Source organism: Psittacula echo (assembly GCF_963264785.1).
Source record: "Psittacula echo genome assembly, chromosome: 3".
In the NCBI taxonomy this organism is placed as follows: Eukaryota; Metazoa; Chordata; class Aves; order Psittaciformes; family Psittacidae; genus Psittacula; species Psittacula echo.
The window spans coordinates 116,948,015-117,079,516 of NC_137736.1; the positions used below are offsets into that span (position 1 = coordinate 116,948,015).

Genomic DNA, 131,502 nt, shown 5'->3' on the forward strand with positions numbered 1-131,502 from the left:
CACCATGATCACAGAATGGTTTGGGTTGGAAGGGACCTTAAAGCTCATCCAGTTCCAACCCCCTGCCACGGGCAGGGACACCTCACACCAGACTGGGCACAACACCCTCGGGTAGGGGCACTGCCATCCTCCAGCTTTTAGGCTGCTGATAGCTCTGCCACTGCCCCTTCAAGTGGTACCCGGGAAAACACAAGCTCCCATCCAGCCATGGGTTCTCAGCCCCCTATAAGATATGGGGGCAATGTGGACCTGGGTCTCGTCTCTCATCACTGCCCTATTTCACATCAAAGTGAGGGTGCTGGCAGGAGACCGAGGTGCGGGCTGCAGCGAGGCCATGCAGGGTTACTGTGGAAAATATGCACACTGATATTTTATTCATGTGAAGCTGAAGTGGTTGGTATGAAATCAAACAGCTTGTGGTGTTTCATACCTCGAGTCAATGAATTCCTGTGCCTTTTATAGCTCAGGAATGCCGGGCACTCGCGGTTGGTTTTACAGGGCTGTGAAGGCCTGGATGGACATTAATCACTGCAGGGACAATGACAGCTGCTGTGTTTTACCCAGCCCTCAGCCAGGTATTGCACTGCTGCACATTGCACCCTGTTCTCCCTCTTTGCTTTGGGCTGCAGAGAGGGGGGTTATTACCTTGTGGAACCACTGGGTCCACTGGTTTTAGTTACTGGGATTCAAGGGGTGAGTCCATGCCCAGCACATGGCCTTAGGGACATCCCTGCACTGTGCTGCCCCCCTCCAAGGCTGACATTTGAACAGCATTCCTGCACCATGGGAGCAAGGAAGACTGCTTCCTGAATTTCTAATGTCTCTGTAATAAGAGCTACAGACCTGTAAGGAGATGGGATTGGGGTCTTTCAAATGCTCACCGCTGCAGGCTGATGGCCAGCACAGACCCACCAGGTAGCACCAACCCACTCCCTGCTGTCTTCGTGAGCAGCTCATCCACCACAGGGTACCCAAAACCTGGCTAAGGGTGGTGTAGGAGCAGAGCAGGATGCTCAGACCCACACTGCCTTGTTGGGTTGCATCCAGACCCCAGACTGGGGATCCTGAATGTAAGCAGACCCCTGGCAGCATCCTTCCTGCTGGTGATGATGCCTGCACTTCGTACGTTTCACTGCAGCGTGCCTCAAATCCAGCCCCAAGAAGTATTTAATGATGTGAGAAATCACAGCTTTTCCCCAAGAATGCCGTTTCAAATCACTGCCGTCTGTACATTTGCTGCACCCCGACACAGGGAGGAGAGAACCCTGGATGTGTAACAAACCAAAGCAGAAGAGACATCGCAGCTGTATAGTGCACTGAATCCAAGTTAATTGGACTGAAAAGGTCCAGTCGTTTTGGGTGGGACTGGACTTGTGATTTTGGAATGCTTCTAAATAGCAATTTTGTTGATATTGTTAGCTCTTCTGAGCACTCTCCCTACATGTGGCAAGCGAGGGGACCACTGCCCAGTGTTGGGAACACGGAATAATTGGGGATTTTAACATTTAAACAAATGGACTCTCAATTGCATGTTTTTGTCTGAGGTCAATATGCAAAATGTACGTAACCTGGAGACAGCTTTACAGGGATGCTCTCGTTGGCTGAGGAGCCATGCTGAAGACACAACCCAAAACTGGGATAAACCTCCTCCTTGTTATACCTGAACACACCTGGCCATGAAGCTTTTCCCACCCCAGCACTGGTTTGGCCTCTATTAGTTTCTTTTCTCCATGGCATTCAAAAACCAAGCTAAGCCCCCGATTTTCCTGTCAAATCTTGCCCGTTGAAAAGCCACAATCTCAGCAATCACCAGATTTTTGCTCTTGGTAGTAAAGAGCCAGGACACAACAAACACTTCAGCTGCCATTGAAGATGGGAGTATTCAGATGGCTCTGCTCGCACAGGGAACACGAGGCGCTGCCATGTGGGTGAAGCAAACCGCTGCTCGAGTTACTGCAGAGCCCCTGCATCTTCACTGACACAGTCCTGCCCTGGGCAGGCTGGGTCTTTAACATGTGTGAGGATATGGGGAGAGGAGGCTGTGACAAGCAGAGGAGAACCCATAGGGGAGAGATGCCCTTAATGGCTTTCATGCCTTTCATGCCTGCAGCTCCCTGGGACCTGGTTCAGGAATTTCCTAACAGACACTTTGAAGAGCATGTGAGAGCCTGCTGAGCAAACCTCCCTTACTCAGAGCCACACACTTGGGTAACTTTTGCTTCCCTCCCCCGTTTATTCCAGCTGCATAAGCAAACATAGAGCAGTATTTCCACAGGAGCATTCCCCCTGCCTGCCCAACGGCTTGAAATGGGATCTGATCTTTACTTCTTACTAAGGACGTTATAGCAATTCAGGAATATCCAGATCTACGAGGTATTTGGGTATCTCACTCACACTGATCCAACCTGCCACATAAAGAAGGCCCAGACCCTCCAGAACAAAAATAAGTCAACGGGAGCGCTATACAGAAGTGCCTCATTAAGTCTGCACCCTCATTTCCTTCGGTGAAGATGATCTTGTTAAAATCCTGCTCTTCTTGCTTGGCAAAGCTCTCAGTTTGACCCCCTGCTTCGCAGACCCACAGATTTCATGCCCACATACACCTACTGGTGGCACATGCTGTGGGCCTTTCATGAATGGCTATGAAAAACAGCAATGAGGCAACCTTAAAGCTATAGAATCAGAATGGTTTGGGTTGGAAAGGACATTAAGATCATCCAGTTCCAGGTGGCAGGGACACCTCTCACTAAACCATGTCACCCAAGACTCCATCCAGCCTGGCCTTGAACACCGCCAGGGATGGAGCATTCACAGCTTCCTTGGGCAACCCATTCCAGTGCCTCACCACCTTCCCAGTGAAGAATCCTGAGGTACCACTTCTTAGTTTTAGCACATGGTGTGCAAAGCTTCAACTGTTTAAGAAGTCCTTTCTTCTTTAGGACTCGATATACTCACACTGGAAAAGTGTGAAAATAAACATGTTTATACATTTATTATATACAATATTAAGGCACAAGTTTAAACAGCAAAGAATAAGAAATCTTTGGCTGACCAACAATATCAATATTTGCTGGGGGTGACACATAACGTTCCTCACTTCCCCCTTTATGTACAAGTAACCCTCCAGCTGTACAACACTGTACACCCACTTCTCTATACAACCAACAACAACAAAAATGACAGTATTTTACAACTAGTTACCAACGTCACCTGGAATGGCTACAGCACAGTTTCCCAAAACACAAACCAGTTCCAACAGCGGGGAAAAGCAGCACAAAGGGAGTTGTGCCGCTCTGCTGAGAGGGGCTGACACATGGCAGGATTACTCCATGCAGGTCCTGCTACTGCTCGGGCTGAGGGGAGACCCACTGGTCCTCCAGACATTCCCTCCAGGAAAACTAACATCTCTTGAGTTCAACATGATAAAGGAGAATGAACCTTTGGGTTTATTTGAGCCGTTGCCTACACCAGGATTTGACTACACCATGGTCTCCAATCAACAGCTGCCTGTAGGTGACCATGAATCTAGGGGCAGCATCAATTGTAGACACACCTTTGGATAGCAGGAACTGGAGGTTTCCATGAGGAGGAGGAGGAGGAGGAGTGCTGTACTACAGCTGACTTGGAAAAGCTGAGCTGAATCACTACCAAACATAATTGAAAGCCACATCATGCATGCTGATTCCACACTGTTTCTGCGGGATGCCAAGCTGTCTGCCTGCACACAACCTGTTAAACAGTTTCATCAAAAGAAATAATTCAGCTGGTAATAGAATGCTTAAGGACCTCCAAGCACCTCGGTATCCTTATTGCCTGGGGAAACATGATGAAATGAAATGAAATATTCATCACTGTATTCCCTTGCTTTTGCTTCCTCCTGTCCTCCTACCACAGACATTTGAGGAAGGGCCATAGAGGTGGGTCAGCACTGATGCCACTCATGGGCCTGGCTTTTATGCAAACACAACGTTTAAATTAAGTTTAGAGAAAAACACAAATCCAATATACCCATTTTACACGGCATATATTAAGCTGCATAACGTCTTCCAAGGGTTTTACACATTTGGTTTCACAATGCAAAGCTGCTAATACTCAAAACGCACAGCTCACTTGCCCGCACAACCTGCCTACCACTACTTTAACAAGTGCAAAAATCAGGAAGAGGGAGACACTGACACATCTAATTCTATGTACACACAAAAGTAAGTGCATAGATGTAACATAGCAATTGGTTTTGAAATACAAAAGGCATCAGCCAGGCAGTGTTGAGTGCATGGCTCTGAAGGCTTTGAGGACTTCAGTTTTCAGTGAAAGCAGAGTTTAAAGTGCCTGGTGTTTTCACAATCGAGGGCTCTGATTTAATACCTAACAAGAAGGGGTGGCCTTGAGTTAGCCCTGAGCACACAGTTACTTCCAGCACCCATCACTCTTCCACTCTTGGCAGCTTCACACAAAATCCCATCACCCTTTTTTCCAAAGACAGGGTCTTCTCAGTGTCATTACAGTGCACCGAGAGGTTCAGGAACTGCAAAGCCAATACAAAAACACCTTACAGAGGAAAACTTCCCTATTGGCATGTGCAATGCACGAAGCAAATGGCATGCCACAAATAACACAGCTGGGGAGTTGGCTCTGTCTTACAGAGTCACTACCTCTTACAGGAATCAGGGACTGAGCTGAAAATGACCAGTGTTCCTCCTGGGTAAAACAAGGTGCAAAGAAACTGCAGCTCAGCACAGAAAACAGAGGATGCTCATGCACTGCTTTGCAGTTAAACCCTTCCTGGCCTGATCCTACACCCCTGAATGCCCAGCCCCATGTCAGCTTGAACTGCAGGTTTGTATTCTCAAGGAAGGTGGGATTTGGCTGTAGGCATTGAGAATAAGGTAAAAGCCCATTCTTACCATGAACACACTGATTCTTCCATTTCTGCGAACCAGTGCATGGTAAGAGGCATCTTCACAAGCAAACCCAGCTTAACTCCACTGAAAACACACATCCCTCTGACTGCAACACACAGCCCTTCGGGGAGCTGCTAGGATCCTTCCCCGATCTTCCCTCCTGGGGCCTTCCCATGGGTTGCTTCAGCAGGGCCCTCCTCCCCCTTCTACATTCATCCTCCATGGGAATTCCAGCCAACGACTGCTCCTACCAAAACCAGAATTCTGAGCAAGCTCTGGGATTGCAAGACACGAATATTTGCACTGTAAATGCAGCTCCAAGAGCAACACTTGTCCAGCCAGGAAAGAGGCACCTGACCTGCCTGCCCAGGAAAACCACACCACTTCAAACAAATACTCACAAGAGCCTCCCGTGTACACCTAAGGACCAATTATTCACAGAGATTAAGCAGCAAATACTTTTGGGAAGTTAACTGATACTGAGGAAGATGCAAGGTTCTCCTGGGTTATTCACAAACTCCCTCTTGGCCTCTAAAGAGCCTGGATTTCACTCCCTGTCCCAGCTGCAGAGAGGCAGGAAAACAGAGCAGCAGTGTGCACCCAGTCTGTAACTTCGCTACCCTCTCTTTACACCAGAAAATGCAGTTTCCTTTTCCCTCAATGATCCCCTTCTCATGCCATTTTCCATCTTCAATGCCCCTTTCTGCTCAGAAAACCCCATATGTTCATTTCATCGCTCCTCTTCAGCGCTCTTGACTCCTCGCCTGGTCCAAAGTCTCAACATACCAGACTCAAGCTTTGTTTTGGGCACAAACTTTCTGTTTCTTTCTTCAAACTCTCAGGGTTAGTTCTTAAGGGTTGCACAACAAGGACCATCTCGGACCTGGCTGTATGCACACAAATCCCCAGAGACGCCGTCCTCTGCTCAGATGAGGACTTCCATCATGTCTGTATCTGGAAACTCGGGCTTGTGGAGCAAGCTGCTCACTCTGCCTTTGCTGTCGGGCAGTTTCCCGTGGCTGGAGTTCTCTGCAATGGGAAACAAGGGAAAGTTGGTTTCCAGCTCAAATTCAACAGCAAAATGTTTGAAGCAAATATAAACACTTTTTTTTTTGGGGGGGTGATGGTGGGGCACTTCTTAACTGCATGTCCTACATACTGAAAGCTACATTGGACGAGGAGGCTGAGAAAACGTACTGCTCAATTCTCTGCACAATGACAGTAACTGTGTTGGTGTGCACAGACCCCAAGGGCAGGCACAAAGATGCTATTTAAGAGATACAGATCAAAGCAGCTCTTTAGCTGTGGCCCTAGAGAGAAAGAGGCATTTGTCAAAGGCTTACATCACTTTACCAAGTTACCCACTTGCCAACTGATCCATGGTAGCTCTCCACATGTATATTCCTATTCTGCGTCATTCTACTGCTACTCTGCATCAAAATTTAGGATGCTTTAAACACCATGAAGTCAGTACACAAATAATCAGATAGTTGGTTTAATCTAAAATGTATTGATTTGCCAGTGGGATGGGATAAGAGAATGTGTATGGCGAATTATCACAATGGATGATAGATGTTGTTATGTGTTTATCTTCATCACCATAGTTCTTGACAGTCAAATTCAGGGAGAAGAAGGACTCTAATTTCTTATAAACAGGAAAAGCTTGTTTCAGAGTACCTGGAAATAAATTCCAATCCAGATTGCCCAAAACACAGCAATCCGGAGTTTCAATTAATTCAGCCCTATTAATAACACGTGGCACATTTTTAGAGGGAAGGCTTGTTTTTGAGATGAGAGGAATATATAGGAAATGGGCTTTTTCAAAATACTATGTATAAAATAAATGTCTCCCCTGCTGGGGTGCAAACCAACAGCTTCCACCTTTCAAATAATAATTAGAATTGTATTTCTTTAATCCCTCCTTTCTGAATCTCCACTTCTTCCTTACTATTTCCCTCCAGGTTTTCTTTAAAATCAATTAGGAAGAAAATGGTGCTTTCACTAACCGCGTTTAGATTGAAAACAAGAGAAGGGTCTGAGTACATGAGCAAGTGTGGAGTATTTTCAAGGAGTGATACTGTACTTTTATCTTTGGCAGCAGGAATAATTACATTGATTGGAAACTCTGCCTGCCACAGGTGAGTGGAGCTTTACAGGAGCATGAAGCTCTGCAAAGCCAGACCAGGCAGCCTTGGAAAGCCTTCTCCCTAGGATTTTAGCTTCCCTGAAGAAACCCCCCCACCACCTCACAAACTGTAAGGTATCACCCCCCTCCATCAATGCTGGGTGTCTCTAGGGGTCTGATGACAACCCTGGGTGTGGATGCTGGCATTTCACACTGGGATCCAGCAGATCTTACCCAGTTTCTCACCAGTCCCCCGTGTCCCCGGAGGCCGTGGGGCCGGGCTGTGTGATGGGGTGGTACCCAGCCGCCCACGGCCAGGGAAGGAGGCAGTGGCAGGCCAGAAGAGCTCGGCGCTTTTGTCCGTCTGGGTGCTGCTGTCTTTGCTGCCTGTCTTCGCATGGGAGGCCGCCGGTGCTGGGATGGGCATGCAGGACAAGGAGGGCAGTGGAGGAGGCAGTGAGGGGCCTGATGGATGGTCATGGTGCTCCTTCCCCAAGAGCAGCCCTAAAAACACACGGAGGTCAGTCACATCGCAGCTCAAACTTAAGTGCTGTCATCCCCATCCCACCCCAGAGCTATAAGGCACTGATCTGGTTATACCTTCAGGCCTTTAGCTTGGCTTAGCTTCTCCCCTTGATGCTGCCTGTTGCTCTCCTGTCAGCCACATGATTTTTCCCCCTCAAAACAGCCTCCTGAAAGCAGCCGCCTGTTCCTGCATCCTCTCTGCACACCCATCCCAGTGGTACTGACCCCTAGCACAGCCTCGCATGTCTCTATATCCCCACCCTAAGTGGCCTCAAACCACAAGCAGTTCTACTCATTTTCCCATTTAGCAGCCACTTCACATCATGCACTCGTACCCAAAGGGATGCTCACCCTCTTGATTAACCAGGCTTTCTTCATAGCTCAAATTTGTTATTTACTCCCACAAAGCTGCAAACATCATCTGGTTATGTCTGGGAGGATTTCCCCCAACTATGGCCTTCTATAATCAGTGCAGAATGATTTAATAGGATCAAAATACAATTAAGATAAAATGCCAGGTTAAAAATTACTTATTTTTTACTTCAGCACAAGGGCACACATTCTGCCCATGGAAAGTGCTCTGGAAATCAGCTGTCAGGGCAATGTGTGCCATGGCCAAGTCACTTTTGCTTAGCTCGAGCAGAAGGATTAGGAAGAAGTGATGAATGAGGCAAATCTTAACCAAACCCTGAGCTCACCTATGCTTCCCTTCCAGATCTTCTCTTCCTTCTTCTCCTCAGCTATCTGGTTGCTGGTGAGCGAGGTCTGGCGTGAATGCACACCCGTAGCAGCAGCAATGGAGGGGACGGACCGAGCCGGTCGTAGGCTGGCACTGTCGGCTTTCCCAAGGTCCTTCCGTGACCGTTGCTGAAGGACTTTGATCATGGCATCCTTCTCAATTATTTTGGCATGGAGATTCTTTATTCTGGCAAAACAGGAATGCTCTGCTTACAGGAATGGAAGAAGCGTTTCTATGGGCAGGTGTCCCCACCCTGGGGCAGCAGGATGGGTCTCTGGGTACGTGCTCTCTGGTTTTGAGTGACTCAGACAAGGCAGCCCCCACCAACTCTTCTGAGGATAACCACGCACTTTGAAACAGGCAGCGTTCCTAGCTACTAAGCCAAAACTGAGAACTCTTCTGCAAGGTTAACTGAACCCATCTATTGCTGTGGCTTTACCAATCCAGCAGGAGCAATGAGGGCAGTATCCTGACCAGGCAGCAGATTGCTTCCTCCACCAGAATACAAACACAAAGGCAATTTCCACCCCCTAAGACATCAGGGTCAAATCTCATACAGACCCCAAAAGCACTCAAATCACAAAAGAACAGGATTATCTGAGACTTTCCTCCAGCAATGATTAAAACCGAATCATACCAAAAGAATATTAACCATATTATACAGAAATATAACTGTACGTGTACAATATGACACCCAGATAATTATAGCTTGACTGTGACAATACACAGTCCAATGCAGCTGCATTTTGTGAAGCTCAAATGCCTGGAAACACCTGGAAAACCTACACATCCAAGGGAGACAGTGAGTAACTTGATGTCAGCATTAGTTTTCATCATCAGCTGTCTAATTTGCAATGAAAACACAAGATCCTGATCTATCATTAATGAAGCCAGTGGTAAAACTCTATTCCTTCCCTGGAAGCAGGATTAGCTTGCATCTGTGAGTGGAAAACAAACCCCAAACCCAGTAAAGGCAATCACTGATATTTTCCACAAGCAGCAGAAGCAGACTGGGTTTTTTGTACAAATGTCAGTGTTTTTGTGGGGAAGCCAACACTGACGAGCAGATTTTGGGTAGTTTTTCAGTAAAATCCTAGAGGAAAGCGCAACCTTTCTGAAGGGATTTTTGCTCATCAAAAAGCCATTTTTCACCAGGAAAAAAGTCTGGATTAAAAATACTGCCCAGACCTAAACCTCATTGAACAACACGGCCACATGTCCACTTGTGTGCTGAAAAAGGAAAAGCACCTGCAACAATGAACGCTACTCTTGCTGACTGCCTGTGCCCAAACCAGTTTATTTTACACCTTCTACTACTTGTAAATGCATCTTTTTTAGTGGTGCTCGTGGTGCTGCATTTGGCAGGCTTGTTCCTAAATGCCAATGCAAGCATCACACAACTTGGATGTGGGATACTTGGTGCATCTAGGAGGAGGAATAAGCAGGCAAGGAGTGAAGAGCGAGGCAAAGGCAAGCCCTTGCGTTGCTGATTCTGTAGGAGTGCGATTACAACGTCGGCTTTTACAACCAGACACGCTTGTTTCCAGAGAGGGATTGTCACCAAGATTAAACAAGTGTTCAGCTTCCTCGCGTGCCAACCTACTTTTAACGGTGGAACAGCCTCTGTTTTGTAACAAGGTCATTTTTGGCACAGGGAAGGTTTAACAGGGAGGTAGGGAGGACGTTATCTAATGACAGCAATGCTTCAACCCGTGTTTTAATGCTGAAGAGCACAACTAAGTCAAGCTAAGCCCATCCTTTCCAGGCATGCGTGAAGGAAAAGAAGGGCATCCTGGTTTATTTGAACCCAGCCCAAACACACAACAGGCAGGTACGGCAGAACAGCCCCTTACGTGTACTCCATGTCCTGGCAGCGCCGGTTGGCTTGCACGGTCTCCTCCTCCTCCTGCCAGCCCCGCACCTCCAGTGCACTCTCACCATAGCTGCCATTGCGTGAGTGGCTTGGGGCTGAGGTGTCCCTGAAACAGCAGTTCAACACGGTGAGAGTTGGGTTCCTGAGGCTGTGAGATGGACACTTGCAGAGAAAACCCCAAACCTACACTCGAAGAGCAAGCTAGCAATGGGTGCCTGTCAACAGGATGGGTCATTTTGGCATTGGGTCATCTTGCTGCGGGCTACTCTCAGCTTGGGTTTAGTCATTAATGCCATTAATTAACTGGGCTGATAGAACAGAGCATGCTGAAATAGGGGGCTATCCCCAACGAGGCTAACAACCAGCCTGAAGGACAGGCTCAGACACCAGAGGGACTCACTGGGGAAATGGTCCCAAATCAACAAGATTACATTGCAACCAAGAAACAAAACTGTACACTGTAAAAGGTGAGAAGTAGCACAGGAACTGCTGCCTAGACTGGAGTGCAAAAGAAAAGGATCATCCCCAGTCACACACTTAACGGTGTTTCAAAGGGAAATCTCATTTTAGGATGTTTTCAAGGGATTTGGCTTCTAAGAAACTGGGGCAAGAGTTATGTCGTCATCCTCATCAGTGGAAAGCCTCACTGCAGTGCCTTGTGTACTTTCAGGCACCACATTTTGACATAAACCGAAGACAGACCAGACAAATGCTGTGTGAATGTGAAGGGCCTTACACCAAGGCAAGTGAGGAAAGGCTGAAGGAGGTAGGTTAGTTCAGGCCAGGGAAAACACAACAGGAGATCTGTCTTTCAATATTTACAAGGTTGTTATAGTGTCAACAGCGATCTGTTGTTCATCGTCTATGTGTGGGAAGGACAAGAATCAGTTGAAGTAGTCTGCAGTAAAGAAGCTTAGCTTAGCTATCAGGAGAACCTTTTTATTTTGAAGCTTTATGAAGTGGTAAAAGACAGGACTTTAGTAAAACTACGTTAAAACCCCATCTTGCAGACTGTGGGATGGATGCAACCATACACCAACAGTCTCTGCTCACTCCAGTGGTGCGGTGGAGGAGTTGCTTTCCCTATGCTGTATACATTTGGCAGCCCGAGGCGTTGCTGTTTAGTCCAGTGCTTGAAGCCGGTGCCTTGATTTGATGAACTTTTGGACCTGGTCAGAAGGGTAAATCCTGCCTTAACCAACTACTGTATCTCACTGGCATGACACTACAGAGAGGTGCATTAACCCTGGCAGCCTGACTCAGCAGGGAAAGGCAAGCAAAATCCAGCACTAAGAAAACACTCATTCCTTATTATTCCCCCACATTTTGTGTGGTGAAGGGCTGCCTGCTTACAGCAAGGCCATCTTACCTCTCCGTTGTAGCAGTGGCCGCGGCATTCATGGCGAAGTGCCTGATCGTACTCTCCTCCAGGTACTTCTGCTCCCACTTGGTCATGTCTGCTTCCAGGGCCAGGATCCTCTCCTCCTTTTCCCGCACCAGCTCCATCAGGGCTGGGGCATTGTGCTCCGGGAGGCTGCTCACCTGGTAGCTGCCCTGCCTCTGCCAGTGGAAACAGACAGATCCTTACCCTATGTCACGTACAGGAGCTGCTGACCCTTTCATTCCCGCTTCCCTGGAGCATGCAAAGACATCCCATGTCTTTTGACAAGGGCAGGTGGAACTCTCAGGCTAAACCCCTTAGGTTGTAGGAGGACATGCAGGCTGACCACGTGCGCAACGCCTGCACATGCTTCTTCAGACCATGTTGAAAGAAGCAGGGATTTGGTTGCTCCCTGGATGTGCAGGGATTTCACAGGATACCCCAAGCCAAGGGAAAAGACAGGAAAAAAAGCTGCTAGGGAAAAGAAGCAATGAAGCTGTCGAAGATACTCTTCTTGCCGGGACTTCATCACATGGCTGGGCAGTGCTCAGTATGGCCAGGCAGTTATTACCTGAGGGCTTAAATATAAAAGCAGAAGAAACTGTGACATGTAACCTAGCTACATGTAACCTATGTAAAACAGCAGCTGGGAAAACACTCCAGACATGGATTTATGCCTGTCCCTTCTGGCACATTAGCTCTCTCTGCAGCAGGTAAGTTTCCAAACAGAGGGGCAGAAGATCCCCAGGCACTGCAGGGTGGCTCCCATGGGATGCTGACAAGCAGCAATAGGTGTTTAACCCTTTCCATCTATGCTGCAAGGGAAACAATTACTCAGAGCAGGATCTACCCTACCCATTACAGTCACTTAATTAAAGCACTTAAGTGCCATAGGTAGCTGTCCCAGGCTCCTCTCACTGCTAGTGAAGAGTGGAGGAAGATGGAGATCCAGTCCTTGACTCAGCAGAGGTTGACTGGGATGAGTACACACTGAGGGCAGAGGCACAAAGCTCTGGGAGAACTCAGCAGAAGTAAATGTGGGTTTTTTCCAATAAAGAATGCAAGATACTTGTTACTCTCCACAGTGCACAGTGCTGTGTTAAAGGGCAAACACGTGCCATCACACTGCAGTGAGCACTGCAACATTTCCATTCTCCAAATCACATTTCCTCCTTCTAGACATCTATCTCCTGCTTATGGCAAACTGGAGACACCAGGGGAGGGCTGCGCCTTTGCCTTTGGTGCAGTAATGACGCGTTTGGAAGCTGCTTTCTGGAAACGCAATATGGAACAGCCCTTAGGAACTACAGCTGCGGCTGCTCCTGCAAAAACACTGTCAAATCTCTGGCAGGAAGGCAATATTTTGGAAGCACGGTCCTGGTCTGTAAATGGCATCTTGGGACATCACTGGTGCCTGTCATCTTCTGAGTCAAAACTGCTGCCAGCCCTGCATGCTCAGTTGGTTTTGGTCCTAGCTTGTGCGTCAGTGATAATGAAGATTTGCCATTTGGACTCGGTTACCAACAAGTCAGGAACAGAAGAAATTCTGGCTGTCTCCTTGTGTGCTGCGTCCCTTCAGCTGACTCCAGTAAAAAGGGAAAAATAAGCTCTTTTTTTTCCTCTGTGATGAGAAAATGTTTCAGGAGATACAATGAGAGAATATATATTACATATATATATTATATATAATCTGAGTTATCAGGAGATAAGTCAGAGAAGACAACCCTGAAGTAAAAAGTTGGAGCATTCTGATTGCAGCATAATGGCTGATAAACCAAAAGGTATAAATGATAACAGGAAAAAATACCCCAAAGTTTGTCTCAAAGCTGAGGTGAGACAAGTTAAGAGTATTGTTCTTCTTAAAACTTGCTAGAAGGAACTGGAGCAGGCATTTGAGAGCTATGGCAACCCCAAATGAAATTGCTAATCCCCGTGCCAAAAGATGTATTTTAAAAAGGAGGAATCTGTAAACTACAGAGGAATTTTCTACCCAGACGAGCAGATACAGAACTGTCAAGACAAGGACTTCAGTAACAGTCCATCCCATCCTACCTAATATATCGATTTGTCCCTATATTCCAGCCCAGAGAACAAAACTTTTCCTAGTTCCTAGTTCTACTTTTACCTTCACTTGAATTACAGTTGTATTCTTCTCAAATGTCTTTCCATTTGCACCAGCATCAGCATGTTATCCTCCATGTAATCTCTTTGTTAAACTGGAAGAGAGCAGGCTACGGGGCAACTGAGAAGGGCTACCCGAAGAAGACAGGCACAGCAAGCCCACAGTGGCAAGAAAGACTTTATACATCAGCAAGGAAAAGCCAATATGGATGGGAAAGGTCTCTAGGGAGCTGTTGGAAGGGTGCTGGGGGATCTGCCCTGCCTCAGGGCTGCTGGAGAGAAGGGGATGCTCTCCGGTCTGGCCACCTCATGACCCTGCAAACCACTGATACTGCCTTTAGAGCTATATCCCAGTTGCACCCTGCCCGCAGGAGCAGCCCTTCTGCCTTGTGGTAGCACAAGCTCTGTGTAACAGCTGCTTTGGTCTCCACTAATGGCTCATAAATAAGGAAGGGTACTGTAGCAGATGCATGCATTGACAGAGGTACAAGAGCATCACGTTTTGCTTATGTCGGTGTTTTTTTCCCCAAACGGTGGTTTGATGCACTTAGTACATCTGCTCACTCTCCTCCGGAGCCTATGGTCTTGTATCTGGCATTCAGTGTGGCTGCAGCCTGGAAATCATCCTCCCTGCAACCTCCTTATGCCTTTTTTTATCCCCTTTTCACAGATGACTGGACTTTGGGACTTGGGGATGGAGGAGGAATAATGAAGGAGTAACTGCGCATAAAATACAAGCATAACACTACCGCTCTAAGGGCACAGGGCTGCCCAAAAGGAAAAGAGGACATACACAGAAATGCAAATGAACACTTCTAGCCCATTTTGGGCTGTGCTGGTATTTAAACAATTTATTGTCTGAAGATGACACTGCTTGTCTCCACATCTGTCATGGGCAGATGTTTCTGTGAACCAGCTTTGTCCAGAATAAATGCAGTCCAAGCTCCTGCACCCACGAAATCCTGCACCATCCCACCTTGCTTTTTCAGTGAAAAAGGTGGGCTAAATCTCATCCAGTTCCACCCTTGCTGCCATGGGCAGGGACACCTTCCACTAGAGCAGGTTGCTCCAAGCCCCTGTGTCCAACCTGGCCTTGAACACTGCCAGAGATGGGGCAGCCACAACCCATCCAAAGGAAAGGAAGCCCAATGACCTGAACCCCAAAGCAAAGTGGCACCAGGCAGGGCTGCAAATGACTGTCCCTCTTTAAAAGCCATACCAAAGGCCCCACGTAGACCACCCCATCCTCACCTGCTGCATCCTCAGCGAGTCCAGCTCCCGCTCCAGGCGTGTGCGCAGCCGCCGCTCCATCTGCTCCCTCTTCTCGCAGGCTGCCTGCAGCTGCGTCAGTGCCTGCTGCAGCTTCTCCACCTTCTCCACATAGGCCTGCTTCCTGCGCAGCTGCAGCGGGGCACAGGGCATAGAATCAATCACAGAGCAGTTAGGGTTGGAAAGGACCTTGAGATGATTCAGTTTCAACCCCCCTGCCATGGGCAGGGACACCTCACACTAAACCATGTCACCCAAGGCTCTGTCCAACCTGGCCTTGAACACCGCCAAGGATGGAGCATTCACAACCTCCCTGGGCAACCCATTCCAGTGCCTCACCACCCTCTCAGGAAAGAATTTCTTCCTTAGATCCAATCTAAACTTCCCCTGTTTAAGTTTGAACCCGTTACCCCTTGTCCTGTCACTACAGTCCCTAATGAAGAGTCCATCCCCAGCATCCTTGTAGGGTCAGTAGTGTTGGGGCTCTGGGGGCACCCTGGGCTGCTGGGCACACTTGTAGGGAAGCACTGGGCTTGAGCATGGCTGTGGCACTCTGAGAGCTTCTCTAGGGAAGGATTGGTGCCCCTTTGGTGGGCAGGGAAGGGCACAGCAAGCATTGCTGGGGCAGCTCCACTGCTCTCGAAGGGAGCTGCCAAGATCTCCCACCACTGGGAATCATTAGCCATTAAACCCCCTGGCCATTTATCCACCATCGTGTTGGTGGATACTCTTTGGGCAAGTATACAGGCTGGCCTCATCTAAGATTGGGTTTTATTGACCGGTGACACTGTCCGCACTCAGAGTCTCTTTTTCCCAACCCTGCCTATCTGTTCAACAAGAACAGTGCCAGCAGCCAGAAGCATTCCACCTGCTCTAAACTGCTCCCAGGCATGGCCATGCCAGTGTACAGATGTGCTGGAAGCTAAAGCCAGGCCCTCCTTAGGTATACAGTGCAATTACTGCAGGGCTAAACGTGACACAAGGATTTTGCAATACAGGGGTATTGCTCAAGCATCACACCCCAAAAGGAATTTGCAAGTGGACTGCAGATATTCAAGGGGCTTAGCATCTATCCCCACTTCTTCTGGCCTCCTGCCATGCCACCAGGCACTCAGTGACACCATAGGGTGTTGTGATTGGGGTTCATGGCAGGAGCTGGCATGCTTGAGGGCTCTTGGGAAGAGGAAGCTGCAGATGCTGGACATGCTGGGCACTGGGATGGGCAGCAAAGCCTGTGGTGAAACTGGACCCCCAGCCAAAATCTGGCACTGAGAAGGGACGAGCTCACAGGGGCCAGGCACACCTTGGTGTCCATGAGCCACCCTCATCCCTGGTGAGCATGGACACTGACCCCAAAACTTGCCCATGGGGCTGCGGCAGTGGGGTCTGCCTGCTCACCCCATGGGCCACAATCCCAGCCTCAGGAAGCCCAGCTTCCCTCTTCTCCCCCAGCCTTTCATTGTGAATTTTCTCTTCACAAGCATGAACAAATTTACCTTTCTAAAGATACCTGCCTTGTAGTGGAAAAAGCAACAGCGCACACAAACTGAAGCTGCAAACCCCAAAAGACCTCAATGAACCCCCAAAGACTCCAAAACATTCCAGACTTAATGCCCTGACTCAGAAAGGGAGGGTGAATGGGTTTGAATGCTGGATCACACAGACTTTGCAAGCCTCTGCTAGACCCCATCTGCAGCCTGAGGATTAATGAGGGATGCTCAAGGTCACTGCCATGATCACTAAGATGCTCTTTAGGACTCCTAGTCTCCCTCAGGAGGCAGAAAACCACATTAAACCCCAATCAACACTGGGGACATAGGTAAATAAGGGAGGCTGGAGATGTGCTGTGAGCTGGCAAGGTGAGGGTGAACAGGATATCCTCGTGCCTAACTCTTTCTTAAGTATTTAAATCACTATTAAAATTAACTGCAATGTGGGACATAGGAGCTATAGCCACAAAAGGTATGTGTTTAAATACCTTGCGATGTAGTGAGAAGTTTGCTGCCTTCTTCCTGGGTGCATGGAGCAAATAAACACTAGCACTGGGCACCCCTGGCTGTGAGGTTCCCCTTCACCCAGAACTCCCACGCTACGAAGTTGCTTGGGTTTTAGTTTTCCACTTCTGTGATGCTGGGATCACTGAATCCAATGATAATAAACCCACTGTTTCTTGAAAATCCTTTTCTGCCACCCTAAACCCATCCACATCGCAGGTGAAGTGAAACATGGGCTTGTTCACAGCAAAAGCAAAGCTTGGTCTAAACAAACCTCCTCAAGCAGAGCCAACAACTGGCAGCATGACCTCCCTGGCCCCGCTGTAATCCAGTCTAACGCTTATGGCTCCCAGGGCTTTCCATGAAAATTAATGAGATTATAATCCCCACTCGTCTCTGGCAGCAGCACGAGGGTTGCATTCCTCGGGAGCTCACAGCTTGGCAAGACAGACACAGTGGTGGCTTCCTGCCGAATGTGCTATTTTGGCAGTAGGAAGGTGCCTGTCCCACCTCCCAGCTCCACCAGTGCAGATCGGAGAGGGGAAAGCGGCTCCCCTGGGGTCCCTCCTCATCTGCTCCCCCACATCCTGCCAGATGCTGCAGGGTCCATCTGTACCGCAGCAGCCAGAATGTGCCCTTGCAGCAGCACTCTAAGCCCCAGGGTTCCCACACATGCGTGTGCAGGTGAGGCGATGCATATGTGTCCACTGCCTCAGCAATGACTTTAGTTGGAGATATGCAAGAAGACAGTTCCCACATTCATAAATGTATAGGCAGGTTCTTGAGCCAATTCTGACTTTTCTATTCTGCCTATAGAGTCATAAGCAAAAAATTCACCTACACAGTTAAAAAACGAAGTACAAACTGTTGTCATTTAAATTAATGGGCTTGTCAGTGCAGTATGCATCCATAAGGGAGGTGGACTGCAATCAGAAATACATGATACCAAGCTCCACTGCCTCACAGACACAGACTCAAATGTATAAAAGCTGGATGCACCTGGAGAGGTACCAATCCATCCTCCCGCTGCAAGGTAGGATCAACTCTATCTAAAACCTGGCACATGTCTGTATAATCTGTTTACAAAACCCTCCAGGGGTACAGACTCCACAACCCCCCTGCAAACCACTTCACGGCTTATTTTCCTTTACTGCCAGAAAACTTTTACCCTAATGCCTAATCTGGCTTTCTCTTATGCAATTTAAGTAAATTACTTCTTGTTCTGTTTCCAAATTGTGATCTACCAGAGCAAGAAGTGTTTAATGAAACAATTCATATATTCACAAGATCAGCAAACTTGCCTGAACACTGCCCTAGTCCCAGGGATTAGGAAAATAAAGATGAAAGAAGAGCTCAGGCTAAAAGGGGATGATCCAAGCAAATGAATCTGAGTAAAGAGTGGGTCTCAGAAAAATATCTGTGCTAGGAACATAACTCCAGTTTGAGCAATGAATGTCTATGCTATAGATCTGAGATTTGAGTTAAAGACTGTAAGATATGGAGAACCCACTATCTCTCTAAGTAGGTTGTTTCAGTGTTAATTACTAACTCTTTATTTCTGGCCTGATTTGCTCAGCTTCAACCCCCAAACACTGCATCTCATTATTTCTTCTTACGTTAAAGAGCAACACCTAATCTGGCTGACAGCAATCCCTTCTTCATGTTCATGCGCATGGCCTGGAGCTCAGCCACCTCTTCATTTTCATCGTTCACAGCACAGAACAGCTTCTGGGCCCCAAATAAATTCTACAACTGCTTTCTGAACCCTCTCCAGTTATTCAGTCTTCCATCCAAAGTGTGGACCAGACAGATAATTCCAGCAGCACTCTCCCGGATGACGCATGGTGATAATACCACCTACATGGTTTTGAATTAAATTCTACTAGCAGGCACTGGGGATAATGCAGATTCACACTATCTTTTGTCAATTCAACATAGGAGCTGCTGTTTATTTCTCAAGCCTTGATTTAAAAAGCTTTAAAACTTAATTACATTCTGGTTGTAGAAGAAATCTGGGTGGATTTACAAAGCAGTGCATGATGTAGAGCTCTGGTAATAATAAAAATAATAACAGTCATTTTCGTTTGAGTGATTTTGTGTTTCCTTCAAATTATAGCAAAAATTCCTGATTTAAGATGAAAGGCCAAAGCTTCAACATCATCTGCTGTATATGTGTCAAACTGAGCTCCAGAAACACAGGAGACTGTTAGAAAGGTGCTCTGATTTAGTGATGAAACAGGCCGAAAACAAAGGAAAGGGAGCACAGGAGCTTGGGCACATGTCAGCAGCCACTCACCCGAGCTGCATGATACTGCCTTGAGGAATTAGAATGTGACAGCTGGCATAAAATTAATCTGAGCTCCCCGTAGAATGAAAAACCAGTTAAACCCTACCAGGTCCACATGGGTTTGCAGGCTGAGGGCTCTGACAGACACCCTTTGGCAAACACCATTGCATCGCCTCCATATGTTGTCACCTCTGAGATCTATCATGCCCCAGGCAGGAGGTTACCACCTTTGTAACATCCACCGTGGCCCAGGCAGTAGCTTAGCAGCTCTCAAGAGGGGAACCCTTGCCCTCTCCTCAACTCCACCAGTCCACAATCCAAGACCCTAGCTCCAATCCCCAGCACATTTCTGTTGGATGATGAGACTAAAAACTGGCAGCTGCAAAGCTCTCAGAGCCCTAAAGCTGCAAATGTATTTAGTACAGCCCAGCAGGAACAGGGAGGCTTCTTATACCACCTGCCTGGAAATCTGCTTCTATTCATCTGCTGCCTTCACCAGTGTGTATTCAGTGTTACTGACAGTCTGTGGAGCAGCCAGCAGCTAAGTGTATTTCTTCCCATCCCCTGTGTGATGCTGGGACTGTAGAAGCAGGTGTTGCCACCTAAAACATTCCTTTATTCAGCCACTTTGTAATGAAATGCAAATAGAAAACCTTGGGTTGCCTTTCAGGCAAACAGTGTCGAGTGAACTACGTACAGATTAAAGGTACGCTAGCTCCTGCAGCAACCCCAAGGGGACTGCCCCAAATACAATGGGATGGTGAGCAGGCTTTAGTCTAACTAACAAAGGAGCAGTTGAACTTAATGTGATCCTCTGCGTGCTGCTGAGTGTATCCACTGGAGGGAATGGAGTTCTTAAAATGTTTCTCAATGTGAAGTCAGAATGGTCAGGAACAAAACAGCACTGCCTTCAGCACTTACACACACACATATATATACATAAAGTGAGAGAGAGAATACCTTAAATCTTCCAGATTCTGAGTAACCATTAGTTATCCTAACAGGGGGTCTCACATGCTGGATACCCTGATAGTACACATTCAGATACCACTGAGGTCAATTCACATTTCATCTTCTCAAGACAATAAACTGCACTTAAGTTACTTCCAGGTATTTTGGAAAATACCTGCTCCTCACAAGACCCCTTGTGCCCCTGCACCCAGTGGGCTCCTGTGATTCACCCCCAGACCAGCTCTGGGAGGGTGCAGGTGGGAAATGTGGCACTGAAAGGGAACAGACCTGCTCAAGATCATGCCAGCAGCCTGTGCCAGAGCCTGAACCTCTACCCAGCCTGCTAGGATAGAGTTCACCAATGGCCCTCCCCTCCCCAGTGACCTGCCCACTCAGATAGTAAAGATCATGTTTCTTTTATCACCCATAAAACATACTCTCTCTTTGTTGGTCCCATGGACAGAGATTTTAGGTCCAAAAAGGCCTGTTTTAATAGTCAGAATGCATAGACTTTCATCTAGTTATTAAACCCACACCTCCTGATTGAAGGTCCTTAAAGAACACAATAAATGGAGACTTGGAGACCTCCAGTAATAAAGAACTGACAACATCGCTGTTAGTTATAATTCAAACAGAGCATTATTTCCACTTGGAATCCGTCTAGCTTCAGCTTTCAGCTACTACACATTGTTCTGCATTTGTCTGTCAGTTTGAAGAGCTCTCTGTTCCCAGGATTTCTGTTCCTATCTGAATACCTGTTTTCACTATCGGGCTTGTATGATCACCACTTAAAGACCTCTTGAAAGGTCTGCACTTCTTGGGTCTCATGGAATTATAGGGTGTTTTCAGCTCCCAAATAAAACCTATAGCTCTTTGTGCCTCTAAATCCTGAACAGTCTGATTTCAAACCACTGTTTAGAGGAGAAGTTACTGAGCCCTGTGCTGCTGTGCACATCTCAAAAGCCCCCTGGCATTATCTGGGGATAAATGGGATGCACCAACACCACGTGTTTGTGTTGCAGTCCCATTCAGTGAGTAGTCAGCTTTTTATTTGATATGTCTATTAAATCTTACCATTACCTCAGCCACCAACTACTTGACTTTGGTGCTGCTCCTGGCTCTGCTCTGAAAGCATCTATGGTTGTGGTCCCCTTTGGTTGCTTGTTTGGCTCAGCACTGTATAACTATGCATTTTCTCTGTAAAAAGGCCAGTGAAAGGGGAGCGGGAAGACCTGCCACACCATGGCTGGGAGGGATTTAGAACTTGGATAGAGGAAGCTCTAACCATGAGCTACCACTGTCCTCAGAGCAGAGGGATGCTGCCCATGCCTCACCTCCTCTTCCAGTTTGATGACCTTGGCTTGTGCGTTGTTGAGGGCCTGGTCGAGGATCTCGATGTGCCTCCGCTGGTCCTCATTGGCAGAGCGCACAGCTGCCAGCTCCATCTCCAGCTTCTCCTTCTCCTTCAAGTGCTCTTTGTCTGGAAGGAAGACATGAACAGGAGCCATTCCAGCAGGAGCTCACAAGCTGGGCCATGCACCAGAGATAAGCTGTCACCTCCATAGAAAAGCAAGATTTGTGTTAAGCAGCAGCAACTGGGGACATTACAACATAGAACTGAGACACCATGGGCAAGGAGTTTCTGCTATCAAGGCTCAGTCCCTCAATGCCAGCCTTAAGTGAGCACCAGCAGCAGAGATGAATGGCAGCCTGGGCTGCATCTGAACTAACAGAGCTTGTGGATCTGAGCACGGTCTCATAAAGCAGTTCTGCTGAACTACCAGCACGTTCCCCAGCTAAACCATGGCTTGCACCAGACACTCCTTTCCCATACAACACCCTGCCTGCAAACAACCTACATCAAGGACTTCTATACCTGTCAGTTCAGATGTTGTTGCCCTTCTCTAGGAAAGAAAGCTCAGCCCCATGGACGTGAGCTGTGCTGTTCATGGTCTGTTTTATTTGCAAAGACGGATATCACAAGAGATGTGAAAAAGCCAAAAACTAAACACAGATCTGTGCTGGACAGCCTGAAAATGGGAACAGGGGAAAGCAATAAGGAAGAATAAGATTGGAGGCATCTGAACAAGCCATGCAGAGGAAAGGAGGCTGTGGGAGGCATTTCAGCCCTGCAGGGGTCCTGGGTGACTCTCCAGTCCAGCATGACCTAAGGGTCCAGTGATCAGTGCTCCCCTCCTCTTAAGTGCCTTAATGCACCAGAAGTGAGGCTAAAACACGTAGATTACCCCTGTGCAGGAAAATCATCCCTTTTTGGGTAAGATTTAAGACGATGTTATAAAAAGACCTGGCTAAATTCAGTCAGCTTTGCTCACATCTTTTGCTTCAGCAATGAATTGCAGGCCCACCACTGACGCTGCTGGCAAGCTGCCTGCGGAATGCTTGGCTCCATCTACCTCTGCCCTGACAGTGCTGAGAAGCCATTTCAGGGAACATGAGCACCGCACACCAGTCACTGGATCCCTGATGCTGAACCATGAACAGTTAATGACTGGAGCGAGCAGGGATGGAGGCTTCACTCAGTGAAACCTCAGATTTCAAAATCTGGCCTTTATTCTGAATGACAACAGAAATAGACCATTTGGGAGGGAAATTTCCTCCAGAAATAATCTGGCATCAGTTAAACCTTGTTTTGGTTTTTAGCATTTTAAACACAGCATCACAGAATTTATTATTTTTTAACTGAAGTGAAAAGCTGCTCTCAAAACACTGAAATGTGGAAAACCTGCCCCTATTATCCAGCCTGTCCCAACCAAGTGTGGCCACTCAAGCTGGAAGCTCTACCATCCACCTCCCCACGAGGAGGGTCAGGAAACGTCACGTGGCCAAAGCCAGCCCATATCAGACCTGGAGTACCCACAGAAGGGCCTTACTCTTCCTTAATTACAGGCAGGATGAGAACAGGTTTAATTTACACACTATTGGTAGGCGCCTGCATCAAGGTGAGACCCACAGCAGCTGAGCCATGGGGAGCAACACACAAGCAGACAAGGTGAGCCCAAACCCACCCAGCCATCTTCCCATTTATCCTAAAAGGAGGAATTCAGCACCTCACAAAAAGAAAACGTGGCGGCAACACTGGCACATTTGCTTCTGCAAAGCCCTGTGATTGCTGCACACACCATGCCACCGACTGCCACCATGAGCCATTTTGGGATGATGTAGCCTTACATCTTCCCACGTTGGCAAGGGATTCTATATTGAACATGCAGACCTCTTCCTTCAACACAAGTACATCTAATTCCATCAGACTGAACAGAAGGAACATTAGAACCTACAGTATGAAAGCGAAAATCTGGGCAAATTATCAAGCAGCTATTTCAATGGATGGCAAAGACGTGGGAAGATGAATGCTATTTCAGCACTGTGGCACTCCACCACCTCATGTTGGGACCACACTGCATTTTCCACCCTCCCCTCAAAGGAGGACAAGATGATGCTGTACACAGAATAACCACTGAACCCAATAGAAAGCTGGCAAGAAAAAATCACTCTCAACACTTCCCCCTGTCAGCTTCTCCCTGCCAAATGCTGGAGACACAGTTTTATAACTACTTCCCTATAGGGTGTTAATTTGTAGTAAAGAAGGACTTTGTCGGATATACCTTCAATTCTCTTAAAATACATCCAAGGTACCCTTAAAGTCTAAAAATACTGTTTTACAGTGCTACCCTTGCATACACCTTCTGCTTTTTTTACCTAAGAGACTCCAGCTAATCTCTGTTTCCATTTTCTGGTGGGTCACTGAAGCATCCTATTACAGAACAGTTCCCAAAAGGCCTCTTTGCTGCAATTTACAGTTGTAAACTCACGGCTTTCCAATCACTGCCTCTGTTGTACCTCAACACACTGAGGACATTACACCTATACTCTGGCTGAAGAAAAAGAAGAGAAAGGCAAGAGCCTGCTTCCGTGCTTCACAAACAGCATTTTTGAGTTGTCAAGCTGAGTAGGTACATCAACAGTAGACCCGTTTCAACCCGGCTTTGAAGAAGAAACATCAGACAGAAAGACAGAGTCGATCTGTGCCACCTCTTCCCCCCACTCAGATATAACCCCCAGCTTTTCACACATTATATCTAAGTGTCAACTTATCTGACCAATTTAATGCCCACCTCAATACATCCGTAGCTGCTCTTCTCCTTGCTATGATATTGCAGAGGGGTAACAGATGTATTTTAAATACACGTCTTGTTTCTACAGAATGACTACTGCTGGAGGAGGAAAATACATCAAATTATGGCAGTGGGAGCCTAATTTGGCTACTAGAGATTTGCTGGGAAAGAAGACTGGCTCCTATACCATGTCCATCGTGGTGTTTCCAACAATTTCTCTTACGTACGTTCTCTTATGCATTTCTCTTATTGCCTTTCCCAGTGGTGGCTCTCTCCTCACAACTGCTAATGCCACAGACACTCACCTTCTTGAATGAAACTTGTGGGACTCATTTAGCCTCTCATCAGTCTTATAACTCCTGACATGGCAAGTGTGCGGAGGAGCTCTGCCATTCGCTCCATGGGTGTGTATGTCACAGCTGCTGCTGGTCACCTTTGGATTCATGAGCATGGGCACACCAGAATCACCTCTTCTGCTCATCCAGCTCAAGCCAGGACCTGGCCAACTCCAGTGGCCTGATCTTCCCAAGAGGATGCTGGGACAGTGAGGATGAAGAGTGGGACAGGCCCTTTGTGCCCTGCCACTCTGCCCAGAGAGCCCAGAAACGAGGACAGGACCTTGTTGCCTGCTCCCAAGACTTTTCAGCGGCTGGTTCCCACCCATAAGAATAACCTAAATAAATGCATAAATAGAGCCCATTCACTCCATGCAGCCAGCCAAGAGAAGGTTTCCCACAGCTTTACTGAATTCTTTGCCCATTAAACAGGGCCAGGTTGCCGGACATTGCCATTTCCCTGCAGAGGAGCAGCAAAGCCACTGTCCGTCCATCTCTCCCTCTGCCTGAGCCTTGCTGCAGCCCCTGCAGCTGTGATTTGATGCTGACTAAGCTGAGCCTGGAGCAGCAGCAATGCAGAACTGGGAAATGAAACATTTCTTTCCATCCCCACTGGCAGGTCTCCATGAGAAGAAAAAAAGAAAGCAGATACCAATGCCAAAAGAGCTCATTGCAGTCTTCTCCTCCTGCAGTTTCGCTCATAAATGGCATGCTTCCCACAGCCCTCTGGAGTTTGGGCCACACCAGCACCAAGAAAAGGCTGAGAAGCTGCAGGAGGTCGTGCTTGAGTCCCTGAGTCCATTTTCTCACATGATGGCTAATGGGGATTCCACACTGCAATTAATAATTATGATTATAATGTACTTAACAAATGGTTTGGGGTCCAGGGTTACTTGTGGTCACCAACCCAAGCAGGAATGCAGAAAGGTTTGGTGCTCTGTTGTCAGAGGAAGTCACTGAATCTCCATTGTAGCCGGTGACTGCTTTCCTTACCCTATGAAGTATTGTGGGTAGCTTGAACTGGTCTGATTTACATCTTGGGCATTCCATTTGCATGTCATGAAGTACAAGTCAGGATAATTTGACCTTCATGTGTTGCAAACTGAAATCAGATTTCCCATGCCCTTTCCCTTTGGAGGGCAAGGGGAAGTCAAATACCCATTTTTCTATGTGACACTTCAGGATGCTGCTCCATGTGCTGGTGCCCTTGGCTCTGGGTACACGGGGGCAGCAGCTTCCCCTTCCCCGTGTGCACCTCATGGGCAAGGAGCTCTGTATCACTTGCCCCTGCAACTTCTGCCTCTGCCCTGATTCTTTCCTGTGTTCATACCGAATGACTCTTAGTCTGCCCAAAATCCCACCCTCAAAATCAGCTACTGTGAGTGTTTTCTTTGGCTGGATTCATTCAATGAGGATATTACTTTGCCTGGGATACCTGGGACAGAGATACGTGCACAAGTGCGAGTCACATCCACTGAGCACTCCCAGGAAGCACGAGGCTCTACCAACACACTGCCAAAACTGTCTTTATGTCCCCACTAATGGATGTAGAGCCCCATGGATGTGCACAGACCCCAATCTTCCCTTGAAGGAACCCCTGCTCTGACAGCGTCTCTAAGTCCCAGAAAGACACACAAAATTCTCAGACTGTACCATAAGCTTTCTCTCTGCCCTATGCCCTTGAAACCATCTTCAGTCTTCCTGCCTCTCGCCTTCCACAGCTCTTAGCCTCCTCCTGCCTGGCTCTTCTCTCATCTGTATGGGCCCATACGCCTTCTTTGGTTGCAGCTTCATGTCTTTCCTTAAAAGAACCTTTTCCACTCACAAACCATCACATAATTAGGATGAAACTAATAGGCTGTTAGGTCTCTCCTACACCAATACAACAGCAGCATTTTTCTTAGGGACTTAATACTTTGAGGCATGCAGCCTGGCTTTACCTGTTATTATTACAAAGAATTAGAGCTTTTGTCACCTCTGGTCTCCACCTCAGTAATGGAGAGCTCTGCAAGGAACTAAGAAACGATCCCTGCACATCCTGCCTTGTCAGACTTCTTTTACAGGATTTTTATCCCTATTACTGGAGTGTTACCACAGTATTAATTCTCCAGTATTTCCAAGAAGGAGCATTAAAAAGCTTCAAGAGCTTTATCTTTCCTTCTTTATCTCATCATGGGACTGGCTTAAAAATTATAACTGCTAGGAACCCACCGATGTTGGAGTCTTTTTTCTAACTTAGGTCATGGATGTTAAAGGCCATGTTTTCAGGTTCTTTTCCATAAATACAGGGAATATAAATCTCAGTTTGCTTTCCTAATGATTCGTATTTACTAATCTGACTTAATAAGCTACTGCCCTTAGGAAAAACACAAACATGAGGTTCATGACAAAACTGCAGCAGCTGATGGGAGTGCACAGAGGCACCATTTTTCTTCTTCTTCTAAAAATGACTATTTCAGTCTCAGTAGCCAAGTGTACACATGGCAGCTAAACCAAGCTGCACCCCTTCTGCTCTAAGTTTTCTGCCTAAGCACCTCATCAAAAGATGTGAGGAGGGTACAGACTGTGCTTGCAAACCTCCAGGCTGGCAGTGAAGTGCAGCCCTGGTCATGGCCTGCCCCTGGACAAGACTCATGAACAATCTCAGTGTACAAATCATAGAGTCATGGAATGGTTTAGGTTAGAAGGGACCTTAAAGCTCATCCAGCTCCAACCCCTGCCACAGGCAGGGACACCTTCCACTAGACCAGGTTGCTCCAAGCCCCATTCAACCCAGCCTTGAACACTGCCAGGGATGGGGCAGCCACAGCTTCTCTGGGCACCCTGTGCCAGCGCCTCAGCACCCTCACAGGGAAGAATTTCTGCCTAATGTCTAATCTAAATCTACCCTTTTTCAGCTTAAAACCATTCCCCCTTGTCCTGTCACTACCTGCCCTTGTGAAAAGCCCCTCTCCAGATTTCTTGTCAGCCCCTTTAGGTATTGGATGCTGTCAGCATCAGAGGATTTCCAAGCAAAACCTTTTATGGGCTCTCAGAGGGGTGTTTTAGGCGGGTAGCTTGATATCGAGGTCATTACTCTGCATGCCCCAGCCCAAAGAACATGACTGAAGAGGACCTGCCTTACATGTGCCCATTTTTCTATTCTTGGAAGCAATCTGCATTGCATTAGTAACATTTAGCTCTTTGGCCTAGTCAGGAGACACTCCAAGCATCCAGACCATCTTATGTGATAGGATCCAAAAGCTATATTTGTTTGTAAGCTGTGAATTGATAGCAGCAACATACTGAGAGCTCAGCACAACTTCTCATTGCTAGATATTTATCAGTAGAAACACAGAGCATGTTTATGCACTGGAAAATGACTCAAATAACTGAGCCCATCCTGGGGATTTAACTCTCCCTTGTAGCTATCAGTTTATGGGAACACACAGGAAGTCTCTATATGAAGACAGCAGACCCCAGTCTGCAGTTCGCACTGTGCAACTTATCCTGTTTGAAGTCTTCCCAAGGATGACAACACCTACATAGCAATGCCGTTTTCTTAACCGATCATCCCCTTGGATTCGCAACAGCATCTACATGCCCTTGTGGCAACTGCTAATATGGCAAAGCTAACACGGGCATGGAAAAGATCATTAGATTCTCTTCTGGTTTGTGCACACATGTACCAAACGATCAGTGAAGTTGCTGTGTTGGCATCAAGGAGATGGTTCTCCTGCATTTGGAGGAGCTGGTGGACATTGCAGTGAGGCACACGGATTAGTATCAAACACTAATGGAGGTGGCCAGTTCCCCATTTAAGGATCTGCAGTTACAGCTCATCTTTCAAGTAAGCTCTTGGTGCAATAAATAAAACAGAAGGATTAGATGTACACACCATTCAGCTTCAATGGGATTTCAGCCCACAAGGTACTGCACAAGCCCTTCTGGAAGCATGCTGAAGATGCTCAGGATACAAGAGAAGCCACACACTCAGGCAGCATCCAGCTGCTTTGATTTTGGATTGGATGATCACATGGAGCCATCAGCACACAGCAGGGAAATGCTGCAGCACTGTGCCCAGGAATTATGGGAGCCTAAAATCTGTTGAGGATGGATGCTTTTGTTGTAAAATCTTTGCCCTTTCAGTCCTTTGTGAAAAGGATGGTCCAGCTCTGCTCTCCCTCCTGTTAGTCAAACCATGGCACTGACAACAAGTCAACAGAGGTTCTCTGGGCTTTGCCCAGCCAAGCAAAGAACCTGGCTTCCCTAAAAACCACGTATCCCTGGAGATGATCCCTGCAAGCAACACTTCACCATTTCAGATGAATATTTATCAAAAATAAGCTGTGCTTCCATTAACTCCCACTGCCTGCTTCTGGTGCTCAGGGAGAGAAAACAAACAGCCTAAACAATCCAGTCTGAAGCTTAAATAAGAGTATGTGATGAATTAGCCGACTAAAACCAAGCCGTAAGGACAGTAATAACTAACAGCAAAGTATTCACCTCCACTCCAGCATGCATATACATCTATGCAACTTCAAAACAGATTAGCACAGTACTCACTTTGAGTGACATAAAGGCCCTCTGTTGACTTATCCTCATGCCCATCGAAGTCTCTGCTGGCCAGCTGCCTATTGGCTGTCTCCAGTCGTTCTGCAGAAAACAGGAAATACTTTAAGTACAAATATATGTATATAAAATTGTAGGCCAACCAAGGAAATAAGACGCATGCCAGCAGAGCAGTATAAATAGACTCTCTGAAGGAGGACACTAAGACGGAGGCTGACACATACATAAAAGATGAGGCCTTTGACCTCTTCCATGAAGCTGTGCCATTCAGATCTACAGAAAGCAGAGGAAAAGCCTCTGCCATGCCCAGGCAGTTCATTCCTCACAATGTCCACAATGCACAAGGCGTTTGCAATCTGAATTACCCAGCACTGCAAGGGGACAGTGGAGTGCTGCCCCTGGTGCAGTAAGATGCCCTAGGGGAAGGCAGCCCCCAGCCCAGTGACACCAACCCTTGGGGATGCCTTGGGAAAGGAGCAGTTTTCTGCAGTGAGGAACAGCTTTCCTTAGGAAGGTCCTGCCTTTAAGTGTCTCCCTCCTCCAAAGACCATGCACCACTGCAAAAAGCATGAGCCAGCTTGCAGAAGGCATCTCACTGCATAAAGAGGTATCAAAGTACCCCCATCAGGTACCTGGCCAGGCAATAGCTACCCAACATACCCCCCATCTGCCTTTTGGAAATGATATACCCTCAATTTTATGGTTTTAATACAAAAAAGAGATACTCTTTGATACTTGCTACTGGTTCACGAAGGCACTGATTTATGGGTTGTACAGTACTGCTCTATATCATGATTTGCTCTTCAGCTTGTTAGAGCTGAATGAGACTTCAGGTCTGGTGGCCTTGCTGTCAAATCAGTATCTGCAAGTGCAAAATGCAAAGGCAGCCTCGGAAGCTCACTCATATTTTGCCAGAAGGTTTCCTTGCCTCTGGGAGGGTGACAGCAGTTTTGTGTTATGCCACTGAACAGGGCCTGATTTCTCCAGACGTTTATCTAAAACATATGTGAAGCTACTCCTCGAAAGCTCTGGAGGTTGTGAAAAGTGAAACACCATGTCAACAGTGGGGAAAAACCACACAAGCAAGAGCAACGTACCACGGAGATCCCTGTTGAAGTCATGAAGTCTCCTAATTTCTCCTTCAAGCTTGTTTCTCATCGCTTTGTCCAGAGACTCCCTCTTAGTGGTGGTCTTGACCAAGCCCTCATAAGCTTCTGAAATCCTCTGAATCTCTATTTCAAACTGAAAACAGAGAGAGCTCCTGTTAAAGCCCAGCAGGAACGTGTCCCATCCCATTGTTTGCCCATCATGTTTCAATGAGGGTCGGGGCGATGCTCATGCTGAGTGTCACACCAGCCACCAGTTCTACAATGACCGATCTCCCCAGTGGAGGATGGCAGAAAGCCCTGGCAGTGCTGGAGGTTCCTGCCCTCCGGCACTGTGGGGCAGCTCACCATGCCACAGCATCCCAGGGGCTCTCTGCTGGTGGCTCCCAAAAGAGCTTGGAGTGGGCCGGACCTGATGTAACTGCTCATTTGCCTTCACTCTGTGACTGAGGTGAGTGCTTTAGCACCATCCAAGAGGAGAAATGAAGAAAATGGTGCATTTGTGGGGGATGTATTCTTTCCTAGAAAGGGCTGTAGAAGGCAAGATTTGTTATTCTGCCAGATCCCGGATCCAAAACTTAGCTCTGGGTGCCATCAGAAGTGTTCCAGTCTCAACTCTGACCTCATGTCAGCTTTAAACTGTTCTGGTTCACTCCCTTCTGTCGTTGACTGCAGACTGCTCTATACAAGAAGAAACTCTATAACAGATCAAAGAAATCTTCTGTGTTTTCAGTTTTCTTATCTTCATCTCATTGAAGTCCAGCAAACTGCAGGCAGGGCATGCAGAGGAAGTCCTTAGTAGTGGACCTGCATCTTAAGACCTGAGCCCAAAAGACTGACAGGAGGACAGTCCCCAGCAGAGTTTTGCTGTTCAGGTCAATCCAAACAACTCTTTTAATAAGCCAATGTCATGTTAAGTGTTACCTTTTTACAGGAATGATCAATGCCAACGTGAGAATCTGCTCCTGCATGCCTGGCCCTTGTGTTCATGGAGGAAAGCTTGATAATATGCACAGGCTGGCAAACTATGAGATGAATATAGCCTCCCACATACCTTTCTAAATGTGGTGCTTTTTTAGCCTCTTGAATCATGGGTGGGATGGATTCGTGATTTGTTAAGCCAAGGTGCAAGCCCACCTCCACTGCAAGTCCATCTCCAGGGCTCACTAAGCTTTAGGTGTAATTTGCCAGCTGCAGCACTTGCAGAACACAAGCTCCAGGGATGCTGGAGCTGTCACCCATTGCCTGTGTAGGAACCTGCAGCCAGGCTTCAGCAGCCTGGACCTGCACTTCCCATGGTGATAATTCTCCACAGCTCCAACGGGATGACCTGTTGACCAGCCATATCCCATGCTGTGACACTCCTTCCTGGGTGAACTACAAACTTAGTCAGATTATTCTGACTTTCCATTTAAGTTTCTCTAAAGCAGGAGCTCCAGGAAGCCCCGTTACACTTTCCCTAACTAGGAAAGCAGGTCCTTCTTTCCCACTCTGCTGAATCATGGCCAGACACCAAGTGTACTTCCACCACAAGAACAGCGCACTTGGAGGAATGCTGCATGAATCCAAAGCTGTTTGAAATTCACACTAAGCCTTACTGTGGCTCAGAAAGAGTCAATGAGTTTTCTCTTTCCTCATAGGCTGGCAATGCAAGCTTGCACAAAGCCTCATCAAGAAGTCTGACCTTCTTTCACAGTTCTGGGCCCCACCATTTAAGAAGGATGTGAAGGTCCTTGAATGCATCCAGAGGAGGGTAACAAATGGAATTCCCTGTGAGGAGCAGCTAAGAACTTAGGGTTCGTCTGGTTTGGAGAGATGAGGCTGAGGGGCAACCTCATTGATCTCTACAGCTTCCTGAGAAGGGGAAGTGGAAAGGGAGATGCCGATCTCTGCTTCCTGGTACCAAGTGACAGAACACGTGGGAATGGTTTAAAGCTGTGCCAGGGGAGGTTTAGACTGGACATTAGGAAACATTTCTTTATTGAGAGGGTGGTCAAACACTGGACAGGCTTCCTAGAGAGGTGGTTGATGCCCCAAGCCTGTCAGTGTTTAAGAGGCATTTGGACAATGCTCTTGATAACACACTTTAACTTTTGGTCAGCCCTGAATCGGTCAGGCAATTGAACTGGATGATCACTGTAGGTCCCTTCCAACTGCAATAGCCTAGTCCATGACTATGACCTACAATCAAAAATCAGTCTCATGTGAATTTTCCCGAACAGCAGTGATGTTGATTAGTGACTCCAGTAACAGCACTTGATTCTGTTACAGCTTCTTCTTTAGATCAGTGTGACCTCCACTAGCAGAAGGTTTCTCTTCCTGTAAATAGTTAGAGGCTATAGCCAGCCCCTGTGAGGAGGCACCATCACACTACTCTCCTTGACCATTTAAGCAGGAGATTCTTTCTCCTTGAAAGGAAAGTTTGGCTTAGCACAAGTAATTTTTAAAGCACTTTCCTGAATCCTCAAGTACGTGATCCCAACCAGAAACCACTGTTCCGAGTTGGGTGCCCTGACACCCTCTGGTTTCCATACCTCCCATTCCTGGGTGAGCCACTACCTGCAGGAGAAGATGCCTGCTCCAGAGTGCTCTTACCACAGTGAAGGAGATTTGCCAGCACACAGGGGGGTTTCCACAGCCCAACAGTCCTGCCCAATGCTGCTGGTTACCACATGGGCTCTGCCCTGCCTGTTATCTGCTGTTATTTCCCAAAACACATCACCACACAAGCCTCCCGCAGCCCCGCAGGCAGAGCTGCAGCAGGAAGACAAAGAAGCTCAGTCAGTGCTGAACAAAACTGCAGGAGAGCAGAATGGCCGTAAATTGTGCTGGTGTTTCTCAGCAGCTCTGGGATTTCCCTCCCCTGCTTCTCTGTAGGGGAAAAAACAGTTCAGCCTCTTCTCTGCCTGGGAGCTCCTAGAGCCGATCCACTTGAACAACCCACACACACAGCATGGGGAAGATGAGCCAGCCCAGCCTGGCAATTACACTTCAGCAAGGTAATACCCTCCAACAGAAAAACAGCAGCAAAGAAAGAGAAATTAATGCTTTGCTTTTGCAAAAAAAGCTCAAAATTAACTGTGCACAAGGCCCCCGGAATCGTTTTCAGTAAGAAAAGCAGACAGCTCATCAAAGAGCATAGGGATGAATCACCACCTTGTACCTAGTGCAAAAAGTCTGTTCAGACACAGCTGAGAATGTGACAACCCTCAGGGCTGATGTGTTCACCCAAACACCCTGAGTGCCCTCCACATCAAGCTGATTCCCTACTTTCTTCTATTCTGTAATGAATGAAAGCGATGGAAGGCCCTACCTAGAATAAACTTGCCACACACAGGCAAACAAGAAGAACTCCTCATGACCCTTCCCACTTCCAACAAGTGGGAAGAATTTTCACACCCAAAGCATGTAATTTAACTCAGTGTCACATTTTCAGAGGTGACATTCAGCTGAAACTGTGGGAACAGAGGAGGACCTGCCCTGGCCTGTGATCAAACACATTAAAACCAGCATGGGAGGGATACTGTGTGTTAAGGCTTTGGTTGAGGATGTTTTCCTGAAGAAAGAATGCACTTGAGCATGGGTTTCACTTCAATACTCCGCTTACACTCCCCCAAAGTCAATGGGACTCGAGTCCACACTGTTGACTGAAGTGAGATTTCAGCCCATGCTTGAATACCTTTCTGTTGGTGTCTGATGCAATTGACTCATGGGGCATCCAAGATAAAGAGAGAGCCCTTTCCCAGAGCATAAAAGGAAATTGGAACAGTTTTAGGGCATTGCACTCAAATACCTTTAACTGAACAACGCAGCTTTTGTAAAGTTAGTAGCTGGAATATTTCTTGTTGCCCACAAACGCCACAGGGAAGCCGGTGCTAACATCTCTGCAGACATCTTCACTAGCAGTTAATGTGGCTGCAAACATCGAGATCCCAAGGAAATTTAGGAAGTTCTGTGAATAAACTCAAGTCATCTGGTTGCAGAGGAAGGGGCTGAAAAGACGACAGCAGCTACCAAACAACAGGTCTTTGTACTAACTCGGGTAAATGGCCTCTCAGAGCTGCCTCTTGTCTATTAAGGGTGTCTCCAAGAGCACCCTCATCTCACATGGCACAAAACCCCAGAGCTCCTATTTAGACTCCTAAACTCGGAGAGAAAAGTCCTGCAGCCTAGGCCCATGTGTGTATAAGCAGTGGAAAGACATAAATGAAATGGCAGTGTAAGATCCTAAATAACTTATGTGGTCTGTGCCCTTGGGACCCAAAGCCAGTGGATCTGGAGAGCCTCTCTGCTTTGCCTTCAGCAAGGTCTCGGTTTTAAGCAACTTTTACTTCATTTGATTTGACTCTTTATCTTGTCTTGTGTGCTGCCTCGGGTGACATCCGCCTTCTCCACTGCAAACGCCAGCTTGCGTACAGAAAACATCTCTTGGCAGGATCTCTTTGGAGAAGGGTGTTCAGCTAAATCTTTACCAAGTGGTTCTTTCAATGCTTTTTTAACCAGCGTGTTCAAAGCTGGGTATCTAACATCAGCCCTTGGGAACCCATAGAGCAGCCACTGAAAGCCTCTGAGACAATCAAGTTAACCCATTTCCAAACAACGGGCAACCCAACTGATGGCTGCTGCACTTCCAAAGAGCCTGGAGCACCACATGAGTGTACTGCAGTGACAAGACCGCTCAGGACAGATGTGGCCATGCTCTTCAAATACTTCTCACCGGCAGCTCTACCCTCTGTGTAGATGGTGCAGGAGCATCCTCTGCCCACAGGAGACTTCCAGGGAAAGCTCTGGGAAGGCTAGCATGGGAGGATGGAGGTGGAAAGTCCCCAACTACGAAATGGGTTTTCCCATTTCATGCTAAACGCAGGAAAGCCCAGAGGCCGTAGCACACAGCATTACACTTCTGGAAGACCACCATGGAGAGGCAACGGTTAGAGACAGAGGCTGGTGCATCACCACTGGAGTGACGTGACGATGAAGAACAGCTTGGGACACCCAAATGCAGAAGCACCAAGGCAGTTGCCTGCCCAGGCCCCATCCCCACCTCTCACATACCTTCTGCAGCTTGTCTGCCTTCTCGTAGTACCCCTCCAGCTCCTGCCGCAGCACGTGGTTCTCCTCGGACAGCATCTCTACCATCTGCTGCGCCCGCTCCACGATGGCGAAGGCATCGGGTGTTAGCTGCTGGCCCGGTGGCGTCGGTGCCTGGGCAGGAGCCTGCAATGGGGGCAAGGTACCCGGGAGCAGGGGGCCGGTGGCAGCAGTGGCTTGTGAGGACATGGGGCTGTGCTGCTGGGCCGGCGGCGGCGGGAAGGGCGGCTGGCATTGTCGGCTGTGGGGAAGCACACATGGGGGAGGCGTTAGAGCCACGCGCACCTCGAAACGCGCGCAGGAGCGGTCACCCGATGACTGCTCGGTTTATTCACAGTTGTGAGCGTGCGGTTGTGATTCCGGTCCTCAGTCACTCCTGAACACCAACAATCACAGCAGGCAGCGGGTAAATTGTCTCCTCGCCTGCTCTTGACAGTGATGTATACATCTCGCACGAAGGGATAAAGGAAGCATTGACTGGAAAGCGGCGTTTTTGCCTAGGTGAGCAGCTAATATTTCAGCAGGCAGCCAGCCCCTCCCTGCCCCCCCTTGCCACAAACCCCACCGCTGAGCAGCACAAGCCGGCGGGCTCGAAGGAAACACAAGGGATGCATTACTCACCCTTGGAACACTGCTCCCTGCCTGGAGCGAGACCGGCTGATGGGTTGAACTGGGAGGTGAAAGGAAGTGATGTGAGCGAAGCAGCATCCCCGAGCGGCTTCAGCAAGTGCCAAAGGGAAGGGCTGCTGCGGAGCTGCTGGAGGCACAGCCCCAGTCAGTCACAGCGAGCCACGAAAGGCATCTTCTAGCGCGAGACCTCATTGTGTCACTCCCCGACTAACAGCATCCATCACCCAGGCTCATGCTGGGGAAGGATAAGAAGTGAATGGGCAGAAGATCTGCTTGCGGGCTAGGCTTTGTGATGGTGCCGGCTCTTTAGTCCACCCAGTCACAATTTGCAGTGGCTGGAGGATAACCCAGGAGGACGTCCTAGCAGTGAGGATAAGCCTGTGGCTGTGAGCTCAAGAAAGGAGACAGCCCCTGTTTCACAAGGGGTCAATTCCAGCAGGGAACAGTCCATCTCCATCCCTCCATCCAACACATACGCATCTTCAGAGACTGGGCCAGGGTGAGCAGCCCCACGCAGAGCCCCGCTGTGCACAGGCTGAGCCGCTCCTCATCCCAGATGCCAAAGCTGTGGAATTTCTACACCACCCTTGTCCAACAGCCTCAACCCAGACCATGTGGCATGTCTGTGCCAGAATCCATCCTGGCTGGAAAATAAGCTGGCTGCTGGATCCCACCTGAAGTCCACAATCGAGCGCCCTCCGAAAGCTGTACTTTAGCTTAACCACAAGGTGTAGATACTGCTGCCTTTATTTCTGTACCTTTCACGAGGCAGGAGATCTATCAAACAGATGGATTTACCCCATTCGGCCTCAAAGACCCATGAATGCTATCTTTTACACAGAAGATTTTGTGCTATATAAATACACAATAAATAGGACGACCATTTTCTTCAGCACCTACATGGCTTCTCAAAGCGGGAGGGCTCAAAAACTCTTCAGCATTGGCCTAATTCTATTGCAATAACCTGTCACTGCCTTCAGCTGCAGCACAAGATGAAAAGTGCAGACAATTTTAAGCCTTGCTCCAAAAGCAACCAGCCCTTCCTTAGACCAAACCCATGTTTCTTAGCAGCACCTGGTGATCAGAGCCCATGTGGGCCAATAAGTCCAACGAGCCTGTGCCCCACCATCGGCACAGCTCCCACACCATCCCCACAGTGCCCCTTTCCTTCTGGTGCTCCAGTGTGTAAATCCCAGTAAGGAATTCCACACCTATCACGGGACTGGAATATTTCTTTGCTCAAAAATCTAAACAATAAAGAACATCAGAAAGGAGGGAGGTCACGCAAAAGATGCTCCACAAGCACATGCAAATGCAGCCAGCACCTCGTCAGTGCTGCTGACAGCCACTCTGCACTTGTGCATTTGACCACAGCAATCTATTCAGCTGCAAGTTTGTTTGTCTTCACCAAAATACAGGCCATGGCTGACTTCCTGCAGGTAAAAGCCCTGTCTGGGCACAGTTACACCACTACAAAGACACAGATTTGCTAGAGGTACAGGTTTTCTCACTTCTTTATTGGAATAGCTTAAAGCAATGTAATTAAATTGATCTCTGAATCTAAATCAGTAGAGATACAGCAATTTTTCTTTATTATTATCTTTGGTCATAAATGCACCCTTTAAATGCTTGCAGGCTCTCCTGACACTGTTCATTTGGGAAATCTCTACCTCCCATCAGTTTAACCTTTTCACACACCCTTCAGTCTGTCTAGCTTCACCCTACAGACCGAGAAAAGATCCCTGTGATCTCCATTTTCTTGACCTGCAAACCACTTTTTGAGCTACTAAAGATTTACACCTTGTAGCAGCAGCCAGGCACCAGAGTCTCAATGGCGAGGGCAACAGGAGAGATTCTCCAAAGCGTTTTCCAGCTTGGAAAACTGAACAGGCACAATCCACATTATGCCTTTGAACCATGGCTGTTCAACATAATGAGCATGTTTCTGACTCCCCTTTTCCTTGTTTGATCTGTCCCAGTTCAATTCTGACTTAGCCAACTGCAGAATCTCTGGGTGTATACGCAATAAAGTCAGCACAGCAATTCACATTAGCAAATCAACATTATAGAAGCAGGAGAGTTACACCATCAGCTTAGTTCACATCCAACCTCTCGTGTAAAGCTCCCAAGAAATGAAGCGATCAGGATTATCCTGAGCTCCTTTGGGCTTAGTAAAGAATGACATTCTCAAAATGCTTCTACTGTATTTTAAATGTTGATCTTGCTCTGCATTAGAGCAGGTTAAAATCTTCCAGCAAACACGTTTTCATCAAAAATCATCCTTCTCAGAAGCATGACTATTAGGAGTTTTGGACACTTTATCTACATTTCTGTTATAAACAGACTTCTTTTGTTGATGTTATTTTAAAAGTAGGGCACCTATATACTTCTGCAAGGCAATGTCAAGAAGAAATAAAGTAAGGAAACCAGGTTTTTGAATAGCGAGCACCAGGCAGGCAGTGAGCCTTTCAAGGGCTACCATGCTAGGGCTACCAGACTGCACTCTCTCTTTTCAGTGTTGTATAGCTTCTGATACATATAACACCCACTATATATAGCTTGCAATACAGTGCAATACAGGAAAATACTTGACCATGGATATCACTTTCATGAGAAATCCCTCAGAATTCAGCAAGGCCACCCAAGCCTCAAAGTTTAGGCACGGTCTTAATACACCTCTTATACTGGAGCCCCTGGTAGCAAGGATGGCTGGGCAAGGATGACTCGATTTCTGGAGATACAGGAGTTCTGGAGGAATTTGTAGCTGTATGTAGGAATAAGACACCTTATATAAATAAAGAAGAGCTACTGCTCAATAAAGCAGGGCAGTATTAGGAAGTAATAAAACAAAAATGCCCGTAAATGTTCTGGAAAGGAAAGTCCACCTCTGCCCTGCTATAGGTACAATGCAGCTCTCCTCTATGTAAGGAGAGAGAGCAGCCAGTGGAGGAAGGACTTTGTTTCCTACATACCATGGCATCTACATTTATAATTAAAATGCCCTCCTCTAACCTATTTAGCTCATCTTTCTCTGAATGCTCTGCCTTCTTTTGCCTCTAAGGCAGCATGGCCTACTATCTCTTAAAAGACTCTCCCTCAAGGGATACACGTTTACACATTCACCATGGATGCTCTAGTCTAGCTAGTCAGTGAAGAGAAAGAGGTGTTCCTGGGGTGCAGCTCTCTGAAGCTGCCTTAGACTTTTAAATTACAATGAGAGCAAAACATGCATGAAAGATGCTAATCCTGACCACTGACTGGGAGCCTTGGCTCTGCACACTAACCTCAGACCCAGGGGTCTACCTGACTTCAGCTGTGATTTCTGCAGTCATGAAGACGACTTCAAATGCTACTCTTTGTAGCTGTGAATAACACAGAGGAATCAGTGTTGTCACCGTGAAGGAAAAAGACAGGATACTGGGAAAGCCAGCAAGCCCAGCCTGATGGCCACGGTGCAAGGAAACACAGTTATAGGCCCATTGTTAAATGCTGATACAGCCAGAAATGGAAGAAGACTTTCCATAGCCAAGACATAGCCCTCATGGTATCCTCTGCCTTACAGAATCACAGTTGTAGCACCTTGTAAACACAAAGGTATGTTTCAAAACCGTTTTGGACACTTGGACTCGCATCTCCAAACAAAATTATCATCTGAAGAGACACACACTGTATTAAACATATCCTGCGCAGTTAAGAGACAGGATATAGTATCTCTTCTCAGGGATCCACACTCAGAACAGAGTGCTTTCTCTTTCACTTATTTGAATGAAAGGCAGATCGGACCAAAAGGAGAGGACACAAAGCTCTTCTGCAGGGCTGCCAGCATCCTCATCAGCTGGAAGCACAGCCTCCTACCCACACTCATGGTTTGGGGCTATCTTCACAGAGAAACGCCAGCAGAAGGCAGCTTGGGTGTGACATCCCGGGCCTTGGCCATGCTGCCAGCACAACCGCCTGGGTGTCTCAGGGAGGAAAAGGAGCTCCTTGTAGTCCCCTTAGTGGCCACAGACATGTGGCTGAACAACTGAATGTCATCAGGTTGTCTGAAAACAGCGGTAATGTGTGCATGGGGTCAATGCACAAATAACCAGAGAAGCCACAGGCTATTCCGGCAGTTAAACACAGGCTTCTGCATCCAGGCAGGGTGGGATTTAATGAGGCACATAAAAAACTGGGGTATCTCTAAAAACAGCCCAGCTTTATGATTCAATTGCAAGCCATCATTTAAAATGCCTGGATTAAATCAGAATTAAAAGCTGCCTGCATGACTGATTTCTGCATGTAGCCATGAATGAAGTCCCCTCAACAAGCAGCGGTGTTTCCAGTTCAAGGCTTCATCTGCATTATATGCTTTTCATTAACATTATCAGATGATAATTTTGCCTTGTAAATCTTGATGTAATCACCTCCCAAGAAGCTGGGCCAAGTCTTGCCAGCACTAACAGAAAGAAATCATTGTGGATAAAAGACATCAGGACCTGACAAGGGCCAATGGAAGCAATGAAGACAATTCATCGCATTGAGTGATCTGGATTACTGTTTAAGCAGGGCACAGAGAAACAATATGGAATTGAGCAGGTTCAAATTCATCCACCCAGGAATAAATATAGCAATTTAATACTGTAGCAATAAGCTACAGCAAAACGGTGGAAAATCCTCCTCTGGGCTGTGACTACCCTAGCATGCCCAACAGGATAACAAGCTGGATGGGGTGCCAATGTCTGAAATGGCAAGTGTAATTAGCTACACAAATGAGGAACACTGAGTCGCACTGCAGAGGTGATGTTATATCTGATTAACTTCTGGTGCTGCAGTGGTGTCCGAGTCAGCTTTCCACAGTGAAAAAAGGGGTTTTGACAACAGTGAAACAGTTACGGGGCTCTAGGCTCTGTACGTAAAGTGCATTAGAGGACTGATAGCACAGGGCTCCTCACTGTATCTGACAAAGACATTGCAAAATCCCAACTGGTAACTAGAAAATACAGACTGAAACGAAGATGCAGAACTGTGCCAGAGATGGCAATTAGCTAGTGGAACAAGCCTGCAAAGGGCTGTGATGGATTCTGCAAAGGGCTGTGATGGATTCTTCAGAGTGCTATAATCTCCAGGACTGAAGGTTCACAAAATGGAATTAATTCAGGGCATTGGGCAACAGATTAAATTAGATTATTTCCAAGCCCTTTTACCTGATAAACTGTGACTCTCTGAACAGGCACCTAAGGAAAGTTAGCAAAGACACCATTCAGGAATAGCTGCACATCTAGGAAAGGAAAGGTTTTCTATTACACTTGGCCAACTTGAAGCATTCAGAAACTGTGAGTCAGGGCCCCAAGCATCACGCAACTGACTTAAAAATACTGGCATTTTAAACCAGGAACAAATAGTGGTTCCTTTTTATTTGCCTTCTGGTTTTTATGCCTTTTAAGCTGCAGGGTTCAAGCTGCGCTCTGCAGTCATGATGTCCACAAAGCAGAGGTCACCAAATCCAATTTATATAAATGCTGCAGCATACGACTCTAGGGGGTCTTCAGGACAATACCAAATCTCTTGAGATTTACAGTAAAGTTGTGAGGTCTCCCCATGGTGATTATAAAGGCAACATTCCCTTTAAAACCAGCCACAAGCAAAATAAAAAGCCAAGTGAAAAAAGCAAGGTAAGCAGCAGCTGCAGTCATCCCATCTCCTCCAACAGCTCCCTGCAAGCATTTCTGGTTCCAGCCACATCTCCCTCATCACAGAAGGAGGGGAATGGGGTGTTAGTGACCTTATAGATCTATCCCAACCCTGGTATCTGTGGGTGCTTCCTCTGGATCTATGCAGCTCTGTGCTTCTCTCTTTCTTAGAAGGCAGAATCCTTTTGCATAGTCCCTGTCCAGAGGATGCCAGGATGGGAATGATCCCATCCTTGAGAAAGATATGGCCAGTATAGAAGGAAGGAGATACTGGGATATATAAGATTTCCATTGGCAAAGCTCTGCTTCCACCAGTTTCTTTCCCAGGCTCTCCTGAGGAGATGAAAGCTGGAATTTCTCACCTTGCTTGCTCCTCTAACAGAACAAACAGCCTCTCTAAACCCTACTCTTCCATTAACCTCATGAAATCAGGCAGTCCCCTACCTCAACCTCTCTTATCAAGGTCCTCCATCCAATCCAGAGGGCTGACCGTGAGCCTCCCCAGAGTGCAGGTAAGGGGCAAGCAGCAAGCAAGAGCAGAGGCACAGGCAGGTTTGCACCTGGGGCAACCCAGCAGTGTAACACAGCCCCGGCTCTTCTTCAGCAGTGCTCAGACAAGTTCTCTAGCAGAGATGGGGCTGACGTCCATCGGGAGGCAATCTGCTTCCATAGAGAGGAATATGTGGGGCAGACAACATTTTGCTGCATTTTATAACCATTCCAGACCATGCCCATTCTGTGACACAGCCCAAAATGGGCACAAGGATGTGCAGGGGCACAGCTGCAGAGAAACAGCAAGCGATGAGCACATGAACCAGCGGATTTCTCCCCACAGCTGCTAGGGTGATCCAGCAGAGCCTTGGGGTAAGGCTGGCCCATGCTGCTGGCATGGAAACCTGCACTGAAATCAAGGCATTTCTCAGCATTAACCTTGCTGAACAGGCACTTGAGGAAGGTTTCCGAAGTAGCCCCAAAGGGTTTCCCACTTGACAGCAGTGCCACTCCTCATTAGCTGAAGTACTGAATGCAGCACCCACGACCACTCACTTACATGGGCTCAGCAGAAGAGACTGTGGGTATTGAATCAGCATTTTCCAAGCATGACAAAAAGCCCCGAACCAGCTCCTTTTCTGTTGGGGATGAATCTCCCCAGTGCCAGAGATGTTTGTCAGCACCGCGAACGGCTGCGGGAAAGCATGGCCCCTGTTGTCGAGTCTATACAGCTGTTTCTTAGCAGAAACAGAGATTTGTGCTGAGCTCTTAAAAATGCCATTTTCCTCTGAAAAAGCTGCATAAACTCCGCACAGTGGAAGGCTGGCAATGAAAACACACGTGCAGCTGGAGGAAGGCCAGCGGTGCTCAGTATGGGCCCTGCGCTTGTGACAACCGCCTTGCAACATCCACCAAATCCACGCTCTGAGTGCATGCAACTGAAGTCAACACCAACAAAACCTTTGGGGATTTTGGGGTCGGTAATGACCTCATCATAGAATCACAGAATGGTTTGGGTTGGAAAGGACTTTAAGATCATCTAGTTCCAACCCCCTGCCATGGGCAGGGACACCTCTCACTAGACCATATCTCCCAAGGCTCTGTCCAACCTGGCAGCTTGCAATATGAAAGCCACTCACATTCACATCAGACAACTCCAGCCTTCCCAATCCAGCAAAACAGGCCAAAGAGACAGCAATGAGACAGAGACACTCTTGCATTTAGGTACAGCAAGGAAAAGGGAGCCCTCACTGCCTGGACTCACCACCCTGCCTGGGCACTGAGCAGGACCTGCACCGCTCGCAGGGATCAGTGCATAGCAAGTGAACACTCTGGATTATTCTTAATGCGCTTGGAATAAACCCATGCTCATGGGGAGGCCTGGCACAAGGGGCACAGTACCATGAAAGCCCCCATGAGCAATGCTGGGAAGGTTTAAGTAGGACATTAGCAGCGTGTTGTGCTTTATACAGCCCTCCTGGAGGTGCAGATGCCTCCATCACCCGTCCCATGCTGGCCCAGCCATGGGGTGTGATGTTCCCACCACGTGCCTAAGACTGAAGCCCACAGGGGCCATGGTTCATGAGACCAAATCCCTGCAGAAGCTCCTCTGGCATGGGCAGGATCTGACCCCTTACCCTTGACAATGGCCATTACCTGCTGATTCCATACTCCGGGGGTGGCTGGTACCGGACCAGGGCCACCTCTGCGCGGGCAGAGGGCTGCGGGGCAGCAAAGGAAGCCTTGAGGACATCCTGCGCCGGCTGCTCGCCATAGAACATCCCATGCTCCTGTGTCTTGCTGCCTGGAGCAGCTGCCTTGCCTTTGTAGGGGTACTCGGGCGGCGGGCCCCGTGGGTCCGTAGCCTTGCTGGGCTGTGGGGCTGCCTTGAAGCCTTTCGTGCCGCCCGGTGCGGGGGGATGCTGCTTGGCACCATTCCTCTCCAGCGAGAGCTGCATGATCCTCTCGCTCAGCGAGCGTACGTGGCCCTGCTTCAGCTCCTTCAGTGCCTCATCCTTATGCGCCTGCCCGCTGTTGGCTCTGTTCACCGTCGGCCTCCCCTCCGTCCTGGACTTCTGGCTGGATGTGCCATAAAACCCCGGAGCGGCCGCAGCGGCCGTCGGCGCCTGTCCTCGGAAGAACTGAGACTGAGCCTTGGCTTCCTCGTAGGTGGGGAGCTCCTCGGTGCCATGCGGGGGCTGCGGGGCTCGGGGCTGCTTCTCCATCGCAGCACCGTCCCCTTGGTGCTCCTGCCCCTGCGGTTCCTGCCGCCCCGACGGCTGGACCATTGGCGGCTCTTCGGGAGCGAGGTTCTCTGCGGAAGAGAGAGTGCTGGCAGTGCTGTTGGAGGGGCCGGCGCTGCCCGTCGCCTGGTGCTGTATGGCCAGCAGGTTCATGTTCTCGCTGGGGTTGCCATACCTCAGCCGCTCCTGGATCAGGCGCTGCAGGACCGTGCCGGCTGCCACCTCGTCCGCCCCTCGCATCTCCGCCTCTGGGACCCGGCGGAAGCTGGGTGGGCGCAGGGTGCAGAGGGCCTCCTCGGCTGGGCAGGGAGAGACAGAGGTGGCCATTAGCTTTGCTGACCAGCAGGCTGGAGCTCCTACACCCCACAGCTGTGACCCTGTGCCCAGGATGCACCCCAGGGACACTGCCCTGCCAGGGTCTCCCTGCAGTAGAGGGAACGTGGCTGGAAGCCAACAAAGGAGGCAGGGCACCACTCTCTGCTCATCCTCCCACCCCAGATCATCCTTAATTTCTTGCATTGACCCCTAAAAACATATTCCCAGCCCTTCCCTCTATAATACTCCATGTGCCCAATACCCACAGCACCAAATACCCTCCCAAGTCAATGGAGTGACAGGCAATGTCATAAGGAAATTTGGTCTTTTTTAAAATATAAATGGAATGGAAGAGAGAATAGAATAGAATGGAATGGAATGGAACAGAACGGAATGGATGACACTAGACTAGACAAGAACAGAACAGAATAATAAGAACAGAACATTTCCATTGGAAAGGACTTGCAACAATCATCTAGTCCAACCGCCTGAACAAAACTTAAAGCACATTGCTAAGGACATTGCCAAAATGCCTCTTAAGCACTGACAGGCTTGGGGCATCAATCACCTCTCTAGGAAGCCTGTGTTTAACCTTCCCCCTGGAGATGCCTTGCATTGCTTACGGCAGCAGCCTGTATGGCAATACCACACAGGAGGCTGCATTTTTGATGGGCAAAATCAGATGAGTCAAATCCCCTCCTAAGTGCCTTCCACAAGAAGAAAATGCAGAAGGTGTTGTAGAAAAGCTATGAAATGACACTGAAAATAAAAAGGTCCTAAAAGTGGAATTAAAGAATTTTCGGTGCTCTGGCGTCTTCCCCTAAAAGTGCTATTGCCCTTCTGGCCAATAACGCTATTTCTAAGGGAGTCACCATTGTGATTTTGCTGGGTGAGTACAAGGAGGGTGTTACAGTCATAGATTTCACACCAGCACTTTAAAAAGCCAGATTAGTTACACCATCCTAACACCCTACTGAAGTCACTCTTCAGAGGCAATGGCACCACTTTTGCACCCTATAAAAGTGGAGAATGCCTAGAGCTAAGCACCTAATGGCATATAACCATGGCTGGGAGGTTGGAATCTCTTCCTCCTGGAGCTCTCCTCTCACAACCATCCCAAAAGTGGTGTAAGACATCTGTCTGAAGGGGGTCTGAGTCCAGAGGGGTGTTCCTGAAAGGCCCCAGTGTGGACAAAAGGGAGAATAAGCCCAGAGCTCTGCACAGAGTCCTCCATGCCCCTAGGCAACGAGGAGATGCTGTTTTCAGTTCAGACTTTGAGGTCATTCTTGGCAACCTTCTCTCTCCTGCCATTTCCAGTTCTCAGAGGGGTTTGTCAGAAGGACTTACATTTGGGTTTTGGCGTTTGAAAGTAGCTAAAAAGCAAACTTTCTCTTGAGGTCTGGTATTTCCCTGAGATTTCATCAGTTACTGCACATGCTGTGGGATAACTTATATACAACCCGGATACCAGAGGGGAAGAAAAGCTTTTGACTCTTAACTATTAGAATAGGTCATTTCCACGCTGGGATTGAAGCCTGGCCACCAGCATTCAGAGGGTCTGTCAGCTCCCCAGGCTGCTGCAAACACACACATCTCCATCTACCTGTCTGCACCACAGCCAACTGTCCATCTACTTTATACATCCCTGCAGTTACAGCAAACTCTTACTGCTTTACTCATGTTATCACAGCATACAGAACCCCCCCCAAATTGGGCATTTTTGCAGACCTGCAATAGAAGTCTCCCTAACATACCAGTAAGCTCACAGACTAGGTTGTAAATCTGAGAAGAGTGGATAAAGCCAGCATCACACCATCAAGGCAGCTCTTGGTCATACATCAGAAGGATTTCCATCCCTGTGCTAGTCATCTGTCAGCATCCTTACATTTGGGAGATGTACTTTAGTTACCTATTATGAGGTCCAAAAAGGACTGACCAGAATGAGCTCTCCACAGGTTGCCTGTGGTCCTGCTCCATCAGCAAAAAAGCTATGGACCTCGGTCCAGCCGCACAATGAAGAGCAGCCTTGTCCTGAAGGACAAGCGGCAATGCTGCATCCTCCACAAGCACAAGTGACAAATGATGGTGGGTCATAACACTCAAGTCCAAGGTAACTCCCCTTTGACTCCACTGAGGATGAGAAGGTGGCCTTCAATTCTGTAAATATGATTTGTAAATAGTCTAAACTGCTCAATTTACTTCCAGGGAAAAACATGGAAGCGAATGTGGTGGGTTTGTATGGAAGTGTGGCCACACACTTACCAGCTTTTTCTTTGGCACTGATCGCTTCAGCTGTTAGAGGAGAAACTTCATGCCTGCCAGCAAACAATTGGTGATCCTGGTAAAGAAAGCCAGTGTCTTCCAGTACCTGGACTGGGCTGGTAGGCTTGTAACAAACAGATGTGGAGCCTGTAAGAAAGAAGAACGGGATGTCAGTAAAGAATGACGAAGTGTAAAGCCATGACTTATGACAGAAGTCCATAAAACAGTGTTCTTGAGCATGGCTAGGTGCCCTGCTGAGGCCACTGAGCAAACCACCTCTTGTCCTCACCACCCAAATAACACCTTAACTCTGAGGAGCAAGAGGCAGCCACTAAATCACAAGTGCTGCTTCACACACCAACCTTCAAGGTCCCCAGTCCAGGTACAAAGAGAGGCTTATAAGAGCTATAAGTGGGAAGTGACAAACTCATAAATCAAAGCATGGCACCAGGAGATGAAGTCAACAGAGACAGCATAAAACTAAAAGAGGGAGTGGGTAAACAGAAGAAAAGAATAGGTGAAGACCCCATTCCATCCATGAGTGCTTAAGTCTGGGAATTCTTCACAACAAAATCTGCTCATGAATAATAGTTCAGCAATACAGAAAATTGCTGAGACTTAAAATACAGCCAATGCTATCAAGGGAGAGAGTTTATAAATCACTTTGTCCAGATGTTCTTAATACGGTGAGAAGAGGATGTAGCTGGAGGGCCATGGGAATGAGTCTGGCAGACAGACTGAACAGGAGCTGCACACCCAAGCTCCGGCATCAGCAGCCGGACCAGTCCCTGTGCTGGTTTTGGCTGGGGTAGAGTTAATTTTCTTCACAGTAGCTGGTATGGGAATGGTTTGGATTTGTGCTGGAAACAGTGCTGATAACACAGGGATGTTTTAGTTACTGCTGAGCAGCGCTTACACAGAGCCAAGGCCTTTTCTGCTCCTCACACCACCCCATCAGTGAGGAGGCTGGAGGTGCACAAGTCGTTCGGAGGGGACACAGCCAACTGACCAAAGGGTATTCCATGGAATATGGCATCGCGCTCATCATTGGCTTGACCCCACAATTCAAGGAAGACAGACAGACTGGACAGCCTCCAAATGAGGGCAACAAAGATGACCAAAGGACAGCAGAACTTGCCCTGTGAGGAAAGGCTGAAAAGAGTTAGGTCTTCTCTCCCCGGATAAGAGAAGGCTGGAGAAGGGTGACCTCATCACAGTGTTTCAGTATTGCAGCTACAAAAGAGGACAGAGGCTCTCTCTTGGAGAAGTGCACTCAGTTTGGCTTGAGTAGAGTTAATTTTCTTCACAGTAGCTGGTACGGGAATGTTTTGGATTTGTGCTGGAAACAGTGCTGATAACACAGGGATGTTTTAGTTACTGCTGAGCAGCGCTTACACAGAGCCAAGGCCTTCTCTGCTCCTCACACCACCCCATCAGTGAGTGGGCTGGGGTGCGCACAAGGAGCTGCTGGGAGCGGACACAATCAGGACCGCTGATCTCAACTGACAAAAGCGATATCCCACACCTTATGGCATCATGCTCAGCATATAAACCTAAGGGAAGAAGAAGGAAGAGGGGGACATTCCCTGGGACATTGCCCAGGGAAGCTGTGAATGCTCCATCCCTGGTGGTGTTCAAGGCCAGGTTGGATGAGGCCTTGGGTGGCATGGTTTAGTGTGAGGTGTCCCTGCCCATGGCAGGGTGTTGGAACTAGATGACCTTAAGGTCCTTTCCAACCCTAACTGTTCTATGATTCTATGATTCAGACTGATGATGTTTGTCTTCCCAAGTAGCTGTTATGTGTGATGGAGCCCTGCTTTCCTGGAGATGGCTGAATACCTGCTTGTGACGGCAAGTGGTGAATGAATTCCTTGTTCTGCTTTGTTTAAATGCACAGCTTTTGCTTTACCTGTTAAACTGCCTTTATCTCAACCCGTGAGTTTTCTCACTCTTCTGATTCTCTCCCCCATCCCACTGGGGATGGAGTGAGTGAGCAGCTGGGTAGGGCTTAGTTGCCAGCTGGGGTTAAACCACAGTAAGATGAGGGTCAGTGGGTATGAGCTGCACTAAGAGAGGTCTTATCTTAACATAAGGGGTTTTTTTTTACAGTGAAAACAATCATTCACTGGAGCAGCATCCCCAGGGACATGGTAGAGGCCCCATCACTGGAAGTTTTCCAGATGCAGTTGGACAGCGTGTGAGATAACCTCATCTAGGCTCCTCTTCCCACAGAAGGTCAGACCAGCTCATTTGCAGAGGCCCCTTCCAACCTGGGCTGTTCTTTGACTCTCTGATTTTCCAGTTCCTACTCATTTTTCTGAGCATGACCTCATTTTTGCAAAGAGAAGGCTGTCTGAGACCCAAACCTTGGAGGTGAGCATCTCCTGGCCCCAAGTACCCTGGTACAGCAGGGACATGGCAGAATCACTCTCCACTTACACCACCAGCTGCCATAGGTTTTAGACTAAGGGAATGGCCATCGACCTCCAGCACCAGCCACTGCCAAGGGACTTGCTTGAGCAGGAGAGCAAGGGCTCGAAGTGGCATCAATGTGACATCCTTCAGTCCTAGCAGGGCATCCGTCCATCCTGGTGGGGCAGGAAGCTCACAGGGACCTGCAGCACCCTGCTCTGCAGGAAAAACCATCTGCCACGGATGACTTGGACTTAATAACCCAACTGCTTGGTTTGCACTTGGCTAACTGCATGCTTACTGGCATATATTACACAGGGAAGCCTGCTCTCCTTACGTACAGATCATCACTAACCACACACCCCTGCATGGAGCAGGGCAGCAGGAGAGCAGGATCCAGCCTCTCTTCTCTACAGGCATGAAGATACTATTCCCCTCTGTGTCCAGAGGAGAGGAAATAGGTATTTCTGTGAAATGTTAACGAATTCACCACTTTACCATTCTTATTATGCATGAATGTGTACGGCACTTATCTACATTTAGAGAGCAAGAGGGAAAGATTGCTCACTTGAGTAGAGCTAAGCTGAGTATGTTTGTAAAACTGATCATGGCAGCCTGGTCTGGAGTTCTCACCTAACCACTTGTCTTGGGTTGCCATGGCAAAGCAATGACCTACTAAAATCAGGACTGGTAAATGCTGACATCTGCCAAACTGCTCAGCTTCTGATGTCTGTTATGTCAGAGTCGAAATCAAGCAGCTCTGATCCAGGCAGAAACCACTGCCCTTTGCTGTACCCACATTGAGGTAACATCATAAAATGATGTAATGATGGTTTATGATGTTAAAATGATGTAATGGTATTTTATGTTCATTCACATTAGGTTTTAATAAAACGTCAGCTGTAACTGGTACCAAAAGCCAGTTTATGTGTAAAACAGATAACAGTTGCCGAAAGATCAGTGGTTGGCACAAGGCCACAATCCAGATCATGGGCAATAACGCACCACTTGAAAGCTTAGTGAAGCCTCACGAGCCATTTGGAGCAAGGCAGAGGCCTCTTTTTCTTCCCCCATGCTGTCACTGGAGCCTCCCAAATCTCAGCTCTCCTTTCCAGAGACAAAGGTTTCGCTACACCCAGCTCTCCTGAGGTGTAAGTCTGATGCTCAGGCATTTGCTCCTTTGTCAAACCTTCCCATTCTTCTACAACACTGACCAAAAAAGCAATTTCATTGTTATAACTGAAACCCAGTGTGCCAGGATACAGCCCTGTCAATAGACACCACTTCTTCAACTGCCACATAAACGTGTACATGAGGCCCTTAGTGACATGTGGTTGTACTTCGTCATTTTAAAGGTGTTTTCCAACCTAGTTGATTGCATGATTCTATGGTTTAACGGTGGACTTGGCAGTCCTGGGGTAAAGGTTGGACTTGATGATTTTGAAGGTCTTTTCCAGCCTAAATGATTCTATTCTATGGTTCTGTAACTGGTGTCTCTCACAGCCAAACCTGTAAGACACAACCACATCTGGCCCAGTTCAGTCCTTACTTAACTGGACAGCTTCTCCAGGCCTTCATTTCTGCATCTCCATCAACTCTCCCACATCTAAGTGACTGTCTGACACTAATCCATTTGTTTTCCTTTTCTTTTAATTCTAAATAAACATGCATTACACCCTGCAGAAGCAGACGTGTTATCCTGGAGGGCTGCTGCACAGCCCTGCAATTCATCAGAGCTATTTCAGTGAATCATTTGCTAAGATTAACACCAGACAGTCAGCAAGGACCCACAGACAGAGGAGCAACGCTTAAATATTTCCTGTTTCTGATGTGGTTTCAGTCTGGTTTTGAAAAGGATCTAAAGCAAAACCTCATAGGAAGCCCATTGCTGTGACATTACAGGAAAGCCATGTTTTCAGAGCAGTAACAGCGTTCCCAAGAAGCAAATTTCCTCCTCACCAAAACAATCGGAAAAGATGTTTTTCTGACAGCCAAACCATACTATCACTCCAAACTTCAGTGAAACACCATGAAATGCGTGTTGTGCAAAGACAGTTTGCTGCTATTTAGAGGCAACACCTCAAGACAGCGCTGGAGTGATGAGTTTCTGCACCACACTCTGCTGCCCACCTGGGTACCGCTCTGGGCACAGCCTGTCCTGCCAGCTCATAGAGCTCCTTCTCTGCCACCCAAAACCCAAACAAAACCACAGTGCTGTCCTTCAAAAGATCCTCTTTCAATTTGTACCCTCCTGAGTGGTTTGAAAGAGATGAAGGGTTCCAAACACCATTTGGAGCAATCACCTGAAATCAAATATTAAGTAAAGCAGCTTTACGCTTTCCTATAAACTCTGCCACAGTTCATAAGGGAGGTCCAAGAATGACAGAACAAAAAAGACATCATTTCCAAGCCCACATCTGTCCTCCTGTCTCACAGCCAAGCCAGAAAGGAGTGTAAAAACCTTATTCCACATTTAAAATGTCCTCCCTGCCCTGTCACTGCAAACAAATCTCAGGTCAACAAGGAAGGACCTTAAGGTCCTTTCCAACCCTAACTATTCTATGATTCTCTAATTATTTAAAAGACATCGCAAAAGGACAGTCAAAATGCTCCAGGGTCCCAGAGGCTACCCAATGGCTGTGCCATGAATCCCTCATGGTGACCCATCAGTCTCTCCCATGGGTCACAGGAACCCTCCATCAAGGCTGGATGCCCCTCCTGTGCATCCCAGCATGTGAACAGTACTTTCCTTTCTAAGCATCAGCCCAGTTTTGACAGGAGGCATTGCTGTACCCCAGCCACACAGCCATGCCACTCTCCCAAGGCTGGGAGGAAGATCTGAATTTGATTTGGCTCACAAAAAGATAACTCATGCATCCCGCTTCTTAGTTTAGGTACAGAAAGCAGAGACAGCACTTTCAACAGCATCACAAAGGATGCTCTCGGTACCTCCAGCAGTGGTGGGATTCCTCCGCAGCCCCAGCTCTGATGAGGTGCAAGGGCTCAGGCAGACGTTGATTGTTCCCCATCAGCATCTCCCCAGTCGATGCACAGATTTTCTAGGTCACTTGTGGGGTGGCTGACCCATGCTCACACCCCATCATTCTGCTTGGGAACCTCGCATCTGCTGCCAGGGCTCCCGAGCCCCATGAGGACTGAACAAGCATCGCTGGTATTTTCACAGGAGCAGAGCAACATCTTGCAGGACAGAAATCCAACCCACATAATGCACAGCAGATGTGAGCCACCAGCACCTCTCGTTTCCCACATGAAAGCTGAAGATCTACCACATCTGAGCCAAAAGAAGCCTCACCCCTCTGCCTGGCCGGATTCACCAACCCAACCCCCCCCTTCACAGCTCGATGCTCTGAGGAAAGAAATCCTCATCCCACTGTTACCTCCAGGATCCACGTTGTGCTATTCCCGTGCTCGAGAAGAGTTCCCGGAGTCTCCCATCCTGGGTATTGTCATTTCACTCTCCAAAGAGCGCCTCGTCCAAGAAAGCACTAGCAAGACTAATGAGGAAAGGCGATGGAGGCAGCCAAACCCCATCTCTCCCAAGGAATCACGCTAACACATCCAAATGTAACTGCCTACAAGGATGAGCACTTTCCTTGAAACTTCAGCCTCATGCACTGATTTTCATATACGCTTCCCCTCAGCAAAAAACAAAGCGGACAAGCACAAAAGCTACGAGCAGCGCAGCTCCCAAGCCTGGCATGAGATCAGATGGATACAGGGAAGAGCAGAGCCAAGTCTGCCTGCTCGGGAGATCCCCCATGGATGCCCACACTTCCCGCCTTCCCTATGGAAATCGGTGCAGGCGTGTGGGGGCAAACAGTGCCCATCACAGCTCTTTCATCTTGGACGCTTACAGGTTTTATAGCATTAGAATAATCCACTGGGATTTTCCCCCATCCCAGGCTCACCCCTGGAGGAGAGGCAGGATGCGGGCAGAGTATTTCCATCCAGTTACCTGGGCATTAACCCCATGGAGGAAGGGATGCACATTCCTGAAGCAGCTCCACTCGGCTTTGTACAAATATGTGCATTTTTAAAGCCTCTCTCTATTGTAAGCTATAAATTCACCTCTGCAGCTATAGCACTGACTATACAACATGCAGCCAGCCTAAATGTATTCAAATTGAATCAATAATTGAAATTTCTCCTTTGATCACAGCACCAGTGGCACAGTGATGACTCGTGTCAGTGCTGCTACTCTGAGATGAAAGGGTAAAAGTGTTGTTCAGAGCTGAAAGTAAGGGAAGAAACTCTCGGTAGAAGAGTGAAATACAAAGGCTGACATGGAGTTAGCGAACAGACGTTACTGGTGCAGCCGCGCTGCTTGTCAGCACGGCGAACAGTCTGCAGGCATTTTCACTATGCCATAAATTCCCATTTCCAAGCCATAAAGAACTCCAAGATAAAAACTCATCATGCACATTCGTAGGGGAGGGTGTTTTTTTTCCACTGGGGGAGAGGGAAACCATAAATCAAGCAGCTACAACACAGAGACAAGACACTCGCAAAGCAGGGGTTTACGCTATGATTAACTTTGCTGTACTTAGTGCCATTAAAAACGATTACGTTACAGAAGAGCACTGGCATGATCCATGTTGCTTGGATATTTAAGCCCTTCCATTAATTAACCAGAAGTGAAACAGGACCCACGGCTGTGGATCATTCAGTCTGGTTCCTCATTACTTTGAGCAACCATATTATAAAACTCCCTCTTGAACAGACAGCATCTGGAGATGTGGGGTTTTCACCCCATTTGAGGGAGGTTTCGGGATCCTCTTCCTCACATGGACATAAACGCTCTCCTCGGTTCCCACTCGCAGCCACTGACATCGCTCTTTATCCATCTATTTTTTTTTGCCAGTGGTGTCCTTTAGGTTAAATAGCTTTCACCCTGAGTCATTCCCACAAACTTGCAGCGTACAAAGGAGCCTGGGATAAGGACAGAACAAAAATAGTACAAAGACTGTACAGTGCTCTCTAAGTGAAAATGCAGGCATTGAGCTCTATCATATGGACCTTCAGAGTTCTACAGTTTTCCCATTTCTAACACAGGCGACAAACCATAGGCTAAGGATGCACCATTCTTCATTTGATCCGTGCAAAGAACTGCTCATGATAACCCCACACTAAGCAGAGCCTTTGCATTATTCCCAAGTGTCACGTATGAAAGAAAAAGAAATTAAACCTTCTTCCCACCAGAATGTACATTCCAATTATGAGCCTTCTGTTATTAAATCATTACACGCAGTTTATATTCAGCCACTTTGAAAATGCAGAAATTTAATAAAGGTATTATACACAGAAGTGCTAACAAGATGATTGCCTTTAGCTCCTGCTCCCAGACAGCTGAGATCAGATTTAGAACAAGGAAAATCACCGTAACAGCCCATTGGAGTCATCGCCACAGAAATGGCTCAAACCCAGTGCATGTCACAGGCATGGGGACACATCCCATGGGACAGGCCATGTCACTGGCAGGGCCCCCTGCCCACCCCAGGTAGTTGTCCCAGTGGGGAGTCCCACCAGGAAGTGTCTCACCACCTCCGTGGGAAGCAGGAGCCCAGACCAGGTCCTAGGGGGGGGACTCTGGTGCCTCCTGCCCTCCAGGCACCACAGGGGACCCATGTGTCATCCCCCAGCCTGGCTGGGGCCCCACAGGAATACCTGCTCACAACAGACACATTGAGGAGGGAGGGCAGAGGGATAACAGCTTCTCATAGAATCATGGAATGGTTTGGGTTGGAAGGGACCTTAAAGCTCATTCAGTTCAAACCCCTGCCATGGGGACAACTTCCACTAGAGCAGGTTGCTCCAAGCCCCATCCAACCTGGCCTTGAACACTGCCAGGGATGGGGCAGCCACAGCTTCTCTGGGCACCCTGTGCCAGTGCCTCAGCACCCTCACAGGGAAGAATTTCTTCCTTACATCTAATCTAAATCTCCCCTCTTTAAGCTTGAAGCCATTACCTTTACATTTACCCTTACCCTACGTTCACTTTACATTACCATTACATTTTTTAATTACTTCAGTTGGTTTAAGTCTTAAACAGAGACTGAATTTCACTAAAAGCATTTCAGTTCATTAAATTATTCATTAAATTAAATTAATAAAATAATGTCATTATTTTCCAGCCTGAGCCTTGACCCCTGGAGTTACTGCTGGTATTTGCGCTCACCAATTTGGGCACAGCAGATAATCCCAAGTATTGCTCAGTTACTTAATCCCATGCTGTTTTCCTGAGATGTGGCACCCCCCACAGATCACCTGCTCCTCGAAAGGCACTGAATGACCCATTACAATTTCAAGATAAGGTACAGACATGCATGGCAAAAAGCATAGCCAGGGCCATGGAGAGCCAGCAAGTGCTGTAAAACCCGCTGCCACACACGGGATACACGTTACTGCAAGGCAAAACACTGTTCTCACAGGAGCTGGTCCAAATCTAGAGGGATTACACCAGCTTTTCCACATTTACTCCAGATTAAACCCACAGCAGCATCCCACCTACTGAAGAAGTCACTTAAACAACCAGAAAAGATCAAACACGGTTCCTAAATGCAGTATTTCCACAGAAAAGTTGCCCTGACAATTTTCTTTAGAGAGGTGATGTTATTACTGTTATTTTCTATGTATTGCCATCTATTTCTGCTTCTGCCCTGAGCAGAAGGCAGGCTGTTCCATTTAAAAATTCAGGACACAAATGGGAACCAGATTACATCTATCCCAAAGCTGCCAAAAAGCAATTGCTGTATGAAACCAAAAATCCTCCTGGGAGTTTTCCCAAATCCACAAAATATTCCCGAGCACTAAAGTTTCCACAGGGACTATTACATTAGCAGATAGTCTCTGTGTGAAAAACCGAGCACGCAGCCATCTCCTAATGGTTTCCAGGACACGGAGGCTGCACAAGGCACGTATTCTCCACCTTAGCACCAAATAACATTTCACAGAAACATAGAGTGGTTTGGATCGGAAGGGACCTTAAAGTTCATCCAGTTCCAACCCCCTGCCATGGGCAGGGACACCTCACACTAGAGCAGGTTGCTCAAAACCCCATCCAACCTGGCCTTGAACACTGCCAGGGATGGGGCAGCCACAGCTTCTCTGGGCAACCTGTGCCAGAGCCTCAGCACCCTCACAGGGAAGAACTGGTTCCAGACCTGGCCTTTACAGTATCAGTATTAAAACCAAATGGCACTGGGGACATCAGGCTTTTGTTTCCCAAGGCAAAGCTGCAGTGGTCAGCAGCAACATCTCCACTTTGTCCTGAAACCTCCATGCACATCCCAAGAGTCCAGCTGAGCCCGATCCCCAGGCAGCCCTGCACACGTCCCTCTGGGGCTGCTGCTGGGGTCCCTAAAAGCCCTCCTCAGGGTCTCTTCACTGGAGAAATGCAGTGCCCTTAGCTCTGTGCCAGCGCTTCCTTGCAGAGGAGCTCTTACGAGAAGCACAGGGGCTGTATCCATGCATCAGTCCCTCTATCCAGGATAATGATGTGCAGAGTTTGATCCAGATCCAGGAACTGCTCCTATGCCTGTCCACAACATCACAGGTGTGTGGAAATGGAAATCCATGACCCTGCGGGCATGGGGGCTTCAGTGGGAAAGCACGCGCTTGCTCAGGTCAAATCTGCCCTCCTTCAACCTGAGTGCTTCCCAGAGAAAAGGGAAAGCAAAGCTCCCCCTGCTAAACACTGCCAGAGAGCAAACGACAGCAAAGGACAGCAGGGCAGAAGAGGAGGAGAAGAATGGACATGCAGGTGATGGGGGAGCTCCCACCAGCCCCTCCGCAGTCTGTGGAATATGGGGGTCCAATCCCAGCAATGTTGGTGTGGGCACATCCCTCCCGAGGTAACAACCTAAAACCAGGCCCGTGAATCCATCCCCTTGCACCCCTACACCAGATGTGGATGAGGAAGGCTGAGGATGAGGAAGGGTGGGCAGGATGTGGCCCCTCCACGCAACCCCAGCGCAGGTTTTGTTATAAGCTCTCACCCACCCAACATCTCCAGCCCCCTCTCTCAGGTATTTCTTGATACTTGGGTATTTATAAGACCCTTTTAAGAGCTTTTCTAGCCATTAGCAATGGCTATATATATATATGTGTATATATATATAAACTAAAAGTCTGTATTTTTAATATACACACACATAAATAAAATGTATGCAGTTATATATAAAATATATATGTGTATTTAATATTTATATAAAATATATTTCATATATAATATAGTCATATATATAATAATATGTAAATGCATTAAAATACGTAAGCATATCTACATATATTTGTTACATCTCTACATATATGTAAAACATAAATAGATCTAAAATACATACATGAATACATCTCTCCGTGCACACCTGCGAGCAGGACGGGCGCTGCCAGCTAGCTGTGCACAGGGGAAATGAGGGGTCCTCGTCTGCACGGCCACCCCTCTCTCTGAACGCTTTTCAGGCTTGTTTCCATCTAAACCACAAAACACCAGCGCAGTGGATGCCCGAGAAGGGCCTCGCAGGAGCCTCAGCCAGGATCCCGGTCTGACCACAGCTGCTCAGCGCTGCCGGGACATTCAACAGCACCAGGAAAGAGGAAAATAATCCCTTTTTCCATCGAAAAAGGAACAAGCTCAGGCAGCGACGTTCCTGTGCTTAACTCAATCACAGAACCTGGCAGCAGGATTCGGAGGAGACTCACGCGGGGTTTTCCTCCTGTTTCAAGGCTGTTTTTCGCCCTTAAGCAGGAGTTTATCTTTGTTCTCCCTGCAGGGGCAGGGAGGTTAAACACAAAAGTTCCCTCTCACCATCCCCCTACAACAACAACAACAACAACGTGAGAAAACGCTCCCCGCCGCGGGCGGCCCCTCCCGCTGGCTCTGCCCCCAACCCGGTCCCGATCCCGGTCCCGCTCCCGGTCGCCGGCTGGCTGGGGCGGGCTGGCTGCCGCCGTCACCCGCGGGGGACAACGGGGAACCGCCGGGGACGCTGCGATCGCCGCTGCGGAAACACAACCGCCCGCCGCGCGTCCAGCCGGGAACGTTCCGTTCCCGCTGCGCTCCCGGCCGGTGGCTCCGCTCTCCCGCGGGACAGGCGGCGGCTGCCCCCCGACCCTCAACGCCTCGAAACGAACGGCGAACCCCCCCCACCTCACCGGTAGCGGCTCCGGTACCCGCCCGAGGCGGAGGAAACACGCTCAAGTACTCGAGAGGCTCCGAGAAACACGGAGTGGCGGGGAGGGATGGGCCAGGGCGGGCTGCCTGGCCCTAACGGAACACCGGGCGGGGGAACGGGGACAGCCCCGCTCCCGCACCGGGTGGGGTTTGCCCCGGGGGCAGCGAGTCCGGGAGCCTGTCCAGCCCTCCTCGCATCCTCCCTGGAGCGCGGTACCGAGGGAGCGGTGGGACTCCGGGGCGCAGCGAGCCCAACCCGGCACGCCGCACCGCGCCCGCTCCACTCACAGCCGAGTCTGAGAAGAGACAGCTCCAGCGGCACTCCCGTTCACAGCGGCACACACGTGGACAAAGACGCAGGCACTCACAGGGGTGCGCACAGGCACATGTGTGCACACACATAGGCACATGTACGCACGGACACACCGCACAGCCCACTCACCACTCTTACCTCCGGCTCCGCGCCCCGGCAGCACCGCGGCCATCCGCGCCGATACGCGCCGGCCGCCGAGGGCGGGGCGGGGCCAGGCGGCAGGGAGGAGCCAATCGCAGGAGGCGGACCGGGGGTGTGGCTAGGGGCGGGGCCAAGAGGCCTTGGAGGCCACGGCGGTCCTAGCGCCGACCAGACAGAGCCCAGCGTGACCCCCCACACATTGAGGCTGTGGGGCTGGAAAGCCCGGAGGGATCCCGAGCCCCCCAGGCTGGGCCTCGGGCTCTGATGGAGCTTCACCGAGAGGACGGTGAGGCATTGGAACAGGCTGCCCAGGGAAGTGGTGGAATAACCACCATCCATGGAAGTGTCCAAAACCCCTATGGTGGTTATTCCACCGTAGGTGAGTCCCTAAGGGACATGGTTCAGTGATGGACTTGAGGTAACGTTTGGACTTGATGATCTTAAAGGTCTTTTCCAAGGCAGTTGGCTCTATGATTCTCAGGCCCAAACAGAGCCACCGAAGACAGTGGGATGCTCCCAGGGTGAGCCTGTGTGGCAGCACAGCTTTCCCACCTCATGCTTGGGGATGCTTGGGACTTAAGTCTCATCCTAGGTACCAACACAGGCTCCCTGAATAACACTCCACGCTTCACACAGTTGACAGACCCAAGCCCATGCATCAACCGCAGGCATCTTTCCCTTCTCCAGGGCTGCAGCAGCCTCCCCTGCGCCTGGAGGAGCTGGGAGCTCCCTCTTCGGGGAGTAATGGGGCTCCCCCATTCCTAAACACAGCTCCACATTCCTAATCACATTTTCATATGAGCAGTGGATGTACATACCCCTTGACATCAAGGGATTCCAACTGATGCCCAACGTGAGTGCTGCGGTAACAGGAACACAGGACATTGGTCACCTTGAGGTTTCATTGCGGCTCAGCACACCAGATCCATGGGATGTTTTCATCAGGGCTGGAGCGAGCCACTGCTTTGCCTCCCCAGCCCACCTCAGCCCCACTGCCAAGGGTCCAGCACAGGGGACATGGTAGGGGAGCTGCTTGGGTGTTTGCACTGCATTCCATTAGCATCCTTGCTGCCATGTGGGCACCGACTGGGTTGAGCAGCTGCTCTGCACCCTCTTCCCAGCACTGCCCCACAGGGCAGACCTCATTCCAGATGGCCAGCACCACCAGGATGCTGCTTGGGTTTCCCCATCTCATTGCTCCAACCTCCTTCAGTTCAGCAAGCTGCCGGTGGTGCCAGGACTGTCCATTCAATTTGTACTCATTTCTCCCAGCTCTTAACACATGGACAAGATTTTCAGCTCCCAAAGGGACTTTGGTGGCTTCAGCCCCCTAAATACTGTGCCAGAGGGATAAAAGCAGGTAGAAATGCAGGGCTGAAGAGGAACCCACCCAATGCCATACCAATGCCACCGCAGCCCTGTAAAGAGACACAGCAGGACTGGAGCTGACTCCCTGTAGCTCCAGGCAGTGGGAGCATGCTGAAGATCACAGCAGTCTGAAGCATTGTGGTTTTGAATTGCAAAACTCAGCTTTGCTTGGAGTTTGGGTTTTGTTTAAGTGCAAGATACAGGGAAACTATAGGATACAGGAAATGAGCAAAGGAGGGAAAAATATTGGTGGTGAAATGAGATTCCTCAGTTCTCACATCTGCCTATCTACCACGGCAGCAGTTACACCAGAACTCTCCAGCTACCTGGAAGGAGGATGGAGCTAGGAGGAAACGGCCTCAAGCTGCACCAGAGGAGGTTTAGATTGGGTATGGGGAGAAATTTGTTCACTGAAAGGATTGTCAGGCACTGGAACAGGCTGCCCAGGGAAGTGGTGGAATCACGGTCCCTGGAAGTGTTCAAAACCTGTGTTGATGAGGCCCTCAGTGACATGGTTCAGCGGTGGAGTTGGGTCCTGGAGTAACAGCTGGACTTGATCCTGCAGGTCTTTTCCAACCTAGTTGATTCTATTATTCTAACTGTTTCCATGTGAGCTGAGCATCCTCAGGGATGCTCTTCCCTACATGTTGGCATGCAAAACGAGGTGCCCGCTAGGTACTGTCCCTCTGGGTGTCTCTGAAGCTTTGAAACTGAAGCAGCTATCAGCTGTCTCCCTGCTGTCACCTAATTCAGGCTCAAGCAGCAGAGCAGAGAATCGCAAATACGCTGCTTGAAGGGGATGTGAGGGGAGCCAATCACATCCCTGATATCCTCAGGGGGAAAATAACAGTGGAGCGCTAAGAGAGGGATGTTCAGTTCTCTTGTTTCCTGCAGGTGCCCTGAGTATCCTGGAGCAAGTTAAGCCTAAGGAGTTTGAATGCCTAAATCCTCTGCAAAGTCATGGGACACCTTGAACATAGATAGATAGATAGATAGATAGATAGATAGATAGATAGATAGATAGACAGACAGATAGACAGACACCTTGGTCCCCTGGAGGAACCAGCCTTTGGTTTTTCAGGTTGTGTACCTGCTCTCTCTTATCTCCCTCAGTGATAAAGGTCGGCTTTGCTGATAGACACAGGAGAACCATAGACCTGCTCAGCTGTAAATGAAGGTGTAATTTCTCCCTTGGCTTGTTAGTGCCTGTTCACAGCAGTGGATGGAGTTGGATGAAGACACTGTTTGCTGAGCCTTGCTCCAAATGGCAATTCAAGCTCTACTTTTTCTCATGCTCCAGCTTTACCATTTGGTTGGGCAAAATGGGGTGCACTATTCTGGTTACTGTGCTGCACAGTCCATGTCACAGGGAACTGGGTGCAATGTGGCTGTACTGCCCTTGGCCAAGCAGATACAGCCTGTCTGAGACTTCATTTTACTTCTCATTCTGGCCCCACAGTCTACACTTCCCTTTTACCTGTTGCTGTGTGAATGATCAGTGATGCTTTCAGCTCTAGCGGAATAAATACATCAAGAAAAAGGATTATCTGCTGTCTTGTCTTTCAGTAGCATTGCAAGAACCCCATGAACCATCCTGTTACATATCCAAGGAAAAGAGCCCTTTTTTCTGCTGCGGTACAAGTGTGATTTCTCTTTTCCCCCCATTATTCATTTTCTGTTCCATGTTTCCACAAAGCTTTCAAAACCTTTTTCTTGTTCAACTCCATTTTTGTTTGAGAAACTAAATGGCCATGAAGGGTGGCAGGTTGAGGAAGGAGTTCTCTGAACCCTCTGTAGTCCAATACATCTGATAACCACTGGGGAGCTGTGTCTGCCCAGGAGGGCAAGACAGCTGCTGCTCAAGCTTACCCCTTTGCAGCTCCACTATTTTTATGGATTTTCATATGTATTTATTTATTTATATTTCAAAATAAAATGTTTCCCCAATTAGGAATAGCTCCACTATTGTTATATTTTTATCTTTTATATTTCTATTTTTCTCTATATTTTGTATTTTTATATTAATTAATTCATTGATTAATAAATTAATGCTTTTCCTACAATGAACTTGAGGAAGGTAGTAAGTCCATCCTTCCACCCCTTTTGATTCTAACCCTGCTCAGCCAGGCCCCAGTGCTGTCAGGTTATCACAGCAGAGCTGACAGTGCCATCTCACTTCACTGCCTCTCTTCTGCTCCTCCCTGGTAACTAGGGAGACCCAGGAGACACACACACACCATTCACAGCCTGGAAGCACGTCTGTTATACCCTCAAAATAAAACCTCTCATGGATTTTCCAAGCATTTCGGCGAGCTACATGGGAAGGGAGAAGCATTTCCCAGTGCCTCCTGGGCTCAGCCATTAGCAAACCCTTGGTTCACTCAGCATCCCTACGCTATCTCAAACCCCTGGGGAGCTCTGAGCGGTTCCTACCACCAAACCCAGAGCTGGACCACCGAGGCCCTGCAGAAGGGACATGGCCATCCCAAGCCACAAGCAACACGCAGGTATTGACACACATTGCATGTGCAGCCATGCATGTAATCCCACAGATTCCCAGTGCTGCAAGTGAATAACTCATTGTCCTGCTCTTCCTGACTCTGCAGCAATCCCAAATGCCTGCGTGCAGTTTCACTTCTTGCTGGAGCTGCTGCTTTTGACAATGGCCAATGGGCATCTGGAGAGTTTCAGGCCCGTTAACACCACCACTGGGGATGGCACAAAATATCACCATAGGATGTTGAGACCACAGCAAGAAGCTGAATCAAGGATCAGAATACACGGTGTAGAAAGCCTCACCCAGGTAACTTTAGTAAATAACAACCACAAAGCCTTTGATATAGATGCCGGAGAGGGACTGTAGTGATAGGACAAGGGGTGATGGGTTTAAACTTAAACAGGGGGAGTTCAGGTTAGATATAAGGAAGAAGTTCTTTACTGTGAGGGTGGTGAGGCACTGGCACAGGGTGCTTAAAGAAGTGGTAAATGCTCCATCCCTGGCAGTGTTCAAGGCCAGGTTGGATGGGGCTTGGAGCAACTTGCTCTAGTGGAAGGTGTCCCTGCCTATGGCAGGGGGTTGGAACTATGTGTTCTTAAGGTCCTTTCCAACCCAAACCATTCCATGATTCTAAGCCCTTACTGTTAACTCATGCGGAGATAATCTTACTTCTTGATAGTCACAGGCTTTACCTGCACCACAGAGACCCTTCTACCCACCCTCAGCATCCCAGAAGCATCTCTAACTCCTGAGCAGAGGCAAATCCCCTTGGAGCCCCGGAGCAGCTCTTTCCAAACCACATCTGCAGAAGGTTTCTAAGTAATCTTGCTACCAGGCAGCCAGTGAGCTCAGCAGTTCTGGGAGCCCCAGAGACACCCATCCTCCTAAATTAATAGCCTTTGCTAAGGTTTCCGCAATGACAACTGTACATATTTATTGGGTCTCCTCTGATACACACTTAACAGGCAGCGTTGTATCTGGAGGCAGCAGGAAAACTCTCCCTGCACATCTGTTTTTCCAGTGCTGCCAAAGAGCTTTCATTTTTCTCTAATAACTTGACCTGTTTGGTTTCTGGCAGAAGACGGCCAAGCAGAGCACTCGCTCCCTTGGATGCGCTCCAGTACGGGATGAGGTCAGGACAACAAAGAAAAAGAAACAGCTGGATGGCTACAAAGCAGTGGGAACAAACAGGGCAGGGACCAGGGCTTTTTCTTTCCTTCCCTTTTCATTTATCCAATGGGATTTCATTCCTGGGCGTATTTATTCCCCAGGCAGTTGGTATCACAAAAGCCGTGTTTCCTGCACGCCTCCTCCCGACCGTACCCAGGGTGCACGTATAAATAGCACAGCCAGCTAATCCCTCCTCTGCTCGGCTGTCAGGAAATGTGAGGCACAGGTCCTAGGGGTTTCCACTGAGAGGCTGCAGCTCCTACACAAGCATTTCCATCTTGATTTTGGCAGGGTGGGTTTTGTACCCCCACTTCCATTTAATTTTTCCATTTCACCACATTCCCATTGCTCTTTCCAAGACTTTCTGGGCTGGGGGCTTCACCTTGCATTTTTCAATCCGTCTTCTTCCTTTTTTTCCCCTGATATTCAGCTAAATCATCTTAAAGCAGCAAGGAGAAGAATTGCCAGTGGGGAGGGAAGGAGGTGGAAAAGAGGGGAGGGATGAGGGAATGGAAGACAGGGAGAAGACATGCCAAGTACAGGAGAGACAGAGAAGCAGTCTGCACATGTTCCCCTGTAGGGAGAGTTTCTCTCTCCCTGACCTCACTTTCTCCATGGCCAGAATTCCACCTCCGGACTTGCCAAGGAGACAATGCAGCATTCCTCTGCTGGGCCACAAAGCAAGTGTGAAATGTTCTGTTTTAATCATTTACAGAACAAAAGGAACACAACAGTCACCATCTGATTCATATCTGCTGAAATCCCACAGCCGGAGCTGTGGGAGAGGAAACACAGATGAAGAAAGTAAAGGAAGAGGAGGTGTAGGTTCGGTTTGGGTTTCTTTCTTCTAGTCACTGCAGACCTAAAGAAAGACAAGAAGAACCATGCTGGCCTATACAAAAGTTTAAGAGCTCCTGGTGTCCTCTGACACAGCCTTTGGAACGTGTCTGCAGAGAAAATACAAGGAACACTACAAATGCTGTTTCCTCTGACAGGTGATTCCGTTTCCCTTCCTGAGCCAGAGGCTGTAGCTCCATCACCAGGTTTGAGAGCCTTTCATAGACGTCTCTTCCATGATGTTTTCTAATCCCATTTTCAGCCCATTCACACTTTTGGCACGCTGGACGTTTTGTGGTAGCGAGTTGTACAGTGTAACTGCGCTGTGTGAAGACACTGCCTTTGGGCTGTGATAAGCCCTTCCTTACTTCACAGAATCTCAGACTGGTTGAGGTCAGAAGTGGCCTCTGGAGCCATCTCATCCAACCACCTAGGGCTGGTTGTCCAGGACCATGTCCAGATGGCTTCTGAGTACCTCCAAGGACAGAGACTTTACCACCCCCCAAGGCAAAATGTGCCAGTGCTTGGTAACCCACACAGTGAAAAAGTGCTTCCTGATGTTCAGAGGGAACTCCCTGTGTTTCAGGTTGTACTTCTGGTACTAGCACTGGGCACCACTGAAAAGAGCCTGTATCCAAGCCCTTTTCACCCTCCCTTCAGGTATTTACTGATGAGATCCCCCAGAGCCTTCTCTTCTCAACACTGATAAAGCCCATCTCTCCCAGCCTTTTCTCACAGGATTGATTCTCCAGTCCCTTTATCATCCTTGTGGCCTTTCATTGGAGTATCTCGAGTATGTTCATGTCTCTCTTGCACCTATCTACTCCTATGCCATTCATCATTCTTGTACTTTTACTGTATCCTCCTTCAAGCATCTCTTCCACATCCTTGAACTGTAGTTTACTGTGTCTGCTCTGTCCCTCAGTCACCTTTGCCTCCCTTGCCTGGTACTTCTCCAGGGACTCTCAGAAACCTGTGAGCCCTGTGCTGACTTATACAGCAGCAGACCACAGAGAGGTTTCCAAAGGCTGGGCATGGCAGGCAGAGCACCAATCTTTACAACAAGGACAGAAAGAAGAGTCAGGAGGTGATTTCCCAGCCATTGTTAATTCCATCCTTGGAAACACTGAAACGACAAAAGACTTTGCAAACATGTAGAAAAGGAGGATATGAGTAACAACCAGCGCAGACTCAGTAAGAACAGAGCTGGTCAGGCTCATCTATTCTTCTGTAACAAGCCTTGTAGATGAGGGGGGGATGCAGATGCCATATATGTTGGCATATAAGTAAGACTTGTGATAACTGGGTCATATCACTATAAGCAAGAGAGGGACACTCTCTTGGGATGATGGATGCATGAAGATCAAAACGTTTCTTGGAGGTTAGTTACTCATGGCATGAGACAACACAAAACAACCTCTTGTAAATCTGGTACTGATCAGCATTTCCATGAATGACTCAAAATCCAAGCACAGATTCTTATGTTTGCAGTAGCCAGCAGGCTGGGACAAGCTGCCAGAAAGCCGGACACAGGACTAGAGGTCAAGGAAGACTTGATGAGCAGGAAAAAATGGATGTGATCCTCCAGTGGGATCCTCCTCCCAGTGTCCCCACATAGGACAAGAAACTCCCCGTTTGAGCCATGGAAGCCATGTGTACGGACCAAGCTCCATTTCAGCCATGTGTAATTGGCTTAAATTGCAGGAATTTAATTAGACACTGAGAAAACCCTTCCAGTGCACTGAAGCCTGGGAAAGCTGCTGGAACAGGCTGGTCCTCCACATGGGGTGATGGGTGAAAGGAGGCACAAGCCCTGCCTTGAGGCAGGAAGGAGGCATATTAAACTCTTGAAGTTCCGCTCAGACCTGCCTTTCTGTGGCTTCGATGATGATTTTGTTATGGTATTGGTGTTTTGTCTCAGGATGTTGTTATTATAATGCTGCTTTATTCCCAGCTCCTTTAGTAATAACTCCCGCTGTTCAGGTGGCTGGTTTGACCAGGGCTGTGTGGTTTTGGCCTGGTATTCTCAGGCGCTGGTTACACAATCACTGCAACACAGCATAAACCCAAGCTGTTACCGGGATTGTCTTGTCCTCTCCCCCTCCAACACGTGCTTGCTGTTACCCCCTCACTGCCTGGCACCACAAACCACACAGCTGTGCATGGCTCAGGTTAGGAGACTGATTCAGCTGAAAACTCACCAGCCAGGACGGAGGCAAGGAGAGATTGGTTTTCCATTGCTTGTTCTGCTATCTCCCATCCTTTGTCTGTCTTGTCTACCTTGGAAGGAGCAATCAACGTCTTGGAAAGCAGAGTGGAAATGTAAGGTGATACAAGCACTGGTTTGAATAACTGTTCCAGACTGAGCGATGTCTAATACTGCTGTGCAGAGGAAAGCAGTGTCCGAGTTGCTCCTGCTTCCCCTTGAGTGGGAGTGGGGCTGTGCATAAGCCCTAGGAGATGCCAACCACCACCTCAGGAGGCAACGGATCACACTGGATGGCACAGATTATTTCCCCATTAAGATGAGGAGGATGCCAGCAGCCTGTTGCCCCATGTTTCAGCCCTGATTCCTGCCCCTCCAGGGTCCAGCCCCTTGACCAGGGGTCACCAAGAGCTTTATTTTGCCCATCTAAACCATCTGTCCAGTAGCTAAGGCGTTTGCTGCTCAGCTAAAACCAAACAAATCTTGTTGTTTGGGAGAGGGAACTTGTTCTTTGTCACTGAATACATTTGCTGACTTGTGGGGGGGGTTGCCAAAAGTCATAAGAATTGAGCACGTGTCACTGAGGGAAGGTGCCCTTTAAGGGACAAGATGATGAAGATCAAGAAGAAAGGGAGCTGGTGGAAACCATGTCACAGAAAATGCACTTTAAAGTTACTTGACTTGATTTAACTGCAATCTGGTAATGAATGAGGCAGCCAAGGGAAGGCTTTTGGCTTTATTCCTACTCCCTGTTAGACACTCCTCAGGGTGGACGCATATCAGAGTAGTCTCTATCCTGACACCAAGTGGAGAGAGCTCACAAGGACTCCTTTAAAATACAATCAAGTGTAAGACACTACCTGCGAGGACAGCTGCCCTCCCTGCCACCCCTTCCAGCACCAGCGAGGCATTGTACAGTTTATAAGTGTCATTGTATTTACAGGAATGACTTCAAGAACCCAGCTCTTGGCAGCAGAGTTTTACAGCAGAGAGAGTTGCACTTGATAGAAATCATCATTTTGGGCTCCTGCAGCTTTCTCTTCTTACCCCAAGTTTCCAGCAGTGCCCTATGCGGTGAACAGGCTGGGGGGTGCACACAGGCAACCCTTACTGGGGACAAGCCCTCATCAGAGAATCACAGGCTGGTTGAGGTTGGCAGGGACCTCTGGAGGCCATCTGCTCCAACCCCCCTGCTACAGCAAGGCCACCTACAGCTGGTTGCCCACAGCCATGTCCAGATGGCTTTTGAATATTTCCAAGGATGGAGAAGTCATTGCCCTGAAAGTGAAGAAAGAGAAGGGCTCCGTTTCCTTGGAAAGAAGAGCTGGTGTTTGGTCATGTAAGGTGATGGGCACCAGTGTGCTGGAGCAGCCTCACCACGCTGTCAAGAGCAAGGCAGGGTGCCTTGTATCTCTCCCAACACATCTAATCCACACTTCCCAGCATGCTCCTTCTCCAGCTTTCACCCATTTTCCCAGGAGAGGCTGGGGGCTTGATTTCCCCCTTCCCTGCACATCACATCTCCAGGTCTAGGTGGCCAGAAGGCTTCCTGCAGAGGCTTTCAACCATGCAGTTCATCCTCACTCCCTCCTTACCTTGCGCACCTCTAACTCATCCTGAGATAACCATTGTTTTAGACCTTGGTCCTGGGATTATGGGAAGTTCGCCACCAGATAGGGTTTCCCCATGGATTCAGCCTCTGAAGCCTTCAGCTTCCCATGCCCATTTGAGGTTGTTTTCTCCCTAGGTGTCTTCATTCTTGCTTTACACACCTCTACTTCTGCCTCCCATGGGTTAAAAAATACCCTCATCATCTGTGACACCAGAAAGTCACAGAAGCTCCAGTGCTAGCCACGGGCTAAGCATAACCCCCCCCAGCATCATTATCTGAGAGCGCTTTGCACCAGAAAGGTGACAGCTTCTTTCCCAAAGGAAAGAAAACCTGCATCAATTTAACAGAGAGGCACTAAACACGTCCAGCATTGAGCTGCCCCATTCCTCTGATGGATGGCATTCAAAAGCAACACAGAAAGAAGGCACCAGTGGTGACAAATCTATGCAGCTGAAAGCATTCAGTGGCTGCCCTGTGTTTTAAGCCATCTCCTAGTTACTCTACATCGTCAAAAAAGAAGAGGAAAATGTGCTGTGCATGGACTTACCCAGCTGATCCAGAGCAAAGAGGGCTGGGGCACCTTCGGAGAGCTCATTGTCTGAGGGAAGAAGAAAGATCAGCTGTAGAGGAGATGCGGAGAGCTGGGGTGCCAACAGTTTAAATCAAACTGCAGAAAAGCCCCTTCTCAGCCCGCTTCCAGTTCGCCCCTGACAGCCTCCATATGCGTATTGTGGGCATTTTTAATCCAGCTGTTATTGGAAAGAACCTGGAATCAGCTCAGGATGGAGACATGCCTTTTCCAGCATCAGCGAAGGGGCTCTGCTGCCCCGTCTCTGCCCACACTGGGATCCTCAGCCGTGCTCCACTCTGTGGCTATGCCACAGCTCTCCACTCCCTTTTCCTGGCTCGCCCAGTGCTCAGAGCATGGCCAGCAGCATCCTGCCTGCAGCGAAGCTTTTCAGCACGCCACAGTCCCCTCCAACAACAGCAGCTGGAGGAGGTCTAACCTGGGATCTTTCAGAGGCTGAATGGGCGCTGCATTCACCTGATAACATTGCTGTAACTCAGTGCTTGTGACAGGCTGGACCACGGGCTCTAGAAACCCCTGAGCTAGTGGCTTCTTTCACCGAAAGCTTGAGGGAGGTTATTTTGGATCCCAAGAACCAATCCCACCATGAGCCCATCCGTTCTTATCTGCTCCCAGCTGCAGAACACAGCACACATGGATTCCTCGCTGCCAGAAAGAAACACAGCTGCATAAGAGAATGTGGCCAAGTGTTAAATGTCATTTGATCCTTCTAATTGGTGGGGATTCCATTGTTTTCAATCATTTCTTGCAATGTCAAAATGATGCTAAACTGCAAAAACTCAATTTTAAAAAAGAAATTGCAGAGGGTAGGGGTTTTTCTGTTGGTTTTGGGGGTTTTGGTGGTTGTTTTCTTTCTCCTTTCAGGTTCATGGCATTTGGTCAGTACAATGGGTTAGACTAAAAAACCTTTTCGTCTGGGATCCATGGCCTGTTCTTAGAGGGCTCAAGGAGGATGTTTAAGAAGGGCAGACGCACGACACCCTACAGTAATCCATACCTGTGACATTTCTAAGAGATCTTTACCCCCACTATGAAATGCTGTTCGGTCCATCAGTTAGAAGAAGATGTGAGACACTAGTTTAGGATAGCAGTGGGCTGTATACAGAACCAAAAGCCAACATATATCCACATTTAACTCTGCCCTGCCCTGCTTTGCAGACCCAAGCACAGTGGGATCCTGAATTTGACCTCTACAGCTATAAACAGTAACACAGATCATGCACACAGTGAAGGTTTAAGAAAGATAACAGAAGCAGAAATTGTCCTATTGGGGAAAAGGGATGGACTGCAGCAAGCACCCCTGTGCTGGTCCTTGGAGCCACCCTGAGCTGGATACCTGCAGAAGCAGCCGATGCTATCCAGTGGTGCATGGCTGGGGAGACTGAACCCAGAGCTGCTGGCTTCAATAGCATAAACCTACTTATCTAATCCAGCTTGCACGGAAAAGGAGGCGATGCCGCATCCCAGACTGTCCCTTTCCCCTTCCCCAGGCATCCAGGCTATCGGCGGGAAGTTGAGGGAAACAGATGGAGATAAGCAAAGCATTTTACCAAAGCAAAATGTTTCCGTTCCCAAGGTGCTGTCATCCAGAAGGCTCTGGGTTTACTTTGGTGTTAGTCTGAGACACAGCATGTCCCAGCTAAAGAAGGAGCTTTGCCCAAGGGGGGACAGTTTGTACTGGGACAGGGTGCTCCAGTGACAAAGATGAGCAGGGAGCAGATGCGGCTGCTTCTGCCCGATGTTTGAGTGGGGGATAAAAAGCAAATTACAGCAACTGGGTGGAAATTGGGTAGAGATTTACTGATAGAGGAAACAGACCTGCTGGCTCTTTCCTATTTTATCTGCCCTGAGTGCTTTGCTGAGACTGGCAATTTATGTGCAGCGACAGACCCAGCCGTGGATTGGGAGGTCATGCTAAGGTGGGCTGAAAGCTTGTGTGGTCCTGCACAAGGAGCCCCAGCCAGGACATCCCTGAGCCCTCCTGTCCCTGCTGAGACATTGTGTTTCCCTGGAGCCATCCTAAATTGTGCCGCACAACCAGGATTGAAGAGATAAGGGAATATTTTACCAGCTCTGCTCCTAACTCCTCCTTCTGCAGAGTCCTGCTTGTGGAGAATGAGGGTGGTCACATCCAGCACAAGGGGAATATCAACTTGCCAAAAGGTTGGTGTTCAGGTTTGTTGGTTTGGGTGGGTTTTTCTGGCGTATCCCATTCCAGAGAAGGAAGACAAGCCACAGAGCAGGCAGCAGTCCCAGTGTGCCAGCAAGATACTGCAGTTTGGGTCAGACCTTTCCCACCTTCATACTAGACATAGCACAGTGAATGGCAGCGGCACATCAGGAAGGCTCCCAGGATGCTCACTGGGTAGATTAAAAACCAGCAATGATGTCCTACCTCCTTTCACACTGGCAAAGGGATGGATCCCACCACAAGACAACCAGTTGGTTTCATCCAGCTTCCAGTTTTCACCAGGGTCCATCTCTGACTGGCAGCATCAAAGATCTGCTCACAATGCCTCCTGCCGCTCTCTCTGGGGAATAACCAGAAGATACTCTGAGTGCTGTCATGGTCCACACCATGGCCAGCTGCTGAGCAGCTTACCCCAGCAGGGGAAAATGTCTGTCAATGTTGCAGGGAAAAGGGAAAAGGAACAAAAAACTGAGGGAAAATGCCCAGATAGAGAACTATAGGACCAAGGAGTAGCTGGCTCTGCCAACCCTCAACTTAGCACATCCACAAGGCTCCCTGCCATGTCAAAAAGCCACCAATGTTTAGACCTCTCCCATTTTTTGTTTTCAGCCTGACCAATGTTTAGTTGTTTTTTGCACCAAGAGGAGCGTGACCAGCAGGTCGAAGGAGGTGATCCTGCCCCTCTACTCTGCTCTCGTGAGACCTCACTTGCAGTATTGTGTGCAGTTCTGGTGTCCTCAACATAAAAAGGACATGGAACTGTTGGAACAAGTCCAGAGGAGGGCCACGAGGATGATCAGGGGACTGGAGCACCTCCCGTATGGAGACAGGCTGAGAAAGTTGGGGCTGTTCAGCCTGGAGAAGAGAAGGCTGCGTGGAGACCTCATAGCAGCCTTCCAGTATCTGAAGGGGGCCTACAAGGAGGCTGGGGAGGGACTATTCATCAGGGACTGTAGTGACAGGACAAGGGGTAACGGGTTCAAACTTAAACAGGGGAAGTTTAGATTGGATCTAAGGAAGAAATTCTTTACTGAGAGGGTGGTGAGGCACTGGAATGGGTTGCCCAGGAAGGTTGTGAATGCTCCATCCCTGGCGGTGTTCAAGGCCAGGTTGGATGAGGCCTTGGGTGCCATGGTTTAGTGTGGGGTGTCCCTGCCCATGGCAGGGGGGTTGGAACTGGATGATCTTAAGGTCCTTTCCAACCATTAACTATTCTATACTATGATTCTATGATTCTATATTTGCAGGTATGGGATTTTATTTCCGAGTGGGGTGATGTACCATGAGGACATCCATCGGGATGTGTGCCTTGGCTCTGTGTGCCCAATCTGACCACTTTGGAGTTCTGGCTGGTGAGGGCAGCAGACTGCAGTGCTGGCCCTTGTTCCTGCATCCCAGCCCTTCCATGGACAGGAGTTAGAGGCTGAGAGTGATCAGTTACACATTACAGTCCAATGCTACCACTGGCTGCTTGGCTCTTGTAGATGCCCCAGCCCTGGAGCAGTGGCTGTGAGCTATCGGGAAATGATGGAGATTATCGACCAGTTAAAGCCAGAGCTCCAAACCCCCAAAAGTCCCTTTCTGGTGTAGAAATGGAATTATTTCCTTTTCAGCCATTCAGTGCTACCTACAGGTTTGTTGCAGCTGGGAATCCATGGAGATAAGTGGGGACATTTTCATTCCCAGACCCCTTGGACCTGTGCATCCCTGATGAGGCGGGCACACAGGGGCGTTTCATTCATCCCTGAATTTTCAGGATTACATGGATTTGGAAGGGAATAGAGTCCTTCCAGCGTCAACAACTTCTAATTTACCAAGGAAGCACACAACTTGTGGGATGCAACAAAAAGTTACCGCAGGGCTTTTTTGCCTCTGTGGGAGGATGCTGAAGAGGAGGTGACAATGGGAACTTTCCCTAGTGCTGTCTGAGGTAAATGCCCAAAGGGCACCAATGGAGTTCTCTGAGAACCCCCACCCTGGCAGCTGTGTATCACTATTCAACCACTGATATTCATCACCATCATTTATAGGAATTTGTTGTAATCTAATGGCACCAGGATGCCAATTCTGGGATATCCTGGGAGGAATGGGCAGGTAGTGATGGGGGGACACCATCACACCAAAACCATTTCCTGAGGGAGCCAGGAAAAGAAAGAGATGAATGGGCCCTGTCTCCACAGGGAAGCAAAGCATAGCCAAGCTACACCACTGCACTCTGCAAGCACTGATACCTCTCATCCAGTGTCCCATGAGGGGAAGATGCTGGAGATGGGGGGGACTGTGGGAAGGGGCATCAGCCTCATATTAGTATATTCGGAAGCTGCCATGTGAGGAAAGGCTGAGAGAGCTGGGTTTGTCCAGCTGAGAGAAAAAAAGGCTCAGGGGAGACCTTATCACCGTGTTCCAGTATTTAAAGGGTGGCTACAAAGAAGACAGAGACTCCCTTTTTACAAGGAGTCACGCAGAAAAGACAAGGGGTGATGGACAGAAGTTACTCCTGGGGAGATTCCAACTGGACGAGGGAAGTTTTTCCCATTGCAAACAACCAGCCATTGGAATAATCTCCCCAAGGAAGTGCTGGACTCCCCAGCATTGAACACCTAAGATTCAGCTGGACAAAGTTCTGGGCCCTCTAGTGTGGGTCATGCTTTGACTAGAAAGGTTGGACCAGATAATCCTTGAGGTACCTTCCAACCTCGTATTCCATGATTCTATATCATGTATTCTATTGGCACAGCACAACCTAAGCCCCTGCCCCAGCTGGGTCTCACCAGGGTGAATCATGGCTGTGCTGGTGCTTCCCTGGCTGGCCAGGACTGCAAGAGGTCCTTTCTCATGGTCTCTTGCTCAACACCGTAATGAAGCAGAATCACACACTAGTGTGTATGCACTTGCTCAGCAGCAAACAGGACAGCTCACTGCTGCACGCAGGCAGAGCTTGCCTGGAGGCTTCTGGTGTAGCAAATTCACCTCCAGTGCAATTCAGAGGTACTGTGGCTCTGGGTGAGTTTGGGTTGGGCATAATTAGGTTGAGCTGAAAGAGGAGAAAAGAGCTCTGTGAAAAGCTGCAAGGCTCCCTTTTGACATTTAAAAAGTAAAACTTTTTTAGTTGTTCTTGCAAATGACTTTTTGGGGTTGGAAGTGACCCAGTTTGCTTTTTCTTCTCTTTTTTCTTCCTTTAGTTATGGAAAGCACTGAATAATCCCAAACCAGAATGTCTCGTGCAATGCTTATGAAAAGAAATCAGAGAAGAAAAGAAACATTCTCCTTTAGGGAGTGACCCAAAACAGAAAGCATTTGCAATTTGTCCATGCAGCCATTGAAATGAAAACCCTGTTATTTGCACAGCTCCACTGCTGAAAGGCGTCTCGTCAATGTGTACTGCTGGCGATTTCTTCTTTCTACCTGCCAAGGGACAGGTTTGTCTGTGAGTTCAGGAAAAGTATAAGAGAAAGAACAAAAAGAGCACTTTATCAGCGTAGCATGGAAGATAAAATGGCTTTTCCATATTCACATATTCCTCTGAAAGAGCTAAAATGCAAAGCTGTGGGCCTCAGCTCTTTGCCCCTCTGCTCAGAATCAAATAGACGTGAAATGGTATAAACACAAGTCCTGAGCACCCATCACACAGAAGGTTAATTACAAATGTCAGACTTCTGACTTTACTGACACGTAAGGTCCGACTGATGTTAGAGAAAGCAAAGGCCAAAATTTATTGGGGACAATAATACCAGCAATGAGAAACACCTAAAAGCTCATAAACCTCACTCATCACTGTAGCTTTGGGGCATCCATCCCTTCCCTTCACAGCAGAGACTGGCGGTGTCAGGTCATCATGGCCAGCATCACAGGATCAGGGATGGATCTGTGGTCCCTGTCTCACCACAGAGTATCCGTAGTGCCCACACTCCACTGTGGCCCCCCAGAAGGATGGGATGGGAGGGAAAGGGAGTATGAACATGGACCAGGGCTGCATTAACACTCATGCAACAGACTTCTTGCTAAAATGTAAAGGTGAAGAAAGAGGCATTGCTGCTTAGCCTGGTGTCTTGCGAGGGCTGGGATTATGCTCCAGCTGCTTGAAGTGCTCATCCTTGCTGCAGTCAACACCTATTACCTCCATCTTATAAGAAAACAAATCTAATGTCAGGTATTTCACAGTGTCTGCAGTCAGATCCTGGGTTCAGGCTTCACTTGGGACAGGGGGAGCTCATTTACACACCTACAGCTTCCAGCAGACCTCTAAGGAAAAACAAGGTAAGACCTGACTCACATTCATACTATATGTTAGATGGAATCATAGAATAGTCAGGGTTGGAAAGGACCTTAAGATCATCTAGTTCCAACCCCCCTGCCATGGGCAGGGACACCTCACACTAAACCATGTCACCCAAGGCCTCATCCAACCTGGCCTTGAACACTGCCAGGGATGGAGCATTCACAACCTCCCTGGGCAACCCATTCCAGTGCCTCACCACCCTAACAGTAAATAACTTCCTCCTTATATCTAACCTGAACTTCCCCTGTTTAGGTTTAAACCCATCAGCCTTTGTTCTAAAGCTACAACACATATAACATATCCTGATGCAACATAAAAAAACAAGAGGGGCTGAATGAGTTAAGACCCTGTCCACTTCACAGCTCTCACTATACCTCAGTAACACTCACACAGATCACAAACCACTGCCCATTTTTGGCCTAACTTGCAAATCTTTCCCAGACTGCAGAATAAAGTAGTTTAATATTGGAATGTCCATGGCAGCAATATTTTACTACCCCTCTAATCTGCAAGAAGGGGCTGTCAGAGGACACGACAACCTGACACACAGCCTCTCTGGGCACTCAGCAGCTGCACAGGGATGTTTGGGGGTTTTTATACCATAAAGTGCAGAATTCACACAGCCAGAACAGCAGGAAAACACAAGTCAATGACCTGAGACTAACCCAGACAGACAAGAGATTAAAGCGTCAAACCCTAAATGCTCCAGCATGCAGGGGCTTGACCTGGAGGACAGGAAGAAGCTGGCAGCGCTTGCCCAAGCACTGCCTTCAGAATCAGTTCCATCCACGTGGCACACTGAAACCTGGTGCTGCTGAGCAGAGATGGAGAAGTTGTATGAAGGATATACAGGAGAAGGTAGATGCTGTACGAAGGATCTCTCATTTCTCTGAGCTATGCTATCTCTTTGCATACAGTTCAGCTTCAGAGATGTAGCTGCATCCAGCTGCTTGAATGGAGTAAAAATCAGTGGCATCTTGCAGAAGACACAGACTCAGTAATTTCTTCTCTCCTCCATGAGGAATGAAGGAGAGCAGTTTCATAAGGTGCTCAGTCCAATCTGACCTGAGCATTGCTAACTCTGGTGAACACCTAAGGCTGGTGACAATCACAGAGCAACTTGCTGGTCTGAGTCCCCAGAGCAAGACACAGGAGCAATTTGCACTCAATGATTTGCTTGTTTAGATGAAAAATCTCTCCAGCCCCTTGTAGCACCTAAGAAGAGCTCATGTGTGAGCCCTTCTGAGCAGGATCTGGCCCAGGGGAGCATGGCATTGTGGAGTGCACACAGCAGGCTCCTGGGCAGTAGAACAGCCCCATGCCGCATCATCACAGAGCTTGATGACCAGGCCACATCAGATCACTGCAGAGCCACCACTAACATGTCACAGCCCCATGCAAAGGGGGAGAGAGCACCAGCAGGGACTGGGCCAAGAGAGAGGGCTACGCAACGGCTGAGGTGGTCACCAGCCATGGGAGGTCTGATGGATGGAGTAGGAGGGGGGACACTGAGGAGAGTGGGGCTGGGTGTCAGTTGGGACAGGGAAGAGAAATCTGTTTCTGCTCACGTTGCAAACCCCATAGGGGCTAGTAGCTAGTGTGTTTTCCAGCAAGAGAGAGCACTGACCCTAACCACTGCCTCTGAGCAATTAGTGAGATTTGGGATGGATGCTCACCGCGTCAAAGGGATGAGGTAAGCAGCTGAGACAGGACTGAGGCTGAGGCAAGAAACAAGGACTGAAGAAGGGAGCTTAGTCCAGCTGGGGAAGAGAGGAAGCTCAGGCAGAAGGGAGATGGTCTCAGGCAGCGGTCTTGCAGCAGACATATATATATGATTAAGCGCTACAAGACAGATCCCTTTCCCTGGGATGTTTCCCAGTGCGTGCAGAAATACTGGGACAGCAACACAGACTTCCTCTCATCAGGCATGAGCTCAGAATGTCCATCCTGGTGCTCACCAAAATGGCACATATACGTTACATATATATGTGTGTGTGTGTGTGTATATATATGTGTGTATGTATATATATGTTATGGTGCCTGTTCCAGCCCAGTGCTCACCAGAAGGGTGTATCCATCCTTATGGTGTCTGCACTGTAACCCAGATTCTTCCTACTCCAAACAAGTCCAGAGGAGTTAAAGCATCCCCTGACCCTCAGTTTTGCCCAGAGCAAAACCTTTATGTGTCAAAGAGGCCACGTATGCCAAGTGTGGGAGCAGTGCCAAGGTGAAGCCACATCTCCTGGGCAAGCACCGGCTGCTCCTGGGCAGGTACGGATGCTCTGCGAAGGCATCACCTTTCAGCACCAGCCTCTCAGTAGCTGTTCATCTGCCCAAGGGCAATGCAAGCGGGGATGAGAAGGCCTGACCCAGCCTTGTGGAGCTGAGCAGGGCAGGATGAGGCCTTGGAGGGGAGCATCACAAATCTGTGTAACTGGGAGCACGATAGCCACAGAAAAGAGCACAAGGTAATAAAGTGCTTCCCCCATACTGCAGAGCTCAGCCTGACTGCTGCCTTTAATCACCCACTGCTGTTCTTTACTCCCTTAATTAGCCCAGAAGGTGACTAATGAGCTATTTGTTAATGCCATCAATCAAAAAGCTCTGTTTGTAGCTGGTCTGAAAGAGGTGTTTTTAAAAGCAGCGAGTTGCAGCCAACTGGCATAGAGCACAATCACAAGTTAATTACATGATCTCATGGCAGTTATCTTGAACTAATACATCATTAATCTGATCTTACGACAGCTAAAGGAGAGCCCGGAGCCAAGAAGCACTTGAAGGCTTCACAGTCCCCAGGACAAGAGCTCTTTCTATAAGAGCTGTGGGTTTAAACACAGCAGGCACATGTCAGGACAAGCTGCAAGTTGTATCGCTCCCCTTACCCCGATGAACAAAACCACTCAGGAGCCAGGGAACACACAACCTCCTTCAAAGGGAGCCTCCCCCAACGTGTGGCACCATCCCCCTGCCTCTGTGCAGGGCTGTGAAGGGGGCCAGAGCAGGAAGGGGCTTGGGGGCAGGCTTCCAGCATTGCTCAGGGACCCTAAGGCATTTCTGTAAGCCCTCCGTATGAGAAAGCCCTTTTGAAGGACCTGTTCCAGCCTGGTCACAGGGGAGACATTGGCAGGTGGGTAGTTCCGGGTCACCCCTACTGATGGGAGCAGACACTAGAACCTCTTCTATATCCTCTATATTCCCTTGGATATAAAGGTAGGAGGCAAATACATCGCTATTTACATGCTGTGATTTCACTTGAACAGTTCATCCCTAGCTAGGGACACACATCTACACAGATACACAGCAACCAGAGCAAAAGCTTGAGCAGCTTTGCAAATACTAGCTTCACTTTCAGCCGAGCTCTTAGACTCTTGCTCCTAAGCAAAGGTAGCCCCAAAATGGTCCCAAAGGAGCACACAAGCCTGTACCAGCCATCCCACAGGCACATAAGGATGCCAGGAGCCACCTTGCAGCACTCTGGGACTGCTGCTCTGATGACAAGGTAGAGCAAATACTGGGTACGTATGTCGACCCAGATGTGAGGTGGGTTTAAGATCTGTAAGATCCTCTAAGTTTCCATATGGAATAAAATTTCTCTCTCACACTTCTCTGGTTTCCTTCCAAAACCAGCAAAGGGAATTGCAATTCAATGATTCAAATGTTAAACAACTCGAAGCAAAGCCTGTGCCTCCTTTTGTGTCTTTTGCAGAGCTGTCTGTGCTGAACTAGCAGTACCAAAAGCCACTGCACCTCATTTCTGCAGTTATCCCCATAGGTGACTAGCTGCCACATTATTTTAGCCATAGCAATCACTTACCTGTTTAAGAGAGGATCATTTCTCTGTGCTTTTCCTCTCAGAATACAGGACTGCCTTTTTTTTGCATTCCTAGTAGAAAATGATCTTTTCCCAGCTTCACTGCGGACAAGATCATTGAAAACCCAGTAAAACAGAAGTGATAAATCTTACCTGACAAAACACCTGTGATTTCTGTGGTTACAAAAAGCGCCCGTGCATCGGTGCTGCAAGACCAGAGCCTTCTGGAGGAACTGTTCATCCTCCGCTGGGTAAGGGCTCCACGAAACTATGCAGACATTGCCTGGACTTGCTTTGGTTTGGGTAGGGAATTCAGCTGCTCTTTTGTGTTCAAAGAGCTTCAAAACGCTCTACACCACCTATCAGCGGTGTGGTTCCTGCAGGTATGCGAGGTATGCGGTTGTCTCCCTGAGTCACCTAATTATCTTCGGGAAAGTAACCTGCGGAAGCACAGCAGAGGGAAGAAAACCCAACCGGCCATGCAAAGGCCTTGATGGTCAGCAGTAGTGCTGCAGGGAGATCACCTCGAACAGAGGCTGTGCTAATTCCTATGTCCCAAATGTCAAAGCTAATGGAGAAGCGGGGCTGCCTGCTTTCGTTCCTGCCTTCCTTCCGCAGCAGCAGGAGCAGAGAGTGTTGAGGAGAAGAAGCAGCACGGTCTCAAAAGCAGCCACAGCACTGGAAGAGCTGATCTGGAGCTTGGTGCATTGCACAGGTTATGGGGTGGCCTCTGGCCAGGAGGAAAGGTAGGGTGAAACAGTCCCTGACGGCTGCTGTTAATGGGGGCTGAGTCACCGGTGATACGGGCTGAAACAGTGATGTGATGCGGCAGTGTCTGGGCTAGTTACATCTTGATAAGGATGGTGGGTGTCTTCCTGGGGTTTCCCTTGTGTCAGAAGCACCTGGGGAAAAGTGACACCAGGGAAGGGATTTCTGCCATGATCAAACACCACCTCAGGCAGTCTCAGCAGAGGAATGGACCTCACGGGAGAATAGGAAACCATGTAGCTGAGCTGCTCAGAGAAACCCCTTGTGCCAAGTGTAAGGAAGGAGGGGAGGCTGAGAATGGAGAGCAAACAGTGAAGGGGGCCTTGATTACATTGTCTTCTCACAAGGCTTACCATGGAGCGCATGGCTCCAGCCGACGTTCACACCCTGCAATGTCTTCTCAGTTGCCAGTTTTCCCAGATGACTTATAACAAGGACATCTCAGAAGCAAAGCTCCGATTCATGTATGACAGCAGCAAGCTCACTTGAGCGTAGGCAGTCCACGCACCTGAGGCAGACGTGAACAGAGCTTGGCTTTTGCTGTCTCTCAAAGGACCGGCTCCATCCATCATCTCTCTTGGCAGCTTACAGTACTCAGGAAGTGATTTCAAAATCATGAGCTCAGCTGTGAAGGACTTCCAGCCACCAGGTTAGACAGAAAACCTCATACCTGGGAGGAAAACAGCCCCCATTCCCAGAAATAGGGGCTTTCCCACTGTCATGTGCACTGAATGATGAAGAGAAATGTGCTGTGCAGCCTTTGAGCCAAATCTGATCCATGGCTTTTGCTCTTTCTTTTTTGCTAGTTTTATCACCCCACCAATGCTTTGGCCAGCACTGCCTGGTGCCTCCAACAGTGTGTGGCTGTGCCTGGCACCTTTGTGTGGCATGAGCAGGTTGGGATGATGCCAGGCATGAGGCCAGGCTACCTGGTTATTTAGGAAGCCAGCAGGTCCAGGAGCAGCACACATCAGCTGGGGAGCAGAGACCCTCAAAGGCTCCGTGTTCCCATACCTCCTCCTCCAGAGGCACATCTCAGCTCTGGCCACAAAGCAGAAAGCATCTGAGCTCTTACCAGGAGGTGTTTTGGGGACTGCCAGCAGCCAATGTGTAGGGCAGTTGAAAAGTTCAGGCTGTGCCACTACCTGTGTGCAGGTGAGGAGCTGAGAGGAGCCCTGGCTGTGCTGGCACGGCCCAAGCCCATCCTCACATCCAGGCTCACCCACCAGAGCTGTGTAGCAGCGGGAGCAGCTCTGGTAGGGCTGAAGCTCTCTCACCAAGCCCCTGAGGTGCTGGATGCACCCTTGAGGATGGGGATGCCCCATCTGCAGAGGGCAGACACCTGGAGAAACCACTTCCTGTGGACAGAAGTCAACCGATGGATGGATGTGCAGTGGAAGCCTTGGATTAAGCTTGGGTTTTTTTAACCAAATCCTACACAGCAGGCTTGTAATTGCAGCAGCACCGAGTAGTGATGGCTTTTCCAGGCCTGCTGACATGGGGCACCTCTAACCCTTCTCCAGCACATCCATGCAGGGCCATGGCACAAACAGCCTGGTGAGCCAAAACTGCCTTCAGAAAGGTGAGCAGCCGGTGCCACGTAATCCACAGCACTCCACAGCTCCTGCCCTGAGTCATGAGCTCCCCAGCAGACCTACTGCCAGCGGCACCCATCTGCCTTGGACACACATGGAGCAGCCGGCTGCAGCCCAAGCCTGGGGTGAGATGAGGCAAGGCAGTGATGAGCAGTCATTGCTCAGTGGTGTGTCTGCTGCAGAAGGGTTTACACACAAAGCTGGTGTCTCTCATCTCTTCCTACTCCATGCTCGGTGTCACCAGCCTCTGGTACCTTATCCAGTCCCACCATCTGAGCTGTGCACCAAGGCGCCCATGGCAAAACTCCCATTCCTCTCAGCTCGTCCTGCTCACCAGTTCTGAACTGGTGGGGAAACGTCTTCACAGTGAGGCCTGTCTTCTGCTAAACATCCGCCCAGCTGCAATCACTGCACCCTCAAAAGAGCAGGGTGAATGGAGAGAGAGTGACACCAGGTAACGGGATGACAAAGGCCCACAGTGATCCCATTGTGGCTGGCAAATTGTGTCTGAGAACAGACCCCTTTTCCTAGGAAAACCTTTCTGGGATTTCCAGCTCAGGGAGGAGGTTGAGTGGGAGCTGGTCCATGTCCTAGCACTGGTGGGGTGCTGCACTGCTGCCTTTGAGCAGCAGAGGAGCCTTATGGCTGAGGGCTGTTTTGTCTGCTGTCCCCATGCCCTGGGTACTGCCCCACGCACATCGTGCTCTGCCATGCAGTAACATCGCTGGGTTACCCATGCCAAGCAAGGGAGAGGAGGGAAGAGTGGCTGGTGGGAGGAAGGAGATAAGTCCTGGGCTAGCCGTAGGCAGTCTTAGCTCACCAGTGGAGCGGGCAGATGAGCAGCAACTCTTGGGCTACTCAGCAATGGGAAAGTCAGAGCAGAGCTCTGTCTCACTGAGACCTGATGAACACCACAGCCACAATCATCACAGTTTTCTCCCTGGTGAAAGACAAGAGGAGGCTGAGGAAGCTCCTTCTGCTCAAAACCCCAAGCGCACTATTTCATCAAATTGAGGCTCCAGCAAGCTCTCTGCAGATGGGAAACACTTCAGCTTTTTGTTGAAGCTGCAGTGAGACATAAAATATTTACAGCTCTCTTCAGAGGAAGCTGCTTTGGGGGATGTCATTCTGTGCTAAACAAAATAGAGCTCTGCAGGGAAGTATAAGGAGGGAATCCAATCCGCCTGTCATCAAATGACAGGAGCAGAAAAGGAGTTGGCAAGGTGGTGGTGACTGCGGGAGGAGTTACATGGCAAAACCAGACCTCAGTATTGCCTTGGCCTTCCCTCCTTATCCAGCTGCATACAGGGGATATGGCATCCCACACCTGGCCTGGCTTCTAACCCTCGAATCCTCCTGGCTTCTAACCTTCTAATCCTCCTTCAGTTCAGGATTAACCCAGCACCTTTGCTCACCCATGGATGGCTTCAACCTTCCCTAGTCCCGTATTTCCCCATCCAAGGGCAAGCCCGTGCTTGCTCCCAGCTCCTCCAGCACATGGTGTGCCTCTCCCCGGCAGCAGGAGCCAGGCCAATGCAACCAGCTCCACCAGGGAAAGGCACTATGCTCTGGAGGTGATGCTGAAGGCCTCCCGGGTCCCACATGAACACCTACAGGACCTTGTGGCACACTTGTTGGCATGCACACAGACGATGCTCATTGATGCTTTCGCAGAGCTGAAAGACTCAAGTCTTGCTTGGGTAGGTTGGGATGTTTAAAAAGCAGACCAAGTGGGACCTACAAGATAACAGTGAACCGCAAGCTTGCTCTCATCTACCACATTAAAACAGAGTGTGAAAGTTCTGCTGTGGTGGGGGGGAGGAGAAAAGAGACAAACTCCATCCTCCTTTCTCCAAGAGAAATAAGTCTCCTTATCCCCAGGAGTCCAGTGTTGATTTGTGAGGGTGTGATCTGTGCGTCCAGGGTCAGTGGTGGCACAGACACCCAGTGTCTTGCTGCTGGGATCAAATTAATGCAGCCGTCAGCAGCCATCAGCCACTTTCTCATGATTTTCTCCTGCCCACCCTTCCCTGCCCACCGTGCAGTGGGATGCTGCGGTCACCTCCTGCCCACCGTGCAGTGGGATGCTGCGGTCACCTCCTGCCCACCGTGCAGTGGGATGCTGCGATCACCTCCTGCCCACCGTGCAGTGGGATGCTGCGGTCACCTCCTGCCCACCGTGCAGTGGGATGCTGCGGTCACCTCCTGCCCACCATGGAGTGGGATGCTGCGGTCACCTCCTGCCCACCATGCAGTGGGATGCTGCGGTCACCTCCTGCCCACCATGCAGTGGGATGCTGCGGTCACCTCCTGCCCACCATGCAGTGGGATGCTGCGGTCACCTCCTGCCCACCATGCAGTGGGATGCTGCGGTCACCTCCTGCTCACATCCTCTGCAGGTCTCTCCTATAATTGCAGGAGGACCTGGAAGCACCCAGGGCTCAGCCCTGCCTGATGCAGGGTCCCTTCTGCCTGCAGGGGCTGCTCACAGGGCGTGAGGGTGGCACAGTTATAAATCCCCCACCATCAATTACACTTAACAAGGGTTTGGCCACCAGTCTCATAATCGCATGGTAGAAGGGGAGTCCCTGTCACCAAGGCCCTGCCTCACTCTCTTCAGTTCTTGTGAAAATCAAGAGAAGACCTTGGTTTTGCTCCACACCAGAGCAAACCCAAAACCTGAAGCTTCTAAATACCTCATAAAAGAGAAATGCCACTTCCCAGCCAGGTCTACTTGCTGCTTATGGAACAAAACTGTCTTCACCATGAAAATACCAGCATTGCAGTGGCATTTGCTCCAGCTGAAATGTGAAGCATGCCAGCTCCTCTTCTCCTTTCACATTTGTGCTTGAGGGTTCTTTAGACTTACATTTTGCAGCAATAAGAGGGTTTTGATTTGTGGATGTTATTTAAACTCTCAGCAAGGAACCAAAGTAACAATTACCCACTCCATAGTCAGGTGATTCACGAGACACTGACGAACACAGGGATGCCGTATAACCGGTATGAGCTATTGGTGAGGAACAACCATAAAGAACATCTGCTCATGTCAATTATGGAAGAACAGCTTCTAACAGGAGGTGTCCAGCTGCATCCTGGAGACTAAGGCACCAGGTGACTGAATCATCCCTTGAGGTAAATCACAGCAGATTACTTTCACACACACATTACTGAAAAATTCATCAGCCATCTGAGGCTGCAGTGCAGCACTTCCCGAATGGAAACAGCTCCAGGTGTGGGGCAAAGAGAGACCTCCTCAGATCAGCAACATTCTTGTCCCTGTTGACTTCAAGAGATGATGGACCAGACCCCCCAGTTGCCGCAAAGTGAGGGGATGGGGATAGTTCTATCCTTTTACTGTATGATCCACAATCACTGCCCTATACTTCTTAATAGCCAAGAAGACACCTCCTTTAATGCTGACACGTTTGTGATGCTGCCAGTAAACTAGAAAACCTTCCCGTGGCTTTACCAGGCAGTTCACCACAACAGTCGATCCTACCCACACTGGTCACTGCGATTCTCTAATCAGATATACCATAGATGTGAACTCTCAGAGGGTTGTTGATGGAGGGTTTTGCTACCACTCATGACTGCAGAATAAGCTTTAAATCCTGTTAAATACATTATTTTTTGCCTGACTTTCTCTTCTCCAAGGAGAGCAACTTCTCTCAAGCCTTTTTCTATTATTGGTGCAACCCACATGCTGAAAGTGTGAAGGAGGCTCCTTCTTCCAGGGCATGGAGCAATCTCACGGCTCTTCCTCAAAAGACAATGTGACAGAGGCTGCCCTTTCCCTTTTCCCTCCTTCCGGTAGGTACTTACCTCAAGCTCCCCCCACCAAAATGATGGCACTCCTCGATTCCCTTCATATCTCAGCCCCTTCCTTCCCTACCGAGCAGGCAGGGTCCTCTGCAAAACCAACTTTCTACTGCCCTATATAGTGACCCACACTGGATATACAACTTGGGTTGTCTGCAAAACCAAGAATTAAGCTTGCCTCCAAGAACTGTCATGAAAGATAGATACAACATTTCATCCATGTCCTGTATGGGAACTGAAGGAGACCAAATCCACCCCTTCCCCCCTGTGAGCAAGCTCTAACAGCTCATTCTTGGCTGGCTGTGGCTTGGTCTGTGCCAGTGGGGTTTCCACTGCTAGATCTTCCCAAGGCCCTGGAGCCTCCACAGTTTTCCAAAGGGTTGTCATATATGAAAGCAGTGGCCAGGACACACGGCGGCCCCAGGGCTGCCCCTTGTCCATGGAAGACCCTCGTCCACCCGACACTTGCACACAAAGAGGGTCAGCAGCGGCTCCTGTGGCCCCTGTGCCCACCCCGCTGCCTCCCAGTTAACAGGGAAACCAATATTTCCCTGGAAAATATCAACTTTAGGGTTTTTTTTTTTTTCCTTGTTTTGGGAATGCACCACTTTCAACAAAGCTTCTGCCAGGAAAAGTTTCTGGGGTTGGAATTTTTCATCCATGTGTGGAAAAGCCACCAGCAGGGCAACAGTGGAACCTTAGATGGCCTGTTTCAAATGTGGATCTCAGAACTGAGCTTCCCACATCCTTAGCCCTTTTGTTATAATCTTGGCTTCTAACTCTTTTTGTAACAAGGTCAATAAATCAAAGAATATAAAGATGAGGTTTGGTCCTACTGAAAAGTTGAGGAAAAAGGACAAACCCACAAAAGTGATTTTTCCCAGTCACAGCTCAGGCTGCTTTACTCCCAGGGAATGTTTGCCATGATGTTGCATGTTCTGAGTCATGACTGCACCATCAATGCTGTTGCTGCTCTGTGCCACTTGGCTCTGGGAGATGAGAAGGGCTGCAGGCTTCAGCCTACAGCCAGATTGAGATGCGGAGGAGATGGTTGTCCTGTGCTAGCTGAGCTCAAGCCTTCTGCCCACCCACGTCCTGCCCAGGCAGCAAATGACAATGCCTCACTGAAACACCTTCTTGTTGAAACTCCCATTCCCTCCAGCTCGTCCTGCTCACCAGTTCTGAACTGATGGGGAAAGATCTTCACACTGGGGCCTGTCCTCTGCTAAACATCTGCCCAGCTGCAATCACTGCACCCCTCAAAAGAGCAGGGTGAATGGAGAGGGAGGGTGACACCAGGCAATGAGATGAGAAACCCACTGTGGCTGGCAAATTGTGCCTGAGAACAGACACTTTTTCCTAGGAAAACCTCTCTGGGCTTTCCAGCTCAGGGAGGAGGCTGGGTGGGAGCTTGTCCTTGTCCTGAGCACTGGTGGGGTGCTGCACTGCTGCCTCTCTGGGCAGGAATTGAAGAAAGCTGGCTGAGGGCTGCCACCCTTCCAGTATGTTTGTGAAATGAGCCCTTTGTTTCCCTTGTTTTCCTTTAACAGCACCCACAGTGGAAACAGTCACCTCCAGCCCCAGCAACGTTCTGTTTTGAACAGAACTTTCTCTTCTTCCCTTTTCAGTTTTAATGACAACAACAACAACAACAAAAACAGTAACATCCATTTAAATCCACACCGGAGCAGGTTTTCTTTCCTTCCCCAGTTCAGCAGCCAAAGCAAACAGCTATCCCCAAGCCTGCTCTCCGCTCACCACTGGATCAATAATAACACCCTCTGTTTCCAGCTTACCTTGAGAGGTCTTTCCTTACTCTGTTGGCTGTATCCAGCTCTCCTGATGTGAGTTTGCCGAGCCCCAGCGTTTCCTTCCCCCCCAGCGCTGGTGCTGCTCCATCCATGTGCAGAGTGACAGCTCAGGGGTCTGCATTATGAATCAGGGGCATTGCTTGAGACAGGAGTTATTCCTGGCTCTTGTTGGTGTGTGTGGATAGAGGACTCGGTGCAGCGAGCTAACATGAGCCTTTGACATCACTGGTTAAATTTAGGGGATTAACACGGCCGTAAAATGGTCTGGAGGAAAGCTACTGCAGGGCCGACAGGAGAGAGACAGCATCATGCAACCAGCTCCCACCCAGGCACAGGCAGGGGATGGAGCCAGGGTTTCTGCACCAGCCCCACTGCTCTGCAGTGTCACCCCTGCAGAAGTAAACCCGCAGCAAGGTGTGTTGTTCTTTGCTGTGGCACAAAAGCAGATGTGCTCCCCGGGCATGCCTGTAGCAGGGCTAAGGGAACCCCTCCTGAAATCACACACCCCCATGGAGCCACTGGTCCTGCTCTGCTGGACGAGGTGGGAGCTTGTGGGGTGACAGAGGTGCCCCTCACATGGTGGTAATGTGGGAGAGGAGGTGATGATGAGCAAGTCCCAGCCCACAGACTCCCCCAACAGCCTTCTCCATGTCCCTTCCCCAAGGATGCTGCAGCTCTCACTGACCAGCCCAGCCCCAAAGGAGCACACCTCCAAAGAAAAGACAAGGGAAACAGTCCCAAAAGAGGCAGCGCCCACAAAAAGATGAAGAGAAAACTCTAAAATCCAAGAGGAGTCTCTGAGCCCCAACCCTGCTGTTTGTAGAGGTGGGTGAAAGCTGTAGCTGTGTAATTGCAATTCAGGTTGGTTTGGCAACCTCAGTCCTTATAGGAGATGGCTTCTGCAGCTGATGGTGTCTGTCATGAACACTTGATTTTCTCTTGATTTTCATTGATTCTTGCAAAACCCTCTCTAACCTTTCTGTGAAGAACATTCCACAAAGTTATTGCATAATACCTTTGAACTTTCACAAACCTTCAGTATGGAGATCATGGGATACCCACATTCGACATGACCAGAAGCAGCTCTCTGTTTCTGAGCACACCACCTTGCACAAGCAGCTGCCTTGTTTTGCTGCCGTTGTGTGGCACCTGCATAATGGAGAATTGAACATTTCAGGTGTGACGAAAGGGCCATTGTTGTGGTTTAGGGCCATTTGTTTGCTTTCCTGAAGGAGTAGCTCTGCAGCCACCAAACAGGCAGTGAAACAGCAGGCATGGGAAGAAACATTCCAAGCCAGACCATGAGAAACAGGATAACCCTTAATTACTTTCTCAGTAGTTGTCTGTAGCCCATGCTAATCCCAAAAGGCAGTGGAGCCAAGCAGGCTGGTGGCCCTCAAATCCAGCCGATTGTTTCTGACATTAATGATGCCTAAGAGTACTGTAATGCAATCTGGCCAACAAGTTGTAGAGCTTATTATTAGTACAGTGATATTTTCTTCAGCTCTTAATCAAATTTATTGGATGCACGGAAGGCTGCTGAATGCATTGCCAGATTTCTCTGTCTGGAGTCAAATCATCACCATAGCTTCATTCTATGGAGCTCCTGTGTGCCTAAGGGATGTGGGAGTCTCAGACACAGGGTGTTTCCTCCACAGGTGAGCCCAGACAGGCCCTTATCAGCAGTGTGCAGGGAATAACGTGCTCACTACATCGGGGGGTGATGTTCCTCAAAAAGCAGGAATAGCTGTGATTGCAACATTTTTCTTTTGACAGAAAAGCCCCTGTTCCCGTCTTGGGATGCTGACACCTGACATCTTCAAGGACCAGGTACCAACACCTCCGTTTCCTTTCTATTGTTGCTACTTGTGTATGTAGACACTAATTTATCCATTCCACAACCACCTTTCACAGTGAATCCTGCCTCAGGTTTTCAGTCTGTGACTGAAGTTTGACTCTGCAGCTAAGGAGCAAGATGCGGTGTTGTTCTCAATCAGTCATTCTCCTGCCCTCTTTTGTTCCTCCTTTGACTGATGTGCTCTCTTTGATGCCGCTCACACTCAGGGACACATTGCAAGCGCCTTCATCTTCTCACCTTCCGCTGCAGTCACTGAAGGTCGTCAGCCGTTTCCACTGGTGCAATTACCTCTGCAGAAGAGGAACTGATTCAACCTCACAGTTTTCATGTTGAAGTGCTTGAGCATAATGAGCTTGATGGTGATTAGCATGGATCCGAGCACTTGTAGTGAAGAAACATGGAGGTTATTTACATAAAACATACTCATTATGTTATACGACAACCAGAAGATAACTAGAGCAGAGCTCCTGGGTTACTTTACTCATATTCCAGTTCCCCATTGGACTTACAATACTCCATTGCTGCCTGCCACAAGGAATCACATCATGAGATTGTGCTAAACCAATCAAGGTATATCTCACAGATTGTTTCATCCTCTATATCCTTCTTTTTTCCTATTAGAAGGATGCTCTCACCTTCTGATGGTTGAAGACATTCTTCTCATTTCCAATCTAAATACATTCATGGGCAGTGTATATCCCTTTGTTCCTAAGCCTATGTTCTGTTCTAGTTTAAATAGTTCAGACTCATCCCCTTTTCTAAGCCAGGTATCTATTTTTAGGACAGCAGTTCTAACCTGTATATACAGCACTGAGCTGTATGTACATTCTGGCTGGTATAATACTGACCCCCTAAAACTGACATGCAAACACACATCTGCTTGATTTTATTCTAGCATGTAGGCCTATTAAAATTAAACAGACTACTCAGAAATAAATGAAGCATAACCTTGCAGGAAAATCGGTTGTGTAATTAATTTCAACTGTGTGTATTCTGCACCTAGAAAGTCTGTGCGGCTTTTCGGAACGATCACAATATGTATTTTCTGTCAATAGAAACATACGTCCTTTAATTTGTCATCTGTCAGTATGAAATTACAGAGCTCTGTGACAAAATAATGCAGTTACTTAGGTTTAAAAGATGTTACAAGCACATCTAAAGCTGTAGCACTGTCTCAATAATCTTGTGTTAAGAGTAATACAAAAGCACAAACCCAAAACCTTTCAACCAGCAAAACTCTTCATCCAGCAAGATGTAGAAGAGGGCAAAGAATACAGAGCTTTAGCAATGACAGTTCCTTACTCCTCTGTATGCAGCGCTTTATCATTTCTGATTGCTATATATGGATTTTTCATTCAATTTAATAACAAAAAGCTTTGTTACTAAATTGGAAATTAATATTATTAAATAGGAAACCTTTGGCCAAGTTAACAGCACATCACCCATAAAAGTAGAGCATACACCATTTTTACCTACACATGGGTTAGTGTGTAGCTAACAAAAAAGCATTTAATGAGTGATAAATGCAACTGACACCTCCCACCAGCTTCACCTACGCAGTACCTGGGCACAAAACTAAATCGTGCCACACATCAATGAACTTTCAATACAGAAATACCCATTTCAGATAAAACTCTTTTCACTTTTACCTACATAAATACTTAACTCTAAAGTGCACAAGCACAGATTCAGCCTGTAGTAACTGGCAATATGAATTATACACGGTGCAGCACGTCAGCTTCTCCTCCCACTGACCAACACAGTGCTTTCAGTGGAGGAAAGTAGTGGCTTGTGCAACCACCCTGAGCTCTTTGCTCTTCTAATCCCTATGATGGAGTATAAGGTGAGCTCTTTCCACGTCAGTCCATTTGAATTCTCTGTGTGTGTATATATGTACACACAAATACACATACCTGCAGCGCGACACAGCCAGTTCCCATGTAGACACCTCAGCTCAGGTGTCAGCCCTGTGAAGCTCCATCCAACACTGTGCAAACAGCCCAATCAAACAGCGTTCGAAATCCCATTCTCAGAGGCCACCCTGGGAGTCCCACACCTGCTTCTGCCCAAGATCAGAGAACCTGTGAGGTTTTATTTGTTTGGCGGGTGTGTAAGTCAGCTTTGGGGCATCCTCCCCTGCACTTCTGTCCAGTGTTTTCAGCAGCACACATGCAACTACTAAATGAGTGCCAGGCTCTCCACCTGCTGTCAAACCCCTGCATTTCTAGCTCATACAATAGTTTCTGTACTCCCAAAAGCCCTTTTTTCCTTATTTTTAAGCAGTTTTTGTTAGCAGTGACCTGCATTAACAGAAGGCAGGGAACATTTCCATAGGATGATTCAGCCAACCAGCCTACCAGCTCTCCTAAGCCAGATGATTCTCCAGAGGTGCCTGTTCTTCTCCAACGATGACACAGAAAGCTTAAAGCAACTGCTTCAGGCTTGGATATCCAATTTCTGAATGTCTTAAAGAGCAGAGATGATTCCTACCCAAAATGTATTTACAACTGCAGACTACTGTCAAAGCTTTCTGATCCAGAAACGGTACATGGATGGGACTGGCTTCACCTGATTTAAACTGTAGAATTCATCTCACATGAATGGAGGTGCCTCCTTTCAGGATGAGATGAATCACACCGAATTCCTGACTTGGGATGGGCTGATTCACGCTCAAAAGCTGCATCTCTGTCTCACTTCACTGACACTGGCACTCATATGGCCAGTTTAGATGAGCCAGAGATGGTAGAAGAAGAACACTGCAATCTCTGTGCTTCAGGAGGGCTGGAGATGGGGCACCTGCAGTCAGCTTTGGGTTATATTTCTTGTGTTTTAAAGCTGGGATCTTCTAAATTCTTTCAGATTCTTAAACTTCAGGTAGAGTTCCATCCCGTGCCCACTGACACATTTCCAAAGCTAAATTTGGCATGATCAAGACATTCCCATGCCTGCTAGGTGAAGCATGCTGATGAGCTATGAGGGTTTTTCCTAGGAAGAGATGTTGTTCTGCAAACTTTGTTTTCTCCTGGCATTTTAGGGGTTTTCCCTTTGGGTATTTCCAGTTTGCTTTTACTGCTGGTGTATTCAGTCACACTGACGTGTTGGTGAGCAGACGGATGCTCCCTGCAGTAACTGCGTCTGCACAATGGAGCATCTGGCTCCAGAGAGAAACGCTTCCCTACAGACTGGTGTGAGAGAAAAAAGATGCTCGTTTGCCTGCATTAAACTAAAACATCACATTTCAGTTGAGTCACCCACAAACCTCTAAAGAAGCAAGCAGGAGGCTGTGGCTATTCTCTAGAGCGCAATTAGCAGGGGATTTTAATAAACCTGAACTCATCTGCTGATGGATCAGGTGGACGACAGCATTTCTTTCCACAGCATAGCTGTGTCTATCTCTTACACGCACAGGTGTATTTTTTCTCCTTTCCCCATTCTCCAGTTTTTTTCCTTGCACTTTGCAGTGATTTCAGTTTCAGGTCAGAGACACTTCACGTTTTCTGAGCTTCAGAATTGACTTTTTCTTTACAGCTCCATGACCGCAGGGACAGCACCAGCTTTTCCTGCCACTTCACTTGGAGCTTCGTGTGTGCTCAGGTGAGCACTTTGGAGCTTCACTCCAGTGATGAGTGGCACCCCTCGGAGGTCTGTGCTTTTTAACATCTTTGTCAGCAACATGGACAGGGGGGTTGATTGCGCCCTCAGCAAGTTTGGTGATGACACGAGAGCTTATAAAGCAAAGCAGGCAGCTGAAATCAGTGTGACGAGGGAGACAGGCCGATCATGCAGGAATTGTGCTGAACATGAAGAATAATATTGTGTTAATGTAATATTCATTGCTCTCTGGAGAATCTGAGATGCAAACATGAAGAAATCGGCCTGAATTCCTCCATTCTGCTGCTCGATAGAGATGAACAATTCCTACTGAGCAGAAATGGGCAGGAAGAAAATATGTCTTTATTAAGTGTCTGTACACTTGCTGCTTTTGGAAGTAGAAAGCATTTTACCTTAAGCGCTCATATGTGCAAAGAAAACATGAGCAGGAAGCCAACACGGCATGTTTTAACACAAAATGAAATATGACCTTTTAAGGAACCTTTAGCTTGTGAAGAGTAAATGTTAGATCTATATATAATTCAAAGTATATTGGCTAAATTAGGCACTGGATTCAAAACTGTTCTGAAGAAAACAATCCTCACATCCTTGTCTTTGAAAAAACCCCACTTTTGGAATATTACTGTTATTAACCAATTTACTGCACGGGAACCTGCTGTTGAAAGCAGAGTGGCTGACATCCCTGTGCATGGCATGGATGCTGCTCCAACATGTGCTTAAGGGTTTGATCCAGGCAGGAGTGAGGGTCCTTAGAAGTCAGTTGGTGCTGAACACATCTCTTGTGCTGGGAGTCCAAAGGCAGAGTCTGGAGCTCTGTATGTGCCTTCAGGCCATGGATAAAATGCAAAGTGAGGTATTGCAAGGTGACATTCATCTCCTGGTCCTCAGCACCTCTGTAGGTTAGCCATTTGTTGTAAAAGGAGGTGCTTTGAGTAAAAATGTGAAGTGTTGGATACTGATGCTTGAAGATCCCATGGCTTTGATTCACAAACTATTATGCTGCAACATTACCGGGGAATGAAAACATTGAGTCAAACCCACTTTTATCCTGTTAAAACTCCCACTCACTCTTATTTTGAAATCAATTTACCTGTTTCAAAAGGAATTCCTTTGAAAATAATTTGAAAGGAAAGCACACGAGTGCAAGTATCACCTTCGCGTGGAGTGTACGTGTTTAATAGCTTCATCACATTCATTTAAGGAACTTCTGATGCAACTGGGGATGGCAAGGTACTAAGAGCTGAAACAAGTTTGGATATTAAGAGATCTCTTACTGACATATTAATGATGACAGGTGTCCTTGGCCTTGTCAGTTCTACCCACCCTCAAATAAATAAACTCATGCAATCTTTTTGCTTTCATTCCTTGAAGATGATTTCCAGAGTGTTTGCTTAACTGCTGAAGAGCCTGTCAGCTGTTCACATGCCCGTATTCAAACTCATAGTCACAGATAGCTCAGTTCTCCTATAACCACCCTGTGGGCAAGAGCTGGGGAAAGAGCTTGCCCCAGCATGTGGATGAAACACAGGCAGATTGTTCAATACAGGAAACAGCAGAGGTGGACAAATACTGGATGCCAGCACCAGCCAAACCATCTATAAATGAAATTACCAGCTTGTTAGCCTCCTAACATTTGAAATATAAACAGGACATCCACAAAATGCTGCCATTTGAAAGGCCTGACACGATCTTTTTAGACTCATCACTTGAACAGCAATGCTTATAGTACATATAATTCAGGAGGGTTTAGTGCCATGTTTGCAAGGCCAAATGCTGTGCTTTTAATGTGGAAACAGTTTGGACAGAAATTCACCGTTGTCCCGCAAGGCTGGACTGGAAATGTGCAACCTCCCTGCACAACAAGGTTTAGTCCTAGTTCATCATTGCAAACTATGGCTTCGGTGCCAGCTCTGCACTGCAGCCACTGCCTGAGCACAGTCTCCCTTCAAGTAACTGTGGTGGGGAGACAGAGGGAACATAATGACCCTCTTGAGTTGTACAAACCAAGCCCAGAGCAAGGCCTGGAGCATTTCCTCTGTTTCCAGCCCATGTGTCAGCGTGTTTCAATGCGCTCATCTGTTCCTACGCTGCACTGCATCAACATCAGGGTTCATTTTCCAAACCATCTGTGCCAGTGCCTGTTTCCTTACCAAGGCTACATCGGTATCGAGATTAACAGCAGAATGAGCTCAGGAAAAGGATCAATATTATATATTAGTTCATTTTATGTATCAAAAATACTTCTATGATGCAAAAACCTTCATTTATTAAAGAACTCTTTGAAATCTCTTGCAAACAGACAGTAAAATAAACCCTGTAAATGGAGAAGTGACCTTGAAAAGAACACGGAAGTTAAATACGTGTGCCTGCAGAGTAAGACATGCTCTATTTATGCCCCACGTCTTAGAGCATTAGTGAAGCATTTGCCCCTGGACACCAGAATATGGATTTAAATATAATTCCTGATGCTTTTTCCACTGGGCACACAAGGTCCTAATTCAGAGAACAGATTGTTCCTCATTTTAAATATGAACCCAAATATTTTCCCTTCTTTAATGCAAGAGAGAATTGGAGCAAGGCTGCATTGGCAGCCTGGAGATTCCAGTGAGATTTCTGAAAATCAGCTTCATGGAGTGAGGTTATTCCCATCACAAGACAGAGCAGTCGGTCAGAGAGCTCCAGGCTTGGCTCCCTATGGCTGCTCCATCCCCACCTTCATGGGCATGGGGCCCTCACAAGCCAACCAGACCCTGTGAAAGGAGCATTTGAGACAAGTAAATGCACATTTATTATCTGCATCATTGCTTCTTTTCCCTTTTTCTCTGTAAGAGACAAGCCCTAAGGGAACACCATTCCTGTTACATGGTGCTGTCATAGATTCCCCATTGCCAATGGGGAAGGGCCACCCAAGGTCGTGTTCTGCATGCTCAGCCAGAGGCTTGATTTTACTATGAAAAACTCTATTTTCGGGAACGTGATAGATGACGGAAGGAAAGCCAATTTTTCACAGTTTTGGACAAAACATACATAAATCTCCTATAAATATATACATAAAGCTCCTTAAAAGTCAGCTGAGGAGCAGGCATGACACCTTTGGGACTCTTCTTTCCACCAGCACAATAACTGGATGTTCTCTGAGGCTTCTGCTTCTCCCTTCCTGAGCCCTTTCTCATCCCACTCATGCTGGTGGGTGATCCGTCACCCGTGCTGCCTGCTTCTGCCCACACAAGGGTCCTGCCTTCCTCATCCCCAGAGCAGGGCTGGCAGCAAAGCACCATCCTGTTGTGGTTCCTGCTGTGATGTGCTGGTGAGATGATGTGGAGTGACGTCTGCCTCTGACTGCCTGCTGTTCTGCCTGCTGAGGTGCCTGCAGTGATGCCTGCTGTGCTGCGTGCTGGGGTAGTGCCTGGTGGGATGCCTGCTGTGAAGTTTTCTGTATTTAGCCATATTCTAAGACAAGAGACCAAGGATTTAAATATTTGGGGTTTTTTCTTTCACCAGAGTGCATGTGTGTGTGTGTGCAGATATGCAAATATATTTAAATGTTTGGGTTTGCAGGCTTTTGTCTTGTTCCAGAAGGAATGGTCCCAGATGGCCCGGGCACCAAAGCCATGCTTCCAGTCAGCCTTCACCAAGGTTTTCATCCTCCTCTGAACCCTAACAGAGGAAGAGAAATGCACCCCATACACCTGAGGACCTCCAGGCAGCTCCAGCAAGGGAAGGGCTTCCCTGTGCCCAGTGCCAACCTGGGCAGAGCATCATATCCCATCCCATCCCATCCCATCGCACCCCATCCCATCCCCTCCCATCCCATGCTTCAAATGAAATCTCCTATTTACCAGGAACTGCATGGAGAAAATTGCATCTTATTCAGCTCCCCAGAGGCTTCCCTGGACCCCTTGGGTATCAGGAAGGAGGTTCTGTGCAGGCAGCACTGCTCATGCCTGCTGAACCAGTGCCACAGGAAGTGGGGAAGCATTTTGTGCTCATGGACATGAAATTCCTTAGGTGCAGGGGCTGCAAGGGCAGGAATCTAAGGAATGCATGAACATTAAAAAAAACCTAAGGAATTTCATGTTCATGTTCATGCATTGCTGTGCAATGGTCACAGTGTCACTCACACCAAGTGCCTCTATCTCTGCTGTGAGCTCCACATTCACGTCCCCTGCCTCCTGACTCACAGCTCAGACACCTCTATGAGATGTGTGGCAACCCTCTTCTTTATATTCTAAGGAAGTCTTTCTTCTCCAGGACACTTTCAATTCTGGTTTCAAACGTTATGAAATATCCAAATGCAGACTTCTTTCGTGTATGATTTCAGAATATATTACCTGTTCCAATACCAATTTAATAGAGTTTCTTGGCCATTAAGGTTCTTACTACATTTCACTCTAAAAATGTGTTGGCAGCAATACGGAACTGCTGTGAGAAACTGTGGAATACTATTTATATGGATTACTTTAAGAGAAATTCTACAGTTGTATTTTCCCTTTCCAGGTGGGACATGTATTAGGCATTACCTTTAAAATCTAACACTACACGGGTGAAATTGGTCTATATGCAACACCTTCTATTTTTAATAAGCTGTGATCATCCTAAAGCAATAAAAAAGTTAACATGGATTGCTATGCACCCTTTGCAATGTAACTAATGACTCTGTCAGCAAGTTCCATATTGGAATTTCAATATAGATGTGTAATTTTAAAAACATAAGAACTTCTATAAAGTAGTTAGGGCAAGGCAAGTTTTAATAAATGAATAAATGCTAAAAATAGGCATGCACGTCTTCATTCAGACCAGGTATATTGCTTGGTTTTGAATTTAATGTGTTCACAAATGGTTACAGAAACTATTATGGCTCAAGAATCATAGAATCATAGAATGGTTTGGGTTGGAAAAGACCTTAAGGTCATCTGGTTCTGACCCCCATAGTGAGGAAAAAGCTTCTCCTTACGCCCATCCAAACCTCTCATATTTCAGCTTGTGCCCATTGCCTTGTCCTCCTGCCCTGCACCACCATGCACAGCCTGGCTCCAGCTCCTCTATGCCCTCCCTGTAGGTACTTGGGGCTGCTCTTAGTTCCCCCCAAAGCCACACACTTTTGGGCAGGAGCAAAGCCCCATGCTGTATAACCAGCTCACCAGGTGTGTCTCTACCTCCTGCTCTTCAGTGAGAATATGGCCATGGCTGGAGGTAATCTGGGCATCCACAGGCTGTCCTCTCTCATCTTACCCATCTCCTGACGTCTGGGTCAGCTGTGAGTGTTACCAGTAAGGACTTTGCCATATTCCAGTTCAGTGATGATCTGATTCATTTGAGGCAGTCCAAGTCCAAATTAAACCTCAGACTGCCCTAATAAGGAAGGCAGACATGGCAATAATAGCAGCACTGTTAGCAAAGCCTTACCTCATGATGCTGGAATTAGGGTGGGCCACCAACCCCATTACCCAGCCTTCCGTGTTGATGGGGTCTTTACTGGCATCAGTCACCAGGAGTGATGTGAACTGTGAAACAACACCTTTAAATTTGAAGTGATTTAGTGCTAAACTGGTTTGGATGAGCTGCTAACGCATTATTTCATGCTAGACGCTGTGTTTTTTATAATGCCTGATGCGACTTCCTGCATCTTGCACAATTCCTAAGTGCTGTTGGACGCTTTGAATAAAATGGTTGGGTTTATGGCCATAATCAAGGGGGGAATCTGACCTGTACTGGAGTTAGCCTGTGACATCCCCAAGAATGGAAGTCAAACCAAACGGGCAGATTTCAATAGCGAGGCCAATAATGGGTGATGGATCACTTGAAATCAAATGGTGCAATTCAGTTATGCTCATGTTTGGACAAACCTTTTTCTAATAATTAAGATGGAGAGAAACAGTAGAAAAAGCCAGATTCACTGCTGATGTGTCAATAACATAGAGGCAAACATTTTCTATTACTAATAAACTAACAAAATGTATTGTCTAATTAACTGCCTACTTGTCTAACTAAGCATCTGCTTATTTTTGAAGACCAAGAAACATTTTGATGTGTGGCTAATCCACCCTCAAATGACCAATTAGAAAACAAGATAGGATTGATTTTTGATCTATTGATGGATGGGAAAAGCCAATTAGTTCTGTAGTGTTCTCTCATGTCAGCTACTCCATGTGACCCAGCTGAAACACCCGCAGTCAGCCCCTTTTGCCTTCAGGCTCTGCAGTGCCAAAGCACCAGCGGGACACACAGTGACCCAAGGGGACAGGCACCTTGCACTGGTTCTGCACCAGGGTCAGGTCTACCTCTTAAAGCCTCCTCCATCACTTGGTAGCTCCTCATGTTTCTGGGACATACATGAAGAAAAGGCTGACACATTTCCAGCATCCAGTTTGCAGAGGAAGAGGTTGTCTGTGGCTTGGTCTTCCTACTTGTACAGGAGGACAGCGCCTCTGGTCAGCTAGTCCTGGGGGTAACACTCCCTGCTCTCTGCTCTGGCCTCTGGCACTTACTCTTTACATTGATTGTCTCAGAAGCCTTCAGTTTTGCTATTCAAGGAGAATTATAATTAGACCCATATATAAATCTCACAGCACCCACATCCCTCTCCAGGGATGGTGGTGAGGTGGTGGTGCAGTGCTCCACTTCTGCACATCATCTCATGCTTGAGGTTTTTCCACGTTTTTAAGCACATACAGTTTATCCCATGAAACTAGATGAATTTATGAAGTCTGACTGACCTGGTTGTCCAGCAAATGTCTTTTTTATACAAGATGACAGTTGGAAAATGAGAACTGTATAACAAGGCTGAAGATATCTGCCTAAATGGACTGTGCTGAATAAACTGGTGACAAATCCTGCCAGGATCAAATAAGCCAAAGCACTGGAATGAGACCCCCATGATGGCAACAGTTCTAGGCCAGGGAGCAAATGCAGCATGGTTTTAGCCATGCTGTGGGGAAGAAATAAAGCAAATTTACTCCATTAGAAGTGTAGCAGAACACGGTGCTCCCATAGCTGCCACCCCTGCACCTACTGCGCTTCCACCCCATTCCCTCCACAGCCTCTCAACATCTACCCCAAATGTTACATAACTAACAAATATGCCTTATATAGCTTTCAATCAGCTGCTCCAAACACCAGTCACAGCCCAGCCATGGGAGCACAGCCTGCAGTGCAGGCTGCAAGGGCAGAACACAGCCCCTTCTCCCCTGCAGCCACCCCAGTACCAGTATCCACACTGACTGCTTTAAGGTGTTTGATCTCTGCGCTATCAACACTCACTTCCTTCCCTATCTCCCCTCCCTAAGGGCCAGATGTCAGGCTGCATTTTCTTCACATGCAGTACAGATGGGTGCCTGAGTAAAGAAAGGCAGTAACCCCAGCTGTGCAGCAGCATCCACGTGCTGCTGCCTTCCCCTGGGAATGCCACCCAGAACTCAGCACTTGTAGTCTGAGCAAAGACATGTGCAGTAAACACATCCAGCCCTGTTGGATGTGTTTGCAGATGTCAGTTTGCTGCTCATCTTCTGAGATGAGGACCAGTCATCAGTGTGATACCACATCTATCAAGCATAATACTTGGAAACCTCTCAGCTTGTTGTTTTCTTGTTTGGTTGGTGTTGTGTGATGTTTGGTTGGTTGGTTTTTGTTATTTTGTTGGGTTTTTTATAACTGATTTTGGGGGGTTTCTCATTCTTAAAAGGAATAAATTGCTTCCAGAATGAGTCTATAAATGATGCTGTAGCAATACCTGCACACTGTAGCATGCCAAACAGCAGCTTCTTGAGGTGGCAGCAGTCACTTGGGCTACTCCGTCCCTAGAAACTGAGACACACATCCCTTGTTCAAACATGGACCTGTGGGAGCAAGTCCCCAGGAGGGCCACAAAGATCATCAGAGGTCCAAAGCATCTCTGTTATGAGGACAGGCTGCACCTTACAAGCTGTATTTAACTTTGTCTTAAGATGTGTAATTCATCCCTATTATGCCACAGAGAGTTTGGGCTGAACTGCAGGTCAGATCACCATAACTGAACCCTTTGTTGCCCATCCATATAACAGCTCTACCTGCCCACATGTGCATGGTCCAGCTGGACACCTGGGGCTGCAGGAATGCTGATTTGAGTGATGCTGTTTCACAGCTCAGACCAGTGAAGGGCACATACAGACATTGCACTGCTTCAGCAGGCAGGCATGTATTAGGCTGCAGCACCTGCTTCTGACTTAACAGCATCTCTAGCCCAGCAGTGAGTGCCCCAAACAGCTTAAAACCTAACACGACTCTGGACTTGTGAAGTCCTGGGGAAGACACATGAAGAGGAAGGAACGCCCCATACCGGTGAGGCTACTGCTTGGGGCATGAAGACACTGTCACCTGCAGATACCGTCACCCACAGATACCATCACCCGCAGATACTGTCACCCTTGTTTTGTCATTCAAAATGTGCCATTATGAAAACGCAGTTCAACAGCTGTGGTGGGGAGGAAGCATCTTCGGAGAGGAAATCTAAAGGAAGAGAAGGCTAAAGGAAGAGAAGGTCCCTTTTTCCATCAGTGTGGGCTGGGGCTGCTGCTCGCTCAGTGGCAAGCACACAGGAAGCAAACCCATCACTGGAGAGAGAATCAGGCTGAGAGAAGAAGCTGCCTTCAGTTGTCATCCATAGATTTCGTGGTCTTTTTCTTTCATTTTAAAAGCATGTGAAAGGTCTTTGCATGCTGCTGGATGAAAAAGGCACATGAATGCAAGTACTGACTATTACCTGTGATAAAGTACGGAGACCAACAAACCCTGATAAGCAAACATTGATGCACTTGATCAAGAGGAAACCTGGCATCATGCCCTGAAGACCTGCAGCTCCAGCAGCTGAGAGAGGGAGATGATGTCCTTGTTTTCAGCATTTAATCACTTGCACGAGCAAACAGCAGCAGGGGGGTGGTAAGTGGCAATCTCTCTTCCTTTGTAACTGAGACATGGACAGAGCCGGTCTTTCTCCAGTAGCAGACTTTTCTCCCTGGGGGTTGAAAGCCACAAACACTTGATGGGCAGTTCTAGACAATGGATTCACACAGGAATATGCAATTTATGGTGGAAGTTCCATTTGTGAACTTACTATCTCCTCTTCTATTGAGATATCTCAGCTGTGAGAGCTTGTTCACCCAGAAAACTGGCACATGAGCTGCATGGCCCGATCTCCAATACAAACAAGCCTCTGTTTCTGCAGAAGCATTTTATTTGCTTTGAAAGACAAGAATACAAGTACACACTGACACGACTGAGAAACTGCTATCAAATCAGCACACTTTGGCTTACAAACAACCTGCTTGCATTTCACACTATTACTTCAGAAGAACAACCCAATCCTAGCTGACTGGATTGGGTGGCGTTTGCCAACATGACACGAGCCCTCCAAAGACAAAGCATTCTTAGGATGTTGCTGCTGTACCAGCGAGTCCCTTGAGAGTGCAGAACAAGCAGTAGGAGGTAACCAGGAATCACAGTGCTGTAACACCATCTAGGGGACCTACTCATGTCTTGGCTCATGAGAGGCATGTGCAGCTGGGAGCACAGCACTAGGTGAGAAAGGCACCTCTTAAATACTGTTTCAGTCCCTCATCCCCACTTTCTTGCCTTTTCCATACAGTGGGTTTGTCACACAGCTCTTAAACTCTCCTGGTTTTACCTGCACTACATCACTCTCACCATTTGAGTTTTCATCCCATTTTACAATGTATTGCACTACTCTAGCATTCATTTTCCCTGCCTGTTGCCACCAATAAGTAGTGATTATATATAAACCTACGTATGTGCTACTCAAACTCGAATACTTTACGAGGGATTAGACTCGTTAAACACAATTGAAATAACAACTATTTTTAAAAGCCAGTAAGCCCATGAATGCAGAACAATTTGCTACAAGAAAAAGTAAAATCAAACCTGGCTTTGGTAAACGAATGTTCAGTTTCTGTTCACAACAAGGTTAGCAATGAGGAGCACAGTGCATCTCCCTCTGTTTGTCCCAGACTTTACCAAGTGCGGATGCAGCCAAAGTCCTCATTTTGTACAGTGCAAGGGCACTCTGGGTGTCACCATTTCTGAAAAAGGCAGAATCCCAGACTGGTTTGGGTTAGAAAGGACCTTAAAGCTCATTCAGTTCCAACCCCTGCCACAGGCAGGGACACCTTCCACTAGAGCAGGTTGCTCCAAGCCCCGTCCAACCTGGCCTTGAACACTGCCAGGGATGGGGCAGCCACAGCTTCTCTGGGCAACCTGTGCCAGCGCCTCACCACCCTCACAGGGAAGAGCTTCTTCCTTACATCCAGTCTAAACCTACCTTCTTTCAGTTTACTGCCACTGCCTCTTCTCCTGTGGCTACAGGCCTTGGTAAAAAGTCTTTCTCCATCTTTTTCACAAACCCCCTTCAAGCATTGAAAAGTTCCCCAAAGCCTTCTCTTCTCCAGGACGAACAAGCCCAGCTCTCTGAGCCTGTCTCCATAGCAGAGGTGCCCCAGCCCTCAGGGCATCTTTGTGCCCTCCTCTGGACTCCCTCCAACAGCTCCACATCCCTCTTGTGTTGGGTGCCCCAGAGCTGAATGCAGGACTGCAGGGGGGGGGATGCACACGAGTGGAGTAGAGGGGTTAGGATCACCTCCCTTGTCCTACTGGTCACACTCCGTTTGATGCAGCCCAGGATCCAGTTGATTTCTGAGCTGCAAGAACACATCGCTGGGTCATGTCCAGGTTTTAAGCCACCAGTACCCCTAAGTCCTTCCCAGTAGGGGTGCTCTCAACCCCTTCATCACCCAGCCTGTGTGCACAGAATTGCCTGCTTTATTTTTGTCATGTCTTATGGCAACAGACATGCTCGTGGTGGGAACCTGGTACGTGTAAGACTCCAAGTGCATGTACAGCCGGGCAGTGCCACCTTCTGTTTTACCACAAACAGAAGCTGTAGATAAAGAATTAACTCCTGCCTGTTGTGAAGAGGTGCAATATGATATTGCCATGTACCAGATGGGGATTTCCCTTGTTATCAGCTACAATCTGAACGCTTGACAGGCAGCTCTGTAGCTGTTGGCAGGTGACCATTCAGCAACTGCCAACAAGCAAGGTGAACGTAGCATAAAACTCCAGTATTTCCTTGATATTTTACATTGTGTTGGAGACAAGGCCGTGCTTCCTCAGAAAAAGACCTGTCAGGTAGCAACAGTTGCTTAATGATTCCTGTATTTAGCTCCAAAGCATAGAAAATGACTCACTTGCAGGCACTGGAAGGACTCTGAGCTGTATCTTCTGGCAGTGTGTGCCCACTTCACACTATCCCTGTGTTTACAGGCACTTGTTGATGTGACAGAAGCAAAAGTTCAATTCACCTTCTGTCAGCATTATACAGACAAGGAACTCCACCAAAACCTCGTATATGTCTGTATTCTGGTGATATAAGTAAATATATCTTTTTAGCCAGCTTTATTTTATACCCCTGTGAGGAGTATGAGGGAACAGACACAGCTGTGATCTATTTTTTCAGTGTAAGTTAGAGGAGACTTTTCTGAAATGAAAGGGATATTTCAGTACTAAAATAGTATTGAAACTACCTCCTTTTTGGTGTTAAACTGGGGAAGCTGAGGCATATCTAAGTATGCTATCTTGATGCAGTCACTACCATATACAGTTCGTTCTATGAACAAACTCAATTTCTGTTTAATTTGATTCAAAGGACATTAGTCCTAATATGGGCAAAAGTTAAAATACACCATAACTGATTTTCTGATCCCAGTGTGACAAGCGCAGGTAGCACACATTCATTAAAATGTCATTTCTACCCATTTTTTGTGCTTGTGGAGAAGCTTAAGAACAGACACATATTTGTTCTTGCTGCAGGCACTTGTTTCGGATCACATTGTTGAGAGAAAAGAAGCCGAGCAAGCAGCTTGTGCCATAACAGCCCTGCTGCAGCACAGCAGCATCTTTGGAGTAAAAATACTACTTTGCATTTTGGCAGCATCCTACAGCAAATCTCTCACATAGCAGGGGATTACACCAGGCAATAGCCCTCAGGAAGCGCAATGCCATAATCCCCCAAATAGGGCAGGCGCAGAGGGGCCATCCCATCCAAATAGCTCCCACCGAAAAGTCAGCAATGGGAAACAGCCTGAGGTGCTTCCTTACAAGATCGCAGTTCAGCCTACGGTGATTCTTAGAGAGATCTTTCTGCACAGACGTAAACCAAAAAGTCCTTCAGCTAATCGCTGATGGTAGCAATGGGCTTTACATTTTCCTCCTGCACAATACTGATATGAAACAAATCACAGGATTTCTAAAAAGCACCAAATAATTTGAGCAGATTTAAAACCTATTGCCATAGACAAACAAACAGATGTTCCTAGTGCTGAGAAGAAGACAAGCTGGAGAAAAGGAAGGAGAGCCACAGTGAGAGAGGGAGTACAATGCTGCGCCCACCAATGGCAATAGAAAGTAACAGCATTTCTTAAGCACTGCCTTCAGACCTTCCCTACAGACCTCTTTCTCTTCCCTTTCTTCCCTGTGCTGGTATAAAAGAAGGGGATAAACAGCAGCAACTGTCTACTTTTAAGTAACAAAGAGGTTGCTGATAGGCTAAGAATGTCAGGGTGCCTGATGAAGTGCTTGGTGTTTGCCAGGGAGAGGTGGGTGATGCACATGTGCATCCAAGTAATCCTGGTACCTTGTTCTTAATTCTGAGCAATTCAGGAGGCCACTGACACAACTCACAGCTGTGAGGTTTTGTTCTTTTTAATTATATTTAAACTCGTATTTACATTTTTTAATTTAAAAAACACAAATAATTTTTAATCCAAAAAATTGAAAGCCTTTTCTACTGTGTTTTTAGCATGATTTCACCCTGGTTAGATTTACTAATCCCTTGAATCAAAAGACTTGCAAGTGCCTCCTTAGGAAGTGAAGCCAAGGAGATGGAGCACGCAAAGAAATTGGGATGTCAAAAACCAGACATCTCAAAATACTCTCTTGGCAGAGGAAAACTCCTACACAAGTTCTGAGCAGGCCCTCAGAGATAATGACTACCTACGACGAGGGATGAGCACTCTGCACAAGGCTGCTTTTGTGTTTCCAAGTGTGATTTAGAGCTTCAGCCTTACGAGCCACCCACAGCAAAACCGGTGAGGTCCCCTCCTTCCCACTACTAAATCCAAATGTTGGGTAATGCAAATAAAAACCCCCATTGTTCTACCTGTTTTATGGTCTCTGTCATCTGATATTGCCTTTCTGGTATTTATTTCTCAATCCTGAAGCTTGCAGTGAGCCTTCCTCCCCCTCTCTGGCAGCGTGAATGCGATCTGTCCTGCAGTGTGGAAAAAGTGCATGGAGAAAATGGAAATACGGAGAAAAGCCTAAAATTATTCATTCTTCATGTGTCCAGTGGGACTGATGGAGTTTTGATGCAGCTAGTAGTGCAGTCTGCTGGTTTTTCTGGTTTTGACAGTGAATAGTGGATCTGAAGGCTAATTATAGTTAACTGCTTTTCATTTGGCCAGCACAGTATGCAGCATCAGAATGTAAAATCAGTCCTACTAAACTTGCCCCAATCAGCTTAATGACTAGTGTGAAATTATGATCTATTAATTCTTTTATCAAAAAGGTAAAAGATAAATCATTTTACAAAAAATTCCACAATAATTTACATAACAAAAGAATAAACAATAATGAATTATTTCATTAACCCAAAATACACTATTTTACAAAATAAAAACATTTTTACACACATTGAAATTATTTTATTTACAGCATTCTGTGCCTTACATTCATAAATACCAATACCTTTGGTCAGAAAATAATATATTACACCAGTCTTGTCATATGTTTTAATAACATCACCATTATGACAATGTTAGAAAGGAAGCAGAGAACAAGATGGAGAACAGGAGAGCTGATCCCTGCCCTAACGAGCCTCTAATGTTGTTTAGCACTAATTTGTTTAGGCAGAGAAGGGTGGTTGGCTGCAAGCTCACGTTTTTGAGTCTCGTTTGATGCTTCCCTGAGGTCACCCTGGAGGAAACTCCTTCCTCAGGCTGTGGAGCCACTGGTCCAGCACATCTGCAGTGACCTTGCCAGATGCTGTTAAACCACCCATGAAACAACAACTAACAGCTGGCCACATCTGTACTGTTCAGTGTGTGCCCCTCTGCCAGCACCATCCCAGCACGTTTCACCTCGTGATTCCCCCATGTGAGCTCCTGCAGGATGCAGCCTTGCTGCGGTCTCCTGCCTCATGCACCCTCTGAACCAGGTCCATCACACCCCAGAGGGATGCTGATGCTGCAGGCACCTCACCTCTGTGGTGGATCCCTGCTGTGAATGCAGCCCGGAGGGATGGAAACAAGCCCTCCAAGTAACTTCAGCTCAGTTCAGCACAAGGGGTCAGAAGAACAGGGGTTGAGAAATGCTTGGGGAGTTGGAAAGGATCACCATTGGCAAGAAGATGGGCAGGGAGAGCCCTGGTTCCTGCAGACAAGAGCTGCCAGAGCACCCACCTCAGGAAGCCACAACTCTGGAGACCTTTGGATGGATTGCTCTATCACTTACACACTTTTTGCCCTCTCCAGATCATATTTTATTATATAAAATAAACTAACCTTGTGTTAGTTTCAGCATAAGAGATCTGATGCCTCCTGGTTTACAAACAGCTTGTTCTAACCAAGCATAAATGTGAAACTGTATTAAGGAAAAGCAGTACAACAAAAACAGTTACAAAAGACACCTGCATCTGAGATGGGCATTTTAGGCTCCTTTTATAGTCACTGGGCAGAAACAGGCCATGATTCATCTCATCCTAAAAATAACTGGCTAGAGGCATGGATAAGTTATGCTAAAGGCTTAGATATATCCATCCTCCATATACATTACTATGCAGCACAGACAAGACACAGCATTCATTGGATATTCAGTACAGTCATTTCCTTCAAGAGGTACAATAAAAGAGAGTATCCCCCAAATTAATATGTTTTGCAGTTAGAGGAATGTAGAGTGGGCCTTTTCCTAATGTCAGCGTCTAATACAAAGGAGGGAATTAGAACTGTCATTTTTACATATTAGCACCATCCTAATTCATATTGTTCTCATTTTACCTGTCTGGATCTGGCTTCTGCTGTAGCAGGGAGAAGCAGGGGAGCAGGGCTGGGTCTGCTGTCACCTTCTGCTAATCTAGGTGAGCATAGATTCCATCCTCCTGTCTGGACTTCACTCTCTAGCTGTAGATACAGGACACTAAGGAAACGACGTGCAAGAAGAACATCAAAGCCCAGCTTTACCTTGCTCTTCATTGAAAGCTTTAATGTCCCAAAGTCAAGACTGTAAAAGCAGTCACATGAAATAGACAACAAAACAGATGCTCGATACACAGTGCTTCAGCTAAACCATCAAGATCATTAAGGGGAAATCAATAAAGAGAGGAAAAAAGATAGAACCTCTCCACCTGCCTGACCTCACCTATGTACAGACATTAATTACTACCTCAGGATGCAAATTTGTTGCACTTTCCCTTCTGCACTTGCAAAAGCTTGCTGAACCTAATGCCCTTACCTAATCCCACCCCCTCCTTGTACCCAAGACATTATGGGCTTTATTATAGGTAGCAATATCAAGCATGCTGCTACCTGCAGCCTCGTGACTGCCTCCATAGGCTCCTGTGGATGCACTTGTAGGCACACAAGACGCCAGACTGGACCACAGGAATGTGTAGCATCATTGTGCTGCATGAAACCCCAGATCCCATGCTCTATAATAACAGTGTGCAGGTTAGAGGGCTGAGTGAGCTGTTTTCTACTGAATCCAGAATGCCTGAAATCAGATCTCTGAGTTGTCTTGGTACAGTTACGGGATGGAACATGCTCAACAGCATCTCTGGCAGGTGCCAGCAGAGTGGATTCTGTAATCCGACACTGGAATTCAGTTCCTTACCTCCTGAAACCAGAGTTGCTCAAATCTGAGACATCCACAGCCTGCCATTATGCTCATCTCTGCCACTGAACTTTAAGGACAACTGAACAAGCTGAGTTCGGTAATGAAAGGCTGCTGTTATAACACATTTTCTTTCTTATTTTAGGTTTCAGGAAGCCTGGATGGGTTCCTGTTTGACACATGCAATCATTATGTTTTAATGGAGGTGAGACACAGGCAGCGCTAGATGAGTCCTTCATTCTTTATGTAACTCTTAATGCACAGTTATCATGAAGAGCTTCAGAATACAAGATATCAGCTTGCCCTGGTTATAGGATAGAGTTAATGTTATTCCTAGTAGCTGGTACAGTGCTGTGTCTTGGATTTAGGATGAGAATAATGTTGATAACACAGGGATGTTCTAGTTACTTCTGAGCAGCGCTTACACAAAGCCATGACCTTTTCTGCTCCTCACACCACCCCACCAGCGAGTGGGCTGCGGGTGCACATGGAGCTTGGAGGGGGCACAGCCAGAACACCTGACCCTGACTGACCAAAGGGATGCTCCATACCATATGGTGTCATGCTGAGCATTCTTGTATCATTATTATTATTATTGTATCTATATTATTATCATTATTATTATTTCCCTTCCTGTCCTGTCCCATTAAACTGTCATTATCTCAGCCCATGAGGTTTACCTTTTTTCTGATTCTCTTCCCCCATCACACAGCTGTGTGGGGTTCAGCTGCCTGCTGGGCACAGCTACACTGTTAGAGAACTGATGAACAAGTGAAGTGCAGTGATTGATACCCACAGAGGAAATGAACCACATTGTTTGGCTTTTAACAAGAGCCACTCAGTTTTGAAGAGCCTGCACACTCCAGCTGTCCTCACTGATGTGACAGAGCAATTTGGGTGCTAGTCCACAAGCAAAGTGTTTCCCAAACAAAGGAAATCAATATTTCTATGTATCCATCCATGGGCATACATCCTATTTAGAGTAAAACACTCATGCAGTTAACTGCATATATGGCTGTCTCCATTTAGGAGCACAGCAATTTAATTACACCAAAAACACTGGAGGTTAGATGAAGATCTGGAAAAAACAAAACCCAGCTGTCAAACCTTTTGATCTCCGTCTCTTTGGGTGTGTTCTAAGGAAAACAGGTTTTCAGTGAGCAACAATCTGATTATTTGTTCCTTGTCTGACTCCAGGAAGGGCACTGGAACAAAGGATCCAGTGTTCAGGTGAGCCCTGGTCTCAGATGAGAGCCTGGCAATGTCTCGGTGCAGCAAGGACTGAGGTAACAACCTACCTCATCTCTGGAAAGGAACCAGACGCAAAAGTGACAGTTTATCCATGTCCCTGACTGATGGGATTTGGCTGCCACCTGTAATAGAAGTACATAACAAACCAGAAGTATTACGATAGCCTGACTTGCTTGTGGAGAAAGAGGAGTGTTGGGTGTACCTGGGCATTTGTCCAAACATGCCTTTTTCTATGTAGGCTTTGTCTCCGTTATCTGTGTTTATCTTACATTAGGACTGGATCACAGTAACAGAAGGTAATACACAGGCAAGCCAGAAAACTGATCTCAGATAAGTACTATGGTATGAAAACCAGGTCAACTGAGATCCCGGGTGGTCTCCAACCTTTTCCCAAGCTGACTCCATAGGTCTGAATTTCACTTCTGTAATTGAATTGCCAGTGTGTCTTTGACCCCTCTGTTCTAGGAGACACCGACCGTTTCAAGTCATGGATAAAATCCAAGGTGCTGATTTCAATCCAATACGTCTTTGGGACTTGGTATGAGCTACCAAAGAGCCTGTGAGTCTTCCTGTTTAATGCCGTCTTATTTAAGTAGTAGTAGTAACTTTTGAGCTAGAAGGCCACCCTTCCTATAAAAGAAGGACATTTCTAGCTATGTACATGAATTACTCTTCAGGGCACTTTGATCTCTAAAGCTGGGCTGAGGATTAAGGAAAGTTGTTATTTACTTTGTCAGGCTTCTTCTTTTCACTTTAACCCATTACTTTGAGGTTTTACCCTGGATACTCATCTATGGGAGAGCAAATTGATTCTTTATCAAACTTTGAAAAGAATAGAAGCAGCATCTTAAGAGATCAATAAAATCACTTAATTTCACAGTATCACAGTATGTTAGAGATTGGAAAGGACCTCAAAAGATCATCTAGTCCAATCCCCCTGCCGGAGCAGGAATACCTAGATAAGGTTACATAGGAATGTGTCCAGGCGGGTTTTGAATGTCTCCAGAGAAGGAGACTCCACAACCCCCCTGGGCAGCCTGTTCCAGTGTTCCGTCACCCTCACTGAGAAGAAGTTTCTTCTCAAGTTTAAGTAGAACCTCTTGTGTTCCAGTTTGTACCCATTACCCCTTGTCCTATCATTGTTTGCCACTGAGAAGAGCCTGGCTCCATCCTCGTGACACTCCCCCTTTATATATTTATATACACTAATAAGGTCCCCCTGCAGTCTCCTCCTCTCCAAACTATAGAGACCCAGCTCCCTCAGCCTTTCCTCATAAGGGAGATGCTCCACTCCCTTAATCATCTTAGTTGCCCTGCAAACATTTCACCCAAAATACATAGTAGCCTGGCCAAGAATGTGTGATGATGGCTCCCATCAGCACTGAGCAGCTCGCTGCATCACTGCTTGCTCCAAGAAGCAATGGTCCACTGCTCAGATCCACCTCATCTTCCCCATGGTCACCAAGATCATACGTACTTTGCTGTGTGCTGACACAAACACATTCTCCATTGCCAGAGCGTGTCCCTGGGTGGCAAATGAAACATAGCAGATGATGAGCAGAGCATCAGGTCATTGAAAACGTTGGTGCATCCCCTGAAAATCAGAACATGATAAGACATGACCAACTGACACCTCTTCATGATGCAGCGTGTGTCTAAGTGATGAGGAATAGAAGCCTGGGACTACGGGCTTCTCTGGCACTTTGAGCTTTTTTGGTTTATTAGTTTGAAGGAAAATTCCCTAAAATTCTGCTAAGAACCTATGCTGACGTGTTACTTCTGTTAAGAATCAGCTTGAGGTATTGAAAGAAAAGCTGCCTTTTAGCTTACTTTACAGCCCAGAGTCTCACAGTATTGTATTTGTGATGTTAAGTACTTTGATTACATTTTTCATTTGGTTCAAAGTTTACCCAAAATACCTTGTCCTCTGTACGTCATCCCACCAGAAAACAGCAGAACAAGTGGTTTTACTATTTGCATCCTGCAGTACCCGTTTCTTGACACAGCCAAGGTTCTTCTATTGCAGACCCATCTGAAATGCCATCCATGAGGTCATGCTCACTGCAAACAATGGCACACAAGGCAGTATTATTTCCTGCAGACTCCGTTCTGTTTGTGCTGTTACTTGTGAGATTGCACAGATCAAAGGGATGCAAAGAACTGGGAGTATCTAAACATATTACTGCATAATACAATGTAAACTGTGGGCATGGAAAGAACAGTTTGACCTTAATTCACTTTCTGATGCTTTCAGAACAAACAGCACGTCAGTGTGGTCCCTCTAGTTAGTTAGACTTGGAGCAGTTCTATTGCTGTGTCCACCGAGATGATTTCTGTGGCCCTTAGTGACATGGTTTAGCAGTGGATGTGGCATGGTTGGCCTCAATGATCTTGAAGGTCTTTTCCAACTTGGTTGCTTCTATGATTCTTCTGCAGCATCCCCGTGTAGAATGCCTGTCCCTACACCCTCACGGCTTTAAGGAAATGAATTCCTGTTATCATCAACAACAAGCACATAGCACGAGTTGCCTTTTGAGGAGACAATGAAATATCTAGAGAAATATCTAGAATATGGTCCTAAGAGCCAAGGTCAGGAAAGATGCCATGACTGGTCACAGGACTTTGAAACCCCTCAGGTAGCTCTCCCATGTTTTATATCAGACTTTGTGGAGGCTGAAGCATAGACAACTTTCTGTGGCACTTTCACTAAAGCCATACATTCTTTTAGCTTAATGCTAAGTTTTCATCACATACACCAAGTAACCTGAGATGTAACTGAACTTATTTTCTTTTAGTAGAATAGAGAAATACCTGGAAAATCAGATGATTGACAGCCCTGGAAATTAAATAGACTGCCTCACTGGTGTTTCTTATCCTGCTCCAGTAAAACCAGACAGATAAGATGCCAGCAGCAAAACAAATGGATACTTTTCCTTTGATCCAGCAGTAGCTTTTCAGAAGGATCAATATAGAAGGCTTTAATGTGCTCTAAACACTGCCTCCTGAAAGTAGCCTAAGATAAATGAGGTCACTCCTGAGCAAGTAGACAGGAGATGGCCTAAATGATAGAGTCTTTCTGAGGTATTTCATGCCTCATAAACGATGTATCTAGAGATACCCATGCTAATTTGTAGGTTTGGTTTGTGGGGCCAAGATATGATCTGCCATTGTATTCACCACTTTTCTGTGCACAGCCAGCATACCCACAAGTAACTGCTGAAGTATACAGACAGGCTGCAAGATGTAGGAGCATAGGGATGCCCAGGAGGAGCAGGCATCTCACAGAGCTGAACAGTACAGTCAGGTCCATCTCTGCATCCCCTAGGTAGATGTGAGCATGAGATCTAAGCCATCAGCACTTCCACACAGAGCTCACTGCACCCTCTGGGCCTTATGCATCTGCAACAGGAAAGTGATTATATCAGATTATAACAGTCCAGATACCTTTGCAGTTAAGCAGAATCAAGCAGGTGAATAAGTTATGGGAAGGGGCACAAGATGAGGGAGTGCTCTGAAGCAGTCAAGAGTCAAACCTAAACTCATGGAGATGCAGGTGTTCAGAAAAAAGGAACTGAGAACTCTCCATCTCCATTCCTGCCACTGTCACATTATACAGTATATTATGGGAATATTATAGAGCAAATATGCAGAGTTTCTTCAATCTGCCATTTAGGTACACCTGCCTTCTAGAAGCGCCTCTACTCTTTGTGTGTGATTAGCTTTGGTTAAGGCAAGGAGATACACTATTCAGCTTTTCATCTCACTTTCCTTCTGTTTCCAGCCACTTGATAACTCCTCAGCCTGGCTATCCACAATCCCAAAAGGACACCAACACAGAAGGGTACATATTCCGTTGAGTATCCCAACCTGCCAGACCAGACTAACCTGCCCAAGCAGCTGAGCTGGTAAGAGAGCAAGATGTGGAAGATGGCCCACAGCAGAATTGTTAACAGGTAAGTGCACAGGGAGACACATCAATCATCAGAGCAATACGAAGAGATAGAACATTTCAAACTGCATGAAGTCTATCTAAATGCCTAAATAGCACATCTAGCTGCCCCACAGCCAGCAGACACTGCTTAAAGAGTCTATATCTTAGCCAGCTAGAGAGGTTTGACAGTTGTTGAGAGCTTATAGAGTTGAAAGACCATTGGCTATACAAAAAGGTTGGTTAAACTCCCTTCTGCCCTAGAGGCATATTGGGAAGAGGATTTTTCCCACAGTATGTCACAAGCCAGTAAGCAGTGCAATGAAAGAAGCCTGTGCCTTGTGCATCTATAAAAGGGAGGAGCAAGATTCATCTTTCTTCTGAAACACTTGAGATGAGCCTTAACTTGCTGTTCCATGCCCTCACGGTCCTACTGATGATACCCAATCTCATGGCTGAGAGGATCACACATCTTGCTTGCATGCTCAGGGTAAAATTACTCCCAGATGTGAGATCCACAAGGAATTTCCCCCCAGCCCCTGACCTGGTCAGGTCACCAGGGCTGCTAGTCAGCTTCCCAGGCTCCTGCAAGCTTTTCATATAACACATTTCTTTTACAGCCTTGGTGATGTCCTTGCTTTGTCCTGCTCTCTTCCAGCTGCTGCATATGGGAAAACGCTTATGGGGCTTTTCCAGCTTGTTTCTGCAGGTTCGAGGCATGGGAACATTCTGATGCCATGGAAAAGTCTGCGCCTGTGACCAAAAGGGTCTCCTCTTGTGTTTCATTGTGAAGTTCTTTGCATTCCTCAAATTCTTTAGGCAATGGGGTACTTCAGCAACTTAAAGAAAAATACCTTTGGTGGTGACACTTGTCTTCTCCATCTCACACATGGAGTCAAACCCAGGTCTGCCACTCATTCATGCTACCTGCAGTGATGGTGCCCTTGCGGGCTGCTCCAGGATGACCTAAGCCAGTGGTCCAGAAGGGATCAAAACTGTCCCAAGCTTCAGCATCTGCCTATGCACTGTGTGGATAGAAACACGGACCAGAATCCTCCCACTACCCTGTCTACCTGTCCTGGTGCTGCCCCCCAGCAGAGAACAGGCACAGGGTACATCTGTGGAGCCCTGTACAGCGTTGCTTGCACGGGCTGGACAGGATTGAATGGGGTAAGAAGACAGAGTATTGTGGTGTGCGTTAGACTTTGGACCACTCCTGACAAACACCAGTTGTTAATGGTGCCCCAGTATTGTTTCTCAGTGATCTGCAACCCACCGTGAAGCAGAGCTGTAAGAACATGGGTCCTTCCCACTCCTTGTCTGTGAGCAGGAGGCCAGATTTCCTCTCCTCTGCATCAGCAGGTGCAGCAAAAAAATCTGTTTACTAAGAACTCACCAGCTCCTGTGGATTATTCCTCACTTCATTAATTTCCTAATTACGAGAAACAGAAATGATTGCACTGTAATGACAAACTACAACGCAACTTCAGGCAGAGAGTCTGAAGGGAAAATTAAATACCAAAGGAATGGTAAGTTCTATAAACCCAGTTATTTCTTTAGTGTGGCTTTCTGAAGACATAAGTTATCAGTACATAATGTTCCAAGCATGAAATGAAGCACCTCAGGAGGTAAAGGTGGGCATGCTGGTTTTCCTTCACTTGAGAGCCTGACCTTGTATCTCTAGTTACTCATTAACTCCAAAGCAGAAAGATACCTCTGACAGGAGAGGTTACTCACAAAGGGACTGCTCCAATCAGTGAAGTTCCAGGAACTGTCTTTCCCGCTAGCTTTACTATGGAGATAGAACAAAAGAAACAAAATAGACTCTTTGGGGAGTTTTTTCATATTCATTGTGCTTTCCAAGTGAACATTTCAGTTGCTATCCCTGCCCTGGCTGCCTTCTCCTTTTCTGATACTATTGATGTGAATTGACACCTTTCTTCTGCTGCTGGTGTGCAACCTGCATCTTCCTCTGCTGAGCATGGCCAGCCTTGTCTTCTGCTAGCCATCATTACAAGATATAATGGGTATTTGATTGAGAGCTGAATATTCAGCACAAGGACAAGAATAAAGACATAATTTGTAGGATTGTGTTAATACCAGGGACTCAGCTAAACACTCACTTTTCAAATTCTGGACAAAACACGAATTTTAGTGGTTAATTTTATCCATTACTAAAGGCAGGTAAAAGCTGAGTGAAACCCCATTAACAATGACAGCAGTGTCAAAACTCCTACTGATGTTAAGTGTCAGTGATCCCAGATAAACTAGTAATTTCCTAGGTGTGAAAAAGGGCTGAAACTGGCCTGTGCCTTCCCTTGCCTTCAGTCATCTTTCTTCCTAAGGTTTAAGAAGGCTGTATGTTGGAAAGCATGATTAGGAAGATCTCACTTCCTCCTTCCCTTTCCCTTCATTAACCTGCTCCACACCTAAGCTCTCTCCTGAGTTCTCATGCTGGCTGTCATAGATCTTCACCCTCCTCCAGCACTAACAGCATCATCCAGAATGAGGATAAGAAAGGGACAGAAGACTGCAAGAGAAGAGACAGAGTAGCTGGTGGTAACCTTGTTCTCTTTCAGTCATGCAGGGGCAGAGGTAGAAACAACAGCTAAACCCAGGATGCACGCAGCTGACTGCAGCAGTGTATGCCTGGAGTATCTCTGCAAAACAGATGTGCTCTTGTAAAAGCGAGGATGAGTCCCAGAGGACCCGCATTGAAGCCTGTAGAAACCAAGTCCCAATGCTTCAGACCAGCCCTATACTCACAAGTAACTTGTCCACAGCTATGGCAGACACTTCCACAACAAAAACCTTCTGGTTCTTAGCTCAGGGCTATAAATCCACAAACTTCCTTTTCCCAGCTACACCAGTGAAATGCATTTTTTAAACTCTTGTCATTATTATGAAGTACTTTTGTAAAATGGCAGAATACATTTAACACCTGCATTTAACAATACAATCTGGGTTTGACACAGTGGCAGCACAACGGAATAAAATGCTACTCTGAAGAAGGGTAATTCAGGCTCTAGCTTGTCTCCAAAGGTTCAGAGGTGCACAAAACATTCCTCATCACAGCTACTGTAACAGACAGGGTGGTGAACCTATGGGGTTTTTTCACTAAAGCCATGATGTGTAAAGCCTGACGGTGCTTTATCAGAGCCTGAGCCCAGCACAAATTCTGCTCTGATTAACATTAACTCATTTTTTCACTGCACACACACACTGAATGAAGTCTTTGTGTTCATATTCCACCTCTGGGTTCTATCATTGTGAGATAATATAGCAGTGGGAATCTTCTGGGATACCTGATAAAATAATCTTCAGCAATAAATACAAAACTCACAGCATAAAGTCTCAGCTTTAAAATCTGATGAGATGTTTCACTGCAGGATGGGGTCTCAGACAAAGTATTACTATAAAACATTCTTCTCTATTTTGTCTTCAGCCTCTACTTGCATCTATCCCAGGACTACTGCAAATATGACCAAAATTCTCAGCAAACATCCATATATTCACTTTTCCCTTCTTAGCTCTGCTTCTCCAAAGTGAGAAGTTCTTCTCTCCAAAGCGGAAAGCCATCAGAGCCACTGGGCTGTGCATGTTTGAGGAGCAACACGTGAATGACAGGGAGGGGAAACCAGCAATAAGCCAAGCAAAATGTAGGTTTGGGACTGGAAAGGAAATAAACACGTCCAGAGCTCTGCCTAAATCTCAGGAGGCTACTCGTACTCAGAAACAGATGGAAGCATGAGCACAGGCATGACTCTGAACCTATGTTCTCTCATTTTACATGGGACTGGAGTCAGTATTTCCAAGAAAGTTCTCTTTGTTCACAGTTAAGAATTAAAAATTACAATCCATGCTTTCCTGCAATTGCAATACTTCTTCTCTTTTTTTTTTTTAGTTTGGTATCATTTTTCCATTTTAAATCCAACTTCGTCTTTAGGACAATTACTTTTATGTATCTCATGTAGCCCTGTTGTGCTTGCTTCAACAAATCGATCGGCTTTAATACTGCACTAAGTTATTTGGCAGCACTACAAATGCACCAAATCTGATTACATTCACGATCTGATAATCTGTGCTTTCCATTTGCAATCATGTTTCTGCCTTCTGCTCATAAACAACACGGCCAATTTCCAGCCATAGGCACTCCTGTGATGAGGGTCTCAGAGCCAGAATATCCCGCAGCGTGGGCATTGATAGTGCTCTGTTTCTTCCTGGACTGAGCTTCTCGTTATCCAAAATAGCTACAGCATCTTTCACACTAGTGGCAATTTGAGGAAGCAAATGCAAAATTGTCTCCCATAATGCATGCAACCAACCTGTGGGCTGATTATCTTCAGAAGATGGTTTAATAAATAGAGAGAACCTCAAATTTCAAATTTTGGACCATCTTTTGATAGTTATTAAAAAGATATTATTAAAATATTGAGCATTATAGAAATAAAGCTCAATTTTAACCCTGCTTGCAAATTTTAAACCCATGCAGTCATCATTCCAAGGACCTAAAATCACTGAAGGACTTTAGAGAAGTATTTACTCCTTAAGGGAAAAATTTTCCAATCCAAAAGGACTCACAACTTCCGGATGCTTCCTGAACACATTGAGCACCTTACCACGAGCAGTGCAAAACCCCTGCAGCTCTCAAAGCACCCCTGAAAAACAGGCATTGTTTTCTCCTCTCACATATTCTTTGGGGTGAGAGTCTCAGGAATAACTGCCACTGTGCCAAATTTAGGCTTAAGGAATTAGCTCAAGATCATAAAGCAAAACAGCTGCAGAATGCAGAATAGACATAGGTACTCTGGCCCTAAGTACTGTTTTTAAACTGACCATACAGAAGAAAATACACAATTATACAAATCATAATTGTTAAACCAAGTTGGCTACAGGCAACACCAAAGTTACTCAAATAATTACTTTTTTTTCTGATTACAAATAGGATTTTATATTTGAATCCCGATTTATCTTTAGTTAAACACCACCTAAATCCATGTTAACTCACTGTGTTCTCATCAACAGGTTTTAGACTGAGTCAGCTCTATGCTCCCTAAACAGAGCTGTTTACACTCTTAAAGCAAGTACATTTTGTATGACTGTTGGAAAGAGTTGTGCAAGTGAGTTCAGCCAGGTGTAACTCACTTTTTAAGGTCACCAAACAAGCTTGAACAAATGGCACCCAGTGACTGGCACCAGTTTCCCATATCCGGAGTTCAACCACATCTGGAAAAACAGAAAAAGCTGTTCCCCCATTCAAGCATGCGTAAGCAAGCAGTCAGGTTAAGCTCTGCTTACAAAAGTTAAACGCGATGGGGATACAACATCAACCACCTGAGGGGGGGCGGGGAAGAGAGGACTGTAGCACTTACCCAACCCATAACATGCAGAGGAGGCCCTTAGTGACATGATTTAGTGGTGAACTTGTCAGTCCTGGGGTAAAGCTTGGGCTTGATGATCTTAAAGGTCTTCTCCAACCTACCTGCTTCTATGATTCTATGATCCTGGCTGGGCAGGAAATCTCAGGACTGCCCCTCTACACTGCTCTCGTGAGACCTCACTTGCAGTATTGTGTGCAGTTCTGGTGTCCTCAACATAAAAAGGACATGGAACTGTTGGAACAAGTCCAGAGGAGGCCACGAGGATGATCAGGGGACTGGAGCACCTCCTGTATGGAGACAGGCTGAGAAAGTTGGGGCTGTTCAGCCTGGAGAAGAGAAGGCTGCGTGGAGACCTCATAGCAGCCTTCCAGTACCTGAAGGGGGCCTACAAGGAGGCTGGGGAGGGACTCTTCATTAGGGACTGCAGTGACAGGACAAGGGGTAACGGGTTCAAACTTAAACAGGGGAAGTTTAGATTGGATCTAAGGAAGAAATTCTTTACTGAGAGGGTGGTGAGGCACTGGAATGGGTTGCCCAGGGAAGTTGTGAATGCTCCATCCTTGGTGATGTTCAAGGCCAGGTTGGATGAGGCCTTGGGTGACATGGTTTAGTGTGAGGTGTCCCTGCCCATGGCAGGGGGGTTGGAACTAGATGATCTTAAGGTCCTTCCAACCCTAACTAATTCTATTCTATTCTATTCTATTCTATTCTCAGTACTATGCACCAAGCAGTGCAGAGATGAGTAAAGAAAGAGGTAAGCAATCATCCATGCTGCAAGTGGTGTTAACTAAAGCTTAGCAAAAACCCTTGGGCCCTACCTGCTGAACATCAATATAAACAAAATCTCAATTCCATTATGAAATTTAAGGATGGCAAAAATAAATCCAGCCACAGTCAGATTCTCTGTAGGTCAAGAGAAAGTTTGGTTTTGGGTTTGGTTTGAAATGACGTTTTTCCAGCACACATCCAACTTCAATAAATGCTCCTTTTCATAAGGAAAATAACTCAGCGCAGCCTCTCCTATGAAAATATTTTTCTCCTGGCACAACCAGGTTTCATTCCTAACCTCAGATGGTCTCGCTACTTTGAGAACAATCAGCCACTTCTACTGATCAAACAAACATGAAAAGGAATTCATTCTCTTTCAAAAGCAAGTTTCTACAGCTTTGGCAACACAGAAAATGAAATAAGGTCATTTTGAGCTGCTTCCTTGAATTTTATTGAGTGTCAATCTAATTAATACAAACTTACTTCATTCTATGAAGAGACATGACAGTATAAAATTCCCTGAGATACAATATGTAACTTAAAGGATCATGTGATTCTCTATTCCACTTACACCACAATCAAAAAGGAATACTATTTCTTCTCCTTATAAAAACCAGAAGGTGATCATCTTCCTTTCTCTCCCTCCACCCCAGTACTTTAAGGCATAGACCACACACCCCCCTTCAGAATGTGTTCAGAAAGACTTTTTTACTTAAAATATAAAATAACTTTGCTTAATTTTTACAGAAGGATTATATATGTCACCTTCAATATCTTGGGGAGCCTGGTACCTTATCTACAATCCAGTTTGCTCAGGCAAACTTTTTATTCGTCACTGTACATGAGCAATATAAAATGAATGACAAAAGCCAGTCCTTAGCTTATGAGTAACTATTAGCCAGTGGAGTGGATGAGCCAGAAACCAAATCAGATTTATAGAGATGCTGTATTACCGACTTAAGCAGCTGCAAGGGCTGAATTTCCGCCCAAATCTAAAGAGATAAATGTGCAAAGCTCACACAAGGATGATGAAACAAGAAAAGGTTTCTTCTCTCCCAGCACGAGTGCTCTGCAATAATTATTACAGGACTGCAGTCTTCATTATACAGTTCCTGAAATTACTCAATGCAGCACATGCAAATACAGCACAGCTGTGATCACCTTATTCAAACATGATGCTTTAATTATTGCATAGCTCTTTCCTGAATTTTACAAACCTCGAGTTCATCAGAGATTTCAAATGGTTTTCTTAGAGAGGACAAGGCAAAAAGTATGGGTTGTGATCTCTGGAAATTCCCATGCTCCTGGAGCTTGCTGTCCTGCCTGAGGCATTACTAATGATTACACAGAACTGTGTGCCTGGAAACTTTCAGAAAATGCTTAAAGAATTAGTATTGGAAAAATGCACTAGTTTCAGTAGGCTGGTGCAAAGTAGTGCAATCTTCAGTATCAGCTCGCTTTTAAAACCTGGTTTTCGCATACATTTATGTGAACTGCCCATGGCAGGGGGTTGGAACTAGATAATTACAAGGTCCTTTCCAACCCAAACCATTCTATAATTCTATAAACTGTGATAAAAACTGAACAGAGTATCAAGGGAAATCAAAGGCAGACAGATTCTCTCATCCTGACACTCAGCTATTACTGTTAACACTATAGTTAAATCACATTTTTTATATTATCAGAACCAATTTTATGGGAGTAGTAACCACTGGTAGAGAAAGAGATGAGCATGCAATGAAGAATATGCTTCTGCTTTAATCACATAAGACCTGTTCAAGTGAACATGCAGCACCAGGGACCACCCCTGCTACACTCCACATCACGCTGACTGTGTTACCTCCTTTCCCAATCAAATTTCTACAGTGAATCTGGCATTAACAACAGAAAGGTTCACAAAGTACTATCAGCCATCCTTCCTTCCACAAAAGCAGACTGAATAAACATAGAAGCCAGCAAGATCTGATCTGGTAAATCTGTGCAAATTATAATGAACTTCATTATTATTAGTGGGCTTGGGGCTTTGATAGGTTTGGGGTTTTTTTTCTTTTCAATAATCCTTGGTTCCATGCTTACCTAATCAAGGGGAACATCTAATTTAAAATAAATTACAGTAAACTGCTATCTCATAAAAGCACCTACCCAACATCCCTTCCTGCTTAAGGCGAATCTAATCCTGTTCTAACTTGAATATGACTCACAAATGCCAGTAAACTCACCTGTTCTGATGCCCACCTTGTATTTGCAACCAAGCTGCTTCTTTTCCTACCTGTTCTGTGCCCATGACAGAGACAGTGAAGTCTCTGGACTTTTGTGGGCTATCATTTTTTGTCACCAAACATCACAGCTGCAATGGGCAGGGAGGGCTAAGCTTCCTGAAGATCTGTAATGGCAAATGAAGTTTCTGGATTTCATCAAGCAAGATTACATGTAACCAAAAAGTAACCATACACCTACTACCAGGAAGACTCCAGCAAAATGTCAGTCTGAAAGGGAATAATCACCGTAAATGTTCCCTGTAGGCATTGAGAGAAGAAAGTTTTGCCTAAGGAACCTATTTATTAATTAAAAAACTGAGTCAGAAAAAAACCTCAAAACCAAACAAAAACAAGTAGTGAATTGTGCCCTTTGGATATTCTTTCCTCCCACAATCTGTATTATAACAACAGTCTAGATATTATTTTCTACAGTAATTTTCTTTTCAAAAGGCAGCGATTTGGGACTGGAGGATTTTGGGCAGGGTTTGGTAACTATTATTGTACAAACACCAAAGCAGCACTCTGATTATTCTGTCACCTGGCAGAACTGCTACAAACGTGTGCCATCAACCAAAACACTCGCTACACACCAGGACTGTCTACTGATACTGGAGAAATAAGTTAGCCTTTCTGTACACATACTCAATATAGTAATAAAACTCCCATGGTTCTGAGCCTTTCCCTGCTTTTTCCTACATGGCAGTAATTTTGCAGGGAAAAACATGCAGATTCCTGTAAACATTTTCTAATTCCTGAATAAAGGAAGGGTTGGAAATGCTCCGACTCTTTCTACAGTCTGTCCTTTCCTATACTTAAGGTTCTCCACTTTCATACAGGATAAACGTGCCTATGTTTTGGGTAGGCGGTGGAAGAAACACTCTACACCATCTGAGCTGTTTGTTCCACTCAGATCCACCCTCGCCATGCACTTTTTCCTAAATGAAATTATTATTTGGCTCAAAGCATTATTAGTTGGCTGCTGCAATTTCAAACATTGCTAAAAAGTGCTACTGTATCGTTACATTCAACACTTGTGGCTCAGAATTTGTCTGCAAATAGCTTTCATGTGCATAACGTGCCTCACTGGTTTAAAATATTCACTTTTGTCCTTGGAATACAGAAGGCCAGCGCTGGTCACGTATCCTCTGCAAGCAGAAGAAATGGTCCAGGAAGCTGTCATAGCCGACAAAATTGGTTGCAGATGTACAGCTGAAGAACTTGGCACCAGTCAGTTATGTCAAGCTGCGCACAAATGCAAAGGCTTCAGCTCTGTACGACTTCTGGAGATTCAGCTTTGCTCTTGAAGAATCATCTTGCCCAATGTTTCTTTGTCTTCCCATAATTTTGCACTTTAATAAAGATCTTCCTTTTGTAGGCTTTTCACAGCTTGTTTACCTGTACGCTTCTCTTGCTGATGACAACTTCTGTGCACTACCTCACCTAACAATCTCTGAAACCCATCCTTCCCTATGCCTTGGTGCAGCCCACTGCCAGCATAGGCTGCCCAGGCAAACCTCATCCTCCAGGAACATCAGCTTTCAAACCAGCTGGCCAGGTTTCGGACAGTCTTGATTTGATTCCCGGCTGCCCTCACGGCCTTGCAAACCTTGCAGAGATGCTCATCCCAGAACGAGGTGACGTGGACTTCATACTTCTTCCTCCAGGCAAAATACTTCCTGTAGTTGGGTTTGCTTTTATCAAGGAACTTCAGGTAGGTGGCCAGCAGCCGGGGGCTGGGGAAGTCTTCGACGTGGATAAAGGAGTCGCGGGGGATGAAGCGCTCGTAGTTGGCTCTGCGGGGTCCGAGGACGACGGGCACGGCGCTGGCGGCAAAGGCGTTTCTCCAGAGCTTCTCAGTGATGTAGTCGGTGTGCTGGGAGTTCTCGAAGGCCAGGTAGAACTTGTAGGCTGAGACGGTCTCCACCACGCCGCCCTCGGCCAGCGCCAGCCCCCGTGCCCCATACACATCGATGGCGAGGTACTCCTTCAGCTGGCGGTAGTAGCGCACCCGGGCGTGCTCCTCGTTCCAGTTGCTGATGACCCAGGCCACCAGCCGCGTCTTGCGGGGCAGGACGAAGGGCCGGGGCGCCGGCGGGGTGTAGAGGTACCCATAGGGCACGAAGACATCCGAGTCCCGCCGGTAGGACATGGTCCAGTTGAAGAGACCGGCCAGACCCCGCAGGCCAGGCGAGTGCGACGGCGACTCGAAGTTCATCCACACCCAGAGCTGCCGTGGCGGCCGCGGTGGCGGCCCTCGGGGGAGCCCCTCTGCGCCGTGCAGCGCCAGGTCGCGGTGATGGAAGAGCACCGCCTGCGCCTCGGCGTAGCTGCTGCGGTCGGCGCTGAAGCGGCAGCCCGTGATGTTGTAGCGCCGGCGGCAGTCGGCCATGCGCCGCGGGCGGCCGAAGGGCTCCCACCACAGCAGCACGTTCACCTCGCCGCCGGCCTGCGTTCCTCCCGCCGCCTGAGGCGGCCCCGGCTCTGGCAGGGGAGCGTAAAGGGCGAGCGCGGTGGCAGCGCCCAGCACACCGGCCGCCAGCGCCCATCGCCGCCCGCGCCACCGCCGCGGGCAGCTGGGCTGGCCGGCGGGGCGGCGGCGCGGGGCCGGCTCCATGCAGGCCCCCCGCTGCCGCCGCTCTGCCCTTCGCGGCCGCCGCGGGGCAGGGATGGGGCCCGGCAGCGCATGCTGCGTCTGGAGCTGCTGCCACCGCCGCCTCTCCGCGCCCACCCCTTGCCCCGGCGGCGGGGAGGTGCCGCAGCCGGTGCCACCGCCCCTCCCGGCCGTGCCGGGCCGTCCTCCGCGGGCGGCCTCATCCCCGCCGCCTCCCGCCCTCCGCCGCGGCCCGCCCCGGGTGCCGCCCTGTCCCGCCCGCGGGGGACGGCGGCCCCCAGGGCCCTGTGGAGCCGCACCCCGCACCGTGCGGCAGTGCCGCCGTGGCAGCCCCGGCGATCGCGGAGGTGCCCGTGGGCCGCTGCGGGCCATGGAGACCCGGCGGTCACTGAGGTGATGATGGTCACTGCCTTGCTCCACGGCCCGAGCGTTGCTCAGCCCCGTTTTGGGGCTGCAGAGGGAATTTGTGTCCTGCACTCGGGCAGAGCCCAGCCCAGCATTAGAAGAAGGGGTCGGGGATGGTGCACAGGGGGCTTCAGTGAGCTGTGGTGGGTTGACCCTGGGTGGACTCCAGGTGCCCGCCAAAGCTGCTCTGTCACTGCCCTCCTCAGCTGCAGAAAGAGCAAGCAATGTGGACCAGAGAACACCCGTGCACTAGGATAGGCTGGAAACATCCTGGCTGATAAAAAGCCATGAATGAACCGAGATGAATGTGAGCTCTCCTCGAAAGTAAAGCAAGTCACCTGCTGGGCAAGATGTCCATCAGACAGATAAGTAATTATTCCCCCCCACTGGTGGAGCAGCTCCTGGAATACTGTCTCCAGTTCAGTTTCCCAGTTCAAGAAGGATGTTGAGAACATGGTCCAGTGGAAGGCTACTGAGATTATGACAGACCCTAGAGCATACAAGCTAAGAGGAGAGGTTGAGGGAGGTAGTTTTGTTTAGCCATGTGAACAGGAGGTGATGGGATGATTTAATGGGAGCCAGCAACTACCGGAGGGTGAGTTATGAAACTAATGGAGCCACTACAAGAAACAACCACCACAAATTCTGAGTTGCAAGGTTCAAGGTTAGACATTAGGAAAAGCTTCTTCTCCAAGAGGGTGGCACAGCACTGGGACAGGCTGCCAGAGGTGGTGTGGAGTCAATATCCTTGAATATTTTCAACACCTTGGTTCTAGCCCAGCCAGCACCTTGGTGAGCACCTTGTTCAGTGCTGGTAATGATGCTCCTCTGAGCTGGAGGGTAGATTAGTGATCCCCAGGGATCGCTTACAAGCAATGATGTGTGCTGGAGCAGGGGCAGTAAGACACCAACTATAACCACAGCTGTTGGCATTTCTTATGTTTTACGAGTGCTTAATGCACAGACAACAGAAGCCTGCAAGTGCTTTTATGTACAATTAATAAATTTATGGAAGCACACAACCTAGTTACTAACCTAACATCAACATCATACACGACTGTTGTTTATTTTTCAGGGGTAAACAGGCTTGAATCACTTTTTTCACTAATACAGAGATAAGTCACAGGGCCTTGACCTATGTGGGTATGTAAAAGCTTTGCTGCAATCCAAATGGTCAGCAAGAATTTACGGCTGGTGTAACTTTGCTGCCTGTATGAGAGGACCATGGATCTCTGCTGTTGGATATGAAAATGTGCAGTGTCAGAGCTAGAAGCTCTCCACATCTTTCCAAACAGTCTCTGAACTGTGCGAATCAATGATCTCTTAGTTCACTGAAGCAAATGACCTGGCAGAAAAAAGTTCCGAGCCTATCTAATACACTCTTACACAGCAGCTCTGTGAAACAGAGCTGAAAAATATGATTTTCTGGTAACCGTCTGGTTTTGTAGGTTCTTTCTTCTTGCTGAACTCCAAATTTATCAAACTTACTCTGTACTCAAGTTCTACAAGCCAAGATGTCAACCCTGCTTTCTAATTTACCATTGTCTGCAAAATAGTGCCATAGCCAACAGTAGCAAAAAAACCTCTTAGTGCAATGAACAGCACTTCTTGACACTTGTCTTGGCAAATAACAGTGATTTCAGTAAAAAATGGGAATCTGGGAAAATTATTTTGCCAGTGTAGAAAACTGCAAACAAATGTAGAAGCTAAGGGAGAGTCAAATCCTTTGAGGCCACGATCTGCACCAAGATTCAATCCAGGGCCCATCCAACACAGTGAACATTACCTAAAATGAGCACAATCCTTAGTCTGCCTTAATTAAAGAGTCAAAGTTGTCCAAATGCTCTCCTGTTAGTAATTTTGTTTATTTAGACATTTTTCCAGATAATGTGAGAAATTTGGCACCCATGAAAGTCAGTGGAAGAACTCAAGTGACTTCTGTGGAATTCTGATTCACTCAATAAATTTGATCGTATCAGCTGCAATGGCAGTTCTGATTTTCCTTCAGGAACTTACATTTCAGCACTGATAGATGACTTTGGAGGAATCTTTGGCCAAGTTTTCATTTCCATTTCTTGAAGATTTAATGCTAAGCTATTCCAGTTCCAGAGCTGAGCCAATTACATGGATGATTCCAGGCCTGATCCTATGTATGCTGAAGTCAACAGAAACGTTTGCATTAATTCAGGGTCTGTGAAACATCTCAGGACAACTCAACATGGAAGTCTTTATAAGCCAAGTGGTGACAAATTTGGAAAAAAAGAATATATATGCTTTCCTTTTGAAGGATTAATAGCAGGGGTTGGCTAGTTCTGCTTTGTTTGCAGTCTCACAGTGAAACTTCGGTGTTGCATGTTCAGCCGCACTGCAGTGGCCTCTCTTTTAGGGTTATTGTCATATGGGAACAAACGTGCTTAATTATTTAGCACACGATCAGAACAAGGCTTTCTGTATTCATCAACACACCATCAGCTAACGCATTACATTGCACATTAAACAAAGCTACTACTGAAAGCCACAGTAAGTTGTGATGGTATATACAGCATGGAAACCCAGTACTGTAACATTTCCTATGTGTTTTATTAATGGCAAATAAGAGATCATTTCAAGATGAGAGGACAGAAGCCCAAAATGTTCCCAGTAACACTGTCACCATAAGTTCATTTTCATGTTACACCTGCTTTTGCAGAGACTAAATACGTTTTTACATTTTCATGTTGTGTATAGTCCGCTAGTTCAAAAGCTTTTATAGAATTTATATCTAGAACATGATGAAACCTATTCTTATATTCTATAATTTTTACAAATTACAGATCCAATTGTTTTGCTATTGCTATCTGCCTTCAAAATCCTCACAATGTGGGAGATGATAGCACAACAATAACAGCAATGTTAGATATTCATCATAGTCCCTATAGAAAGTAATGATAGGTGTGCCTTCCTCTAAGTCCAGCAGCCTCCCAGAAATGTTGGTGTAGTAAACTTAAAAGCAAGAGGTGATGTGTTGCTGTAGAGTGATGAATACAGGGAGTGACCTCACCGTCAGGACCAAGGTTAGAAGTGAGGTGTTCTCAGACCTGCGTGTGGGTGACAAGTTTCTTTCTCCTTTTTAATTCTTATTTGTCTCCTAGGGAAGAAATACCAGCCTGGCAGTAACCACATCACCTCCAGTTTGCCTGATTTTTGCTGTAAGACACAACACGTTCATGGCACCATCACCATCTGCTACTCTGCACTGGTGATGCTTTGTCAAGTAGTTTTGTTCACTCTGACTCAAGAAAAACTCCAAAAAGTACAAGGTGGTGAAGGCTCAGTAGCATTATCAGATGCCTGCAGACATTCCAGAGGGAACACACCTGGTTTTGTCCGCTCTGGAGGTAAGCCAGCCCAGGAGATAGCTCTGTGGACTAAGAACCACACAGACTCCTTGGTACTGTACACACAAACTGGGGAACTGTGGTTTAACTGCTCTGTGGAAACCTCAGTAAGCTCCAATGGTGCTTATAGCCAGAGATTTAAAATAAAATGCTGGCCGTTATTACTGAATCTGTTGCAAAATAGAAAATATTTGGATTATTTGAAGGTTAAATGTTTGCTGTTTCTAACAGCAGTAAATGTTTTCTCCTAGAACTTCCCAGCTGGCTTCCTCTTCTACTCTGACTCACTCTGTTTTGTCACACTTGAGAAGTATTACAGCCTAAAAACGTCTTTGATATTATTTGTCAACTCTCTTGCAAACACAGTTTAAAAGGTACTGCAAGATGTGGCTGTTTTTTCAGCCACAGCTATCAAGCAAGGCATTCTGTCAAGAGAAACCTTGCGGAGTTTTTTATCCGAAGAAAATGTGATCAGCTTCAAAGAGTAGGAGGATGCTGTCTGGTAGCAAAATGACACTAAGAATCACTTTGAAATTTCTGCTTCATAAATAGTCCCTATGGTTTCAATGCAAGTTTTTACCTAGAAGGAACCCAAATCTTGTATGAAAAAGAGTTATAAAAGTTCTGTCCTGTATAAACTGCACACTGTATTTTAGCATAAGGTTTAACTGCCTATAATTTATTATTAATTACCTGGTGTTTCATATTCGGGTTTGTGATCTTTCTGCTTGGAAGTTTAAAATTCTGATATATGACCAGAGAGAAAAGATTCAGTTGAAAGTTGAGGCCTACCACATTAGAGGACCAGCTTCTGGACACACAAGCCCACGTCACTGCACATGCAGCAAATGTGATGTTAAAATACTCTGCCTGGCTACAGTTCCACTTCTGACTGTGAGCAGAATTGGATTAAAAGTATGTAAAGCTGACATTTCCAGGTCCAGGCACAGTCATGAATAAATGTGCTGTGCATGCTATGGATGAAGTATCCTGTCCCAGAACGCTCTTCGACCTTCCACTGCAGTACACATCTCTGTTGTTCACCAGTGTGGACTAGAGCCAATACCAGAGGAGAAAACTCTTCCACCAAAACCACACGATCCTCAGACACAGAATTTGGCTCTGTGGAGGTTTGTTAGCAGTTATAATGAATTTCAATCTTCCTTGGTTCTTACTGAGCACCAGAACGCATCTTACACAGCAACAGTGGCAGTGCAACCAGCACTTTCATTTTACCCACTGGGCACCCTCCAGGCCAGAGGGCAAAGGTTTATAGTAAAACTTTTCTTCAAACATTTTTGAGGCTCAAGCATGAAGGTGACACTTCAGTACAGGAGAAAAGACTAGTTCTAGTTTGAAGTAAATCTCAACCACATATAGCCTAGTTATGGGGCTCTCGATACCAATTGCTTTAATAACTTGACGCCCTCCTATTGTGCTTCATTGCTTGATAGATGTAGCTTTTGAAAGATGTCAGTGTTTGAACACTGTTATTACTGCATGGAAGCAATGGGAACATTTGTCTTTCAAAACAGAAAAGTTCAGTTTGGAAACGAAAGAGTATAAAAAAAAACCTAAGAGAAAAGGGTAGCTGAACATTTAGATAGTAAAAAGTTGCTATGATAAAATGTGAGCACAGTTAAATTACCTAACCCCCCATTTAATGAAATATTATATTATAAATACCATAGTAATATTAATAACATTAATATACTATTAGACAATGGTATTATATTTAAACAAATCACTTTGGTTTATTCAAAGATGAGACACACAAAGGGTCACAAACATGAATGTATCAGACTAGCTGAGAATTGCCCCAAGCCTTGTAACTGAAACAAAATATTCAGTAGAAAAGACTTAAAAGACATTTCTCCATTGTACAAAGCTGCACAAAAAGGAAGAGGGAGCAAAGGAGCAAACAACATTCACAAATCTGCCTTTGTTGCAGCAAAACTGAGCTAGTGCAGGAAGCCAGGAAAGACCCAGAAAGTCTTTTCATCAGGAAAAATTGAAAACAAGATCATGAAAAATAAACCAGAAACTAAGAATGAGAAAGCAAGGAGCACAAGTGAGATGCAACAAGCATAATCAAAGCCTCTATCTGAAAACCCAGTCTTTTTCACACATTCCTGTGTGATTCATGATAAATTTGCATCTGCAAAGTGAGGATAATGCTTTCAAAAGCAGCTATTCCTGCAGTGCCTCAGGTGCAATTATCTGTGTTTTTCCAAGTCAAATGGAAATGATGAAAGAGTTGGCCTGGAGCCAACTAAGGGTTAGGGGATGTTTTTTTCCTTCTCACTTATACAAAAATAAACCCAAACTTTTCTTGTCAGAGAAGAGTTCCAGGCAATGAAAAACATCCCATTTCATTCACAGATAACTGGTAAAAAAACAAAACAAAGGGAAACAAAGCTCAGCTTCACAAAATTGTCACTGACACTCCTCCCTTCTAACAATATTCAGTGTGGTTTAGATACCTCCTTAGGATCTGAGAGCCTCTGAAGCAAAT

General features: G+C 47.3%; 2 protein-coding genes across 3 annotated transcripts; both read right to left on the reverse strand.

Moving 5' to 3' along the window:
• Positions 1–5,826: 5,826 nt before the first annotated feature.
• Positions 5,827–71,811, reverse strand: AMOTL1 (angiomotin like 1; the record flags this gene model as incomplete). 2 transcript variants are annotated; one of them, XM_080614054.1, is made up of 14 exons in its annotated part: positions 5,827–5,930; positions 7,261–7,530; positions 8,250–8,476; positions 10,144–10,269; positions 11,533–11,723; positions 14,917–15,066; positions 21,501–21,646; positions 29,180–29,269; positions 30,283–30,427; positions 35,347–35,623; positions 43,833–44,718; positions 46,997–47,143; positions 69,290–69,340; positions 71,727–71,811. In XM_080614054.1, 14 exons carry the CDS (start codon positions 71,809–71,811, stop codon positions 5,827–5,829), a joined length of 2,895 nt encoding a protein of 964 aa, XP_080470180.1. The 2 variants fall into 2 exon arrangements, with proteins under 2 accessions (XP_080470180.1, XP_080470181.1); XM_080614055.1 differs by lacking the exons at positions 69,290–69,340; positions 71,727–71,811 and adding an exon at positions 59,050–59,083.
• A 52,314-nt stretch (positions 71,812–124,125) lies between these two features.
• On the reverse strand, positions 124,126–125,370 carry FUT4 (fucosyltransferase 4; the record flags this gene model as incomplete). Its single annotated transcript, XM_080613933.1, has 1 exon — positions 124,126–125,370. Exon 1 carries the CDS (start codon positions 125,206–125,208, stop codon positions 124,126–124,128), a length of 1,083 nt encoding a protein of 360 aa, XP_080470059.1. The 5' UTR covers positions 125,209–125,370.
• Positions 125,371–131,502: the final 6,132 nt, after the last annotated feature.